General features: G+C 40.6%; 2 protein-coding genes across 3 annotated transcripts in view; one reads left to right on the plus strand and one right to left on the minus strand.

The window, feature by feature from the left end:
- FAM189A2 (family with sequence similarity 189 member A2) overlaps positions 1 to 16,371 on the plus strand; it is a 21,122-nt gene extending 4,751 nt beyond the window's left edge. The window contains 11 exon segments of the mRNA XM_037372626.1: positions 2,430 to 2,540; positions 4,451 to 4,573; positions 5,330 to 5,437; positions 5,557 to 5,651; positions 8,143 to 8,272; positions 8,891 to 8,963; positions 14,695 to 14,818; positions 14,820 to 14,982; positions 15,082 to 15,145; positions 16,064 to 16,171; positions 16,174 to 16,371. Coding sequence (XP_037228523.1) covers positions 2,430 to 2,540; positions 4,451 to 4,573; positions 5,330 to 5,437; positions 5,557 to 5,651; positions 8,143 to 8,272; positions 8,891 to 8,963; positions 14,695 to 14,818; positions 14,820 to 14,982; positions 15,082 to 15,145; positions 16,064 to 16,171; positions 16,174 to 16,268 — 1,194 coding nt within the window. The 3' untranslated portion in view covers positions 16,269 to 16,371.
- A 6,370-nt stretch (positions 16,372 to 22,741) lies between these two features.
- On the minus strand, positions 22,742 to 113,815 carry APBA1 (amyloid beta precursor protein binding family A member 1). 2 transcript variants are annotated; one of them, XM_037373601.1, is made up of 13 exons: positions 113,674 to 113,815; positions 60,314 to 61,518; positions 50,085 to 50,186; positions 46,976 to 47,015; positions 42,501 to 42,646; positions 37,162 to 37,194; positions 35,992 to 36,078; positions 35,255 to 35,440; positions 31,662 to 31,841; positions 30,435 to 30,647; positions 26,543 to 26,662; positions 25,772 to 25,912; positions 22,742 to 24,011 (listed from the first exon to the last, which is right to left on the minus strand). In XM_037373601.1, the coding sequence occupies exons 2-13, from the start codon at positions 61,463 to 61,465 to the stop codon at positions 23,940 to 23,942; spliced, it is 2,472 nt and encodes an 823-aa protein (XP_037229498.1). In that variant the 5' UTR covers positions 61,466 to 61,518; positions 113,674 to 113,815; the 3' UTR covers positions 22,742 to 23,939. The 2 variants fall into 2 exon arrangements, with proteins under 2 accessions (XP_037229498.1, XP_037229499.1); XM_037373602.1 differs by lacking the exon at positions 37,162 to 37,194.
- Between the last annotated feature and the right edge of the window lie 16,531 nt (positions 113,816 to 130,346).

Here is a 130,346-nt window from a genome sequence, read left to right on the forward strand (position 1 = left end):
GGGGAAATGACCCCAGTATGCACTGGAGAACAACTTGCTGGAAAGCAGCTCTGCAGGGAAGAACCTGGAGATCCTGGTGGACAACAAGCTTACCATGACACAGCAAAGTGCTCTTCTGGCAAAGAAGACTAATGGTGTCCTGGCCTGCATTAGGCAGACTTGCCAGTAGGCTGAGGGAGGTGATCCTTCTTCTTTTCGTGCACTGGTGAGGCCATACCTGGAGTGCTGTGTCCAGTTCTGGGCTCCCCAGTACAAGTGAGATGTGTATACTGGAGCAGGTCCAGTGAAGGGCCACAAAGATGATGAAAGGACTGGAGCATCCCTCCTCTGAGGAGAGGCTGAGAGAGCTGGGGTTGTTCAGCCTGGAGCAGAGAAGGCTCAAGGGGGATATTCTCCATCTCTGTAAATAGCTGATGGGAGGGAATGAAGAAGAGACAGCCAGACCTTTCTCAGTAGTGCCTGCTGACAGGATGAGGCTATGGGCACAACTGAAAAAAATAGGAAGTTCCATCTGAACACAAAAGACAACTTTTTTACTATGATGGTCAAAAACTGGGGTAGGTTACCTGGAGGGTTTGTGAAGTATCCATCTGTAGAGATACTCAAAACCAACTGGTCTTCATCAGCCTGCTGTAGATGATCCTGTCTGAGCAGGAGATTGGACTAGATGGTCTCAAGATGTCCCTCCCAACCTCAGTGATTCTGTGAAGATGCTGACCAGTTATGGAGCAGAAAGAAAAGGGTTTTTTTCTCTCAACTCTAAAGTACAATAGATTATTTTGTCCACTATTGGATATGTAGTAGTGAATGTTGTAGTTATGGTTCAGATCTTGGTGGTGTTTTAGATTGTGTGTAGAATTATTTTTATCTTCTGCCTCTTCAGCGGGCATATTAGATTATGCAGTCAAAAATGGACTATACATATAATAAAAAATAGGTTTAAACTACATTTTTGTATGGTAGAATTTATTAGAACATAAAGGTAGAAATTATCATCCTTATTTTGCATATTTATAATATAATTTTCCTTTTCTTCTTAGATTTTAACATGTTTCTTCAAAAAAAATTGTGTGATTTTTTTTTTCTTAAATCTGTCTTAACTTTATGTCATTTCTTGCATTTTTAATTTAGACCATTTTGATACAAAGGAATTTGACTGAGCAGACTGTTATTAACAAGGATTCTTTTGGACATTAAAAACCTGACACTTGCTTTGCAGGATTGAGTGCTTAAAATTTAAATATGTCAAGAGACGAATCTGTTATTTTTATTTGCCTCTAAAGAAGCAGTTGTACACATAATACTCTCTCCTGAAGTGCAGAAAAATTTTGCGTGTATGAAATGGGACAGGAAAAGTTCTTATATGTGTTTCAAATCCATATCCCACATCTCACATAAGCACAGATTGCAGATTATAATGGCATACGTGAAGGTAAGACTTCATTTTATACACTGCTTCTGCCTGTCCTTGTTCAAGTACTCTGTTACTCCTGTCATTGCTGGTCTTTTAGATGGTTTATAAAACTGAAGTTATTGTCCGAGTTATGAATGGAGGTGTTCTGATTTTTAGTGGCCAGGAGGAAATAAAATTATATAACCAAAGACCCTTAAGTGTCTCTGTCCTCATTGTACTGGGACAAATATTTTTCATTTATTTGTGCTGCAAAATACTTTTGGAAATTCTTGCAGAATAACTGGTGTCTTAAGTTGTTTCCTTCTCAGGTTTCTTACTAATGTAAATGTGTTGAGAGGTAAGCTCAGCAGAAGACTGAGATACAGTGGAAGTCGGATGGCTTGCAAATATTTGCACTCCAGAAAAACCTTTAGCTGGCTGCACTTTTCTGTAGTTGCATGTATTTTACTACTGCAGAGCTTGTGCAGAATAAGGAGAGAGAGAAGACAGAGTAACCATTTACTGGTTTAAAATAAAATGACCTGGGGCACTGAAGTCCTGGGGAGTTTTGAGAAGGGGAGTGTCATTCCCAGCTTCAGTTTGAGAGTGGGATTTCTACTTCAAGGTGGAACCAATAGGTTCCTTAAGTTGGGTTCCCACTGTGCGGCGAATGAAGAGATGGGACGCAGCTTGATGCAAGCAAATGTCAATTTATTGTACAGAAGCACGCGTTTTTATACGCTTTCAGAAGCTGCGCGTTTTAAACTAATTGGTTCTTGAAGCTAAGCATTGCATACTAGGCAATCCCTGATTGGTGGTTAACTACCATCAATTAACAGCAAGGTGTTACCTTTCCTTGGCGCCAAGGATGGCGCCATCCGTCTCCCACTCCCCTGTGCTCTGCAAACATGCCCCATCATGTTAATCGTTGTCTAGACAAGCTCGAGCAAATTCCCCTCAGCTAACTGATTGCCACGCATGGTCCTAGTTTCCAGACCGCCCCTGCACCACTGCTAACTTTTTTTTGCTGTTCCAGGCTAAACTATTTGTTCTGCTTTCTGTCATCTGTGTTCTGCTGAACCTGGCTGTATTTATATTAGGGTGTCAAGGCATTAATTTTCTGCTCAGTATACCCAGATGCAATTTGGTGAGTGACGTATTGATTTATATGTATTTCATCACAGAAATTATACATGTGTTTCTTCCATGTAAGCTTGCTGTCCTGGGATCACGAAGTGTACTAATATAGAGATGCAAGTAATACAGATCAGCATGGTGGGGGAAAAACCCCCACCTGTCTGTTTTCAGGCCTTGATTCAGTTCAAATTGTGAACAGACCCACTGAAATCCACAAGAGAACTTTTTTGTCTGTGTTCCTAAACACTTGATTTTTTTTACGTTGCAGTCTTCTTAAGGTGTTATAAATATGTATAAAAATATATATAAAAATATATATAAATATAAATAAAAGATGTTATGTTTCAAAGCTGAAGACCCCAAAAAGATGTTTTGAAAGGTTTTATTCTTAGCATACTTAGCCCAGAAATAGTTTTGTTTGACTTCATTAATAGCTGGCTTCTGTCTTCAGGGTCTGAAGATGCAGCTGATTTGGTACAAGGCTTTCTAGACAATTTTATGGGGCCATGTAGGAGGGAATCCCAAATATAACCTTAGAAAATCTTTTTTTGCGGCATTATACACTGATTTTTAATATCATAGTAGTTTAAGAACTAGCATAAAGGATTTTTATAGTAATGTAACAAAGATAAACTGTTGAAAAAAGGCTGGGTGGGTACTGGTGAGCTACCTACAGAAAGCTTGGTCAGTATAATCTGTGCGTGGGATTATTTTTCCAGGTTTGCTTCACCTGGTGAGGAAAACTTGTGTTGATACCATACATCAAGAACTGTGATGAAAAAATAAAAGTAGAGCAAACAGAGCAAAACATAATAGTTTTTCAGAACATTTCTACTTGAGGAAGAGGCAATCTGCACAAGAAAGGACAGGATGCAAATGACTTTTCTGAAATCAGTGTCATAAGAAGTGGAAGAATGTCTATTTATGAACCAGAAACTGTGGAATAATTGAAATTGAAGGATACAGGGTCACTTGGGGATAAAGATAATTGTGTGTAAAGGCTTGAAGGACTTAAAAGGTTAATGGAAAGATTTTTTAATATTTATTTTCATTCATTTATTGCTTCAAGAAAGCTATTGTTTGTTCCTTAACATGCCAGTAGGTATATTGCAGTGAGAGTCCAAGATTACAAGCACTTGGCAATCTAGATTCACCCAATATCAAGGTACCAAAGCAGCACAGAGAACTGCTAATGTTATTCCAAATGAGATGGTTAAACATTTCAGGAGTTTTGGAGCACTCTGTGATTTCAAGCATTGTGTACAGCCAAAAGGCATTATTGAAATAATATTTTTTTTATATATGAGGTTTATGTATGTGGAAGACCTTTGACACTATGACTCTAGAGAGTATGACAGCTAAACCCTTATTATCTCTAGATAGATAAACATTGAATTTCTACTTCAAATTAATGTTATCTTAGTTTTTAAAGTTACGAACAACAGTGGTGTACCAACATAACTATTATTGATTTGACTGCGTTGAAATTTTACCTCTGGGTTTCATTCCATCCATAGAGATGCAAAACATACTCATGAACCAAAGAAAAGGTGTGCACTCCATATACAATGGCTTACACATCAGTCACAGAAAGAATTTTCAGGCTGCTATGAATCTGAAGGAGCATGGATACTAAAATTGCTTAGTAATCAGTGCAGCTTTGATTTCAACTAAGTTGTATTTAAATTTCTTGAGCTTATCAGTAAATCTTCCTTTCAAATAGGAAGATTGCAGAATATGGCTTTATAATGCATGAATCATTGGCTTACCAAATGGTACAAATTTCATTTTACAAGCCTGTATTTCCAGTCTGCTTTGCAGCCAGAGGTAGAGTTTAACACATAGGCTCTATATTATGCCGATAAATATGTCACATAAAACAGCCAATAAATTGAAAAGTGGAGTTTTGTGTTTTTAAAGGTGGGTATGGGTGAAAACAAGGTTTGTTTCTGCTGTGAAGAACATTGCACTGAATGTACAGAAGAGATAGTGCTGAAGCTATACCACGTGAAGCCGTGCAGTATTGCTCACCTTGTTCTCAATGCACCCTGCACACACTGCTCAATATGACTGCTTTGATAATGTCCACACTTGTGCAAGAGTACAGTGCTGAGGCAACTGCTGTGTTTACTGTGAAAAATTGTTATTTTTCTGGTCTTCCACACTGGTCAGAAGCTCTTTATGGTTCTGTAACAGGTTTTTTTCTCTCATCGCTGGGTTTTGACCAGTGCATTGCTGATCTGGTATGTAGTTCTTGTCCTGTCTGTGTTTTATGCAACCAGAACTACAGCTTAATTCAGACATGATTGCATGGTTAAATACAGTGTAAGTTTTAGCTATGATTTGATGTCTTTGCTGGTCTTTTATCTTCTCAGCCTTAATTCCTTACAAACTGCTAAAATACAACTTCCAAACAGCATCACCTTCAAATATAAAAGTGCGCTAACATTTTCTTTTTAATGGTGATTATCTCACATCTGGATTTTCCACAGAAAAGTTAAGAGGAAGCTTATAATTCTTGGATGAATAGATGGACTATAAGTAACATCTGAGCAGTATTAAACCTGTCTGGATCTCTCTGTCAGGAAGTACAATAGGGCAAAACAAGCTTTTGCAAATTACTCCAGTCTTGGAGATTATTTGTCCTGAAGACTTCATCACATATGTTTCTAAGAAGTAATTGTCATCATCAACCTTGTGTTTTCTGTATTTGCGTTTGTTTTAGTTTTTTGTTATTATTTTGACATTTACAAATACTTTGATTTAATCTTTAATTTCCATTATCTTCATGTTCTTCAGAAAGTCTGCATTGCTCTTTGTGCTCTGAATGCTGTAAGCACCATGATCTGCTTGATAGCAGCTGCCCTGTGTTACTTAAAGATTTCTGCAACAAGAAGAACCATCATAGTAAGTGAAAGCAAAACTTTGCCTGCTATAAACAGCAGTACTAACACTATTGCTAGATTAAACAGCCCAGCAGTTTTGTGTATCTTGGAAGGTTTTTAACAGAAGTTTCATTTGATTAGGATGAGTCTCAGATTGGAGACCAAAATCATGTTTTTGTTCCTGATGATTTTGTTGCACCTGGAGCTTGTGATTCTTCTCCAGAAGCAAGTCACAGGTAAACCTCTACACTCTCTTACCTTCCTTTAGTGTCTTTGGAAACAAATGAAGATTTGCATAATCTTCATTTTTCAAGACCATTTTCTCTGTTACTAACCAAGAAAGTTTGGTAACTTTAGAAAAAAAAAAGGGGAAAAAAGAATTAAAACCCCGTTGAGTTAGGAGGCAGTGTATATATGGTGTGGGTGAGTGGTATAGTTTTGTGGTTTTCAATTTAGAATCTGTAGATTTCTGTTTCTGGGTGAGAGAAGTACTGCAGTTTGACATGGCTGAAAACTTTTATGATGCTGTCAGGAGCAGGTGAGGGTAGTGACGGAAAGCCAGGCACAACCTGGAAAATAGAATACAAAGTGTTTTAAGGCATGTGAATTTAAGGGAAGAGGCAATCCATGTGGGGCAGCAAGTCAGTCATCTGGAGTCTAGAAATCTACCCCAGTCCAGTTTAAAATATCATTTGGGGACTAGAGGCATTTGCCAAAATGCAAATCTGCTTGTCCAAGTTGTGTATTCTCAAATTCAGTGTGTGCCTCAAACTGAAACCCTGTGCTGCTGACAGTTCTTTTTTAACCACCGAATGTATTTCTGCTATTGAAACACTAACATTTCCAGGAGGACAAAGCCCTGACGGTGTTGTTCAGCTGAGGTATGAGTGCAGAAGGTGGGAAAGAAGTGGCAAAGGATGTGCATTGCCCCTTCACGTCTTGCTTGCCAGCAGTGGTACAGAGCCTCCCTACGGTCTGACGCACTGTCTCGGCAGTGGGGTTCGCTGAAAAAGCTTTGACTCCTATTCTCTACCTTTACTGTACCATTACTTCAAAAAGATGCCAACTTTTTGACTAACACAAAAATTTGCTTTGCTTGCATAAAGAGTGGAAATAAAGAAATAAAGAATAAATTGACAAACATGCACATCCTGGAAATTACTTTTATATTAGGGGACTTAAGGGAATGCTTTTCTAGTTGCACATTCTGCAATAAGTTTTAACATGGTATACTTTTTGGATGCAATTTTAATTTTCAAAGTGTGACTAATCTGGGTAGGCCAGATCAAGCATGTTTAAAAATAAAACTAAAGTTCAAGAAGTATATAATTTTGTGGCCTACACTGAATGTAAGCTCAGCATGAACGTACTGGAAAAATGTGAAAAATGTGACGAATTAATGTCAAGGAGGCACCAACCTCCCCTGTTCTCCAATCTTGTTTTGAAGCTTTTAGGGGCAAATGAAATAGGCTGAAATGAAAAATGATTTTAACATGTTTTATTTCCACCATTTTTAAGACTAAAAAAGCAATGACCGGTTATCAAATTTTTTTCTTTCTTTTCCTCAAATTTCTCCATGTAGTCCCTCCAATACCTTGACAAGAGCCTTTTGGTCCCCAGTTCCTTTTCCCCTGTAAGTAGCCTTCCACCGGCAGCTCTTCCATTACCTCTGCTCTTTCCTCTGTGCTTGCAAGAAATAATTTTCACAGTCATCTTTGTTCCCTCCAACCAGTGTCCAGAGAAGCCCTAAACTCTGGAAGGAAGGACTTGCTCTTGTGTAACATTTCTTTGTAGAGAGATCACATCTGCTAGTGATAGCTGTAAACCTGACACGGGTCCAGAGAGCAAAACACATGGACTTCTGTGTGTTGCTTGAGGTTCCTGCTCAGTACCAAATCAGCAATTAAAAAATGTATTAAAAGAGGAGAAAAATTGAGACACTTTGGTTCACAAACTTCTCTGAAGATTGTGTGGAGAGGGTCCCCTCAGCAGCCCTGCTCTCTTCCAGTGTTAATGGTTAATGGTGTAATGTAAACTTATGTTATCACAATCAGCATTTGTCATTTTTCTCCAGGCATTGTTCTGATTTCTTCCCTCTCAGAGCTACATCCTAGGAAGATGATACAGCAAAAGATCTTTGGGATTTCTGCTGTATTTAGGGGTTTGGAGAGCGATTTGAAAATTCAGAAGTAAAGTTAACCAAGATATACATTTTCTTCATACAAGCCTTCATGAATTGATCCAACTATAATATCCTTAATCAAGCATCTTCACAAAGATAGCCTTTAGTTTGAATTTACCTTTTTCTGTGCAGCTGTATCTGAACATAAAACATGAGATCAGAAGTATCTCGAATTTCCATTACAATTAAGAATTCAGTAGTTCTCAAAAATCAGAGCTAGGCTGTTGCATTTTGAGTGAACACCTGTATTTGAATCTCTTGAAACAAAACTGAATCTCTGAATTAAAACTGAAATGGGTTCCCAGGTGCAGTACTGCCCAAAGGCATTTGAAGCTCTGGTGAAGCACTGGAGAGGCACCTCCTTAGGAGCCATTTCCTGCCATCTTCTGGGAAAATCTCTTGCAGCTCTTGACGAGTTCATTAGCTGTGGCTGCGATCTCAAAATCTGAGCTGGCACAGGGAACCCGATGGAGTTTGGTAGCAGGTGATTTTTTTTTCAGCTGGAAATCCATACTCATGGAGTCTCTTGGTGCTATTTGTTGCAGGATTCTTGGCTCTGATGTGAATCTATTGCCCTGTGGTTATGGAGCGCTAATCAAAAACATTGAAGTGTCTTGTTCTCTGAAGCAACATCCTATTTATGAAATTCCATGGAGCCAGAGCAACTCTGAGCAGGTATGGCTCACAGGATTTTAAAAGCGTAACATGACCACTATAAAGGTAAGTTTGCACTGAGGCATGTTAAACATAAGTCAGGTATCTTTTCATTCCAGAGTAGCAGGAGAATATATTTGGTTGCAAATATGAGTTTCTGTAAATATCACTGAATATTTTAATTATCACTTACCTTTAGAACTGAAAAGTTTTCCCCAGCTGGAAAACTCTGTTGGGGCATGGCAGAAGGAGCAAAATGTACTGTGGAGCACACCTCTTGCTGGTTATTCTAGAGGACCCCTGTGCTGCCTCCTTGCTTTAATTCCCTTCTGCACCTGTACTCCTCCCATGTGGGACTAGGTCATGATTTTGCCATGCTCACTGATCTTTTTTCACTAGTGTTTTCAGTGCTTTCCCCCCAGAAATACTCGCCAGGATAACACGTGCTGACCTGGATCATGAACGTTAAATTTATACATTCACTGGTCTTGGTTTTGCAGTGGAATTAAACCCGTATCACATAGCCCCTGTGCAGTTAAGCAAAAGTATTCACTTTGTAAGATGGATGTTGCAGTTCTTAGGAAGTACCAGAAAAAAGATAGTGGCTTGTGATTTTTCAACTTTTCTATTTTATTCTAGGAAGGTGCACTAAAAAGGGTCATGGAAGTTGCTGTTGAATCAAGGGAAGTGAGTGATAGGCAGGCCGCTCAAGGTAAAAAACACATTTTAAAATTTGGTCTGTAACAGTCCTACCCAACCCAGATGACTCAATGTAGCAGCAACATTATTATTTCTTTGAAAGGCAGCCACCATATTGCAAGCTGAAGATACAGAACCGCGATTGTTTTAGGCGGTAGGAACAGGGAGTAATGTTTAAAATACTTGAAAAGTTGTTTGCTCTTAAGATATGAAAATAAAGATATATGTCCTTCTTAGTAATCTACAAAGTAGTTGTGCACTTTACATTCATACATTGTAAGAAATTACGTCCAGCTCCAGTGCTTCCATTTGTTTTATATTCACGATGGTGCCTGTTGACATTTTGTTACTGACAAAAATAGGAAAAGGATAAAATAATACCATAGCGTGTTGAGCTAAATGTGAGAATTACTCTGTTCTTCAGCCTGCACTGGAAGAATTACTAAATAGTTTCTACATACAGGTACAGGACGTAGCTACACTACTTACAGAGGCCTCATCAAACTTTGCTCAGTATTGTTTTAGAAAACCATGGAAGTGGTTCCAAGTTGGTTTTTAGCCTAATCTGTCATCGTTCACGTTTGCAATTAAATATTACCGGCTCCCAGGTAAGTCACAGGCAGTTTTTCCAGTACAGCCCTAGTGGAAATCTGTTCTATTTTTCATTTGAACTTGCCATTATGCAGCAGATATCTGTTGTGCAACAGATGGCTATGTGCCTACCTGCACAACATGCACGCCGCAAGAATATAGACAGTAAAGACACTTGGTGGGGAGGGGTGGCAGGGGAAGTCCCAAATCTACTATTTGACTGCGGTTTCTCTTCAGCCAACGTACTTCTCAAGCTGTAGGAAAACTTTAGTGTGAAGTTTATCAGTTGAAATTGTCCCTACTAAGTGGTGGCAGGAAAAAAAAATATGTTTACATAAAAGCATACTTTAACCAAAAACCAAGTCTTTTGAAGTTCCCTTACACTTCGGGAGTCTGCCTGAGACCTCTGAAGACAAGTACTTGCCTGCTTCTGTTATATCATCAGTTGTGATAACCAGAAAAATTTAGAAGAGCTGTAGCAAAAATCTTAATTCTCAAGGAATTCTTATTGATAAAATGGCTCTTGCTTTCTTGGGGCTCTTTGAGCACAAATGAAAATAGGATGTCAAAAATAAGGCTGCATGGTGACTATTTAAAGTTATGAGAATGGCAAACAGGAAAAGAATACTATAGAAAATGCAACTTGTGAAGGAGAGTCAGAAAACCTTGGGTTTTTGTTTTAAAAAATGAAAGCTATGATGAGGCATTGTTTGAGGTATTGTTTGCATTTAAAAACTTCCTTTGGAAGCAAGCAGATCTAAGCAAAGGTCCTAAGTTGTACCCTCCTCCCTAAACTTTTAACTGGCTTCTCCATCTCCCCCCACCCCCCACCCCCCTAAAAAGATCTGTAGAGAGACGTTTAAATCTCAGCCTAGTTGTTAAATTCAGATAAAGAAAAAAGTGAGCATCTCAGTAAAGAATATTAACGTTGCTTCTTTGATGCCAAGGCTTTCTAGGGGTAATTAATTTAAGAAAAGGAAATATGCTGAGCAGTATCTCTTCCTCTCGTTATATTTAGGGAGATGTACTGGGTCTGGCTGGGATGGAGTTAATTTTATTCATAGCAGCCCAGATGGTGCTGTTTGGGATTTGTGACCAAAATAGTGTTCATAACACACCAATGTTCTAGCTCTTGCTAAGCAATGCTTGCACAGCACTGAGGCTTGCTCCATCTCTTACTCTGCCTCCAAATCCCCTCCCCTCCCCCTGCCACATCCCACCCCTCACCCTACCCCCTGGCAGCAAGCAGGCTGTGGGTGAGCAAGAGGATGGGAGAGGACACAGCTGGGACAGCTGACCTCAACTGACCAAAGGGACGACCCATGCTGTATAACATCATGTTCAACAGTTAGGACTGGCTGGATGTCAGTCACCTGGTGGTGAGCAATTGCTTTTGCATCACTCATTTTTCTTCAGTTTGTTTTGTTGGTCATCCCATCCCTGTTGCCTCAAACTGTCTTTATCTCAACCCATGAATTCTGTCACTTTTGCCATTCCAGCTCTTGTCCCCACCTCGCTATGGGGGCTGTGACTGAGCAGCTGTGTGGGGCTGAGCTGCCTGCTGGGGTTAAACCGCAGCAAGAGGGAAACACAAAATGAGGGGATATCCTGGAATTGTGGCAGAGGAACTCCATCGTCTCTCTCAGCTGATGTGTAGAGTTACAGCCTATAAATAAAAGCTGAACTTTCAGTTTATGCTGGTAGCCTGTAGTGTCAGGGCATTTGTGTATGGTGCTGTGATTTTCTTGGCATCACCAGAACTGATCTGTAGCTCCCGATGGAAGTTAAAGCTACACACTACTCCCTGTCAGCAGAACTGGGGGAGTCCTGACTGCCGGCTGCACAAGGAGCTGTAAGCTTCTCTGTGCCAGCTGAAGTTGTTTTACTGACTTGAAAAGTACTCCTGTCAAGCAAAGTGGGACTTTCCCTGCCAACTGTAGTAGGAAGACATGCAACCTTCTGCTGATGGCTGGGGATGTTTGGAAGCTGGTCTTCATTATCAAATACTAGGTATATGCATTTCCAGTACACACCGGCTTAAGCCAGTTACATCTCTGACATTTAGAATATTAATATTATGAAGAATTATCGTAAGATTGGTTTATCATAATTATCATAGGCAATCATCTGTTTAGTAATTAGTAATTAATTTAATTCATTAGTAATTAATAAAAAGACTTCTCCAGTACCAACAGCACTGTGCCTCAAGAACTGACTGCTAGCACAACTCCATTGGTGCTAACAAGTTTATAGTGGTGATGGATTCTTTAATCCTGCCTGATTCTTGGCCCACCATGCTTTGTTGATGGTCCTACCTACTGACTTTCAAGGCTGGTGTCTGCTTGATGTAGGTTGTGTCGCTGTTTCTTTGCTTTAGAGATTCTAGGTTGCATTTGTTTAGGAGATAAGGTGGCATGCTCAACAACTACATATCATCAAAGCCTTAATTTTTGCAAATGCCCCGGTCACTGGTACACTCCTATTAGACTAGCAGCACAAACATTTGCCATGTTCTGAACAAAAGACTGTTTAAATTGATTTGGTATTTTACTCTTGCATGAGAAAGAGCATTGTTTTCTGTAATATGCCAGGTGGCATCAGAGGGAGGTATAGAACCAGGCTTGGTGAGAAATATATAGCTTCATCCTGTCCTGTTCTCTAAAAGGCAGTTGTGGGACTCGCAGTATATAATCCCACCCTAAGGAAAAGGAGGAATGTTGACTAATTGGAAAGATGAAACCTATCACAAGAATTCAGGAAAATACTTCTTCTAATAAAGAACCTCATGAAACAAGTTTTTAAATTGCCTTATAGCGACTGATGGCTGATTCATGAGCTACTGAATTGCAAACAGTGACTGGCCCCTGTGAACGTATCCTCTCACGTCTGCTTATATGCAGGAGGATTTCAGGCTTTGTGAGATTTAGTTTCCACTCCAAGAAAGCTGTAGCTCCCTTCTCTCTGATCAGGTAGTTAGAGATAAGGTTTACACCAGGCAGAACTGTATTTTTTTGCTATTCCAGTTGCATAAGGCTGAACAGGTTTCTGCAAACGTTTAAGCAGGCTTTAGACCAGTGTTACTGGTGAGTGTGGGTATACGCACACATACTTGCACCTCTAGGCTTTTGTGTCCAATCATTACAGATTTGAGGGGGAGGGGGAACGACAAAAAAAAAAAATCAGTAATAATCTCTAATAACGGCTGCTACAAGATCTACCTTATTCTGACTACTTTTCCTCCACCTTTGATGTTCCCGACTACTCAGCTGAAAGCACTCCCGAGCCTGCCAGCAGGGTGAGCCTTTCACGGAGCTGGGCGCCTGCAGGACGGCGGTGCGCCTTCAGTCCCCTGCAGAACCGATGTACGAGTGACCTGTTCTGCGCTACTGGTTGCTGCAAGGTGACTTCGTTTTCTCTGTCAGTGCTGATGTTATGAGTCCTTAAAAAATTATTTGTGTAGGTTAGTACCCTGAACCTAGCATCTGCAGAAATCACCTACTGTCTCCCAACAGAGTACCTACATCAGCAGTTTGTGCTTTGCCAAATCTCCTCCCCCCAACACCTTAGTCTTGCTTGGTCTGTAGCAGGCATTGTTATTCTGGGGAGGAGGGAGGGATGGTGAAAGATGAGGCGGGAGCACACAGGACTTCTCATTTAAAAACTTGCTAGGGGAGTTGTCAATGTGAGCAATGTAAAGCAAAATTATCTTGGTTATTTCACTTGCATGTCTCTTCTTGTTCCATAGCATCACAAAAATGAAAACGCAATACAAAAAACCTACAGTGTAGAGCCAATGAAGTCTGTTGCATCTACACTAGTGTCAGTAATCCATTTCAGTTGCTGTGGAAAAACTGCTAATGTGACTACAGAGTTCTTGATTCTGTTGACAGTCTTAAAAATCCACTAGTTAAGAGTCTTGCAGTTTTTATTAAAGGATGTTGGAATCCCCCATATTAACTGCTGATTCATAGAAACACTCACAATATGTAAGCAGGAAGGGAGCGTGTCAGTAACAACCATTTATTCTGAATACTGACAGCATGCCTATCAGGATTACACTTACTATTTTGTGGAATGTTTTTATGTCTGCTACATCATGTGTTTTCTCTACTCCTCCTATCGAGTTCCACCACAGCACCCTGGAGAATTTGCTGCTGAAGCAGTAGTTACATGACACAGCCTATTCATAGCTGTGAAAGCAAAGCGTTTCTGCTGTACAGAGACTCCATCAGTCAGAAGCACCTGGGCTCTTTAGGCCTGGTGTAACTGAGGTTAGGTCTGTTCAGCACTGGACCTGAAAGCTGAATCCATGAGTGCTGCAGAAAGGGGATGCAGCTGCAGCAGAACAGTGGAAGCTGCTCCAAGTTAGTTTGTGCTGCTCTTGCTGGAAAGTTTTGCATCTGCTTTGGGTACTGTTGTGTTTGGCATAAAGCCAACATTAAAGCGCTTCTTGAACAACCTGTAGGTGCTCTTATTTTTTAACAAGACCAAAAACTGGTGATTTTTATTTAGATCAAAGGCAGGGGATTTTTATTCAGACCAAAGACAGTGGAATTGATTCCTCTTTGCCCCTTGTTTAGTCCTGAAAAGGTAATTTTGAATGTTTGGGGTTTGTTTTGTTTAATTTTTTTTATTACATTTCCACTTTGTAGTATTACTAGCTTCCAGCTTGGTAATTATTTTCAGGTAGTTTGTAACTAGCCCTCTTCACTGGTAGTAACTGAAAGTTACAGAGTTTAGTAGAGATCATGAAAGCCTTCAAACTTTGCTTAACCTGCTTTGTATACCTGTATGTTAACACTGGCACTCGATGCTCATTTCAGGTCTGTTCAGAACAGAAGCAAAAGAGAAAGGAACAGTTGTACACAAAATGGCAAATAGTTTTCGCAGAAATGTCCCTCCAGACCCTTTGACACGTGATATGTGCTTAACCATAGCTATGTATGACTATTTTACAGGCATTTTCTCTAGTGTAAATCCAATACAAGTGAGCCTTGCATGCTGCCCTGATCATGCCAGACTGTTACGTTTTACGTCATTAAACTGTGCACCGCATCATCACTGAGTCAGGAACAAAATGCCAAGGGATACTTGTTGAACAACAGCACTGTGAACCAAGTGGATTGTCTGCTTTGTTTGATCTTTATCTTCAGGGGGAGTGCTCAGCTATGAAGCTGAAACAGAGACTGAAGGAGAACCACAATGCTGCTCTGTCACTTTGCTGAAAAGTCTGAGAGGAAGAGCTCTGAGGGGAAGACTCCAATCTTTGGTAGAGTATGTGCTGCATTGAAATGAAACAGCTTCTGGCGAGGATCCTAGAGCAGTTCTCCTGTAGCATGAGCCCTGACCTATATGAATGTGTGGAAAATATCAAGTCTGTTTTCAAATCAGATGAGAAACATGGGGCAGAAGCTATCACCAGTGCCCCCTTCCTTGAGCAGGTAGTTTTGTTACTTGTATTTCTTAGGTGATGTGGAAACCCACTGGCCTTGGTTTGGGAGTACATGTTTACATTTGTCACTCTGCTTTGTGTGTAAAAGTTTTTGAACCTAACTAGCTTTGCTACTGTAGATTTATTTAGGGAGTGTGTGAGAGGCTGCGCAGGTGAGATGTCTCTTGCTTTATCAACCACACAGCCAGGAAGGTTTTCGCAACACTGAATATGTGTATTTAAAAGCTGAAAGAGATGGTTTTCTGTGGTAGAATCATGAACTGTAAATAACATGATAGTGCATGGCAGGCGAGATGGAAGAGATGTTACAAAGGAGTTACTATTATAAATGGAAGCTGACAAGGAAATTTATATGTAAACCCACTAGAAGCAACTTTTTTAGTTGCTTCGAGTAAGCAACTAGACCTAGTACTAAAGGAAAAAAATCAGAAAAACGTATGCTTACATTGATGGAATGAATATTCAGAAGTTTCAGATATTATAGACTTCATCAAACAAGCAATTTTGGTAGCTTGCAATTTGGATAGGTGAGCTGATCCACACATGGTACAAGTGATTTGCTGTGACAACTGGTTTTGGTTTGAGTTCTGAAACAAAACACATCAAAGACTGTAATTTAGGCTCTGCAGATAAAGTGAGATTTCCCACTGGAGCCTACAGGCAACAAAAACCTCAACAAATTTGACATGAACAGCTGGAAAAAAATTCCTTATGAGACTAAAACTTATTGCACTGACCTGAAAGTTATTACAGTCCAGTGGCAAAAGCCATTTAGATTCCCATTAAGCAACACCTGACATGCCATGGTTTGGTGTGAGTTAATTCTTGTGCAATTAAAAAAAAAAAAAGAAAAAAAAAAGAATCAGAAAAGACAACTCTTAGTCCTTTTCCCAATTGGGTTTGCTTTTCCCACACCTTCTTGACAAACAGAAGTTTTAGTCTCAGCATTTTGTATTATTCTTTAAAAAATAACAGACAACAGTACAACTAGCTTCTTCCTAGTTGGTAAGAAACTATTTTAATGGAACAAAAGCCTGAAACCAAATCTGATACACTTTCTTTTCTTTTAGTGATGGCACCTGTCCAGCAAGCCATGTCATCAAGTGCCCACGTGTTACCTTTCAGACAGTATCCTGGATTCCTGCAGCTGAAGGGGTGCGGTGACATGACTACTTTCACATGGATGAGGACCAGTTAGGGGAGAGGAAGACCCAGACAGCACAGTATCAATGGCATCATAGTCTTATTGGCATTGTCAGGGAAACCATAATTTGAGTCACTTTCTGTCTTTGTTTTTGAGCTGTTTTCTGTTTATTCCTCAGTAAAGCACTTCTGTTAGATATAAATCCTGCACAGGAAAATTGTCTTTGGCAAGTAGATGAAAAAGTGTGTCAATAATCCATTTTTTTTTATACCCTCACACTCAAGGCTGCTAAGGGGACGCTTGTTCTACAAAGCCTATTAAGGAGATTGCATGCTGGCCTTCATGGCTCTCAGGTGCAACTAGTCTGTTTCCCATACGGTACTGTCCTGTTGCATCTCTCTAGTCTGTCACCACTTTGGACAGATTTGCTTTTTTCACTCAACTGACAAGAGATGGCAGAACAGCCCTATGCCTTCATTTACTGTGGTGAGGCAAGGACAGTTAATGCATGTGTGCACTTTGTATCTTGCTGGAGAGCAGGGTCAGTGTCAATACCTATGTTCATCTGGTATGTGTTACTGTAGTTCCACTGTTTTTTTGGTTTGGTTGTTGTTGTATTTTTTTTTTTTTTTTGCCTATAGCAATTTACTTCCTAGTGTAGGCGCTTGTCACATACCAGCTGCTATCCATGCTGGAAGCATGTATGCAGCCATCTCAAATCCTCTGCAGATGTGCAGGTGACTGCCTAACGTTGTTTGGGCAATCTTTACCACCTACCACTAGGTCACAGTGAGCTGACACCTTCTGGCTAATAAACAAATGTATATGCCTGTTGGCTCAAGCTGTTGACTGCAGAGAGTTTGTTAAGCTTTGTTCTGTGTATTTGCTGCTAACGCAGAATACAGAAAAGATTTTCAGAGCTGGGATCTAGCACACAGATTTTTATTTGCAAGACTAGCTGTAATCTTCTGTGCCTCAGCAGGATGGCTAAATATTCTTGCTACTGTTTTAACAATAAAGTATAGCTTCATTTAAACTTACTGAACAGCCTCCAGACTGAAAACCAGAGAGCTTTAAGGGGAGTTTCAATTGACCTTGTTCAGAAGCTGAAACTGTGCAGTACGGGTTGACTCACTAAAGGTAGTAACATGAATAAAATAAAATGCTTCTCTCTGTACTGGAACTGGTGGTTTATTTTTCCTGTCTAGTAAGGGAAATATGTTAGGGGTATTGAGTTTGATGGAGTACTGGCATGTCGGTACATTTTGCCCTCAGAAGTAAGAGCACAGCAAGTGAAAAATGAAGGGTTTTGTTTCAGAGAAGAAAGAAAACACCATGAGAACACATTGCTTTGTTACGCTAGCTTTTACCTCAGCTCTGCAATTTCATCACATTTAAAACTCCAACTCTTCTTGTTACGTGCATCATCTTAAGCAGGAGTTCTTTCCTACCTTCTGCGTTAGCTTCCTTTTCCCAGTTAATCCCTACCCTTCCAACACTAGGCTGTGGAAGAGGAAAATTTTGCACATGCCATCATTGCGAGCCGTACCTCCAGTAGCTCTTGGCAGCTCTTACCTTGCTGTCACACTCTATATATAAACCCCTCACAGCCCTACTGGGAGAAAAGCACAAAGGTCCCAGGGCTCCAAGTCAGGATGCAACATAAGCTTACCCTTCAGAAGACTTGATCACAATTCAGTTCATTGCTCATTACTGCAGTGGAACAGGACTAACCTGAGCTAAAATTACCAGCCATTGGACCACTGAACAGGGCTTCAAAACACAGGTAAATGTTTCTGATAACAGAAGAGAGAAAAAAATCTGATTTCAATGAATTGTCTGCTTACTACAGCTCTTAATTTCTAATTGACCAGGTAATTATGCCAGGAAGAAGGCCACAATTATTTATAAAACCTATCAATCAAGTTATTACCCTGGTACACTGTTCCCTTAGCGAGCTGCACAAAACACGACCTGCTAAAAACCTAAGAGAAACAATGTGGCACAAGCAGCTGTTCCACCTGAGGAAAAATACAAAAAACATATATATTCAGAGTCATCAACTTCCCAGGGTAATACTGGCCTGTTGTCACAGGCTTCTTGGAAGACCTCTTCCCTGTCCCGTTGGCGTGCTTCCGAGAGCTGATAGCCAGGTCTGTGCACTACGGGTAACCAGTCTCAATGCACAAGCTGAGGGACTTTATGTGAGGGTAGGAGCCTACCTGTTCTCCATGTACCTCATCTTAAGTTATACTTGCAAATTCTGTAGCTGAATCAGTGTGTAAAAAATACTAGAATACCTGTATTTCTTGGAGACTGTCCTGAACACCAAGCAGGCTAGTTTCTGTTGCCAGACTGTGCTCTATTCTGCACCTGACAACCTTAATGGCTACGGACTGGACAGGCAGGTCCTTGCTAACTGCAAGGATTATATATCATTCAGGACTCTGTTTTGTCCACTAGACACCTACCCTCTTCAGCCACTACACTTAATACTGCATCTTGACTGCCACGAATTTACAGCCAGCCTCACATATCTCTCTGACTATGGCACACTGATCCAGAAAAGATTCAGTACTTTCTACAGAGGCAGCAAATCTACCTCAAAACAGTGCTCTTGCAAACTGAGTAGTTATCCAAAATAGAAGTTTCTCTACCAGTATGAGAACAATAACATTGCAAGTTTTTTTAAAAAGTTACCCCTATACCCAAACAACATGGCAAGTTTTAATTTAATTATCTTCAGGCACTGAGAGACACAGTACTAAACCCAGTTGCTTTTTCTTAGCCATAATTAGAATCTCAGCAAGAGGTCATGTAAAGGATACTTACCACACTTAATACTATTTCATCAAGTATTAAACATGCAAAGATTCCAAGAGCTACAAGGTATCCTGTGGCTAACTTAAATCACCACAGCTCCAGTGACAGTGCATCCCTTAGCAAGAGAAGAATCATTCTCATTTCCTAAAGTGTTTTTTAATCCATCAAGAAAAAGTTTACACAAATATCTTTCATCAGAACCAGTCTCCGACCAGCGGCTGCTCCCCCCCCCCCCCTTTCTCTTTAAAACTACCAGCTTTATGAGCCATTGTCATTAAAAAGATAAACTTCTCATGCCCTTTCCCATTTGCAAATGCAGTCTCATTTCCCATTTGGGCAGACTGCAGAATTAATGAAAAATCTCCTTTCATCAACCCTCTCAAACACAGCTGCCATCACCACTGCTCCAGCAACTCCCACCCAATGGAAAAGCCACCAGTTAGAGCAAAGGGAATTTATCAGTGGGTGAGATACTGCCCTCAGTCCCAGACCTTCTCATTCTAAAACAGGGGGCACACAACTCAGGGCAACCTGCCACACCGTCTCTCTTCCACTGCTGCCAGGGTACATCTCCTGAACTTCTGTGGCCTTGCCTGAAGATGCCCTTCTGGAGAAGGAGCAGCATACACACCTCCTCACCAGTGGTGAAACTCACAGAAGCCATGGAAGATACTTTATGGGATGAAACAGGGAGGAAAGGCAGAGTACATGCAGGCTGCAACAGGGTAAAGACAGCAGGAAGAAGCATCAATGGGTAAGTGGATGCTTATGATAAGGATAAGCATGAAACATGGGCTTAAAGTGAAAAAAAATAATTGTACCTGCTTTTAGTTTACTTCTCTGAAAGTCATTCTTATGTCTTCCCTGTTCCCCCTACCCCTATACACAGGTGCACATGGACTAGCAGAAATAACAGTGGTGGAGGGAGAGAGCACAAGCCTTTTAGCCAGTTGCTTAGGATTCAGAAAGAGATTTTTGTGAATCTTAATCCTATTAATTGAATCAAATTAATCAAATCTTAATTTGGTCATTGGTAAAATCATCCAGTGAGGAAATCAGAAATGATAGTAAGTGTACAGAATTTTAGCAAGGCCTCATTTATGAAAAAGGCATATTTAAAGTAATTCAGACAATGAAATAATATTTCTGTCATATAAAAGGTATCTTGAAATAACATATTTTTGGCAAACATGGTGACATTTCACATAGTAAAAGCAGGGATGCAACCTTAGATAGGAATCAGCTTCCTTTAGGAGCACTAGTGTAATTTCTTACCTGAAAATAATGCTGTTTTAAAAATAAAGTCAACAGCATTCATTTGCACCTGCAGAAACACATATCATATTACTCCAGACTAAGTGGCAAAAGCAAAGTTCAGACACCTTCCAAGCATTCACCCACTTGGTATTGGCAAGCCAACCCCCTAGGCCAGTATGAGCAAACTCTCAGCCTAGTCTGAGGTAATTTTGTATTTTATTGTTGCAAATCTTACAGACATTAGCACTCTGTTAAATAAAGGAATGTAGCACAGTAAATACACCACAACAAAATAGCTGGCCAGAAACCCCCCACTCTGCCCCATCTGAAACAAAAACCCCACTCCTCTCCACCTTACCCTCCCCCCAAATCAAAACACTGCAGCTTCATTACAGAGGTCAGAGACCTGTGGCAAAAACATCAGAGGAATTACATTCAGTAGATGTGCAATATCAACATTCCAGGCTCACATATTTTTATATATATTTGTATTTATATAGAGAGATCATTATATGTTTACAAAGAACAATATTGTTACAAATACAATAACTATACTTTTCCCAACGCTTTACAATAATTTCTATTCACCCTTTTTACAGAACAATAGTACAACTTCATAGTCTAGGTACTGTGCTAAATATGTACAAGAGATCTCAACCACATTGCTGTCTTCAGAAATACATTTTGTTTAGAAAAGAAGGAAAGCAAGCAAACCTGGAAATCCCAACTGAGTCAAATTCAAACAAGACTCAAAACATATGTGTGAAACTTGCCAATAAAAAAATATAAGGGATGTTTCATCCTTAATGTAAACATGGAAGAATTAATCAGACTGTATGAAGCAGCAAGGATGAGAAATAATTCAGGTCTGTCGCTAAAGAAGGAATGTAAACCAGCAGTTTGTTCCTTTGAGTCTGTTAAAAATTCGTGTATGTAATCCAACAAACTGCTGCAACAGTCTACAGAGAACTGCCAGCTTTCCCTTTCAAGCTCCTTTTTCTTGAAACCTTTCCTTTACAAAGTAAAAAGGGATTGCTTACTGTTATCAGAAGTGTGCACACACTATGGACCTCTCAGTCTGCACACAATGTAATTGGGAAAACTGTGACTTTTTGCTAGACTCTGATCATGCAAGCACTCACTTGCTTAATGTTAAGCACCTGTTTACCATGAACTGTTCAAGCACCCAGCTGCCAGCAACATCACAGAATCTTGGCTGCAAGATTTTCAAAGAAACAGTTGATACATCTCTAAATACATCTGCATCTTCAGGTCTTCATCATTTCCCCATGAAGTGAGTTAAAGACCCTACCACATGAGCTGGACAGAACCACACAAACAAGTGAAGCAGAGGGTGTAAACATAGCATGAACCAGAAGCATGATAACTGATTTTCTCAGGCAACTTATGGAAAGGCTGCACTGTATATAATCTAAATTGTACATGGTTATATATCATATTTACATATATTACTATATATATGGAAACTCTGGAAAAAAGTTTGTATGATCATAAACCAGATGCCTACAGTTAAACAATATACTCACAAGTCATTCACTATCTAGTTGCATCAGTCAGGTAGTAGAGGTAAGTACTAACCTGGAATACTAACACTGCTCTCTTGTGCAATCTGCTATTCTGGAGATTTGGATTAAATTATATAACAACAAGAACTGCAGTTAAATCAAGTCATCATACACTAATTTCAACACTAAAATGTATTCACTTACTACAATAGTTTATGCACCACTTTATTATCCCCTTTAAATATTTACTGCTCACTGAAATACAAAGTTTATTTTCTACCTCTGATTGAAATACAAAGTTTATTCTCCACCTCTGATCAGCCCACAAATATCCATGGTTTCTGAAAACCAAAAATGAACCTCCAGCAAGAGTGCTCAATGGCTCTTAGCAGCATTTGCACTAAGTATGCATATGCATATACACACACACACACACACACACACATCCACTTCCATGAATCTCTGTAGTAATGTCTAGGTATCATTACTGGACTGCAAACAACATTTACATTGCACAGTCGACCCCACAACTGAGAAATAAATGACTTAAGACCAACAGCACATTTGCAAAGCAGAAGTGGTTTGTGGCTGTGTGACCTGCTCTGGTTTTCATCTCACTGAGCCTTTCTATCACAGTAAAATTAAGCACAAACTGCTTATTTGAAAGAAATCAACATACTAGCCTGGACTAAATGCATGGTTCAATTTCAGCACATGCACCAGTACACTGTCCTGGTAAAAAGTAACTACAAAGAATTGAGAATTTTTCTCTCACTAGCAAGAGAAGTCATTGCTTTTCCCCACACCCACCCACCCCCCCAAAAAAACCCAACCCAATCCCCCTTTTCCCCTTTTGTCTCTAGCATGCAAGTTAGAGGCCAATCAAATCCTAGATTTCATACATTCCTAGAGTTTATCATCTTCATACAAGTGCATATAGTACACACATATTTCCTTTAAGTGCCATGGATGGAAAAAAAATCACAAGTTAAATTATATAACAAAATAAATAGGTTTATTCCCACCTCATCCCTTCCACTCTTATCTATATCATGAACTAAAGGAAAAGTCAATAAAATTAGACAGGTCTTTGGACAAAAATATATGTTAAAACTGGTTCAGAGAACAAAATCACTTAGAATAGTCTGCAGATCTCTTATATTCAAACTTCCATAAATAGCAAGCACAATTTAAAAAAATGTCTATATACACTGGCGCACATGGCTGTGTGCACCAAATTCTGAATTAACTGCCTAGAAAAAGAGCAGCTATTCAGGAAATCCCCTCATTATTTCTCCTGTAGATATTTAAAGATTCTCCCCCTCTCCTTTAACTTCTAAAATAGGCAAGGGACTATAAAAGACATGTTGCATTTAAAAACAAAGTAGAAGAAAACGAAAGAGTTAGAAACCTGGGGGCAGAGAGGGGGAGGCAGCTGTAAAAAATGCCTCCCAAATTACTTAGTGTAAGTAATGCAAGTGTAACATGTTTCAGCAACTCATAGAGTACCTTTTGGGGTCCTACTGTCATGAAGAACTGATGACAGAGGGGAATTAAAAGGTGTGTATTTTGACGGTCCATTTTACAACAGTAGGGTTTACTGAGTTTTCACAAGCAGGTAATTCTTCCTGAAGGCAAAACTATCCTTTTGGTATTCTACTTTCCCTACAGACATAAACCTTTAACACTGAGCTCAGTGCCTGTGGGAAAATAGTGCCAGAAAAGCAGTGTCACATGCAGGATATCCAAGAGAAGTCTTTGTGCCCTATACTTTTATCTGTTTGGTAAAGACATATTTTGTTCAGCAACATTTAGTTTACTTAGTTTGTCCAATTATAGCTTCAATAATAAAAGTTATTATGTAGCATGAAGCGGAGTCAATCTTCTTTGTGAATCGTGCTGTGAACAATGCTGCAGTTATCTTCCTGTTTTGCATGTGGAACTGCATGAAGTTTCACTTGTAAAAAGACGCAACCGAAATAGTCCCATAGATATATTTTGCTCCCTCCCAAAATACAGGAAAATGGTGGGAAGAAGATGAAAAAAGGGAGGGAGGACAGAGAGACAGTGTTGTGTTTGTATCGGGTGTGGGGGGGGTGAGAATGTCTTTGCAGACACAGAAATGCAGTGCTAGAGAGACAAGCACTAATGAGGAAAAACATCCTCCATGCACGTTGTGACGGTGAGGTGTCAGCTTTAGATGTAAACTGGTTGCTCTTGTGCAGTCAACAGTCTGTACATGGCAGCTGGCATAGTCTTCATATGAATCTAGAGGAAATATGGCAAGTTAATCTATGTTCCTAACATGCATACTACAACAGAGGTTGGTGAAGGAACTAGCTAAAGTCATACAGAACAGAAGGGGAAGGTAAAACTGAGTTCTCATACCCTTATTAAAGTATTGCAGCTAGTGATTTTACAAAATCGTATGTTTAATATCAATGAACCATTTGAAGTTGTGGACACTTCACATTTTCAGATTAGGATACTTCTAAAGAACTATGGCTAAGTAATAAAACAAATGGTGTGCTGGCTTGCTCTCGGTTCCACTTTTTAAAGTTGAGTAGCAACAGGCTAACAGAGGTAGAATCACAGAATTATGGAACAGTTTGAGTTGGAAGGGACCTCTGAAGATCACCCAGTCCAAACTGCCCTGCTGCACAGACATCTTTCACTAGATCAGGTTCCTTAAAGCCCCATCCAACCTTTGAACACGTCCAGGGAGGGGACATCCACATCTTCTCTAGGCAACCTGTTCCAGTGTTCCATCACCCTCATCATAAAAAATTTCTTCCTTATGTCCAATCCAAATCTACCCTCTTTCAGTTTAAAACCATTAATCCTTGTCCTATCACTACGCGCCCTTGTAAAAACTCCCTCTCCAGCTTTCTGGTAGGCCCCCTTTAGGTACTGGAAGGCTGCTATAATACTTCTGTAATACAGAATTTATAGGTGTTTGTTAGCTTTTGCCTCAGAGCCAAAAATCACAGTATCATAGAACCATAGAGCGGTATGGGTTGGAAGGGACCTTTAAAGATCATCTAGTCCAAACCTTCCTGCCATGGGCAGGGACATTTTCATTGAGTCAGGTTGCTCAAAGTGCCATTGAACCTGACATTCAAACCTTCCAGGGATGTGGCATCCACAGCTTCTCTGGGCACACTGTTCCAGTGTCTCACCACACTCACCACAAAAAATTACTCTCTTATGTCCAAGCTAAATCTACCCACTTTCAGTTTAAAATCACTGCAGCTTGTCCTTTCACTACCAGCCCAGCTAAAAAGTCTTTCTCTGTCTTTCTGATAAGCCAGTTGTAATTATTGACAGGCCACAACAGGTCGCTCCAGAGCCTTCTCTCCTCCAGGCTGAGCATCTCCAACTCTCTCAGCTTTTCTTAATAGGAGAGGTGTTCCAGCCCACTGACCACTTTTGTGGCCCTCCTCAGGACCTGCTCCAACAGGTCCATGCCTGCCTTGTACTGGGGAGCCCAGAGCTGGCAGCAGTACTCCAGGTGGGGTCTTGATGAGAGCAAAGGGGCAGAATCCCCTCCTTCAACCTGCTGCCACGCTTCCTTTTATGCAGCTCAGGGTACAGTTGACTTTCTGGGCTGCAAGTGGACATTGCTGGGTCTTGACTAATTTTTCATCCACCATTACCCCCAAGCCCTTCTCTGCAGGACTGCTGTCAATCCCTTCATCTCCCAGTCTGCACTGGTGTCAGGGACTGCCCCGACCCGGGTACTGGATCTTGCACTTGGCCTTGTTGAACTTCATGGGGTTTGCATGGGCCCACTCTTCAAGCCTGTCACGGTCCCTCTGATAGCATTCCTTTCCTCATCTGCACCACAGAGCTTGGTGTCACCTGCAAACTTGCTGAAGGTGCACTCAATCCTACTGTCTACATTATCGACGAAGACATTAAAAAGTATTGGTCCCAGTATGGTCCCTTGAGGGACACCATTTGTTACTGGTTTCCACTGGTAACAGTGATTGGCTGTTATATTGCCTAGACACACTGCCTGCTCTTACCTCACCAACAGCATTTGAGAGAATGTGAACAATTTTCTCATGGGGTGTTGCTACAACACTCTGCCCATTGATTTCAATGATCCGATGGCCGACACGTACACCTCCTCGCTCTGCTATACCTCCTCTCATAAGGCTACAGATCTGTAAGGGAAAGGACAAATTTTTCACGGTCAGAGGCTTTAGATTACTCATTTTTGCTTGTAAACTGTAAATCAGCATTTAAACACAGATGTTTTCAACAAATTCTAAAATGTAATCGATCACTGATTCAAATTAAAATTTGTTAGTGACAAGTAACTACTGGATATTCTCTTCCAAGAGCAGAACAAACTGTCAGAAAAGGCTGTTTGTGTTGTACGGCACATATGTTGTGATTTGGAAATTTAAGAGTATATGAAGGACCACAGTTTAGCAATGTTCAGAAGGCAGATGCCTTACAACAAAAGGGGATCGAGGACTGTCTTTTGCTTGGTTAGACACAAATGATGCAGATTGAAAGCAACCTCTACCACACATTTTTGTTTCTCTACCTAAAACAGCTTTTCGGTTCCTCTGGCTGACTCTAAAGTTGTGAAGTAAACAGACTCAAAGACAAAAAATAACTGTGATTAACTGAGCTTCTATATAGGAGACTTAACACATGTGCAAAGTCCTGCTTACTGTAAGGGAGAAAACAGCTGCCTCTGCCTTCCCACACTGAAACTTACCCACAAATAGATAAGAAGTTTCTTACATATTAAAACTTAACCAGAGAGTGTGGAAGCTACTTACAATCCCATTCTGCACACTGAAGCCCAGCTGATATCTGAGGTCCGGTCTCCTGATCAAGACTGTGGTTACTGGAGGACACCTAACTATGTTCAGTTTAACCCGGGCCTGGTTTTTCAAACCCTGAAAAAAGAAATCACCATGAAAAATGCTAGCAAACTCAGTGGAGGTAGTAGGTGATATAAAAAGTGTTAAAATATTGACAGTCCTGAATAAATACCTCTTTGTATGCATTGTAGCAGAATCTCATCACTGAATGCCAGACAGCAGCATCAGAATGTTCAGTGAAATGAGTGAAAAGATACCAAATTTTTCTTGCTGAGAAGCTGACAGTTTTTTTTAAGAAAACTAGTTTCCTGTCAGCAATTTCTCCATTTGATAACACAATCACATATAAAAAGAATATCAAATGGGCCTATGCAGCTCACCAAAAAAGCAATGACCATGGATGGGAATAAAAAGTTAAATAAGTAGCGAAGATAGTTACAAATAAGTGGCTTCCCTAATAGGATATACTGAATTTTGTCAAGCAAATGGCAGGTCCTGCTCGTATCATGCTTATATAAGCAGTGCTCATAATTTCTGTTTCTCTTCCCCTTCTAAACATCACATTCATCATGAACTCCTTGCTACAAAAAGAAAATTGAAGAAGGAAAATTTATTTTTACTGGGCGGTAAAACACTGGAACAGATTACCCAGTGAGGCTGTGGAGTATCCAGCCTTGGGGTTATTTAAACCCTAGTGGGCACAGTCCTGAGCAACCTGGTCTACTTTGAACCAAAGTATTGATCTAGACCAGCTTCAGTGGTGACTGCCAGCCTGAGAGACTCTGTGATTGTATGGCTCCATAAAAACTCAAATGTAAAAATGCAGATAACTGATCTAAGCCCTTCTACAACTTTAAGTAGTCAGAGCTCTTGGAGATTGTCAAGACATTTTTCTGAAATGCTTCATTCACACAAAGGATTAGCCATAAATAAATGCATTAATAAAATCCACATGGAGAAAAAATGCTTTATAAAGAATACAGCAACATTCACCCTACTTAATACAACACCTACCAATTTCAGTACCTGCTTCTGAATTCGTTTTATATGTACAATTGAAATCTGGGTCCCACCGCAACTAAGAGGTGTCTGGCACGGACTTGAAAAGGTTAATTCTGAAGAATAATTCCTACTATAGCTAAGGTAATACACTGAAGTATGTACAACCAGTTTACTGCTGCTGATTCTGTTGAGCTACACTCCAGATTCAGCAGTGACTTGTGTAACTAGACTGGCATCCTGCCAGGGTGAACTGCCTTAGAGTCTGTTTTCCTGTCAGTCCTTAAACTGGATGTAATCATCACATGGGAAACAGTTGCAGTCACTTCCACACCGTGCTGAGCTCAGCTCGGCTCTTATTGAAAGTGGCTCCAAGAGAAGGGGCATGTGAACACCGCATGACAAAACACATGGCAGTGGGAACTGCTTCTACTCCACTCCCAGCAGAAGGGTTTGAATGCTGTCTCTTCCATGACTACGGACTCCTCCATTCTGGTGAGGACTTAGCAGCACACCACACATGCTCAAGGGCCATTCATCTTCTATATGCAGGTCTTCACAACAGCGCACATTATAGAAGATAGGGACTACTCAACCTGCACTAAGCTGTGAGTTTGACGTTTACGCAAAACTCTGAGGCATTTTTGCTTCATCCTTCTTAATCCAGGAGAGCAGGAGTCATGCAGAATACTGGAGATACCCATTTCTATTAGGAATTTAGGTGTCTAACCTCAGTCATGTGAATTCACTCAGGTTACATGCCCTCAACAGAGTTGATATCATTGTGCTCTCACTTCCCTGAAGAATGTGCAACTTACTTACATGTATTCCTTGGAAAAAAAGAAATGTGGTCCCCACAAATAATTTTCTAATTTTACAGAAAGCACATATATTTCAAAAGTGGCTGATTTCCAGTATTATGCAGACTGGTAACATATACTGCTCAGAAACAAAACAATTGCATCATTTGACCAACTTATTTGATTATCTAGTCCCTGAGTCTGCTTCTGTTTGTAGGCAGCACCAGATGCTTCTGAAAAAGATACAAGTAATGTAATACAATTAGGAAACAACCACCACATATGGAAAGCTTCTTCCAAGCTGTCAGTTTGCAGTTGTTTTACAGTCAATCTGTTACAGAGATTACAGCCATAACACTGAAATTATTTCATCTGAAGTGCTTGTGAGATATTCTTAGCTACATAATATTCTCGTATTTTCATAGAAGTCCTTACAGCATGCTAAAGAAATCTGAAATCCAGAAACATTTCTGCCACATTCATATGTGTGCTTAGAACATTCAGTGGTATATATACTTGTTACCAGAAGTGCCATATGAACAGCTCCAGATGTATGGTTACGAAGACCTGCAAACACACAATCTTCTCTTTAGAAAGACAAATTAATGGCTAGCAGTTCCTATGGCAACAGCAGTAAGTATCAGCGAGGAACAGAAAGGTCTGCAGAAACTGGGAACACCAAAGCTGGCTGTTTTGAGAAAGTACTGATGAGCCCAACAAAGCTCCACCTGGAAAAGCTCTGAATCAGAGAAGTGTAACTCATCACAGGTGTAGAAATAAGAGTGATGTGGGATAGGAAACAAGTACGGCTAACATGAAAAGTCTAAATTTGCAGGGACTTTTGTTCCAGTGAAGCTGGCACAAAGATACTTAATATGAATTCTTTTTTCCTTCACAAATATAAGACAGTTTTTGCCATGCTTTTAGTATGTTAAACTTCCAGGCTATCATTTCTATTCACTGAATCTAAAATGGCTGGTTCAGTGACTTACAGAACTATTACTCATCAGAACTCAGCATCAACATTTTTGGAAACCAAAATGGGAAGTCTTTATAGCAAATATCTTGGTTCAAGTATTAGGAAACTAATTCATGGACAAAAAAAAAAAATGTACTTTGTAAATGCAAAATTTCCTTTGCAATTTAAAAAAGTATAAAATGCAAAAAAAAGTATTAAATAACACAACTTGTTACAGGAAGTTGCCTAAATTAGTAATATAACACGCATATTCCTAGAAATTAGAGAAGGACATCTGTATAGCACACCACCAGCATTACATTACGTGTCTACATGTTATGATCTGCAGGAGCTCTGTGGGGCTATTTTGGTAAATAACAAAGTCCATATACCTACATCTCAAACATTCTCTAGTGATGCAACTTTCCAGCTCTTGAAACCCTCATGTTTAAACACTTATTTCCTTGTATGCTACAGCTACCCCAGACACTCTCCAGTTCCAGTTGACCTGTATGCTTTTTGCAGTCACATATTTTTCTGACAATTACAAGAAAGCTCTTATAATTAAAATATCCCATTTAGCTAAGTGAAAAGAAGCATCATACTTTCAAATAAGTAGGGCAAAGTTTCTACAGAGGATAAGTATGTCTTTACTTCAAAAGTTTTAAAAATAGTTATAAACAAACAAACAAACAAACAAAAGCATCAGCTCTATTTCAGCCAGATTCTAGGAGACATTTAAACAGCTAATATGGCCTAGGACAGTATTAGGCACCTGTGCCACCATTTGTCACACAAAATTTAAAGTGTGTATCTGGTAATATCTTCCTTCTGAACAAAATATTCTCTTGCAAAGTGAAGTTCTGCACAGAGTCCTTGCCTGTACAAGTAAATGGCACAGCTCACTTTCTGGGAGTCAGAAAATTGGGGTAGCATAATTCTCACTGTAAAGATCATAAAATGGAAAGAGCTATACAAACATTTGGTAAGAAATTACTTAAGAGTTCTATACTTCCTGCTCTCCTTTTTAAAAAGGAGATTATTATGTAATCCTTTTAAAATGTGCAACTTCCAGAAACACTCTCCATACCTTTATAATACTCTGACACGTTGAGAGTGGTAAGCCAACCAAACTGGTCCCATTGATTGACATGATCTGGTCCCCTATGTTCAGCTTCCCAGACTTCTCTGCTGGTCCTCCATGCATCATGTTGGCTATGATAACTGTAGGCAAAATGGATCCCCAGCCAGACTCCACAATCACTACACCTAGGATCTCTCCCTTTTGCTTTTCAATGTAAACCTGTATCATAAGAAAAAAGTGTTTCAAAAAAAAAAGCTTCTTCACACCTATGGAACTGACTAGCACCATCCCTCTCCAAACATTTGTATAACCAACAAACATACACTCTCCCTATTTGCAACATTCATAATTCAATGGCAAAACAAAGTAGTGTACACATCTTACTACATTTCATTTGTATTCAAACATGAAATCAAGTATCAGCACTACATAATATAGATTTTGCTTAATGCAGAACACACCCCTCACAACTTATTTCTCCATACGAGCAGAGGAGATTGGAGTGGAAGAAGCCCTGGTGCCATGGCCTTTGGCAGACAAAGCTAAAGAGGAAGAGACTTGAAACAGTTTATGACTGTGGATTGGAAAACCATTGCCTGTGTGCTCCAGTGGTGCACTGGCTCATCTTTATTAACCAAGCTGCAAATCCTTTCAGCAAATACAATTCTTTAAAATCTGGAATCAGCCACTTTCACCAACACCCATGACTCTCTAATTTTATATTGTTTACTGTAATCTGTTATATTGTATTAATCTGTTAATTTGTTTTAAATTAATTTTCAAACACATCTGATAATTGTTTGGTAAAAAGAACACAAACAGATGGTATATCTTTTCACTGCTGACAACTTTTGTGTTCGTTGTTTGCCTCTGACGCAGAACTGATGACAGGGTGTTCTACTTGGGGGGATATTCTAGATCAGGGGTCCTCAAACTTTTTAACCAGGGGGCCGGCGCGCGGATGCAGTGGCAGGCAGCCATCTGTGGCTGCTTGGTTTCCCCCCCAACGCCCAGCGGGGGAGGGGGGGTGGGGGGGTCTGTAAATACCGGGGGCCGGATTGAGGACCCTGGGGGGCCGTATCTGGCCCGTGGGCTGTAGTTTGAGGACTCCTGTTCTAGAGTCACTGAGGTCATTTATAGGAAGTATTAATGGTTTTCTGATTTCTGCCAGCGTGGGCCTGCAACTGATACAGAGCATCTTAATGCTGTTATGCAAGAAAAAATGAGACATACATCTTTGCAGTTTTCAGATTTGGAGAAGTGAATCAGGTCATCGTTGTACATGTCCTGGGTATTGAGCAAGTCACTATATTCCTTCTGGCTAAGGTCTTCTGGGTTGATTCCATTTGCCCTCAGAAACTCCTGGTAGGCCACACTAAATGCTTGACCTATGGACTGTGCAATCAACTGTGCCTGTAGCAGTTCCCAGAGAAGAGAAAAGAAAAAAGTGAAACATTCTGATGGTCTTGTCCACTGATACTTTCACTGTTAAAATCACACTGTAAAATGTCAACCATCAAGCTGATGAACCTACAAGTTACGGCAATACAGTTTAAAAAATACTTATGCATTAAAGATTAATTTTAAAGACCCACAAAATGTCAACACATTCACCTGTGCCATGAATCCAGCTGGGTAAGCGATTATAAATATGAAATATAAATAAAGCCATCCTTTCACAGTTAAGAACTGCTAATATAAATGTAAGGAAATACCCACTATAGTGGCTGTAGCCCACACCTACAATTCTTCCCACACATGCAGCTCCCAGATGGTTCTCCATCCTAGCAGAGGCAATGCCATTCTCTGACAAGCCAGCAGTGAAAATGAAAATGTCTAGTGGAAAACACAAACCCACATTTAAGAGGGCATTTCCTCCTTTTCTTACCCTGCTTTAAAACCATCACATATATATTGACTGCTCCTACCTCAGTCACAGATGAATAAAAGGAAAAGGGCAGCAATCAGTGACTGGATCCAGGCCTTGAAGTAACTGGAAACGGTCACACACATCTCCTTCCCCACCCTGCTACCTCCTTCAGCCTTTCTCCCCACATTTCTTGTTTCCCTCTCTCCAACTCCCATGAGTCTGCCAGTTACCTGTCCCTGTCCTTCTCTGCCTGCCCTTTGTGTGCACCCTCTTGCACCTGCAGCTTCCCATCGCCTTCTCTGCACCTAAAGCCACCAAATGTGCCACTCGCTACACTGCACTGCTGCCACCACAAATTGTTCCCTATCTGCAGCAGTGGGAGAGAAACTGGGCACAAGGCAGACACGTGGAAAGCTCTGTGTCGTGCAAGGTAGGAGATGCAGCTGGAAACAGCAGACCAGAGGGATGCCTCCCTTGGAGTTAGTGATCATGTTTAGTATGAGACAGGTAATGGGAAGAAGAGGAAAGCAGCACAGCATGGTGCAGAGTACTGCTGTGTATAACTGGCACAATATATGCAGTAAGTACTGTGTAGCGAACAGGAGTTGGACACTGTGTGTACCAAAACAGACCCCTGGAGCACAGTGCTGCTGGCTGTGATGAAGGGAGGGAAGAGGACAGCTCCACAGCTGACAGGCTGGGGGAGTGCTAGCGATGAATGGATACTGCTGAGGTGTATTTTCATACAGCCTACCAGCTCTACTTAAAGTCCATTTTGGTCCCTAATAAAGGAAGAGTTCCCAACCCTGAAATAAAAACATGATTGTATCTTAAAGCAACTCAAACCTGCTCATGACAACAGGATGATTGCTGAGAAGGCCAATATTTAGCCTGGCAGTATTCACCAATGCTCAGATCAACACAGTTTTGACAGCAAGAACAAGACAGCAAGAAAATGGGAAAACTACACCTCCATAGCTCCGTAATGTGCGGAGATAAACGCAGACTTTACATTCATACACATGTATCTTCTCTCCAGGAAGAGACCAAGTCCCAGTTGGACACCCAGCATGTGGACACATCACTAGGATTCAGCTCATTTAAAGATACAGCTCTAAATACAGTTGAAAATCCAGTGCTGTCCTCCTTAGATAAGAACTCTTCCAAGTAGAGACATATTCTGGCCAACAGCCACTTGAGTACTTACAGCTTCTGTGTCAGTTACTGGGTAAATTCTTCTAAAATACCCAGCTGCCCCAGAAGAAGAAAAGGTGACAATGATACATATATGAGTTTTATAGTATGAACAGGCTGTACAACTCCACTGGCTCTACAGTATCTTTGAAGCTGCCATCTCCTTGCTGTTAACAGGTGCTGCAAGGTTTCCATTCTAACTCTTTCTCAGTCATTTGGGTATCTGAGATGAATTTGCAATCTATTTGTGAACTATACCGTGACTAAGGAGAGGTATAATCTCCTGTAACATCTCAGCGTGTTTTCACATCACTGAGCAATGTTTTTCTTTCATCTACAGGCATATACTTTCCAGGCCAACATCCCGTGGCAGAGAGGGGATCACATCCGACACAAATATGGGCTGACCCAAACAAACCACAGAAAGTAATGTCAGTTATCCCCAGAAGGAAACAGAATCCAGCTAGCCAGAGTATTAATAGCAGCCTGGGAAACGGATACAGGAAGTCTGGATCATAGTCAGACCACCAAAAGCTGAAGGAAAATAAGCTCCAGCCTCTGGTATCTGACTGTTTTTTGCCTTTTCAACTGGCCAGTAAGACAGCAAGCGGTGTCCAAACTTGTGACTAGAAAGACAGGAAAAGCAGCATCAAAGCTGTTTTATTTTCACACCAGTTTCTTGAAAGGCTTTGCAAAAGTGGCCTACATCTTATTTTTTGGGGAAAAAAAAAATCACAACTTCCTATGCTCTCTGTCAAAAATTTGTTTGAGGATCAATTCTGTCAGTGCTCTTGTCCTTACTTTTTAACTTCAGCAGTAAGTCATATAGGTACATTAATCTGCACCCATATACTTTATACAGACATGGGTTTAGTAAAGATTCATCATTACATAAAATCAGTTGCTTATTCAAGAAAACCTTCCCAAGTCCTTGCTGATACATTACAGAGTGGAAGACACAGGAGTATTTGATAAGAAACTGATTTTCACCTTAGTTCTCTTAAGTAATACTCTGCTATTTGGAGGGCTGAGAACTGAGATCTTTTATTTTCCCAAATTATTAGGGCTAACCTGATTATGATCCTGACAACTACATATCAATCCACTTCAATCTGATATGATGGATTTTACCTTTCAGTTACTGAGCTTTAAAAAGTGTATAAAATCAGCAAGTTATGCACATTGATTGTGAAAACACACTATCAAGTCCCATATCATGTAACTTAGTAACCTGCACCATAGACTAAAATTTACACAGCTGTGTCTCTATTCAGCATACTTTGGGACTGCTGAAATTACCAACTTCCTTTGCTGGCTTTTTGATATGATGTCAGCAACTGCTCCCCAGTACAAGTCTCAAACAAACAAACAAAAAAAATCCCTCACCTTCTAGTACGTATCAGTGACTGATACTTGATGCAAGATTTAGGATTAGAATTTCTCTAGGAAAATAGGCATATCTGATAGGCTTTCACTCTCACACACGGAATCTGAGCTAGTATTTGTGGCAACTGGACCCTCCTCTCATTGTTACTGAAAGGCACTGAAGAAGCTGGCAGATGGGAAGCATTACTATAAACACCAATTTTGTGAATAAAATGTCAGGTGCAAACATGCAAACAGAAGGCATGTTCCTCTACTTAGATGAAGTATTTTGTTGCAGTTAAAGAACAAATGGGACTGTTTGCAATGGACTTCAAGCCTACTAAAATATGCTTACACTTCCACCCCTAGAAAACTACAAGACAGAGTAATTCCTTACATCCTCAGACTCAAAGACATGGCAAATCATTTTGTACTGCCTCTTTCCGTCTTGAGAAGGATGAGATGCTTCCACATTATCCTGGGAGTTAGACCGTGGCATTCGCCTACGAGCCATCAAAACAACTATATTTCCTATATCTGCAATATAAGAAATGGTCCGCAGGGGATGATCCATCATGGTTTCCTGGGGAATACAAAAAATAACATAAGTACCTGTTTCAATGAAGTTCTTATTGCACACCTAGCATTATGAAAACAAACAATATAAGACCTTTGCCAAGTGAAATCTGTAATACCTGTCATGCATGAAGGCAGATGCCAAAAGAAAACAAGAGCTTCACTTTCCAAAAGTAAAGCAAAGAGCAAGTTTTACAAATTAAAGCTGTGTTTTCTGTGGAAAAGCACATACAGGCCTCAATATCGGCATGTGAGTATGCTGGGCATGTATGTGCAAGGGACTATAGACTTCAAATTGCCACAAGCAAACATTTTGGGTTACTCTGGACACAATCAATACTTGACACATTATAGCTCATAAGAAGTGAGCTGACTGCAATTAGCTTACCTGCAAATTCTAATAATTTCTACAGTCAGACACACCACAGTAATTTCATGTATGACACAATTCTTGAGCATGGTGCCTGGACTTTTTAAAGGACAAATTTTGGCAGGTAGGTGGAAGTCTGTTTCAGAAGCCTACTACCACAATACTGACAAAGGTGTCTTTGTGTATACCTGTGTGTCTGCATTCAGTACTTTTATTCTCTGTGTAGAAATGAAGAGGTCTACTTCAGTCATGGGTTGAGATTCACCTTCTGGAGCCTGAAAATAAATGGATTAGTGTCAAACTAACACATTAGGTACATAGTTACTAATTATGTTAGCTTATGAACAGGGGCGCACCAAGACACAGTCAACAGAACAGCAATGCAAGATAGAGTATTAGACTGCAGAAGCCAAACACAAAGATATGGAAACTATATACATATATGTGAAAGTGAACTGGATATTATTTGAAAAAAATGTTAACACCATAAAAGCTTCACCAATTCAGTAAAAATATACCTGACTGCAACATGAACTATATAAAGATTTCATGACAATCAAAATTATTCTCCCATTTTTCCCACACTATGAATCCCACTTTAAAGAAGGTTTTTCACACAAGCCATAGAAAGGCGTAACTGCATCTCTTGCCTGAGAAATTTGTGTATGGGCTAACAGTGACTGCCAAGACCAATGGAAAAACCTGCACCACAGGTAGGTACAGTTTAGGCAATTCATAATGCAGTTCTGGTAAGACCTTCACAGTCAGACAATATATTATTCAAGCACTAACACACTTTAGAAGTCGTATTTTGTTAACAGAAAGCAAAAAAATTTAATTTTTTTAAAAATAATATTTGCTCAAAGATACTTAGAAACTCCATAAATGAAACTTACTACTAAAATGAGTCAATCTCAGCATATTACTATGTGTATATACATAAATGTTTTTTTTTGCATCCAGCAATTTGACACATCCGTAAATCAAACAAAGCACTCTTATAGAAAGATAACAAAATAAATAAATAAATAAAAGACTTAATTTTAATCTATCGTTCTACAGAATTAAAACCTTTGCCATGTCAGTCCTGTTTCTTTAGTATGCATTTTGGGTACTGCCTGTAACCATCCAATCTTTACTCTTATTTCTAATGTGAAATGGCTAATGATAAGCAACAAAAAATGGCTGATCAGGCAACTGATTTCTGAGAAATGTCAACTCGTATGGTGGCTCAGAAACAAATCTAAAGAAAACCTTGCTGGATGCAGAAAATAAAAACATAAAATAAAAAGAAAGGCAAAAATCCCTCCCAGAAAACAACACGCATAACATCAAGCTGATGGGAGTTTGTACTGCACCTTCTTCCTGCTTTTGGCTAATTTCTGGGCCATCTGCTTAGCATGGAACAAACAGAGACAGGACAATAGTTAGAGAAGGACTTACAGAGACTCCAAGTCAAGCAGGAATCTGCATGCTAATGCCAGGGCTCACAGACTACTAGCTGTTCTAAATTAGTCCCTGCTTAGATTAATTTCCTCCTTTTCTTTTTGGCTTAAAAAAAGCCTAAAATTTTCATGTTTAGCACAATGACTTTAAAAAATAAACTGTACCAAAAAAGTCAGGAAGAACATGAAAGGTTTGGGTTTTTTCTTGTTGTCGCTTTTTAGTGTTTGGGTTTTTTCGTCCATTTAAAATGTTACTCAAAACAAACAAGGGGGTGGTTTTGTGAGTTTTTTTCTTGGGATTCTTTTTAAGGACAAAAAATGGCACTTCCCGTCATTTACAGCAGTGTTAACCATGATACCACTTCTTTTGAATCAACACCAATGTAAAAGGTGAAAGAAGAATCTTAGCCATTATTACCCCAACATTTTCAGATCTAAAGAATTTAGACTGACGTTTCTTAATGCTCTCAGAATTAAACAGTCTTCAGAAAATAACCTCTCTAAAACTACGCTGTTTTCCTGGAAAAACAAAATGACACAAGTTAACTTTCACCTCCATTCTGTGCAAAGTTCTCCTCCTTCTGTGCAAATACATCCACACCAATGTTAACATTGCATATCTGGACAACAGGTTTTACTGTGACACCTGCACAAAGATACGTTAACACTACCACATTTTTTCAAGAAGGCAGTGGAGCATGTACTTCAGTTCCACAAACACCTGAATCCAGGTTTCTTGTCACCAAGTAGTTTAACTGATTTACATCCAGACACGTATCAACCCATTGCAACAAATTGATTCCTCATGTGCTACTACTATAACAACAATAACAACACAAATAAGCATTATTCTTACAGGCTTGCAATCATTAATTCAAACCCAGGTGAACTGAACTTACAGACCTGCTTACTGCAGAAACACAATACTCACCAGGCTGGCAGATATCCTTTTACTTCCAACAGTCTAAGCTGCTTAGCTTAGACTGTTGCCTCTTAGCTAATTAAATTAACAGGTGTACTTGTAGTGGGAAGGAAGCTTAGTATCACAGGCTTCATAAAGATGCATGGCTAACTACTTCCATGAAGAACAAACAGAAAGCCTGAATCACAAGACACATCAAATGTTTTATACTGATGCTCACAACTTCCACCTCTCAGGTTTTGTCTAAACAAATCTGAAAGTGGCTACTGAAACTTCAGACCTTGCTGCTTATTTACAAATAACATTCTCTCACTAGCTTTTAGTCACCTTTTGGAAACTTAAGAAATATTTGATAGCCCGGTGACTGCAAACTACTGCAAAAGCAATTAATAAAAAGCAATAATAAAAAAATAAAAAAAAATAACTGCCTCATGCTGCAGGCGCTTCATTAGATTAATATTAATTTAAATTGGTAGTCAGAAATGACATAATCATCTTGATAACAGCTGCTTGCTATACACTGGACAAGGGGGCGGGGGGGATAAACTCAGGAGACAGAGCATTTAAATTGTTTCCAAAACCAAGCTTCTCTTCTGACAGCTTGCCCCACTCCCCAAACTTTACAGAGTGATGGACCTCACAAAAGAAGAAAAGCACCAGCCAAAAAGAATAAAAAGGGGGGGGGGAAAAATCCTTGAGCTAGAGGTTTACAATGCAGAATCACAGATTCATCAAAACACACTATCATTCAATTTAATGAAAATTCTGCTCTTGCACTGGAAGCATCTGGTCTTAGTAGTATTTTAGTTTTTTGAAGAATTACTTTCAAATATTTCATAAAACTAAGGTGATGATATGGAATAACCAATTCTAGTAAGTGATTTAACACTACACTGAAATGCCATGAAAAGTAGTCATGGTCCATGGGAAAAAAAAAAAAAGGATAATTCTATGCAAGACACTTTATCAATCCAATCCTCTTTATCACCATGTTATTTTGCTAATTCAGAGCAAAAGATTCTAATTTTTAGAAAAAAACAGAAACTACTTAATCTAAATAAAATACAGTTTTTCTAAAAATATAGAGTCCAGACTTTTCATTTCAGGTAAATTAAATTTAACTATGTATCTAGTAGCAACTTCCAAAATTACAAATTGTTAAAAAACAGCAAGCTTCCACTTTTCCTACAGGATGTCTTAAAGATACTCAACCCATTTAACCTCTACAAAAAATGTACTGCAACCCAGTGAACACCGAGATGATATTGAGTGAACAAAATGTGCGTATTATTCCCACACACGGGTTCTACCTTAAATTACATTCAGTAATTACATCAGTTGTTATCTAAAGATGTTCAAACCTGCCACACAGCTCAAATCTGCTGATGAAAAATAAAAATGAAAGTTAATTGTTAGTTCAGATGTGAAATGTAACCAACACAGATCAGCTGTGAATTGTAACCATGAACATCAACTTTTTTATTGTTACAAGTACTATAGCTCCACTCCAAGCAAAATGTGAAAAGGCATTTTTTTCTGTGGTATCTAAAGAAACGACACTACAGTCTGAAGATGGTGATATACCCTTTCTATTACTGAAAGTACCTGCTAGTGGAAATGTGAAATAACTGTTTTACAAACATCTTCAAAGCAGTGCATCTGTTTTAAATTAGTTTGATTTCACAGAGATGAAGTCCAAGGAAAAAAACAACCAACCCAACCCTCATACTTCTAAACTGAAGAGATACTTTAAAGCAGCAGCGAAGAGAATTGTTTTCAAAATCTGTTCATATTCTAAATGACTATGTGGTCTGAAGGCTCTGCTAAAAGGAAACATTATAGGGATTAATAAATTCAAAAGGAACACACTCATAGAGAAGCTATGTGTACACAGTGGGCTTTAAACAAAGCTCTTCCCCCTTTTTAATGTTCTTAACTTCAAGTCTGAAAAATTTTTAAAACTCATTCTTAAATCATAACCTTTGTTTTCTTTAACTACAGAGAAATGTTTCACATGCAACACCTAACACACTGTAAACAAACACGACTAGCACCCAAGTATCTTAGTCATTGTGTGAACAATATTTTATACATTTGGGCTAACACCTATATTACGCAGTGATGAATTTAGCAGCAGGAACTCTATCATAATGGATGTCTCACTTAAAAGGTTTAGCTTTAATGGCAATCAGAAAACCAGTCAAAACCAACCCAAATAAACCAAAAACCCCAAGGTGCAGGGAGGTACATTTACGTTGCCTGAGCTTCACCTAGAAGCAGAAAAGCAGTAACTGTCAAGGAAGTGTACAATGGTATTGTGTGCCATGCAGTAAGCCAATAATTTTCTGAAATACAGTTTCAGAAAATTCTGCACACCAGCTACGGTTTTACCAGGTCAACAATGTAATTACTTGGGCCTCCATCCTGAGGTGAATTTACTACAACCAAGAATATATGTGTCTGACAATTTGTATGGATGTATAAACTATGGGGTTTGTGAGTGAAATGAGCTGAACAGATTTCTTACGTTTTGCGGCACAGCACTGATGAGGCATAACAGAATCCTCAGAAAGAACTTTATTTTGTTAAACAATTTCTAAAAAATACATTTAGTATCAGGGAAAGATTCTACACCATCTCACAGGCCCACTTTGAACCAATTCTGTTCTGTTTTCTGTAACACATTCTTTCAATCTCTGTCTAATAGTGTACTCCCATGCAAGTTTTACCTTCCAGGTGCAAACTTCCAGCCCACCCCCAGGTTCACGTTCAGTTCCTGGTACAGTTTCCTGCAGCAGCTGTTGCTAATCTTTCCTTTCAATCTCCAGTGATGTGGCCCTCCTAGATCCAGCCTCACTGAAGCCCGTATTTCACTCCCTTCTCTATCTTACCTTTAGTCTCCTGTGCATTCAAATCAGACAACTTTTCTACCATGTGGCCCAGCATCAGGAAAGAACACATGGGGACTATTAAACAGCGAGGCACAGCCTTACTCACACCCAGAGCAGGAAAGAAGCAGACTCTAGGGGAAAATCTCCACTGTAGCTTTGGGAAGAACCCACCAAGACCTGCCAGAGTTGAGAAAGCTGAGTGAAAAAATCCTTTTAAAAAATGTCACTGAATCCAAAGTTTCCAATAAACACAGATAAATCATTCTTTTTCAAAAGGTTCAGCAGTTGTTTAAGTTTGTGGAAACTTCTACAGAGGTGGCAGAAGACGACTTATCTGTAACAGGAAGGCTACACCCCTGCCTCGAAAATGCTAGAGTGTTAGTGATTTTCAGAGACAAGGTTACAAGAAATTATGTATTTGAACATCAGCAAAATTACACTTTCTGGAAGTATCTCAATGGTTCTACTAAGAGCTTCACTGTGAAAGTCTCATTCACAGACCGAACTGAACACCTGGCATGGAAAACATTGGAAGGAATAGTAACAGTAGGAAGAATCAGCCAACCTTTAATAGACAGTGCTATCGGCTTTGCTGATAACATACTGTCTCTCCTCCTCTCCCTTTTATACGATTGCACACAAAGTTTGAGCTGGAATCCAAAATAAACTACACAAAAGAGGAACACACAAGTATTAAACTGAAGAAGACTTTCAGATAAGATTGTGTTGGTTAGCTGAATTAGCAGAAGATGAAGCGGTGTGCATACCACCCAGTCACATATGGGTAGTGGGAATATTGCAGCATACTCTACAACCATGCAGTACTTAACTTCAGTTGACAATGTCATTATTGTTACTTACAATACAGCAGCATGCCCATTGCTTGTTGCGGCCTGTACAGAATTGGTAGGCACTTCTGTTTTCCAAACAAACAAAGCAAACATACCAGATTCCAGGACAAATTATTTTTTTCCATACATCTCGGTACAATCACAGGCTTTTCTTTTTCTTTTTAAATCAGTTCATAGCTATTATGTGGTGGAGAAACTAGTACCCACAACAGGGTCAAAAATAACTGCAAACATTACCACAGTACCCATTCCATCAAGTGTAAGGAAAGAAACACCTGCAGTACTTACTGGTTACACCCTAAACCTGTTTTCCCCCCAATACCCAGGTAATATATAACTTAGACCACTGAATCTGGCTTCAGATCTGGCTTAGAGTACATGGCAGAAGTATTACTAAACGGGAATTAAAATTATCTGGTAAATTTTCCTGATCAGTGTTGTTCCAAAAGCATCACTAAATACGTGATTTATTTTGCAGAAAGAAAGATGAGGAACTTAAGCTTTCTGAAACCACAGATAACCCCACATGGAAAAACAAGTTCATACCTTAAGGCACGCATATAATAAGGAGCAGGAACCATTCCTCACCTTGATTCTGCTGACAGCTTCCTGAGCCTGCATCATTCTCACATTCTTGGAGGGGGTTTTATCAGAAAGGAGTTGAGTGGAGCCAAGGTAATTGGCAGCAAAAATGATGCCATCGATTAAGTCTTCAGGATCACAAGGGCCAGGAACTGTAACACAGGAAAGCAGTCGCTGCGGAAAATGATGCTGAACCACAGCAAAACAGCAGCAATCTGACAAGCTGAGCCTGAACCTGATGGCTGCAAATACTCCTCTGAAATACTTCATAGTTTAGCATGATCATATGGCAACCAGTACTTTCAAAGGTACAAAATGCCAAGTAAATGCACTCAACATCTGCAGTGGGTTGACCCTGCCTGGACACCAGGTGCCCACCAAAACCGCTCCATCACTCCTCTCCTCAGCTGGACAGGGAAGAGAAAATATAACGAAAGGCTCATGGGTTGAGATGAGGACAGGGAGATCACTCAGTAATTACCGCCATGGGCAAAACAGACTCAGCTTGGGGAAATGAATTAATTTACTGTCAATCAAAAGAGAGCAGGCTGATAAGAAATAAAAGCAAATCTTAAAACACCTTCCCACCACCGCTCCCTTCTTCCCACGCTCAACTTTACTCCCCATCTCTCTACCTCCTCCCCACCCAGTGGCACAGGGGGACGGGGAACGGGCACTGTGATCAGTTCATCACACATTGCCTCTGCTGCTTTTTCCTCCTCACAGGGAGGGCTCCTCACACTCCTCCCCTGCTCCAGCGTGGGGTCCCTCCCATGGGACACAGTCCTCCAGGAACTTCTCCAACATGAGCCCTTCCCATGGGCTACAGTTCTTCACGAACCGCCCCAGCGCGGGTCCCTCCCACAGGTGCCGTCCATCAGGCCCAGCCTGCTCCAGCGTGGGTCCCCCGTGGGGTCACAAGCCCGGCCAGCAAACCTGCTCCAGCGCGGGCTCCTCTCCACATGGGGCCACAGGCCCTGCCAGGAGCTGCTCCAGCCTGGGCCGTCCCCAGGGTCACAGCCTCCTTTGGGCACCCACCTGCTCTGGCGTGGGGACCTGCATGGGCTGCAGGTGGGGATCTGCTCCACCATGGACCTCCACGTGCTGCAGGGGCACAGCCTGCCTCACCGTGGGCTGCACCACGGGCTGCAGGGGGATCTGCTCTGGCACCTGGAGCCCCTCCTGCCCCTCCGTCTGCACTGACCTCGGTGTCTGCAGTTGCTTCTCTCCCATAGCCTGGCTCCTCACTCCAGCTGCAATTACTGTTGCACAGCAACTTTTCCCCCTTCTTGAACACGTTATCACAGAGTTGCTACCAGTGTTGCTGATGGGCTCAGCTTTGGCAAACAGTGGGTCCAGTCTTGCAGCTGGCTGGCACTGGCTCCATCAGACATGGGGGAGTGTTCTAGCAGCTTCTCACAGAAGGGACCCTTGTAGCCCACCCACTACCAAATCTTTGCCACACAAACTCAATACAATGTCTCTCCAGTAAAAGCCTTAACTGTTAATCTAGCCCATCTCTCATAATAGCTTGTTCTTTTGTGAGCAGGGATCATCCCTGAGCAAAATAATTTCTGTAACTTTTCACTGTTATAAAGGGACAGACACAGTCACTGAGCTTTTCCTCACCCACCAAAACCAGCCTTGCAATGGTAAGACTGACAGTCACAACAGAAAGAGGAAGGGTGCAATTTAGTAACAGCCATCAGCCACTTGCTCACCTGTGCCTTAGCTGCAGTTAGTGCAACAGGCATTAGAACAGGGGTCCTCAAACTTTTTAACCGGGGGGTGGGCGCGCGGATGCAGCGGCAGGCAGCCATCTGCGGCTGCTTGGTTTCCCCCCCCAGCGCCCAGCGGGGGGGGCGCGGGGGGGTCTGTAAATACCGGGGGCCGGACTGAGGACCCTGGGGGGCCGTATCTGGCCCGCGGGCCGTAGTTTGAGGACCCCTGCAGTAGAGCCTCCACAGGAATGCTTTACAGGTACAAAATGTCTCCCCTTACCAAGAGGACTGATTGCCCAATTAAGAAAAGTACTTTTATGCCATCACTGTTAGTCTCAACAACGATATTGAGGTAAAGGACAAAGTTAAATAAAAATGTTGTTAAATACACAGAACTTGGGCTCTCCTAACGGCAGAACAACTCTTTGCCCTGCAGATTCTGAATGACCTGATTCCCAACAACTTCTGTGAGAAGTTAGATGGTATTGAAGTGTTCAGTACCTGAATATGCAAATCCTTACACAGCAGCATTTATGATCTCCTAAGTTTTTGGTATTTGGCATTTGTATCTAAAAATTGTATATGCAAACATGTTCTATTGTAACACCTTGCTACATGTTAAAATTGTCATGATCCAAAAGGGAGGCTGGTTAACCTAATTATGTTCAAGACAAATAAAAATGCAAATCGTATTAGAGAATGCTAAGAGTAAAAGTGTCTATATTCTATCACCAAAAAAATAAACTTTTTCAGTTTGCCTTTTTTTCCTGTAAGAGCAAAGCAAAAACCCTACAATATCGGAAGGGAGCTTTTATTAGCTCAAGGGGTATCTTGAGCTATAAGGTGATGGGGCTTAAAGTTTAACATTACTCAGAATGCCAATTCTGTTCTAACTGAAGAGATTAACAGCCCCTGAGAATGAGCATGGGTAACTTTGGCCCCAAAGAAATGCAAGTCACTATTTAGATTAAAATGGTAAAAGAAAGAGCTGGAGACACTGAAACTATACACACAGACAGAAGTAGATACATAAATCTTATCAGCAAGCTCGTCTCCTTTATGGTTTCTTTAAATATGAAAATTTATGACTAGTAATTTTAAGATGCTCATCTCCAAAGTGCAGAATTTGTTCAGATACTATGTATCTGGAAAACTCTCAAAATGAATGAGTCACTTTCAAGCCCCCCAAAACGGGAATTTTTTCCTGAAGGAAATGTATGCATCTGGAAGTACTGTATATTTGCACACTCTTCCAGTCCTGAAACCATACGGCATTTCAAGTGTTGCTATTCGTTATTCTACATACCAAGGCCTTTTCACCACTTTCATCACTTCACTATAAAGGGCACAAACCCCTTTATAGTACAATTTCTGATCAAAACACAAAAATCATAAATATAAATTGACAAAAGTGTAGATAAGACTCCCAGAAGGAAGCATATTAAAACCAAAAAAGGCATGTGCTTTACTTTCTTCAGTGGTGAACACACAGACAGCGCTGCTTTTTTAAGATCCCCTCCATTTACTACTTCTGACAATTAAATTATTACCTGAATGAAAGTACTAGCAAGATTTTCTTGGACTGCTAGTGCATAAAAATGGAAAAACTTGGGGTTTTAAGGAATTTTGCACTGGATTGAGATCTAAGAAAATTTTAATTTATAATTATTATCTTTTGAGGAGAGAAGGACTATTTAAGATAGTCCTTGGTAGACAGGGCTACCACTAGGAGATGAATTTCAGTTCTAGAGTGATCCTTCATTGCTGCAAAATTCCAGAGCTCATCTAGTTTCAAAACAATGTATGAAGTTTACGCTATTGACATTCTAGTGACAGATTCCAAAATATGCAGCTCATACACTGAAGACTAAAAAATGATCCAATTGCAGTCTAAAGAGAATTATCACATAATAGCTTAAACACAGCACACTGTAAAGTAATCCAAGGAGTTCCAAGACAGTCCAAATGATGTATCATCTCAACTGTATTTCTGGCATTCCATCAAGCATATGCAACAAGCACTGTTAGGGGACAAAAAACTAAATGAAACTTCAAATTTTCTGCTTCTGTCACAATGAAATATGCTGCTGCTCACATAATGAAATAACTGTGGTTTACAGCATGCAGTCTTCCTGTATACACAGGATGCAGACTCATACGAAAGGTAACAGAAGTTCATGTAGCAGGTAACTTGCTTTTTCACATTGTTTTGAATAAATTCAGCACTAGTACAAACACAACCTTCACTCTAAGACAGGAAGCACTACTTAATTAGAAGACAAGCAGCTGTAAAGCAATGCAGACTTCCTTTGGCAGGGCTCCCAATTAATCAAATTAATTCAATTTTGCTAATTAATCCAACTGAGATTGGACTGAATCTGCCAATTGAAATCAGTGCAGAACAGAGCACTAGAATCTTCTCGCTTAGACTGTTTTCCTTGTCCACACACATTCATATGTGTTGTGTAAATACCACAAAAATTTAGTAGTGTTTTAAGTGATACTGATAAAAAAATCAGCAGAACTGACATAGAAACTACGAATGAAACACTAAAAAAATAAAAGTTCCAAGTTCCTGAACTACAAAAAGAGCACAGTACAATTAGCTCAGGTTCCAGACTGGATACAATTTACTCTAAATGAGTACACCCAACCCTTGCAGTTTTTCTATTCAGCAAATAAAAATAAAATTTTAGATGTTTTAAATATTGGAGGTTTGAGGATATGAAAAAACATTTAGAAACTGTAGAATTATCTTACCTTCAACATAGGTTGGAAATGAAGCCAAGCTTTTTCTGGACTGTAATTAAGACAAAAAGGATTTCAAACAGAACAGAGCATGTACAAATATGCATTCAAAATTTCTCCATGACAAAAAAAGAAAAAGTAAATCAGTCATATTTATTATCAAAGGAAGATCACCACTTATTAAGATTTATTATTACATTTAGTATTTTCAAAATCTAAGCACCTACTAGATTTAAATTCAATGTATTCCATTTGTGTCTTTACCTACCAGGCAACATGCTAGGCCCAGTGTTCAGTTACTTGTTGGTGTTCAATAGTATATTAACTGTCTACCAATAGGTGCTCTAATTTTACTAATCAAGAGGTATGCCAGAGAATACATCATATCTCAAATAAATACCTGCAGGAATATATAAAATAAGGCTATAGTGTTATTATTCATGACTGAAAGCATCAGCCTGGTCAGTTATTCACTAACAAAATTGTTATTCATTAACCAAATTCTGTTATTCATTAGGACAGGTTTTAGAGGTATCCCTCACATTAATACAGCCTTACAAAAAGCTTTCTAAATTTTAACAGGTTAGGTAGCAACCTGTGTTCTGTGGAGTAACTGAATTCACTTAACATCTCACCACCAAGTATGGTTACACAATATCAAGCACAAAACCACATCTGGTAGCTTCACTTATGTAAAAAGTGAACAAACAAAAAAAATCCTGACTTGCCTATGTAAATACACAGTCTAAAGTAAGACCTTACTTCTGACTTCAATTTTATGTGAAAGACTAACACTTCAAACATGTGAAAGCTACGACTTCCAGTGAGTAAGACTCATCATTTTGTTATAATCAATAATGCAAACAACATAGGAAAATTTATCAAAGAAAATTCTGTGTGGCAATATACAGATGGCAATAGGTATATTGAAATACTTGCTGATATCACATGTGCTGCAGATAAGAATTCTGGGTATCCCAAGGATTACAAAACTTTAATGAATCTACAACTGATTGTATTAGCAGTAACTCCTCCAATGACTGTTTAATACAGTTTTATTAAAAGAAAAATCTCTGTATGATCAGAATAATGCATAATATCTTAAGACAATTTCCAGCATATTTCCAGACAACATACACTGAAATATATGCTGCATTGTTTTCCATTGTGAACTAGGCAGTTCACAGTTATGTGACAGTTCAGTTGACTAACGCCAAGGAGTCTTTTCCATTGTAACAAATAGAAAATGGATTTTAAAAGTAGTATTTTTCAACCAATGATGCTCATCTTGCTATAAAACAAAACTTGTGAAACAAAAACAAAAGATGCATGACACACAGATCCTGCACAGCCTGTGACCGCCTGCTGTTCCTTGTGTAAATGACTATAGTGTACTGCAAAATTGAAAAAGCTCTCCATTAGAGATTGTACTAGCATAAATAAAGATGTTAATAAACCAAAATCTCCTGATATTAAGGCATTTAAGCTGGTGTGAGGACACTGACATGCCTTTTCAGAACTGTGGCTTTTTGATCTCTTCGGGTGAAATGTTTTTACTGGACCACCGCCCACACAGTCTTCAACAATTGTTTGTAATTGCCACTGGTCTGAAGACCAGAGAAATAGTAAAGTAACAGGTAAAGTTACCAACAGGAGGAAACTTACACCTTTTAATTTACATATCATGAATAATGAAATATTAAGTTCATTAATGTTTCATTACTCTTGTTAATCCCATTGCCACCTAGTATTGTAAAATCTGTATTTTTAAAAAAGGTTTTACAAAGACCTAGAAGTCATTCCTAAAAATTATGAGGCCACTTTATCACTGTTGTTCTTCCATTAGAAGTGCTAGAGCAGGAATTACTGCTCACCTGAGGGAAACAAACAGCCTGCCTGACACATCCCACAGTGAAACCTGATTTACCACCTCTGACACCATGTGTGAGCACATTCTAAAAACTGAAATGAGTAGCATCTTGTTTCTTTTCTTCCTTTGGGTAAGTTTATTGATATCTAAAAACTGCTAAAAGTTAGGATATATATGAAGTGACAAATCTGTACTGAAGAAAGCTAAAGGCTTTTACAAGCTAACAAATATAGCAGATGAATATTTAATGGCACAATCTCTTGTTGAAGGCTTTAAGTACATGAGAAATTATGAGTGTTTTAAGTCTTTTGAAACCTTTCATTATTTTCTAAATGCAAATACGGACCAGCACAAATACATGCATGTTACAAGCTTTTTTATTCTTTAACAATAACATGGGGGGGGGGGGAAGAATGGATTAATAATTAGTATTTCTACTTAATCACTATTGCCAGTTAGAGCAGATCAGTTTTTTTCATTGTGGACAGTAACTCATGCATTGCTATCAGTAACAATATGGTATCTTGTCAGACTAGAGTTTCTAGATTTTTTTGAAGTTTAAAAAAGAAAATAAACTAAATATTTGCTGATTTTTCTGTTTACAGAGCCAGTCATTCTATACTAATCCAAATACTTTTTATGACAAATTATTTTCTTTTCACACTGCAAGAAGTTCTACTCACTTCTCATTTCCTGTTGGTGGAAATACTGCAGTGTAAAAACCTGCCAGATGAGGGGTAGGGGACAAGTATTTAACTGTATTTTGAGGAGCCTGGAGTCAGGACCTGAATTCTGACTGTGAATCACTGGCAGGTCAGTTTCTACAATGACAAAATATTAAGCAGCATATAATACCACCTGAGTTCATTTAAGCAAGATTTTTCATCTGGCTGAGAAACATCCTTTTCTTTGCAGGAAGACATTCTGCATGGAAAAAAGCAAAGGGCTTCTTTCTTTTGCCTCTAATACAGAGGTGATATTGGCTGTTTGCTAAATCTATGCTTCCCAGCCTGTTAAATATAGTGGCATCTGAACACAGAGTCAGAAGGGCCATGATAAACAGTCTTAAATGTTAGAAATTCAGTCAGCCAGCCAGGCAAGCATAAGGGAAAGGAGCTACAAATCAGCTTTCCAAGTTTGTTGCAACTTTGCAAAAAGAGAAGGGATTGCACAGGTACAAGGGGGAAAGGAAAATAAAAAGGCAAAATTTACATGAACAAAACTGTGGGCTTTTTAAAAATTTCACTCTACCTCTTTATTAGTGGAGGCCTCTGCTGTACTGCAGACATCCTGGTGATGTTGCCTACTTGCCGACTCAGCACCCCGAGGTGAAGAGGAATCTGGAGATGGAGACTAGACATGGCAAGAAAATTAAATAATAATCTGAGTGACCAATGTAGAAATTCTTCTTTCATATTTTCCTCTAACTTGGCAGTGGAAATAAGAGATGAGAGGGGAAGAAAAAACCAAACAAACAAATAAAACCAACACAACAAACACTTTTAATGTTGTAACCCTTGCTTTTTATCATAATGATCACACTTCAGTTTCCCATTGGACTTTCTCAGAACCGCTGAATCTTCTAAAAAACACCTGTATTTGTCAATAATACATAAAGTTAAGGAGTTGGAAAAATAAAAAGCTGTACTCAGCGACAAGAAACACTCAGCCAAAAGTGTGTCATAAAACTGTATTTTTGCAAGGTGAACTGAGGATTGTCTGATATTGGTACTGGGCCAACTACTTACACTTACTGTCACCATTCAACTAAGCTGCAGTTACAGGACTTTAAGTGGCACAACTGCTTGCCTATTGCATGCAGGGAAATGACTGCATGCTTACTGAAGGCTGACTTCATCCTAAACTCGTTCTAGGAAAGAAAATATAAAGTCACTAGTAAGTAAGCTGTGAGGGGAGACAGGTGAATTGACCATGACCAGAACACAACCAATTCAGCTAAAAATTATTTAGTCGTCGAGGAGAGTGAAGAAAAGACTGCAATTTCCCCATAAACACATATGCTCTTGGATATAATTAACCTGAAGTGCTAAACTAATCTAACCTCAGCAGAGGTAAGCTGCAGTGGTTGTCCATAAATGTTATTCCATCATCCTAAAAAACAACACTTACAAATCATACAGAGTAATAGTGATGTATCCAAGGGATATTCAATACCAGTGTAATCAAGGACTATGGCTCCTCGACCTAGATACAGCGCAAACTTGGAAAGTATTTCACAGTCCATGCTATGATCTCAGCACTATACTTGTGCTCTCTAGATCAGATTTCCTCATTCTTCTCCTTTCACCATAAATAATTCAGTGGAGAAACTGTCTTTCCAATCATGTACTAGTCATTCATGATCATCAAGAATGTCATAGCAGAGGAACAAAGGGAACAGCATAGAAAAACAGTATCATGCACTAGATCTACGTGGTAAGTCAGCAAGTATCTCGATAAAGAAAAAGAATGCTTTGGGAAAGGATATTCTAATCATAGACAATTCCTAATGAATGCTGGCAACACCAAAAAGCTGTAGCAAGGTATCTGAAGTCCAGAGCAGGGAGGAGTGGTACAGGGGTATGACAGAACACAGAGTGTGAAATTAATGAAGGCGACCAAAATGAAAGAAAGTACAAACTTCAACCCAGCAGGTATTTTTAAAGGCAGATCTTAAGGAGGTACCTGCAAAACATGTCAGTGCATATGCCAAAATGTGAATCCTCAAAGAAAGGTTTAGCATTTAGCTATGCAAGCTGGGCGTTTCGCCCAGCAGCCCTGGCATTCTGCACTCTCCTTTGACATAAGGAGTTTGGTCCTAGCTTTGCCAGCTCAGCGGTTCATCACTGATGGCAGAAAAATCTAATACTATTCTTCTGGTTTCATAAACAATCACATGGCATGGCTTTTCTCTAAACCAGTGAGCCATACCAGAAAATGGCTACACTTCCAGTGCTCTCAGCTGGCAGCAGCTCCAGTCTAGGAGTTCCCTCTGCTCCAGCTGAAACATTTGAGTTCTATGAAATAGTGTGGAAAATAAAATCTAAATTTTACAAGCTTAGCTTCACAGATATAGAACAAAACAAGAAAATAAAATTCCTTCTCCTATTTCTCTTTACCTTCATTCCTTTAAAAGGTCTGTATTGGATAATTACTAAATATTATAATTACTTCCAAAGAGTTAAGAGGTAATTCCTTATACAGGTGTCTCCTGGGTAGAAGAGCAGCCCTTGTATCTCCCTATGTTTTGAATTACAACTGCAGGGCAAAAAGGAGATGCAGCTGTGAAACGGTCCCTAGAATGCTGGCATGTGCTTGCACAGTCATTCACACAGGAGCTGTAGGAGAGATACACGCTCCCCCTGACCTGCTGTGTAATTACCAAAATTACAGCACCACAGTGACTCAAACGCACAAATGATAACTCCTAGTTACTTAGGAAGTGTCCTCATAGTACTCGCATTTCCAATAGTTACATAGTATTTTTGTGTTAGGATTAAATATAAAAGGTACACAATACTATCAACCTAATAAAGACATCAGGATATTGTAGGATTAAGCTTTAAATAATAGACAAAGAAACAAAGTAAAACATATCATATTTTAGCACCAACATTTCCACACAAAAAAAAGTTCTTTAAAATGCCTGAAAGCTCTGACATTCACACACTAAAGTGATAACAATAAATGATTTCACTTAAACCAGTTGGTTGCTGGCATTAAGAAATTTTGCACCATTTAAATTTATTAACAGTTACTCCAGCAGCACTGCGAATACCTGTACTCAGCTGTTTTCATCTATGAAGTATCAGAATTAAGCAACCATCAAAATGATCACACAGCTTTCCATGTGCTCTGTTTGAATGTCTGCTCAGATTTTTCTGGGGAAAAAAACCCAAAACCAAAACTACCAAACCCAAGCATCAAACATCCTACAAAGTTTGCTACATGACAGGACATGACAGCTGTCCCCAAAAACATTTGTATAAAAAAGTTCAGCCTTTGAAGAAAAAACACTCAGTTCTCTTCTGCATCAAAATGCATTTTTAGAGGTACCATATACAATGCACAAGGAAAGAATGCAGTCACAGCGATAACAAGAAATATTTTGGTACATCATAGTGGATAGACAATTTGCATAGCTGCTCAAAACACTACAACTGAAGTCTGAAATAAATGCTTAGTGACTGTTTCGTTATCTGCTAATAAAACAAGTTTTACAAGCCTAAGAAAAATGCTGTCAGAGCAAACATAGTAGGTTTGTGTGAAGCATACTGTTATTATGTAGAGAGGTCCATCAGCGGAAGTGCAGCAATAAAAAAGTACTAGTTACCTCATTTCTCCTCTTGAATGTCTACTTACATTTTTTTTACGATACTCAACCTGGTACATCCAAAAATTCTCCATCTCAATTTTGGCGTTGTTTGACTCTAACTAACATGCAACCCACGCCACCTAAGAAACCTTCCTTGCTATTCTGCAGAGGGATTTAGTAACAGAACTTGTAACAGGAGAGGATAGTTTTGCATCTAACCTGTCCAGGTGAGTCTACCTGGCTACTGAATAGCTCATGAGGACAAACACAACCTACACTGAAACACCTTCAAATGCAACCACCTGGTCTTGCTTCATAAAAGCTTTTGTTATCTGCTTTCAGCAGCAACTTACCTGAAAAGAGTAACCTAGTGGGTCACATTATCACATACAAAGCTGGGACAAAGCTGGGATGAAATCAATAAATACTTCAGCAATGCAAGGTTCACTTAAAAAAAAAGGCCATTACTGATACGATATTAATGTCCATCTACAGACTCTTGGCAGAGGAATGGCAAGTATGGTCTTGTACATTAGTTCAGAGGAGACAACTGGATAAAGCAAGGCTTTTAGGTTTATTTGGTTTTAGTGATAAACAGTCTTCTGAGTGGTACCCATACACATTAGGTAAAGGTCAAAGCACTATGAACTTTTGCCCAACATGCAAATATAGTCAGATGCCTAATTTCACAAACACCATGCAATACAGCACAAATACGGCAATAAATCTCAGGTTTTAGCACAGCTATGTTGTGGCAGAATATCTACTGTTATTTGAACAGTTCAAATTCTATTCGCTAAAATCTAGACTGAGACCATCAACATATGTTCACAGCTTTCAGACAGCATAAAGTACCCATAAAGAATGGAACTGAAAGCTAAATTTCCTTACAGTGTAACTAATCATCATTATTGGCCATCTTCATTTAAATTTGTTTTATCTATAATGTTAAAAACTGAGGGTTTGAAAGAATAAAACTGACTTACAACTATTGTACATGTACATGCATACTGTGGCACAGTCTATGCAATTTGATTTATAACTGTGACATCAAGATGAAAACTTAAGTTTGTAATGTAGCTGTGGTGTTATTGTAATTGTGGTGTAACTGTCACTGCACACAACCAGTGCACTTACCCTTCAGTTTGCTGAGTGGTCCAGCACCTGCTCCCTGCCAGTTTGTGCACAGATGATATGAGTTGACCTGAAACAAGGTAAATGACTAAACTGCTCACTTCAGAAAAACGTTATTTCACTAATTGCTATAAGACCTCTCCGTACAGGAATTTCAGGCAGCCTCAGAGACTCCCCTGCAGGCTCCTCCTGTGCACATGCCAAGTGAGAGGCACAATTCATTGCTTCAGGGCACAAACTACCATCCTGAGTAAGGACTATGCCTGACTCAACAGCTCCCCCATGCAGTTTCTGCTGCAAAAATGACCAGACAGAAACTATTCCTACAGATGCAGGTAAATAAGGTCATGTGTGACAGTCTTGTGTACACAGTTAACTTAGAAAGTTTTTTATATGTAGCTTAAGGTACACTATAGCAATGGATCACACATGCTAGAGTGGACATGTAGGATCACAGACCAACTGTAAGACTTGAGAACAAATGCAGTTTGGGCGGTCATAGTTTGGGGAATCTCCCCTGATCCAGCTGACGATGCCCTGCAAGCATGGACGGAGCCTCCTGCCACTTGCCATCATCTGGGCAATGACTGGCAATCCCCCTTGAGAGACCTGACTGTCCACACATGCTACACAACTCAAAAGCTCTGAATAAACTAGCTTTTTTTAAAACAAGCACACTGTCCCTGAGTGTCTGCATACCACAAAGTTGCTAATTCTTCAGTAAAATTCGCTGAAGTCACAAAAATACGAATTTTGACCTAAGCAATAACTGTGCACCTCTGCCAAAGTCTTTGAAGCAAGAGCCCCGTCTGTTACTCTTATATTACTAAGTCTGAAATACAAAATAAAAACATACCTAACAATACACAGAGATTTAGACCTGACACCAACAAGTCCAAGTGAGCAAACAATAAACATAACTGAGCCTCTTAGGGCAAGATGACCCTTTCTTTTTGCCCATTTCAGAGTCTCTTGGCCACATGAGTCAGTAGCAGTAACCATGTGGTACCACAGTCACACTTGGTTTAGCTGGTAACTTCTCTTTGAATAAAATCTTAGGCTGTATGGGCTCTGACTGCCCATTAGATCACACACAGATGCTATGGGGGTAGGGTCTGTCCAGCAGCACATGCACTGGATAGAGGGCTGTCAGCACAGCAGGGCTCTGGGAAGCCCATTCAGTGCTGGCTGTTTCTCTCTCTCCTTCCTGGAAAACTGCACTTTCACTTGAACTTGTAGTTTGAATGCAACTTCAGGTGTCAGTCTAAAAAAGTCAGTGTGGATGCTTCCTGTGTCTTCAAAAGACTTTAACTGTAAAAAACTAGACTTCAACATCACAAAAACCACTTGGAATTGCTTTCATCTTTCAATAATTAAAAATGATAATAAATCAAAAAAATATTCAAGGGGTTATGTATACAGTGCTCACTGCAATTTAGAAACCCATAACTCATCTGGGAAGTGTTTGTTTTCAAGCAAGACAAATTGATAAATTTAAGCTTTCTTCTGTGTGATTGATGTATCAGCATCAAGCTTTCTGCCCTGGATATTAAAATGAGTGGGGTTTTTTTCTGGTTGGTTGGGGTTTTTGTTTGGTTGGTTTTTTTAAATATGATTTTTGGTTTGTTTTTTGGGGGGAATTTTTTTCTGTATAATTTTAACACTGTGATCTTGCATCAATGATGGAAAGTTGACCTGTATTCTGTGTGCTCTGCCAACAGTTTTAAAAGGTCTGCCCAGAAAAAGAAAACAATATCTCATCAATATAAACTCATCTTTATTTCATGTATTTTCTTTGTCTTTCTTCCCCCTTAGTTCACCTATTACTGAAACCTGCTCAATTATTTAAAACAGACTTCTCTACTGCCTTGTTAATAATACATTACTTCTGCTGTGGAAAAAGTGAAGCAAATTCATGTCCATGAAAACACTTCACTTCTAGAGTTACCAGAATTGAGAAAATCTTGCAACTGAGAACTCAAAGGTTGAAATAAAACTTACGTAACCAGAAAGAACAGAGAAGCAAAACAATGCAGCTCAGCTCTGTTCTGCCCGAGAGGGTTGTCTTCAGCTCTGAATTTCTCCTTCACAAATCTAAACCACCCATGCATATGGTTTTTACTTTATATATTGAGTTTATTCTAACCACACCATCTCAAGTGTCCGCAGAGGAACTGAGACTGTAAACACTGATGAGGGGGGTTTGCAAAACCAAAGTCTGGGCACGCAGCAACACACCGTGCCTTGCAGGCCCCCAAAACATGGCTTCAGATCTATAACCCCATGGATAATTGAACGGACCTCAGAAAAAGATCATGGTGCTTAGTTCTGAAATGGAGAATTTCTCCTTCCAAATTTTCTCCTGATTATGGCAGAAGTGAAGCAGGCAGCCAGCTTCTCTTTTCTGGAAACAAAAGGACAGAATTGTTCTTTAAAGCTCAACCAAAAAAAAAAAAACTACTTTAGCTTTTGTGACTTTCAGGACTCTTCTCAACAGGTCTCTGTACTTCCACAACTAAGCAAGCCACTACTCTCAAAGTTTTATGACATTTTAAAAATGTTTTTTTAGACCTTCCATACAGCTAACACACCAGCATATTTCAGAAATTTATGTCAATTGTTCTTCTCTTGTATGTGTGGCAAACCTCATAAAATCTTACTGCATTTATTCAAAGGACACTGGGAGAATTTTTCAGCTTTTACCAAAAACATAAATACAACACCTTCTCCACAAACTAAATGTCCAGACCTTCTCTTATTCACGTGAAAGCATGCATCACTAAATCAGGGTGCACAAGGCACATGACAGCAAATACTCTCCATTGTTAAATATTAAGCAGGTACTTTGGTACACTATTTATTTATTCACAGAACTCTGCGACCTGCCTCCCACATCACAAGACTACTAGAGTTTGTTAGAGTAAAATTGTTCATGGGCTATGACCAATTTTTTTTTTCATATACCTATCAAATATTTCTTTTGAGAAGAAATACATAGGAATGACTGAAATTCCTTGTAGATAAAGTGTGAATAAACCTGAAAACAAACAGATACAGTGACCTGTAGCTTTCTTACCATCACAGTCGTTGCATGTCTTTTCTAACAGTCCCAAACCATACCCAGCTGCAGGCCAGCTGAACACTTTTGGATTGTTAGCTACACAAAATAGTCTCTGGACACTTCCAACTGGTACTCTACCAAACATTCTGCTGGGAATGTATCATCCAAATGCCCAGCACTGAGAAGTAACAGCTGCTTTCTTGTGAAAATAGGCAAAAGAGGTTGTTGTATTAATGTGTGAACTGCAAATCATTCTTCTGATTCCCTGGCTTCATTGTTCTCTTGTGGAGAACTCCTAGCTAAATAAAAAGTGACTGCTATTTGTATCTAAAAATGTCTTAGCACTTTCAGTATTATATGGTTAACAACACAAAATGATTACAAATATTTTCAAGTTAAGTCCTATCTCTAAAAGCAAAATTGTTTTGTTAAAAAACAATGTGGGGACCATTTTCAATGTAGACCTGCAGAATAACTGAAGGTAATAAAAGCACCCCATTTGCATCACTTATCTGTAGCCTCTTGATACTTTTGGGGGAAGAAAAGGGTGTCTGCCTTATGTAATTCTTTTTTATTTCAAGTCCAATGTTACACATCAGACTTAATAACATCTCTGGCATTTACTCTGAGAAGCTCCTGTCTGAGATCCTGTTCCTTTCTCAAGGGAGATCCTGTTCCTTTCTCAAGGGATGCATAGAAGAAATATCTACATTTAGATGAATGAACTTCAACTATATATTTATTACAATTTATCACTTATGGTCACTCGGTCAACACAACCTAATTTACCCAGTTTACTGCTAAGCGGTTCTACAAATGCTTTGTTAAAGAAAGCAGACTGCTTAGACTGTTCATGAGTTGGTATCTGAATTAAAGAATCCAGTAAAGCAAATACATACCTCACCTTTAGTGAAAAACAGAATTCCTACCCAGTCCCAGGTCCCTTCTTCTACAGCATGTATTCCCCTCAGTCTGCTAGAGATCTTCTAAACTATACACTTGACTTCCTTCCTTCCACGAACACAGACTGTCTGCCCATCTGCAACCATTGTTTATCTTTGCAGTGAGCTATATTAACTGTCATTATACGTCACTGTTTTGATTACAGCCAGGGCTGAAAATCTCAGTCAGGTTCTTATCTGACAGGCTATGAGAAATATGGAATGAGAAATCAACTTTTGGTGCAAAACAGAAACCTCTGTGTATTTCAACACTTAATGTAGATACCAACCAACAGAAACACCTGTTCTTTTTACTATATGAACATACCAGGCTGAATCCTACCAGCATACCTTAGGCAATTGAATTCAGGAAGGTGCAGCAAGAGTTTGGAGAGCAGCTGGAGCACCTTCAGGAAGGACTCAGTACTCTCAGGATCCCCAACCTAATGTCACTGAGACCATTTACAATCAGACAATCAGGAAGCAACAGGAAGTTCTTTGATCTTCCCAGACAAAGACAGCACTTACAAACACAGACAATATGGTAAACAAAATGTACAGCAAAATCTACCTGAAAAATGGGAGAGAAATAATTACAGCTTCTGGAAATTTGTAAAGAAGTTAAGTTAAAAATAATTGTTCTCCCATATAGAACAATCTGGAAGATTGCTTTAGCCCTTTATGTGACTGCTAATCAACTCTGTAACAGAAATAATTAAAAAAGAAAAAAATCAATTAAACTATGAAGTAAAAAATCCCAACCCAAACACACTCATCACTGTGTGTTTCCAACAGTTTTCCAGGAAAAATAAAATCTGGAAGCTGCATGTATCAGTCAGCTTGCATGGTTTTTGAGAAACTCAAATACCATGTTCCAAAAATCTCTTCCTATCTGTAGAATACTAGCCTTCATTGCCTTGAAGGCAGACAAAGAAATCAGAAGCCTGTCATAGATCTACACGGCATATGATCTTTTTTCACCATCTGAATTCCCTTTGCAGAGGCTGAGGTGTTTTGGATAGTTCTGATGAATTTATAGAATGTAACAATAATTCAGTTTCAAACACCAAACAACACATAAAATGTTCTATTTTCAGTGTTCTTCCAAAAAACCAAAGGTCACAAAAAAAATTCCACAGCAGTTTAGAGGATGGAGCAGATGTTTGCAGTGCCCTTATCCTTGAAGTAATAGCATGGGTCCATATGATATACTATTTTTGGCCAGCAAATTTAGCTTACCAGCTCTTTTCATATCAGGCAAAAACGTAATGTAGTTAACAGTTGTTTATGAGTTTATTTTACTAGAAATGCAGAAAACCATAAAACTTCAAGTAAAGACTGTCATACAGGCAGCTGCAACCACAAACTGAGAACTGATTCTGATCCAAATTCAACTTCATGCCAAAAGTACAGAATTTCAGAAATGTTGATGCTGTAAATCTGAACAATGGCCTTTGACACTTAGGTTGCTGTACAGTAAATATGCTTTACAGCGAAAATGTAATATACTGAGGTTTGTAACACATTTCTAGAGCCTGCTAGTAGACAAAAACCTGCAACTTTTCTGGAATATGACTCTGAGCCATGGTAACATCATGAAGAATATTAACAGATTTCTAGTGGAATTGTTAGTATTGTTATGTGACAGAAAACGAAACTTAGAAACCTGCAATTAACAGAAACACACAAGGACAGGTAATAGAGGACAAAGTGTTTGGTAGCTAGTCTAAAATATCCAATGGCAGTAAAAAATGTAACAGCATTTGTTTCAGAAAAAACAAGTAAAGAGCTTCATGTGACAAATTCTTGTACAGTATGGCTGGGGGTCAGCAGTGATGCATAAAGAAAAATTTGGCCCACTGATAATGCACATGCTCTTTAAAGTACAAACTCAAAAAAGCAGTACATACTCTACTGAAGGATAAGTCACAGAACAAGAACAAAATGCATCTTCCTTCACTGCCATGTTTGCCACATTTAAAGGAACGAGACATACATAACCTGAGAGCTGAAAGCTTTGTATACTCACATCTCCATCTAGTGGCCTCTGGTCGTCAGAGTCCCTGGTTGGACTGACGTCCTGCCTCATCACCCAGATAGGCTCCTTAGGTTCATCAGGGGTATAAGGAGAACGGATGGTCCTTGTCTTCACCTCCTCAATAGCCTCTTTAATATCCTTGATGGCCAGTGAAATTGCATCTTTCTTTTCCTTGCTGTACCTCTGTACAGATTCTCCCGAGCTGGGTGCAACTCGAGACACAGCTGGGAGCTGGCCGTTACTTTCATGCCCACCACCAGCAACAGCATGACCATGCTCCAAACTCTGCTCCGCCTCTGGCATGTCTTCAGCTGCCTTGTCTAAGCTCTGAGAGCTCATGCTCTGCTTCACCTCTGCTACAATCTGATCAATGTCCTCCTCTTGTTCGTAACTATCCATTCTCGGGTAGGGTGCAAACTCTGCCTCCTTCTCAGGGCTGTCAGACTCTCCATCAGACCGTTCATCATAATGGTGAAGGCGAGCACCAAGTGCCTCCTTGCGGTAGTTGTCGGCTTCCTCCCTCTCCCGCTCATACTGTTGGATCCCGTCCCTGACATCGAGGTCTGGTGTATCTCCTATCTCCTCATACACATGCTCCTGCAGTCCATAGTCGGCGTAAGGCTCAGCATACTGTTCATCTTCTCCTCGGTGGAAGAGCCGATGCGTATAGACATAACCTGAGTAGGCTGCATTCATGGCTTCCTCGTGTTCAATGGAATGGAAATGTAAGTGATTGGGCAATGTTCGATTATGAATGGCCTCGCCATGCTCAGCCTCGGCATTCTCCGTGTACTCCTCAGACTCAGGCCTGTACTGCACTGCATACATGCTCTCATCCTCATTTTCCTGAACTCTCTCTGTGTCATAACTGTCCTCCACTGTGGCTATCACATCCCCTTCTGCAGTATCTGTGTGATTGTGGAAACCACTCTCAGTGCTGGCTGACCGAGCTAACATCCCTTCCTCCTCCTGGCCGGACAGGCCCCTTTGGCTGCTGTCTGTATGCCTTGGGTAGTGAGTTGCATACCGCTGCTCCTCTTCCACCTCTGAGTGCTCCAGGTCGGCCTCCACTGACTCGTTCACTGCTCCGCTTGCTGGCTTTTCATGTACTTCCCCCTCAGGTGGTCCAACCAAATGGTTCATGGCAAGTTCTGGTGGGTAGGTCCCTTAATGTATTGACATTTTGTCTATCACAGCTGGAAAGAAATAAAAAAAAACACTCTTGACATTACTCTTAAAAAAAAGTAGAGTCAATAAACGGAAGCAACAAAAGGCACCCTACCCTTCCTTCCCCAGCAGACGAACATTTGACTTCATCAGCTCTGAAGTCAGACGACAGCCAGCAAAACAGTATGACCTCCCATGCAAACGATCTCCAACAGCAGCAACCAACAAAAATCCCCTTGGGGACTGAACTTCTTATTTCTACAGACATGCTTTGCGGAAGGATCATTTCCAAGCAATTCCTTGGAGATGCTTCTATGGAGTGCTGTGGCAATTCAATGAAGTTGGCAAGCAAATGTTAGAAAAGCTAACTTTTGCCAGGGACTCAACCATGGTAGAGCTATGACAAGAATATTCCACCTTTGCTCTACTGCTCTCCCTACAGCTCAATAACACAGTGTGAAGGAAGGATTCTGTAATGTAGAACCACAGATTCAGTAACATCATGGGAGTCTGCAGTTGCTCAGGTACATGACAGCTATGCATACTACACTTCTTCAGTATGGTATCTTCAGCTAAGCTACTCACCCTATGCACTTTTGAAAAAACAATCAGAAATAAAAACGCACTCTCAGGGTATCTGAAACATCTTATCCCTAGAGAAGCCCATGACACCTAGATACAACATCGTTACCTTTGTAGAATGTCTCTGTAATCACTTTAAGATGGCTTCTGCACCAAGTATCTTTCCTAAACCATGGAGAAGTCATAACCATGACCACATTGAGACTAATGAGTGATCTTACCCTTGATGACTTTGAGCAAAAATCTCAAAAGATGACAGAATTACTGAAGAGGTCTGTCAATAATAGTAAATATATAAGCCACAGAAACAGGAAAGCGCCATAAGAATACAGATTAGCTTCTGCAAGTTTCATAGAGCAAACAGGTCTATCTATCTCAGAAGGCTTCATTTTTAGGTAAGGGCTTCAGCTGTTTTGAACCTTGCCCTATGTTTTTAAAATGTGTCATAAAAAGGACATTTTATGTCTTTTTAGGTCCCTAGGTCAAACCACATATCCTTAAGTAAAATGCAGCTCTAGACCATGACTTACAAGTCCTAAAAGAAAAGGTACCTGTTGGAAAACTTCTAACTTGGAGGATCTATAAAAGCATGCGCCAACTACCAATTAAAAAAAATTAACATGAATGTAAAATAGTACTTAAATCTACTGAACTGAGGCAAGGAGTCTCAGGTGACACTTTGCTGACTAAATGAGCTCTGTGCAACAAAAGCAGTGAGAATAACTTCCTGTGACGAGAAAGCAACAGTAATTTCAGTTGCCCTCTATTAGTTAAGTTGACAGGTACGCAAGCCTCAGTGGGAGTTACTTGTGCTATATTTCCATGGGAAATCTAGTGGGAGCAGCTTCCAGCTCAGCAAACACTCCTTGTCTTTGTCACACCTAATGTTTTAGCCTTTAAAACTTAATAGTCCTTTTAAAATAAAGGAAACAAAATACATCTTGGCCCTTGTTCCAGACAGATCTTTACATTTTCAGAAACAGCATATACATAGTATTTGCAAATCTAGCATGCTGTGTTTAATCTCTAATACATGCATTTCTCACCCTCATCACAAGGCAGAAAAATGTATAGTATATCATATAGTATATAAAAAATGCAGTTCTAAAATAATAACCCTATTCAAAATGCAGTTCTAAAGTAATAGCCCTTTGAAAAGTCCATACCAAGCAGGACTGCCTGCTTCCACTGAAGTCAGTTATAAAACTTCCATTGCTTTGGACATAGACAGCACTAGGCTTAAATAAAGGACTGTTTAAAAATTCTACCTTAAATGGGTTGCACTCAAGCAGCCCCTGACTTGCACCTAAGTGTCACTGGTCAGCCACAGGAAAGGGGCAGTACTAATTGAAAGAAATGAAGTTACACATAAACACAGGATGATGACCAACTTTCTGAAATCTTTACCACATGTTATCCTGCCACATTTTTAACATTTTTCAGTTAGAAAGGCAAAATTCAACTACATGAAGACTACCCATACCTCAAGTCAAACAAGGTATCAAATGCCACAATATTTATAACAATGAAAGTTCTGATAATATCTGAAAATACATGATTCTGGTTTAGAAGTCTACATATGCAACATAATGCATACTACAGACAGCAGCATTACTAACATGTCTAGCTGTGAGAAACAAACTGCAGAAACTGCAAATAGAAAATACTGCTGAAAACTACCTGAGAGCCCCAATATTCTCCTTTTGTAAACTGGAAGTCTCCAAATTTCCACTTGTAAAATTGCTCTCATTTGAAGAATGATCTCAGGTTAGCATCAAATATTGATATCCTGAAATTTTCAAGGTTGTGTCTTTTGAGGGGATGAGGATGAAACTGTTAAGCTTTACTTAAAGCTTTTTACTGGAAAAGATTCTCTTGTGTTGCCCTTCCTCCAGTAATTTCAATTTAATGTTACTCTTTAATTCTAGAAGTAATAACACATTGTTTTCAGATGTATTTTGAAACTTTCAAAAAAGAAATTTTAATTGTTAGAACAGAAGATAAGTTTACTTCAAAAACTGTAGATCTGAATAAATGCCCTTAGGTCACCTAAGCCCCAATAACCTTCAATGAAAAGTAAGCTTCTAAGTCACGTACATTTATTTAACTGTTTAACAATCAGTCTTTAGGACAATAATTTAAAGAACTACCTATTAAGGTTGGGGGTTAGAAGCACTAAATCCATTTTCATACATGGTAGGTGGAAAACTGCTAAAACCCAATTTTTTTCATTCTTAGTAGCATTTCCCTAAAGCAAATACAAGGTCTACCTGATTTTTCTCACCAGGCCTTCAAAAAAGCATTTTATTTCCAGCAAGCAAACAAAAATCAATAACTATATAAAATGCCATAGATGGAAGAGAATATAAGCAAGAGAGGTCATCTGACCTTGGAAATAAAGACACAACACCCATCTGAAAGATATTATCCTCTCACATTAATTACCCTGCACAACAGCTATGCTCCAGTAATCAAACATACACAGGAAAGTGCTCTGTAAGCACTCTTAGCTTTGCACTCAGGACTTGATGGATAAATCTCTCCAAAATAGAGAAATCAAAGGCTGATTACTACTGCAACTAGCTCTTTGCTGAAGGTTAAACTACCTTCCTGCCTGTAAAGAAGAAAAAAATCTCCACATATTTCTCAAGCAATATAAGGAAAACCTGGAAGTTTAAGGATTTTTCTCTGCTACTTTATATTACAAAAAAGAAGTGTTTAAAACACCACCAAAGGGCATACGATCATCTTGGAGCAAGACCACAACATCCATTCCCAGTGCTACTCAGGAAAAGTCACGCAATAAGAAAAGGTGAAAATGTGAGTGTTCAGATTCTAACTTAGTTTGTTATTTGCTTCTCAAGTCCAGATGTATAATTGATTGCTTTATTTTTTATATGTTTTTAAATATGTTTTATATGTTTGTTTATGATTGTTTCTTGTGCATGCAGGCAGAAATGAAGCTTTTTTTTTTTTTCTTAAATTATTCCAAATACACCTTTTAGAGTTGACTTTGTAAGAGCACTATGCATCCTATTTCCACAGTCCAGTCCCCACTTTTTGGAATAAAAGATCGCAGGTGCAGTAGGTCTTGTACTATTATTACTGTCTCAAAACAAAGCTGTGTGCCAGGTGGAAGCAAGAGAACCCCTAGACATACACGTAGCCAGTGGCTTTTGTCACACAGAGGATAACAGGGTAACAGTTAGGAGGGGACCACAGGAGGTCTCCAGCCCAAGCCCTGCCCAAAGCACAGCCTGCCCTGAGCTCAGGCCAGGCTGACCAGGGCCTTACCCACCTGGGGCCTGATAACCTCCAAGGCTGGGGATGGCACAGCCTGTCTGGGCCCCCGCTCCACTTCTGGGCTGTCCTTGCTGGGAGAACTTTTCTTCCTTTCAGCCAGTTTGAATTTCCCTATTTCAGAATTTGCCTGTCTCTGACCCACCCTCCTGCCCCACACTACCGTGAAGAGCCCAGCTGCATCTCCTCCATCCCCTGGCCTCTTTGGGTGCCCCCAAAACTGTCCCTCCTCCCAGCTGGGCCAGCCCTGGTCCCACAGCCTCCCCTTGCAGGACAAGGGCTCCAGCCCCACCATCTCTGTGGCCTCTCCACATCTCTCACCAGTTTTTCAGTGTCGTTCCCATACTGGGGACCCAAAGTGAAGGCAGTGCCCAGGTGAGGTCTGAAAGGTGCTGAGCAGAGGGGACAGTCCCTGCCCTCCCCTGGCTTTTAAGGCCATGTCCTGCTCACACTGACCCAGGCACTGTTGTCCGTTTTTTTGCTGCTCAGGCCATGACCCAGAGCTGCCCCTTGGCCCCACCAACCCCAGACTGTATTGCTGTGAGGGGTATTACACGTATACATCTTTTAAATAGTCTTTTCATTTATAAGAAGCATAACTGTTTCCTCTTATTTTGCAGAACTTTTGCAAGAGAAGAAGTTATTACGCCAGTTGAGCATGTAAGCAAAAATAGTTTTGTCTTCCCTAAAACCTTTGGATGTATTTACCCATGTCTTTCACAAAAAATAGTTATTCTTTGAACACATTTAACCATAACTCTAACTCACACGAGAAGCAAAGAGACCTCTGAATCTGAGAAGGCACATTCTCTGTGGAATTTCACAAAGCACCTGTGTTTTTCCAGACTCCAGCAATACACCGCTGTATCGCTTGTAGAGATACAGTTGTTGACAAAACATACAAACAAAAGCTAACTTTCAAAAAAACAACATAGTCAATGTTAGCAAATCTATGTTTTTGAGACACACCTTCAAAATATTTTTTTTTTTTTATAAAGAGCCCCTATGGTATAAAATGGCTGAGAATTTAACAACATATGTGATGCCCTCTCAGAGAGAATTCCCCACCTCTCCTGTGTTAGATGATTCTCTTTCCTGAACCGTAAACCCAATCGCTTCTGCTGCCATGTGCTAAGTAAGCTCATCCAAAAGAGCTTTAAAAAACAAAAAAAGCTGTGAAAGTATGCTTCTTGCCAGTCAGCAAAAGCAGCACTTGGAAAGTGACATTAATACCACATGCACACACACTCATGCATTCGTTCACACTGATGAGGCTGAACAACTAACACTCAAAATGTTGTAAGTGTAAAGCCAAAAAGCTGCATGCAGTGTTACTCCGCACACAAAAATTTTATACAAATGTTTGTGGAATCCTTGTATCACTGTAATATTTTAAACAAGTTAAACACATTAGTTTCAACACTATAATTTGCCTTTAATATTTTCTGAAAAGTCTTTTACTTCAGTTTTCTTCATAATAATCCTGCAAGCTTCCATTTCTGAGTCCTAGGGCTGCTTCTGAACTCGGCAGGAGCAAAGTTCAAAACACACTCTACTTGCTGTTCAATAAAAGGCCTTTTACTTTCTACTAAGGTATGTAAATTTCAAAAGGGGGTAGCTTCCACCTGCATCATTCTTTTTTGACCACAACTAGCCTAAAAGAGTACACAGATTCCTAATAAAAAGTAAGAAAATACTGCTGTTAAAATAAAAGAGAGCTGTACATTGGCCTATGCTTACAATGTCACCTTGGCCATGGCACCTCAAAGTCCTGTGCCTAACAAGAGAATTGCAACTAGCCAAAGATCAAGCACCCTGGCACAAGACTCAGTGGCTTACTATTCAGGTGTCCCACAACTGAAAGCACACAAGAAGTCCAATTTTGGGCATAACAGAGGAAAAAAATGCAAACCCATGAATTTATGACTGAAGAACCACCGCACTACTAGAACAGGACCATCACAGGATTTAAGCCTGCAGCAGAAAAATAAACAAAACCTACAAGTTCTTGGGAATTTTTTTATACATCTATTTTTATCTGTTATACATCAATAATTACATCTATTGTTTAGATGAGTAGTTATAAGCTTCCCCATAAACAACACAAACATGATGTTATTAACACCAGAGATGTATATGGAACAATAACGAAAGGAGTACACAAGCCACGATGGAATGGAAGTGAATTGGATTGAGCTGCATTGTGCACCAGAGTAACTCAAAAGCAGATCAAGCAGGCAAGAGATTTCAGTTTCCCACTGTTTCTAAAAATATTTTGGCTCTCACCAGGGTATAAAATTCTGTGGTGGAAAGGGTAAAGATGTGTCAGCAGCAGACATCCTAAACCACATAATCTCAGACTAACTCTGTGATTACAGGGAACTAATCTGAATTTCTGCTTACATCAGCTCTTAAATAGCTCTTCAAATTAAATTGACATCATAACTCAAGAAACCTGATCAGGTCACACAACGCCCCTCTGGAGTCTGGAAATGTCATCACTCCCCAGACAACAGAGTACTAAGACCATGCCATATTTCGCTCAACTTCATTGTTAACCCTCCATTTTTTAATTCTGTGTACCTATTTTTGAACTTTTTGTTCTGATAACACAACTTCACCCTTGCTGCAAGTCTTCAAAAAGCATGCTCCTATTTCACCTACTGCAGCACACAATCTGGTGAAACTACAGAAGACCAGTTGAAAAAACTGACCGTTTATCTGAAAAATGTCTTTACAAGTTTATATAAGCTTTCAAAAGTACTTTAGATGAATTATGATATTTACAACAACTGCTTATTGAAAACAGAAATTACTTACTGCCTATACGAATCACCTGTACCTGTTTTTAATACGGAATTAAAACAAATAAGAAGCATCATTTTCCAAGTCTTCAATCAGTAAGAAAATTTTTTTTTGAAAAGTAATAATGAGCTTTAGGCATCCAATTATTAAACTGAATATCTATGAAGAAAGAAAAAAACAGTTTCCTGTTCCATTGAACCTGAGCACACTGAAAAGCTGATGACGAGTACGCAGTCAATGACAAAGCCAATATAATAGGCACAGGATGAAAAAAACCCAAACCACCAGCTCCTTCATCTCCTACCCACGGGTCTTCTTCCTCCAGGCCCATGCCTGCCCCCAAGAAAAGAAAGGGGAGCTGAGAGAAACCTGCACATGATAGAAAAGAACCCCGAAGTTTTGTTCATAGTAAACAGATCTAGAATTACCACAATTAATGAGCTCTCAAAACTCACTTTTTCTCTCCTTCCAATTCCCACCTTATTCAAAATTAAAATTTAAACTTGTGCAAGAAACACCATTCAGTAATCTTAAATGCAGACAGGCCAGATCTCGTAATCTTCTAGAGCACTGAAGAGAAAGAGTACTCTGATCAGAAGAGCAACAGACCTTCCCACCACCTTTTAACACTGAAGTCCTGCCTACACAAGAAACAAAGGCAATGGACTCTAAGAGTATGTGAAGTCATCCATCTGCTGACCGAGGAAGGTTAGCTGGTATTATGGCCCAAACAGACGAGATGAACCAAAAGCAGTAGAGACAAATCTTGACAAGGATCCACAAGCAACCTCTGTTGTAAAGTACAATTAGACACACCAGATCAAAGACACTTCAAAAAACCAATTAATCACAAATCCAGATTGTAATTGGTTAAGGGAACAAATCTGACTGCTCTCCCCAACCAGAATGATTAAGCATCATAAGTCCTGTAACATCTAAGCTAAAGGAAATTGGGGGTTCTCTTTCTGCTGTGATTCTTTGACAGGTTACTGATGGTTTTATTCCTGGGTATATTATGGATTGCACCTTTAATTAGCAGCTGAATAATCTAAATTTTTGACCACTGGAATTGTTACTCTGGTATTTACATCATGGTTACTAATAAAACCCATTTCCAAAGAAGAAAGAGAAACTGAAATAGTATATAAGCAATGTCAAAGTACAACAACATTTAAGATCAGTATTACAATGCAACACTAGCTTCAATCTCTGCTATAACTACAATTACTAAAAATGAATTTTACTAAATCAGAACATATGGTTGTTTGTAATTTACTATTTTTACCTCCTCTGTGTAAAAGGGCAGAACTGTCTCAGAGTGCACAGTGGAAAACGCTGACTCTTCAGTGATGAATTCTGAATGCAAATGATGTTATCTTTAAACTGGTGACATTTTTATAGTGATGAAAACTATATATTTCCCTCTATTTAAACAAAGAGGGATTTGACCAATGCTACAAAAAAACCCCAAATCGACCCAGCAAGCCCAATACCCTCTCTATCTCCTTTGAGATGCCATTAATAGCATAATACAGAACAGAGGCAGACAGAGCTAAAAAATATGATCCAGGAAGCTGCAGGGCATGGCTGTCTTTAGGGTGCGTAAGGATGCCTCAAGCTTCACTCACATAGAGAGTAAAAACTAGTATGTCCAAAAAGCCCTTGGATATTCCTCCTCTGCCCGCACATACAGACTTCATCCAACCTTTCTGGATGAATCTTACTCAGTTCTATTCTTGGTCAGTGTTGCACAGTCTGAAGCAACGTATCTTTGGTATAAGCAAGACAGGAGATGGATCAGTCAAGAATCAAGATTGAGAACACTCTTCATCTGTTGAAATTTTTGTCACTTAGTCCTCCTGATTTAGTAACCTGAAGTGATACTGTGAGGGGGAAATAAAGTTTATCAATTTTGTTATAAAAAGCAAAGTTTTCAAAAAAAACCTCTAGATTTTTTTAATTCTTTAATGCAATCAAGCCACAGGTTATGACAGACACACATACATTTGTATGGTATTGAGACCACTTCAAGAAAAGAAGGGTCTTGTAGAATGTGAGAGAAGGCTCTTGAGCAAATATGTAGCTTTCAGTAAAACCAAGCTGAACAACAGACAGTGAAGTCCAGCTAGTTTGCCTGATTAGTTTCATTCAGCTGAGAGAAGCAAATTGCACAATACTGTTTGCAGAAGAGAGTTTCAAAGAAAAAAAGGCTGAAGTAGCAGAATAGTACACATGTGGAGAGAAAAGGAAAAAGCCTCTAGGACATATAAGCAATAACTTCTTTACTTCTTAAATGCATCTCTAATAAATCTAACAGTTAGCAAGACAACTGAGCAACATATCTTGATTTAAAAATCTGTTTCCTTTCATCCCAAACTCAAACCCAAAAGTACAGGATCAACCAGCACCCATGCGCATTTGACTGGCCTTACCATACCTGCCTCTGCCAGTTCTGTTCCAGGGTCCCAAACAGCAAAATTTTTCTAGCCTGAAAACCTAACAATTTCTGCACCCTCAGTGACTTAGGAAGCAAGATACACCCTGTGAGCCTCCCCAAAGCTGATGAGAGAGAGTTAGTTATTCACACAGAGAGGATATCAGCATCACTCTTTCCTCTGCACTGAGGAAGGTCTTGACTGAAACGTACTTTTCAGAACCACCACATTTCTGTTAGCGGAACTAGCTGTTCCAAGGCCACTACACATGAAATTTTGTTAAAACTGCCCTTTTCACTTGCTGTTTTTCTCTGCTGTAATTCCACTACTTGGATGTGTTTATAATATAAAAAGATTTGATATGGTTAAGTAAGCATATTAAAAATATTTTACATGAAATATACTCTTCTACTAAATTCTAAGTACTGCTATATAAAAAAAGACAAAGTAACCTACTTTTACAGAAATGTGAGCCAGCTGAAGGGGTTTTTTTAAGTCAGTTCTGTTTGGAAGAGAGACAAAAGCACTGCAGGGATGGAAGGAATGAACAATTTTAAAAAAGGCAACTGCCACCCTGCATGTGTTTACAAAATCTTTTATTTATGTTCTGTTTTGCTTATGAATGCATCTTCAAATGCCGTTACACTATATCCTTTTTTCCCATTGTCTGTATGTGTTACTTGACTTGGACAGATTTGTGCAGAGCCTCTAGCTGTAAATATTGCATAGGGAGGGAAAAGTGTGTTTGGGTGACTTGCCTCAGTTTTCTTTGTTTTTCTTCTGAATTCTCTCCTGTGTAATTGTGTTCTGGTAAGTTTTCTTTGTGGGTAGAGACTGGCAAGTGTATGGAAAGCTTTGTGGTTTTGATAAAGTGCATCTAGTTTTGATTTTCATGATCTGGTGGTAGTGTGAAGTGGTTAACCAAATTAGCATCAACAGATTTATTTTTTTTTTTCACCTGATAGGACCCCCATGGCTGCAGCTAGGCATCACTCCCACCTCCCTTGCTCAGACTGTAATCTTTGAGCAAGCTGCTGTTTGAGAGACACATCTGAAGACCCTGAGCTGTGTACAGTGTGATTACTAATACTCTTCAAGTTCTGTTCCAAGCTGCGCATGTGGAGAAATGTCAGCCTTCGTTAGGGTTTAGTTATGTCTGGGGAACATGTTACATGGACTTCTCTGGACAAGTAAAGCTTTTAGCTGTATAAAAGTTGTAAAAACCCATGGATCAGTAGTAAATCCAACTTCTTAAAAACCACAAAGCATTATGACCCACCCACTCCCCTAAGCTCTTGCTTGCTTGAACTGCAGCATAAACCATTTAGAAAGACCTGTAATTTTCAAAGTTTGTCAACCCACAACATTCATTCCATTATCCTACACTGGACAGATGTTACGCTGCCACACTACAATTATCAAGGCATTCACTTACCTTTTAAAACATTAGCACAACATAAACTTCCTTACAGTCTTCTGGGACTCTGGCATTGTTGTAATAGCTATTGAAAACTAAGGGTCCAAAGGGCTTCTCTGCTACACCCTTCTAAACATCAGTGACCTGACCAGAACAATTTTTATGTACAAAAGCAGACAATCAACAGTAGGAATTTAGCATGGCCAAGTTTCAAGACTTCCAAACAGGCCAGTTTCTGCAAACAGTTACTCATGCAGATCCCGAGCTCAAATACACAACATCCAGGCTCTGGAACAAAAAGTGAGTCACAAGCTGAAGTGATGTTTTGATTACATTAATTAACTAATTTTGATTAAATTAATTATTTGATTAAAGCAGGCACACAACTGAAAAAATCACAGTCAATCCTGGGAAAACATTGTTTGCTCTTTCAGACCTGTGGCTGGGGTTTTGGCTTTTCTGAAAGTCTCTGAAATTCTGACTCTCATCAATTCTAATTGAAAAAAGTCTCAAAAAAAAGGGAGAGGAAGGAGAGGGGAAGGGCAGGAAGGAAGTAGCACAAAAAATTCTGGAACTTAGCAGAGTGAACAGGTTGTATACACTTGTCAGAGGCAGTTTCTCAGATGGATCTACATTTGTGTTTTAGTTTGCAGCCGAAGTACACTTTCAAAGGGCAGCTTCTGATGGCCCACACACACTGCACTTCAGTGCACGCTGCAGAACACACTCGGAGATCACGTACCTGATTTCTTCCAAACAACAATCAATTGGCAGAAGATTCAGGAGTGCCCCTAATTTGCTCAATCTGCTGGTAAGCATTCAGGCACAGGACCAGTTGTGGCGGTGTGCTTTGACAACACTCTCCTGACCTGGCCCTTTTCTGCTTAAACAATAGCCACCAGTGGTGCTGTGATGGCTGCATCTGCCTTAAGCTGAACTTTGGGGAGCCAGGTAACAGCACAATAGCTAAGGGCCATAAATCTAGCTCAACAGCTGAGGGCTAGTTGAGCATGCACCAACCAAAATACAGCTGGTACGCAAACGACTATGGCAATCACATTACTCCATAAACAGTGTACAGCACAGGGCCTGCTGAGGTCTTCTGCATGGCAGCGGGCTGCATGCCAGGACCTCCTCTTGAGCAGGGGCACCTCTCAAGGTTACTCCTCTAGGTTGAGAGATTCCTTGCTGCAACAGATTCATGGTAAGTGATTAATAGCACGCTAAACTTCGAAATCTTAGCTAAGTGGTATAAAGGATTGATTGTGCACATATCCTTTTGATATAAACCACTGACCGAGTCTGAGACTAAGTATGGATCCAGCCACACCTAGACTCCTGAGAAAGAGTTTAGAAACTAAAGGGGTCCCTTCTGAACCTCATGACTCAATGGGATGGTCTCCCTGACAGTTTTGTCAGATCCTGTCCTCTATGCAGTAAATGATCAAGTGTACCTTGCCACCAAACCTTGTTAAACCACTGCTGCATTTACTATCAAACTTTGTTAAACTGATGTTTTATATCAACAAACATATTGCTACTTCATTCCTAGGAGTGAAGTGCATCAATCCATCCATGACACCAACCAGAGCTCATGTGATACAAGACTCCTCAAATGTGAGTAAGGTTGTATGTTAGGTCTTTGGTACCAAAGATTTTGTCCTACAGATCCAGCCAGACTGCAGCCAAGTCAGGGAAAGCTCAGGGCAGTTCAACAGAAATATTTGTTTGGTAATATTATCATAATTTCTAACTTAAGCTAATTCTTTTAATCATATGGGAATATTTTCTCTCAGATGTATTTTCACTAGTGGGATGGGAAAGACAATAACATTATAGACACAGGTGAAATATTTGACAAACCAGTGTATTCTGGTACCTCCTTGCATACTCAGACGGTTCTTACAAAGTCATAGAGTCAGAAAAATGCTAATTGGAAGTGACCACTGGAGATCATCCAGACCAACCAGCTCCCTAAAGTAGAACTAATGCAAATACCAGATGGCGCTGGTCACAGCTTTGAGTGGCCACACCTCAACCCCCCCTGCAGATAGGTTATTCCACCATCCCTCTGGGCACCCAGTCTGGTTTTGCACTTACCTTACCTTACTAGCCTTAAGAATTTTTCCATTATATTCAATCTCAGTATGCATTACTGTGATAACTTGGTGCAGCTGAAACATCAGAACTGACCTTCCAACAAATTCCTCATTTGTTTATGTAATGTGCCCATTTATAAGAGTAAATATGCACTTGGGAAAACACATTCAGAGGAGCAAAGAACATAAGGCAAAAAGGGTGGGTGGAGGGGCAGCAGAAAAGAAGGGGAATATAACACACAAGGTATATATTAACCTTCAAAACTATTTTTTAAATGCATTAAGAATCATAATAAAAATACATAAGCTATAAAGAAGAGAAGTCTTGGGGGTAAAAAGGGGGAAAACTTGCATCTAACGTCTTTAAAAGGTATTTAGAAATTCTGTTTTTTACTCCTGATTATATTATGAATTTCATTGTATCAGATCATTAGACATCGGCTAAGATCTATCTAGTGGCACTGAAAATTTTTGAAGAATCAGATTAATATAATTCAGTTTAAAAAAGACTTCTGAATGACTGCTACTTTTGACTGGAATTGTTAAGTGAAACTAAGCTCCAGTATCTTTGCAGGCATGCATTGTTTCCTAACCAAAAGAGTGTAACTTTCAGGTAACCACATATGAAGGTGCTATTAACAGATTCTTCTACGTAGCAGGATGTGGTGGGTTGACCCTGCCTGGACACCACGTGCCCACCAAAACCACTCCATCACTCCCCTCCTCAGCTGGACAGGGAAGAGAAAATATAACGAAAGGCTCATGGGTTGAGATGAGGACAGGGAGATCACTCAGTAATTACTGCCATGGGCAAAACAGACTCAGCTTGGGGAAATGAATTAATTTACTGTCAATCAAAAGAGAGTAGGCTGATAAGAAATAAAAGCAAATCTTAAAACACCTTCCCACCACCGCTCCCTTCTTCCCACGCTCAACTTTACTCCCCATCTCTCTACCTCCTCCCCACCCAGTGGCACAGGGGGACGGGGAACGGGCACTGTGATCAGTTCATCACACATTGCCTCTGCTGCTTTTTCCTCCTCACAGGGAGGGCTCCTCACACTCCTCCCCTGCTCCAGCGTGGGGTCCCTCCCATGGGACACAGTCCTCCAGGAACTTCTCCAACATGAGCCCTTCCCATGGGCTACAGTTCTTCACGAACCGCCCCAGCGCGGGTCCCTCCCACGGGTGCCGTCCATCAGGCCCAGCCTGCTCCAGCGTGGGTCCCCCGTGGGGTCACAAGCCCGGCCAGCAAACCTGCTCCAGCGCGGGCTCCTCTCCACATGGGGCCACAGGCCCTGCCAGGAGCTGCTCCAGCCTGGGCCGTCCCCAGGGTCACAGCCTCCTTTGGGCACCCACCTGCTCTGGCGTGGGGACCTGCATGGGCTGCAGGTGGGGATCTGCTCCACCATGGACCTCCACGTGCTGCAGGGGCACAGCCTGCCTCGCCGTGGGCTGCACCACGGGCTGCAGGGGGATCTGCTCTGGCACCTGGAGCCCCCCCTCCCCCTCCATCTGCACTGACCTCAGTGTCTGCACAGTTGCTTCTCTCAGAGATTCTCACTCCTCTCTTCTGGCTGCTGTTGCACAGATTTTTTTTCCCCTTTTTAAACATTTTATCACCGAGGTGCTACCACCATCACTGATGGGCTCAGCCTTGGCCAGTGGTGGGTTCATCCTGAGGCTGGCTAGCACCGGCCCTATTGGACATGAAGCTTCTGGTATCTTCTCACAGAAGGCACCCCTGCAGCCCCTCACTACCAAATCTTTGCCATGTGAACACACAGGGCACAAGAGTACAGTGTACCAGTTGTACCAATGTAACACTGGTCAAGAAGGCACTTTTCACTACTTGAAGAACAAACAGCTTTCTGAGTTAATTGTCTTATGCTGTCATTCCTGAAAGGTAACCAATAGTCTACATGCACATACAGAGATTTTTTCTTAGGACCAAGTGGACCAGTAACCCATTTTGCCTGACCCCCTACATCCTACAGGCCAAAAAAATTTTTATTCTGTAATTCTAGAGCAATTCTGCCCACATATTGTTTTGTTTACAGGATCCTAAGCATACTCACACTTCTCACTAAAATGACTAAAATGACAATACTGGCAATGTAAGGCTGCAGCTCAGTCTAATGACTCTTCCACTGGTACAAGCACAAAAACATGGCCTTCAGAGCAGCCTTGGGGCAATTCTCAAAAAAAATCTACAAGTCTTAATAAGGCTTAAGGGATTTCAAAAAACATTTCATGTTCAAAAATGTTTCCCTGTCATTTTCAACTTTTGCATCTTTTATTCTTACCGTGGTACTTCTTGTGTGAATACAGAAACTGAAATTCCACTGCAGGTCCTACCAAAATAATCTAACAGGATATCAAAAACCAGGCTGCACCTTTCCAAAAGAAAAGCATCCACCACTAGGTAAATGCTTAAAAGCAAAATACTTTGCCACAGAAGTTATCCCAATCAGTTTTGCAAAAAAGACCAAACATTTCAGAAAAAAACCCCCACAAAACCAAAAAACAAAACCCAGACAAACAGAAAAGGTCTAAGTAGGAAAGACTCATCCATGAAGCAGATCAGGGCTAATGCTGTTAAGATTTGACAAAAATGCCCATCTTTTTTAACAGCATTTACTTTTCCAAAGCGGTGTTCAAATCCTTTTTCTCTCCTGTGTGTGGTTTTGAGCCAAGAAACACACACTGATAGCGGCTTTAAGCTATGCAGATCTCATCTTTTGTCAACCATGATCACACTGGAGTATCATCTGGCAATATAAACAAGGTAACATCGTCCACAAGTCAAGTCCCCAGGTTATCCATCCTTATGACAACATGAGGGGTTGGACTAGACGATCTTTAAAGGTCCCTTCCAACCCAAACCATTCTGAGATTCTATAAAAAAATGAGATAAACCCAAGCTCAATATTGAAGATGTAGCTTCTGTTTCTCTACTCCATACAAAGGCCCTCTTCTCAAGCCTGTGGACTGGCTTTTCCATCTATTGAAAACATATTTTTTATAGCTAGCTGCATCACAAGAGGGATTCTTAAATGCGTACACCTCCTTCAGAAAAAAATGAAGGAAAGTATAAATTTGTATTCAGACTAGGAACAGCCAACACAAGATTTGCCTGTAAGTTCTGCTAAAATGTAGGAATGACCTTTGCAAATACAGGTATTTCTGATGTAATTAGCTTGCATTAGTATATTTATCAAAAGAAAAACCAAATTCCAAAACTTACGTGACCTGTTCCCTTCTAAGCTGTGTTGTCAGATTTATTTCCAGAACAAAGAAAATAAGATGTTCTACATAAATAATTTTTTTACTTTTTGACTTACTAACATTCAGCTATTGTAAAGCTCAATATGAAATCTGGTTCGAATATCTATATACCAACCACTTCACATACTGTTAAGAAATTAGCAGCCCCAAAGTACAGATAAGCAGCAGGTCCAATCTACATTAATGAAAACTTACACATGCAAACCTCAGATCAGGCTGAAAGGTAAATGTACAAACCAAAAGACAAGTGCGCAACAGGCATTTGGAAGGCACTGATCAAGCCACTTGACATCAGAAAGTTATTTTAATCCAATGAGACAGGCATTCCAACACAGACAGGAAAAGCTGCAGGACACTATGGATCAGAGAGTGGGAAAAGATCATATGATGTCAAGTCCAAAAGAAATTCCATTGACGTGGAACAGACCGTTGAGATTTTCCTGCAAACTTTCCAACTAGGGATTTCATGGAGCAAAGATGCGACAGAGGGACAGACTCCAGCATCACAACACCTCTTAATGTTCACACAGAAAAGAACCTTACAGTGCCCTGCCATGCTGCTCTGTGGCTGTGTCTTTGCAAACCCAGCATATTTAACTGTAAGCTATTCACAGCCACAAACATGAGAAATACTACAGAAGTGAACACACCTTCACCAAGCTCTAAGGTAGAGGCAAGCATTTAAAATGTTCCTCTTAAAAGCAGGTTACAAAAACCTCAAGGGATAAAAATAGCTTTTCCTCACAAAGCTCAAACTGGACTGGAGAGTCTGACAGTAGGTATTACACCCCCAGGTAGGATGCCAGAGTATATAAGCCAAATACCAACTTATTTAAACTGGACAGTCTGGAAGCAAGCAGCAAACATTCTGCATCAGTTATATTGGTGTGCAAAGTCATCTTAAAGAATGCAAATTAGCACATATTAGGCTGATTATTTGCTCAAGGGGACAGTGTGTAACCGTAAATGTAAACACTGAAAACTAGAAAAAGGTCAGCAATAGAAAACTGGGCAGATAAACTACGACCTCAATTATTTTATCGAGTATAGAAATGGACCTAAAAAACAGCAGCAAAGCAAGATTCTCTGCACACAATTCAGGCACATCAGAACAAACATGAGCACTGCATTGCACATGCAAAGCAAGATAAATTTTATGCAAATATCTGCCCTAGCAAATTTGGGAGAAAATACAAAATAGATAAACCTAGCCTAACAGCAAAAACATAACAGAAAAAAGAAACCAAACAATAAAAAACAACCCAGTGACAGAAAAACTGCTACACTATAAAAAAGAACACAGAAAATCCCTTTTGTTCCTGAACATTCAATAAACCCCAATTAATTCTTTGTACTATGATATTTAATTCTGCATGGTTTGAGAATAATACCGGTTTGAGAATACAATCACAATTCTGGTAACACTTAAAAGCCAAAACACAGATGTATTTTTCAGCTTATAGGAATAACAGCATGCAGACAAACATTTTAAAGGGCTCACCCAGGAAACATGAATATTACAAAAAATAGGAAAAAAAAATATCAGCAAACCCACCAGTCCAACTCAAGGCACAACAAAGCAGATTCAACCGCAGAATCACAAGCTCAAAATCGATAATCCATACCTATTGTGAAGAATTAAAGCACCAGAAATCACTAAAGGAAAACAAGCAAGAGAGCCTTGCTTGGGACCACGCAGGGAACAACAGCTTGGCTCTCAGCCATGGCAAGCACAGCCAAATCCCATCCCCACATGTTCCCTGTAGGTCCCAGAGGGGTCGGCTTTGCTCGTATCAGGCTCTGGAACATCACCACCCAGGTTTTCCTCACCTCAAATCCATTCCTGCATTTTAGAAAACGCAGCTGTGGCTCTAACCCTTTGACGCCTGTTTTGCCCAAAGGATTCTGAACTCCTCAGAATAACAGTATTAAAGAAATGTGGAAACAAACTATTTCATATGTCAGATGATACTTCCTACACATGCACATGTATGGGGAAAGATGGGTCCCTTCTGTGACAACTCTGCTGGACAGAAGTCCATGTCTGGACCAACACCAGCAGCACCGGCTGGCACAGGGGCATTGCCAACCACAAACCTAAGCACTCTGATGATGGTATCAAGGACCCATCTGCAAGTACATTAGATTTTCCCAATATTCTACCGTGTGTGTGTGTGTCTTGGTGTTTTATATATATATATATATATAAATTTTATATGGTTATTTTATATATATTTGTATATATATATAAATATATATAAACCACATTTTTAGTATGATTTATAAGTGTATAAATCACACTGTCTAACCTTTTTGTCCCAAGGCTTGCATTTCTCCTGCCACCGCACATAAAGACCCCTGCCCGGAGTCCCAAGCAGCTGCACCACTCTCTCCTGCCAAACCCTAGAACTACCCACCCTGCATCCCCTAAGTGAATCCAAGGCCACCCACAACTCTCCAGCTATGCACTGCCATAACTGCTTCAACATTCTAAGCTTCCCAGTACAAACATTTGCAAATCTGAGTCATAACTTAAGAAGAAAAAGCCAGCTCACTTGCCTCCCCTAAGGTAACAACTGCACTTGCTCTGTACCGGGTGCAGTGCCTGGGCACTGGTAGAGGAGGCTGTGAGGCAGCTGCTGCAAGGAACATAGTATCTGGTGCACTGAAGTAAAGTCAGTATACTAAATTTTCAGAAACAGATGTTACCCAGCTTGCAAGAAGAAATTAGCTTCTCCAAATCCATTCCTAAACTGGTTTATGGTTCTGCACTTCTTTAAACAATGGGTAATATGTGACTACACATTATTTCATCAAGAGGAAAAACAACAAAACCAAACAAACAAAGCACTTCCAAGAAATTTCAGTTGGTAAATACAGTTTCTAGGACACCTCAGAGTAACACGCTAGTAACACTTGCACCAGATCAGTTGACAGTTCCCTACATATTCTGTCTGCAAATATCTCATTGCAGAAACACATCTCAGGTCTCTGCAGTCCAAGCAGGTGGACAAAAAATGAAATGGCAGCAATCACCCAACTAATTTGCAGAGCACAGACTTAGAACATGAAGGTAACAGAACCTCCTCTGAGCTTGTGCTCTGAAATATGGCTACAGACCGCAGACATACTCAGAAGCACCCATGTGAATACTACTGGCTCATTTTCAGAAGCAATTTAGGAAGCTCAAATACTGCATGACTTTAAGAGAATACAGGCTTCCAAACAAAGAAATAGCATTCTGTTCTGTAATATTTAAAGACTATTTACTTCAAAGAGTTTGATTACATTTCTACTGTCCCCTTTGGAGGCTCTCCTGCCCTATGCTACCTATTCACCTGGTACTAATGACATTGCCAGATATGGCTGTGACAGATCAGAAATTTTTAGTTTCTAGGAGATTGCTGAAGTCGTCAGAGACACAGATGTCTCCCTCTCCAATTCCCTAGTCAGGTGTAAAGACCCAAGTAAAGGCAGATGTATAACTTGAGATGAACACATGGCTGTAGAAACAGCAACAGCAGAAGGGTTTTAATTTTCTTGACTGAGAGCACCTGTTTGGCAAATGAAGGATGGCCAAAATATGCAGAGATGAAGGAGCTGTTCAGAACACTAGCTTAGCAACACCAAAACCAGCATTAAAATAAGTTTTGAGGGAACTAATGGGAAAAGCCCTTACAGATTAAGAAAACAGTAACTCTTAAAACTAGACTCTAGGAAGCAGTTGGAAATTCCAATAGGATAATAGAAGAAACAAAGACAGAACATTAAAAGACAGCTCTCTAAACACGAATCATGCCCACACAAATGACAAAAATACCAAACCATCTGAGTTCTGCAGTATGTTCTACCCAGCACCACTGCTGCCTAAACTCCTGAATTACTGACCTCTGATTCAGTGTTTAACTGTATGTTAAACAAGTACGTACACAAAGTTTAGATCAAGCTGACCCACCCTCTCAAGTAGTCAAATGACCCACCCTCTCAAGTCAGCAAAACCAATGAGTGAAAGGACTTCTAATCAAGGGAGTCAACCTGGGGAAACAAAGAACAGATAATGGTAAGAACACCGTTCTCCAAATCATGCAGAGAGATGCCTCCACGTGAGGAAGTTCTGCCCGTGAGAGGAGACAAACTGGTAAGGTGTTGCAACCCCCAGAAAATTAGCTGGAAGTAGGACAAAGGTAATTGCGCTAGTGGGAGATGGTGACCTCCATCTCAAATAGCCTCCCCAAAAGAGGGCAAACCCCTGCTTGGGGAGCACGTGCAGCTGGTAAAAACCTTCAGCCGTGCTGTCTGAGGATGTGTGCTAATTGGCGTTAGAAGCAAGAAACTTGTAACCAACCCTGTGTGTGTGAACGGAAATGAATATGTAATACACCGTGAATGTGCAAGTGCTCTGCTGTGCATGTGTACCCTCGAGTAACTTGGTGAGCACGCTTGGAGGAAACATTCCCCCGTGCTCCCAGCACTGCAATAAACCAATGTTGGCTTTATAAACTATCGTTTGGTTTGGAGAGTTTTCCTGGTTACCATTTTCGGTAACAGTATTGAACTTTGTGGGACAAATAAAACCAACTGGAATTGCAACACAGATGATGACAGCTTGTTCATGAAGAATAACCATGGAAAGGAGAAAAGAGTAACAAGGTTCTATATTATATTTCAGGAACATTTATCCTAAAATTCAAGAAAAGATAAAAGAGTGCAGTGAAGTTAGAATGAAAGGCAGGGAAGAAAACAAGGGCAGTATTATAGGTGAAACAAGATTCTTCAGTTTTGAAGCAAATACAGACATTTTTTCTTACCCAGTTATCTCAGCTACCCAGAAGACAGCCTATGATAGTAAAATACAAGAATTCATTAACTCAGGCACTGGGTGAGAAAGCGATGCAACATGGTTACTAGAAGTATGCAAGGATCTCTGTTGCTTAAGAAAATTGAGAAGGTTACTAGGAAAGAAAATTTTGTTCTGACTAGATACGGAGGAATTAGTGTTGAAAATCAAAATCTGATAGATAATGGTGTCACAATCACAAAACAATGAAGTTTAGCATTGTAAGAACAGCAGGATTCTGAGTGTGACAGGATGAGGACAATGGACTTGGGAGAGGCACCAGAGAAGAACAAATAATTACAAGATGCTTAGAATATAAGACCTCTGAGAAAAGACTGAAGGAAGTGAGTTTGTTTAGTCCCCTGGGGAAAAAAGCAATCAGCCTAAAAGGCAACAAAAAATACTGAGATCAGATTTCAGGGAACTAAAAAACCAAACCAAACCAAAAAAAAATAACAACAAAAAACCCCAAACAATTTTAACTTAAAGGATAATTAAGCTTTAAAACTGATTACTTTTGCAGACTGTGGAATCTCTTGTCTCCTTACCTGGAGACCCAAAAAGAGATTGGAAAAATATCTAATCAAGGGTGATTTAAGTGATTCATCATACCTATATACAGAGGAATGAATTAGATTCACATCTGGAAAAGCCTTCTGGCCCTGTACTTCCACATTAGTGACAGACAGGTTTCACAGCAGTGAGCTTTTCCTGCTTATTAAAACATTTATAGGTTTCTTTAAGGCAAGAAAATCAAGCCACTCAGCTCTACGTCTTTCACTAAGGTACTAATTTATTTCCAAGTAAATTAAACAGAAAGACTTCAGTAAAAAAAGGACTGTATGTAAAGGACACTGTGAGCAAGAAGTCAGATGGGAGCACAAGGCCTCGCAACAGCTAAGGCCCCGGCAGGGAACCATGGCACCCACAGCAGAAGTGTGGCATGGCCTTCAGCACATACGGCAAGGACCTGATCTCTTGTGAACTGGATCTAGGTAGAGATCTAGGGCTAAACTAGAATAATTATGGCTACTAATTTAAAAATGTAAACCAAATATGGCTACTAATTTAAAAATGTAAACCAAATCCAAACACTCTAAGCTGGTAACAATCAGTGGATTTTGGGCTGCCAAGCCACTCGCATGAGGCAATCCTGTTGGCAATGCTACACAAGGCTTACAGTGACTGTAGGACAACAGGAAACACAGGAGTGGATGTAGCGAAACTGGCACCAAATGTCAGAAAAGTCGTTACTAGTGGGCTGTGTACTGGCAAGTTTTGGCACAGACATGGAGGTGCAAGGCTAATGAAAAGCTAGGCCCAAACTCAGAAGATAATGGAGACTAAAATACCATGTAGAGAGTAAAAAGCCAAATCAAGTGGAGGAAAAAAGGAAGGTAGGTCTTCCAGTGGCAGCTGTGTGGACACCTACAGATGGCAGTAAAGCTGACACGCAGATTCAAGTCCACGAGGAGGCTGGAGGAAATGTCTTTGGATGACATGCTGGGCTCTCCACCAGGTCTACGTTCTTTAGATCTGGGGTCAGGCGGTGGAGCCAGGAAATAGATTTACACCTCAGTACTTAGAAAACTGTAATTTAGTAATAATCACATGTGATTCCTTAGAATCTGCATTCTGTATCATCATAAAACTGTAAATTTATATATTTGATTGCATATAGATTATTTTGCATAGACTATTTTGCTGCTCTACCTATTTCCTCTTACAGTGTTCATTAACCAATAAACATCTCAATAGTTCATATCAGCTAAGTCCTGTGTCTCCACCCTAAAGGGGGGAGTGTCAAACCCTGACAGCAACAGAACTGTATCTAGGTAGCAATTATTTCTGACATTCTTATAGGATGTACGAGTGATGTTATGTGATAAAATCTCACCCACGAAGCAACACAGAAAGATAAGGACAGGGGCAAAGCTCAAATAATACCCTGCCCCAGCCACCCCCAGGAGCCATCAGCCCACCAAAGGCCCATCTCCACAAGCCCAGAGGAGCACAGAGGCATGCAATTGCAGTTCAAACTGCAGGCTCCTAAGGAAGGAACACCCTGTCTGGGATGCCCGCTCCACTCTGAGCCGATTCAGGAGAGCCTCAGCTCCTGCGTCCAGATGTGAAAGTCACCAAGATGAGTCACTGCGAGCAGCCCTCTGGATTACCTTTCGGACTAAGCAGGGCTGTTGTCCAGGGGTGTGGGATGCATTATGGGATGCAGGGGAAGAGCATGTGATTGATTACACACAACTCATTTACACGAAGTTTAGGGGAGGAACCAAAGGCAGGAGAAGGGATGGATCTACTGATGAGGAATGACTGGGAAGACAGAGGTGTAAGGGGATAAAAGAGGCTGGTTGCATGTGAATAGTGTGCTGGTCGGTACGCTTGCCTGGGCATGCCCTGTGCCTGACCCACAAAGTCTGTCCTGTTTTCTTGTTAAACGCCTTTCTAACTCATTCCTGTGTGAGGGACTGTCTACCTGATGTGCATGTGTGTACGGGGGCCTGGGTGTAGCAACTGGAGTCAGACCACTGGCTGGAGGGCTCACGTGCCTGTGGCACCAGCACTGAAGCACACATGCAAGAGGGCATGTGATCGTGAGCAAAGGTGAAGCTGGACTAGCTGGTGAGCAAGAGAAGGGCTCTGGGAACCGAGCCAGAGGGGCCTCTTAACAGCCAGCCCTGGGTGGGAGAGATCTTGTGTTTCCAAGGGCAAGAGCACAGCAGGGTCAGCTATGGGAGCAGGGGAGCTCTGGTCAACTCTCTGTGTGTTTGTGTATGTGTGCATGCAAGTGACATGGTCAGTACCACCAATTGGAACACGGCTGTAGTCGCAGGGGCTTGTTGTACACCCAGATGCCAGCCACTGGGACCCAGAGACAGCTACAGGGCAGACTGAGTGACCCCAGCTGCTGATGGGATCCACACTTCCCATACAGATACATAGATATGGGTCTCACTAGGGGCGCAGTCCTTCCCTGCGAGAGCGAGGAGCGGGATGAGGACCCTGGTGCTGCCTGTGTTTCTGTCGGTGCTCTGTGTGTCCATCCCATACAGCTGTGTGTGTATGTGTACGTGTGGTGTTCAGGTGTGCTGCATGCATGTCTCCCCTGGGAACACAGGCTCAGCCTTGCTGCTGGATGGAAGTGGGGCCACTGAGCAGCAGCAGCCTCACCTCCCTCGCATTGCCAGGCCCAGCACCATCTATTGCCCTCTAACAGTGCAGTATTAAACCAAATACAGATAAAACTGTACCTGCTCTACCAACCCAATATACAAACAATACACTGTACTCCTACCAAGGCAAATCAAAATCAGTTTGACTTACATTATTATGGGTAAAAAAAATATTAAATAGAAACAGTACTAACAAAAATGGAGTGTTTCGACCAATCACCACTAGGAAAGTGTTATTGAAGAGTCCAATTTTCTCCATTAAGACTAGCAAAGAAATAGGTAGCTGCAATGCTTAAGCAATTTCAATAATAAAACTTGTGCCACTGCTTCAAGTGTGTAATATTTTGATTACTTTTGTACTGAAACAGAAAGGGATGTTCCAAGAATATAGCTAGCAGTCAGAAATTCTTGATTTCTATCTAATCCCTTCCTGACAGTGGGCAAGTCACAAAAAATTCGTCCTTTAGTTTCCCTATCAATAACAAACAAATAGCATGCCACAAATAATTATCAAGTTACTAGACTGCATGAAAATTAATTAGTGCTTATTTGTAATGAACACTGAAAGTGAAAAGGGCTATTTGCATCAGCACAGAGTCCTAAAATGACACAGCACTGGCAACATGAAACAGTCAGGGAGAGGAAGAGAAACCATTTTTTCAAGACACAATTTCTGTAAGCATAGGGAAAAGTTACATCCTATTTCCTTCACCTATTTTATTTTTGTAGCACGGACAAAAATAAAGCTTAAAACAAGGCCAGTCTACTTAAACACTCAGTTTATAAATACAGAAATGATGTCATCCTAAAAAAAAAAGTCTCCTGAAGATAATCATCTGGGAGAATTTATGAGAAATGTGTACTTGGCACATAAATGCATGCAACAGCAGTAATTAAATCAAACATATCTCAAGCACATTAATTTTATGTGATGTGAATTCTTCACTGTAAGTTACGTCAGGTGTACTGCAGCTGACTGAGATTTAAATATCTATAAATAAGAACTGTGAATTTAAATGTAAAATGTATCACCAAATTCGTTGCGCACCCTGACAGAAATGTAGGAGGTTAGGAATAGGATTATTTAATTTTCTTTAAACCAAACTGGACAGCATTATTGAAATCAGATATGCTTATAAGATAGTGAAGAGGTGTCACAAGTGGAGTGAGTTCAGCTACTCTTTGTGACGCAAAATCGTAAGGTCCTCCAAGTATCAAGTAGCTGGTGGCAAGACAGAGTGGTACAGCTTTTTGTTTGAAATTGATGCTAAGTTTTTCAGCAAAAGTACAGAATTTCAGTTTATATGGTTCAGGACTGCTTAGGCAGTCCTATTTGCTGTAACCTCACTGAAGTGGATGGGCATCAGGAAGAGGTCAGATTCCTTGTAACGTCTCTACATATTACAGGAAACACTTCTAATGGCAGAGAGCAATTCAGCAGTTTCACAGCATGGCAGTTCACTCCCACTACAGGGCAGACCCAATTCTCTTCAGAAGGCCCACAGATCCAAGACACAGACTGATCCCCTTAATCCACATATGCTGCCTATCTAATCTTGCAACTACTTTGCAATGAAAACTGACAGTGGCTTCAATGAGAGCTCTAGGAGTGGCCACATGCTTTGCCACCTGCTACAAAATACTTGAAATTCCAGTTCATTTTCCTTAAATATTACTTGAAAAAGTGACATGAAAATGGCAAATCTTTCTTTCAAGACCAGGTTGGATGGGGCTTTGAGCAACCTGGTCTAGCAGATGTCCTTGCCCATGGCAGGGGGGTTGGAACTAGATGACATTTAAGGTCCCTTCCAAACCAAACTATTCTATGATTCTATGATGATTCCTTGATTCTTCTGGTAGAATTAAATAATGGCATTTTATAAAGCCCACTCAACTCAGTAGGGGGGGAGTGGGGGTGGGTGACAAAGACAGAAGGCTGAAGAACCTTCCAAACATAAGTCTTATATCAGCAATGCCACCTTACAACCCATTAGAAAAAGACTACACAGTTTTCAACATACAGGATTTACAAACCTATAATCTCACAGACACTGGCCTCAAAATAATGGTCCAATTCAGATTTGTTAAATTTTATGAGGAATTAACATCACCTGCTTTAAGCATTTTATTTTCTAATTCCATCGACAGAAGGAGGAGAGAAGCATAGGAGAGTAATGTCCCTGGAAAAAAGGATCAGATCTTTCCTTCCAAGCAGTAATCTAACATATCAGTCCCAGCTTCTAAGCTAACTACACAGTCCCAAGGGATTGGACTTTGGCAGAACCATAATGGGCAGCACACCAGTTGGCTTCCTGAAACACAGACTGCTATTTCACAAGGCAAACCTGTGCACTGTCCCCAGTGATGGCATACGACTGACTATGCAAGGTACAAACAACAGCTTGTCATCCACACATTGGCTTTCTCAGCAGACAGCCCCAGAGCTGAATGCACATGTTGACATGGAAAATAACTTACATTTTAACTATTTAGGATCAAAAGTTGCAGGTGCACTAACAGGCTGAATGTGTGCAGTGTATAGACAACCATGCTGTATGGAAAAAATTAACAAGCACAAAGTCTATCCATTTCACATTTCTCAAATGCAGCTGAGTGACAAATAACTTCAATCTGCAAACTCCAGCTGCAGTGACATCAGTCATTGCCCACAGCCCACACTACAAACAAACAAATCTCCACGTATGCGCAGAAGGATCTGTTCCTTTGATTCAAGAGTCCAACAAGGTACAAACCTTAGCTGCACAGCATCTAGCTCTACACAAGGCAAATACAAACACACTGGCAAAAACAAATTCTAACTTTTTTCAGCTAATTTTAAGTATGTTTGCACAAAATACTTTTCAGAGTTGTCCTGGGGAGACTGAAAAGGTCTTAACACCAGAGGTTTCATCTGAAATACTTCTATTGGGAAGTAGAATAAATACATCATTGTGAAAAATGCTGTCAAAGTTTCTTGCTTTCTCTTCCGTGGCTCTAACTTCAGAAATACGTTGAGGACTGGTTTTCTGAATGCAAGTGTTGTTTTGCCATTCTGTTCTATATTTTACATACAAGTTCAGGGTTTATCAAAAGCCCCCAAAGGATCAAGGTTTTAATTTCAGATAAAGGTTACTAGGCACAAAGAAATGAGTACAGAATCTGACACACACACACACACAAAAAAAAAAAATTAAAAAAAGAATGAAACGTGAAAATCTCTAGGGACCTACAATGCCAGAATAATCAAGGTAAAGATACAATATCTAATTGCATCGATTTCAGCATTCAGAGTGCTTGGTTTTTTATGTATTTTAAAATACTTCTAATGCCCTCTAGACTAGTGCATCTTAAGGTTTACTGCTGGAGAACTACAGTTCAGTCGTAAATGCCGTAAACACATCTTCATGAGCCAAGAGGGCAGTAAATACACGCCCTCACTTATTAGTCAAAGGGAAACAGTTCTATGTATTCAATACAGAAAGCTCTCTTCATCTGTATAGCCCAGGATTGCTTCTGTTTGGAGTGCCCAGCAATCAAGATCAGAATTCAAGCAGCAAACCAAACAAATGCACAACCAAACCACAAGACTTCATTCAGACCTCAGCTGGAATTTCACAGTCACAAACAACAAGCGCAAAGGCAATGCACAAGGATATAATTAGGACAAGCTTTCTATTTCCTTACAAGAAGAGTTCAGAAGAGCTGAACTTGATCTTAAAGAATAAAAACCTGAGAAGCTGAAGTAAAGATACCCAATCTTTTTAAACTGAAGGATGCTGTTGGTAATAGGACAAACAGGCATGAACAAAATCTAGAGGAAGCAACCAGTTGGTTCTGCAGCAGCTTTCAAATGGGAGCTCTAGCAGAAGCAACAAAAACCCACCCTAGGTGTTCTTAAAATATCAAAATTTTATGTACAGGATTATCGGAGACATCAGAAACCGGTGAAAACACACCAAATTGCTGTAGCATGGTATTTCTATCTAAGTTTCCCTCTTGTTTTAAAAAGGTAACTCTGTAATTAACAATAAAGTTCTTGAAATGCTGTGAGATTGAGAAAGCATTACAACCCACTCTCTCTGGTTTTATACTTCTTCCTAAGCATTGATAGCTAGAAACAGGACACTTTGATAACGGACTTTACTAACACTACAAAACTATTCTTGTGGGTATTTTTAAATAAGTGTAGTTTCGTTAGATTTTTGCAAAAATGCTACAATAATGCAGTGTAGGTGTATATAGCTTACACTTAACTGATTGGCATTTAGCTGATCAACATTTTCACAACATGCAACTTAGTTCTCCACTAGTAAGAAGCGTATCACAAGCTAGCTTTTCAGCAGTTCCATCACACAACAGTTACAGCATTCCCATACGCAAAACATTCTTGACTCTGGGAATTTTACTTCATTTCACCTATTGCCAATTAATACAACCTTCTGATTACTGGTCTGTGTACTGAGAAAAAAACCATAAACAATTGAATACTTAGGGAAACACTCTCCCTTCTCCAGACTCAGCTTCAGTGCAACACCTTTTCCTTCCCCTTCCCAGGCTCAACTTCTCTTGTTTTCACCACAGGTTACACTTATTCCCTCCCAATTCCTATAGTCAAGCAACAGGCAGTGCAGGAGGTTGGAGCCAGTGTTGTATGGTTTCTTTCTGCTGCTCCTTGCTTCCTACTTGTCCTCTTCCACTGCCGCTTGCTTCTCATTTCCTCCACTCCAGCTTGAGTTCCTCCATGGGCTGCAGTCTGCCAGGAGTGTCCCTGCCCTGGTGCGGGTCCTCGAAGACCTGTGATCTCTTGGGGCAACCCGCACCAGCCTGGCTTGCTTGGGAGCTGCAGTCCCTTGGGAGTGATGTTTGGTCCAGTGTAGATCATCTCCTTCCAATAGTGCACCTCTAGCCACATCTCCATTTCTGCTCCCTTCCAGCAGCTGCTCTCAAGTAAGTCTGAGCAGCAATGCCTGTGCAGCAATGTGCTTCCCTGACAGGCTGAGCTTTTGGTGCACAACATGTTGTTTTAATGAGTTTTAGACCTGCTTGGAAGTGGCTGTGGCTGGCTATATTGGGTTTACGTGGCAAGGTTTTGGTAGCAGGGTGGCTGCGGGGCTGGCTTCTGTGAGAAGAGACCGGGGGTTGCCCCATGCTGTGTAACAGAACAATTCATGAAGGACTGCATCCCACGGGAGGGTCCCCATGCTGAGCGGGGGAACAATGTGAGGAGGAAGGCGCAGCAGAGAGGAGATGTCATGGACTGACCAGAATCCACGCCATTCCCCATCCCTCTGCACTGCACAGGGTGGGGACAAGGCAGAGGAGTCATGAATGAAGGAGTGAAGTTGAGCCTAGGAAGAAGGGGGTAGGGGAAAAGCGGTTTAGTTTTGGCTTTGTGTCACCATCCCACTCTATTTTAAAATGGTAATAAATTAAATTAATTTTCCCAAAGTCAAGTCTGTTTTGCCCATGACAGTAACTAGTAAGTTGATTTTTCTATTCTTTCCCTCAGCCCATGGGCTTTTTCGTCTTATTTTCTCCCCATCCTGTTGAGAAGGAGGAATGCGAGCCCAGCTGGGTGGGCAACTGGCAGCCAGCCAAGGTCAAACCCACCACACTGGCACAGGGTAGTTATGGTCTCTGCAGAGCTGCCTTCTGCCTCCTTTTTGTCCCACCCTGTATCACTGCCACAGGGGCTCTGCCACCTCTGGAGCAGGGCTCAGCCTTTGTCCTTTCAAAATTTCATCGGGTCCCTACTGTTCAGCTCCTCTGAACAGCAGCCCTGCCCTCCAATGTATCAACTGGTCCCCCCAGTATGGTGTCATTTGCTGAAATTTATCACAGTGCCTTTCGTTCTCTCTTCTGGATCACTGCAAGAGATGTTGAACACAACAGGTCCCAGGACACACCTCTCCGGCACCCCTCTTGACTCTAGATAGCACATGACCCATTAACCACGACCCCTGAGCCCAACCATTCAAACAGATTTTTACCCATCTGTTTGTCATCCCTCTCACACTGTAATGTTCCAGTTGGGTACAAGAATATTGTAGGAGACAGGGTCAAGACATTGTTAAGTGTTAAGGCAGCACCCACTGCTCTCCCACTGCCTGCAAACCTGGTCATTTTATTACAGAAAAAATCACATGGGTCAGCCATGATCTACCCTTGGTCAATCCATGCTCACTGCTCTTGATAACTGTCTCCTCCCTCACATGCCCAGAAATGTGTTCCAGCAGGACTCACTCCAACATTTTTCCAAGGACAGAAGTGATTCTAATCAGACTATAGCTTCCATGACTGATTTTTCTTTTGAAGATGGGTGCGATGTTTGCCTTTTTCAAGTTGAGGGGAACCTTCCCCAATCTGCATGGCCTTTCACAGATGACAGAACACCCGTGCAAATCCTTCCAGATTAAAACTTGGTTTCTGGAACACAGACAGTGTGACTTCTGTGTAGTCACTAACAATCCAAAATTTAAAAAGATGGAAAACAGTTGTACTTTTATTGAAAATAATTCCTGATTGCTCATTTTAGCAATCAAAAATTATTTACTTTGTTTTTTGATTTGACATATTATTGTTTTGCTTTTGTACTGTAAAAGAAACTTAATTCCAATTTGAAACACTTTCATAAACTTAACTGTATCGTGCCTCTGAAAGCTCTAGAAACTTTACACCACACCAGACAGCAAGATGTGCCAAGGTACAGTTTGGATTGAAATTCAACATACAGAAATGCTGAGATAAACTAATTATATTACCCATTCATTTACACTCAGGGACCCTGTAATACTACACAAAGAGGCATAGCGTAAGAATCTGAGCAGAACAGATTTGTGGATTATATTTGCAAAATAGATCCCAACATATTGAAGTTCACTCTCCCTTCCTGCATAAGCGTTTTTCATTCGTGTTCTCTCAGGCATACTGTTCTACTTCTGACATGAACCAAATCATATTGCTATTCTCAATTACTTAGAGATATAACAGCATTTAGCACCAAAACAATCTCCCTCAATTTTTTCCATTTTCTCTGGAAGTTATCTTGGACATTTTCCCTAATGTAGAATCACTCAGTAAGCAAGAAGAGAGAGCAGAAATGGTTTTAAAGACAACACCCAGGAAAACTGAGCAACAGCAACATCAGCCTGCAGAACTGATTATTCCAGACTACAGCTGTGGCTTTGACATTATTAATTTACCAACATCTACTCTCCTTTTAAATTGCATCACAGAACTTGCATTCAAAGGAAACAGGCAGGAAACAAGTCGTAATCATGGCTTACAGAGTAAATGTGTCCTAACCCAATCCATGTTCCACCATAAATCAAAACTTCTTGTCAGACTACCAACCACACAGGATCTGTGTCAGGTGAAAATACTTCACACACATATCAACAAGCATAGAGACTTCAGAGTCTGACAGAGACACTCTGCCGATCTGAGGTTTCTGGGATTTCACATCTACCTGAAAAGCAAGAACGCCAGATTCCTCCTACTCCACCTACAGATTAGCTGTGAAAAGAGGATGCTCAGATGTGTTACAATTTCTAACCAACATGGGAGACAGCTAGCATTCAATATAAAATACAAATTAACAGGTTTAAAACACTAGTAAGCAAGCAGCCATTCCTGAGTTTATAGGCCTCACTTAAAACCATGAACTGCAAACAGACTGCTTTTTCACATGCCTGCTGGGTATACATCGTAAGATTTCAGCTCAGCTTCAAAATTATATATTGGAAATCACTGGTTACAATTCTGACAAAGCCACTGGTATTCTCTCAAACACATATATGGTTCTAATCTTGCCTGCTACAGGCTAAATATGAAATCTAATCAGTACAAAGGAAAAAAATAATGGATGAAATCAAAAGCTATAAAGGTAGCCATTAAATGGCAGGAGTATTGCAATGGAGGTACTCTTTCTGTGCACACTTGGGATTACTGCTTCATAAAATAAAATTATTCTGAGGCTCAGACAACTCAGAAGAAGCTCAAATCCCTATGACTTTCTATTCTTTGTCTTCTAAATCACCTTTTTTATTATTATTATAGGGAAGTTTTGTCTAACACCTGAAGAAATCCTGATCAGACAAGAAACAGAACAATCTACAATGAGTCCAGAGCTAAACAAGCAATGGCTGTCCAATACACACAACAGCCTTCTCAACTGGTGACTGCCAAATTTATATATAAATGATTTCAGTTTCTATTCTCAGAGGAGAAAGTCAAAGCACTTCCCCATTATGTGACCATTTTCATTAAAAATGAATAATTTTATTTCTGTGATCTCTCCTCTTCTTCCAAATTTGGCTGGAACTAACTAGCCAGGGTACTGCTGGGAGAAAAAAGGAAAATGGAGACTTGTGCAGATTTCTCTACTTCTTTATAATACCAAGCTGGGGGTGGGGGGTGGGGGTGGGGGTGGGGGTGGGAAGGGTGGGGATATAAAGAGGGGGCATGTCTGAAACCCCTCCAGTGGATTGGTATTACCCGTGTCTACAAAAACAATCAAACCACACAGTTACGTGACAGTACAACAAAACCTCTGCAATCACAGAGTCAAATCTCTGTCTGACACATCATATCAGTGTCACTGTCCCTTAAGTCAGCATCAGCGACACTGGTAACATTTCTGGTATGTGTATTTACCCATTCTCAAAGGCCTCCAAGCATCCATGGTTACTCGGTCAGATTTGAGTGTTTCAGTATTCCTCCTGTTGGTAGTTTTCCCGAGTTCTCATCTGACTCTTCACTGTTTTGGTGGGAACTGGTTAGTTATACCCAGTCCTGCCAAACAAAGCACAGGCAGCCCCCACTGCCTCTTTACTGCAGCTATTTTCAGCGCCCTGTACGGACCCTCTGTTCTTTGGCCTCAACAATCCCCACTTGATAGTGGGGATTCACTCTTCATGGTCTTGCCTCTCTACCTATAGATTTCCAGTACTCTCCAGACTTTCTCCAGCTCTCTCCAACACAGCGTGCCAAAGAGGATACACCTTCTGAGCCCCCACCAAGCAACCATCGAGCCTCTCCTAAGGCTATATTCCTGTTCTCTCAGGACAGTAATCGCCTTTCATTAACAATAGGTCACTGACAACCCATCTTACACGGTCATTAGCTGCATAGACACACCCACACCCTTCACCAGATATCTGCGTACATGCTACTTAGCCAGCTGCTCCCTCACCAGGGTACCATGCATCTTGCTCTGGCTCCTGCTGCAGAGCACATCTCTCTCCCTTCCCCCTCTGAACACTCATCAAGATTGTTTCTCTGTCCTCCAACGTCCTTGTGGGTCCCCCCAGGCTGCCACCTCCCTGCACTGGTTTTCACACCTCTAGTCAAAATGTTGAGTACTACTGCCAAAATCCTGCAAAGTCCACTTTGATGCAGGTTTCCATTTCAACAATAGGTTACTAGATTCCTCTCTGTGGTTTGCGTAATAGGTCTTACAGCTGAGATGAAGATGAATCTTACAGGAAGCACAAAGTGGAATTCACCCAGCCTCTTCCCACTGCCACCGAAACAAATACATAAATCTAGACCAGAATTGTATCAGGAAACCTTCTGCAAAGATAATAAAAATACTAAATTTAGAATAAATTTAAAAAAACAATACCCCCAAAAATGTTGACTCAACTTGTAGGACAAGGACACATTTGTACCTCACACTTACCAAAACAAAACAAAACAAAATTAAAACATTGCCAAAATAATCAATCATACAAAGCAGTCACAGTCTTCAGACAATTCTCCCTCAGGAAGCAGAATTAAAAATGTAGAAAGCAACAGATTAGTAAAATCATACATTTATAAAATAAAAATCAATCTTTATAATTCTTAGACAAGGAAAAAAGAGTAACTTACTATGATTAGATTCTTACATCTTTAACCTGCTTTTTGAAGTAAATCTCTTAATTCAGCATTGACAAACACATACGTCTCCTTAAACTACTTAATCTCATTCACAGTTCCCAACCTCTGAAAGCACTGTGCCATACCAATAGTTTTGCATAATAATAAACATGACAGAATGTGATGCACCCTGGTTTAAAACTCCCACAGACTGAATCGCTCTTTTACCATAACAACACAAGAATTCCCACTACTTTAGTACACAGGCACTTCACAGAACAAACACTAATTTATAATAACCAGCAGTGGGCTAAAAATCCCTTCTTCTGCCACTAACCAAGTTTTCATTCATGAAAGATTTAAGAAAACCGGGACAAGATGCCTCAGTTCAGGTTCAGCCAGTAAACCCTGTATATGCTATAGCATACATACTGGCTCCAGCAGTAAAAATCCCGGTACTTAGAGAGCTAGTCTGTGATACCACCAAAGCGCATCCCTGACTTCTAAGACGTTAAGTACCACCATCTCCATGAATGACACTGAACAGCGTTCTCCGAGAGAGGCACTGAAGAAAACAGCAAGCCACTCTTCAAATGAAACAGGAATTGCAACACTAACACTAACAGAAGGCAGTACGCTTTTGAAGGCAGAGCATTATCTGTTCCTACAAAGATGGAATGGGACTATTGTTTGGCATTCTTATGTCTCCTGCTTAAGTGGAATTAATATTAACTTCTCAATGAAAATTTATTCACTGGGAAAGAATAATGGGTAATTCAGTGGAAGGTCAAAGCACTGCCTAGAAAATTAAAGGAATTCAAATCTTCTGAGATCCAAACGCATTTAGTATTCAATTTAAAGGTTAGCATTAAACTCTTACCAAAAAAAAAAAAGCCCAAAACCAAAACCAAACCAAACTCCCAAAATTAAAACAGCCTCCATTGCAACTAGATAATTTCTGATATGGCAGAGTTCTTTCATAGCCTACCTGAGTAATCAGACATACAGCGCAAACCACCACAGTATTATATGAAATTAGGATCTATGGAGAAATTGTGCTAGTTTATTGTTTTAAGATGGATAAAAATGCTGGTGAGAGACGCACCCAGTTATCATTATAGTCTTGAGAATAAAAATGTTCCACTGTATTTTCATCTGTCAATTCAGATAATAATACTCAAGATAGAAAACAAAATACAATATACAAAATACTATTCCTTTCCACTGATCTATGCCAATACATTAATTTTGATGGCTTAAATTCTGTTTCACGGCAGTGAAAAGGTTATAGATGAAATCAGCCTCCTGTCTAGCAAACCTGTTTCTAACTGATGAGTTTTTCTCTCCATAACCCACTATTTTTCATTGTACAGTAGCAGTGGCAGTGATGGCAGGGATTCAAAATTATTTCAAATGTTTACTAAAAAATGTCAAAAGAAAATACTTCAAAAAAGCAGAAGTCTGATTATCATGAAGTTCTACATTTCTTCTAAAGTAACAGAAAATACTCTCCTGAAGAGCTCATTCATTTGTAAAAAACTGTGCAAATAAAAATATTACTGTTAACTGCATGATGTTTTCATGAAAAACACTGCAAATGCAAAATGACAAGTCCTGAAACTAAGAAAAGCCATACAAGGTTTCTAATGATCCCCTTCAGTAATTGTTTATTCAGTTAATTATAACTCAAGTGTCTGTGAGAAAGAAAAAGGGAAGCAAAAAAGGAAAAAGAAGTAGTCATGGTCTGATACACAGTGTATTACAGTGAATTACAAAAGAATTTTTTTTCTATAAAAGCAAAACATTTATAATATTTTTTAGATAAATTAATCCAAATTCTATAAGTCATATAATAGCGACCCTTTATAAAGGCCCACACAGAGCCCAAACAAACACAAGTGTTCATCAAAGCCACAGCCAAGAATTAACTTCTTATAAAATTAAAACCAAATTAATGTTATTTTATCTATATGTGAACAGTTTTGGGGAAAGGCTATCATATATGTGAGGTATACATAATGTTTCTATACAAGTTGATATTACTCAAACAGAAATGCACGGACACAATTAAAGCTTCATAAAAGATTTAATACATTATATTGCTGATTTTCAATTAACGTTTACCAAACAGAAAACAAAGAACCGCACAACCTTATAAGATTTGCAACCTATGCATAGTATTATGCTGGAAAAAAGCCCCCTATAATTAAACAGCCTGGAAGGTAGGCTCTTTTATTAGGTTTATAATCCACAAACAATACTTTAAAGTGATTTAACATTTTTTTTTATTTCTTATCCTTAACGTTTTAGCTGCTGGCCAACTTGAAATTGATTTTATATTTGAGACTTCCTTCAAGCCTCACAGGCAATCCGGGTTCACCCTCCCAGCAGGGCAAAGGTGAGCAGAAGTCTGGCAGTGGCTGGCAGACTGACCTGCAGGCATGACCAGACCATCAGTTCAGCAGGTCTTCAGCCTGATGTTGTCCTCATCCTCTTCTGCTTCTTGACCCATTTCCTGGGTTTCTTGGGAGATGTGTAGTAAGAACATAGGGAGTGGGACAAAGCAGGAACAGAGCAGTAAAAGGAAGGCAGACTTACGAGATCCTTGTGAATCTCATGAAAATCAGGTTCCATGTGAGCTTGTGCTTGTGTAATTTCTTACAGGTTCTATTCTCCAATGTAACAGGGGGATCACAGTCCTGTGGCTGTCTTTAGTGCACCACACAGACTCCCAATGCCAGGCTCTCTTCATTTAACCAGTCCTGGCTTCAGACCAGACCCAGCTCCCAGATCCTCTCTCATGGAAGCTCTTCCCCATAGCAGCACTTTCACGTTCACACTTAAAACCTTGCACTCACCAGTCACTTTTTAGGGCGGCCCTGATGCCAGTCAGAAGACCCATCTATCCCTTCCTCAGTTTCTCCATGATGCTGCACAATAAACTGGCTACAGATTACAAAACACACCCCAAAATCCCATGGGAAAAGCCACGAGGAAGCCACATTCAAGAGCCACACATGGGTTGTGCACGGGACATGCACAGGACCTAGAAAGGCCATTTCGTCTCTGGCAAGGGATGTGCCTATTCTGTAAGGAAAGTTGTACTAGCCACTTCGGTGCCAGGCTTCCTAAATTCACTTTCAGTCATCTCCAAACACATACTAACTGTATTGTGAAAGTGAGTAGACCAGACACCCTGCCGCTTTGAATCATACAAGAAACTGAAAAGGCTTTAAATTTTAAAACACCTGGAGCTGATGCCCTTGTACACCAGTGTAGCAGGGACCACAGGGCATCCCATCCTTCACCTGCCAGGTGCTGAGGCTGGGACAGGGGAGGAGGTACACAATGCAGTTACAAATCATACAAGGGAAGATACTCTGTTTGTCTGTTGTAACCTTACAAACTGCACATTTAATACAAGAGATTCTATAAAAACATCCAAACATCACACGCATCATATGACTCAAAAGTTTAGTTCCTTCCCAGTGTACAGAATCCATCTACTTAGTTATCATTTCTTTTATAAATGATGCTCCTGCTTGGCTTTACTCCAGCACTGATTTCTTCTAAATTCTGCAACCTGTCTATCGAACTTTGCTGGTTCTAACAAGACCATGCAATAAGAAAAAAACTATGACAGAAAGCAAAAGATTAAGCATAGCAGTAACTGCACAAGAGCACTTCTTAAACACAGAAATGCAAATCCAGTGATGGCAGTTCCTTGAAAGGGCATCTTCCCATCTACCTAATAGCTCCAAGGGGAAGTTAAAAACATAGCCAGAAAACAAAGCTACATGGTGCCTCTTCTATCCCAAAAGTATATGCAGGATTTCATTACTGTTTTTAATATTGATGTGTTAATGTATTGATCTTTACATTCTGTCACTGCAGACAAACTGAAGAATGCTCCACAAGAAACTCTTACAATGCTTCTTAATGACAACAATACTGACTAAACTGTGTGGAAACTTAGAAATAAATGAAACAGTAATTAAAAGTGTTTGGAAAGTTCTGTGCATTATCTGAAGAAATGCATCCACATTGTTAAAGGCAGGCAAATTAAAACACCTCAGTCTTTTATGTGGAAACAGCTATATAACTATTGATTTAGAACATTTTTTCCACCCTATACATTCCCATAAATATGATCTAGCTAGGAAACAATGTTGTTTTTTTTTTTAATTCTCTTAAGCTTCATAAACTTGTTATTAGAGGAGAACAACCTTCAGTTACTCATAATGAAAAATATGTTACTAACTCCCAAATTGCCTTAAAATGGCTGCCCAGAGTCCAAATTTACTAGTTTCTGGGTTTGGGATGTGGTTTTCTTTGTTGGTGGTAGGTTTTGTTTGTTTGTCGTTACTATATTGCCAAATAGATTGCCTAACAAGAAAAGAAGAAAAAAAAAAGAAGAAAAAAAAAAAAAGGAAAACCAAAACCAAAGAAGCAATTTCTTCTAGCAAGAACAGAACCATAACCACCAACATGAGGTAAAGAGACAGAAGAGTATAAAGTCATTTTGCCTGAAGAAAGATTTGAAGAGCACTACTTATAAAACAGTCTACCTACTCAGCATGCTTGTTCTCTTACAGATTTCTTTGGGTGTATTTTTTCCCCAGCTTTAAGAAAGTGTACAAAATTTTAAGTTTTCTTCGCTTTTGAGCTTACAAAGAAGTTGAAAAAGCCATTAAGCAATTGAGCTGTTCTGAATTGAAAAGGGTGTAAGTGTGCCAAGAGTATGGTATAGAGACTACAATGAGAAAAAAAAAGTTAAACAGATTTTGTCTGAGAACAGTACAAAAAAAGGAAACGTGGAAACTTAGACAGCAAATTTGCTTTCAAATAGAATATGGGCATAACCTTCAGAGATGTCCACAATGCCCCAGTGCCACCTCAGCTCAGTTCCCAAGAACGCCTTTAACGGTAACATACACATGGATTAAATCCTAAGAATAGACCTCCAGTTTATTCTAAAAAAAATGTTACTCCACTAAATTGGATACAGTTTTGTGTCACTGACAGGATTATAGCAGAGCTACAGAGATTTAAATCAGACTCCTCTAGACTGTTTTTTCCTCATTAATGAATACTGTTGCTTCTACATTCCATGAATGATGAAAACCATTGTTTGAGACTTGGCTAGTTATGTTAGAGGCAGAGCAGTGAGACCTGCTAAGTCAAAGGATCTTTGAGACTCTCAGATAGTTTCTATTTCTCAATCATGTACTTTTTCAAATTCCCAAGGATTTGTAATCCTGAGATCCCCAGGAACAAAATCCCACTTAGGGAAGATATAGCTAAACTCAATGCTGTTGATAATACCCTTCACTTTCACTAATTTTCAGCTCAGAGATTTTGGATGTCGCGGCTCAAAAGCATAGTCTCAGCTGCTCTCCAGGGCTTCCACAAAGTGATGCTCTGCTAGCTTATTCATTGCTCAGACAACGCCAGCGTGCTCGTCACTATGGGGCATTTCTAGAAACTATTCTAGAGCAATCAGTTAGTGAAAACGTAAACAGAAGCATACAATAACTACTATCAAAATCAACTAAGTGGTAAAAAAGGTCATCTCCCACTTGTCAAGAGGATTATCAATGCATTATTTCTGCCCTTACTCTCCCAACATTGAAGCAGCAATGTCACCCTAGTTTTGTTGTTGTTGCTCTATCTAGAAAGAAACAAGTCGAAAGGCACTTGGAAATATTTTTTATTTTCAGGTATTTGTAGCACTTTTCACACAATACACACACAGTTAAACCTTTGCACAAGCTTCGGTGAATTTAGCCAAAAGTCATGGAAGAGTGTGAACTGCCTTAATAGTAAGTCTGAGGCACCAGGCAGTTGTCATTTTAATTACATGTTTCTATTTATTGAAACGCTAATGTTATCCCAAACCTTTGTAGGTTCCTGGAAGTCACAAACTCTGCACCTGAGCTGTCCTACCATTCCACCACTATCTCAGTGACTTCTGATCTGGGTTACATATGCAGCAACAAGAACATCAGGAACTTATTACCAAACTTGGAAACAAAAACCAAAAACAGATGTTGACGGTTCCCTGGCATATTCTCCCTGATGTGCCTTCAAACTCTTCAAAGCTACAGTGTGTCCTCAATCTCCTCAAACTAACACAGCACGGGAAAAGCACAGCAGTCACGAAGCACAACCAACAGGCAGACCACCAGTACAGCAGGTAACTTCTCTGTTCCACTGAACAGGCTTCCACATCAGAAACCATCACTGTGGCAGTCTTTTGGGTCACCTCACCAGAGCAACCAACCCAGGCCCACACACTATCTTCTCCTCCAATGCTACACATCTGGAAACATCTGGCAAATTAATGGATTTTGCACAGCTGTCAAAAGCAGGAAAAAGATCTTAAAGAGATAAAATATATCAGTATCTGCTGTATACCTCTTACAGAAGTGTTGGAGACTACACAGTTTTTCAGCTCTGACTCAAAACTTAGCCTCTTTTTTCAGCAAGAACATTGAGGAAGGGAAGGAAAAACAGTATGTACAACCTTCTAGACCATTAAATACTTGCAAGCAAAACACATCCAAGGAACCAGCTAATTCAATGACATGCTGTACAGTAATTTTCTCAGTTCTGAGTAGTACTGAAGCCACAACACCAGTTCTACACAACTGCAATCACACCATTTGCAGTTGAAATCTCACCACTCAATGGAGTCAGGCATGATGCCTAATTGTGGTTTGGTCCTGGGCAAGTACAGGCTGTGATTACTCAACAGGCAGCACTGCCTGCTTTGCATGCTGAAGGTTATTACTGCGGGGGTAAAATGTGCAAATGTGCGTATATGATAAAGAACATAACGGAATTCAGGATTACAGAGACAACAATATTCTACAGAAATAATGTTAATCAGCCTTCAGTTACTACCAAGCGTTTGCCACAATGCCAGATTTAACCACACACTGCCAAGTCTTTAGTATGAAGAGACAAAGATGTATTTAGATGCAGTGGGTCACTGGCTCCAAACTGTGGACTGTGAAGTTACTTCTATCACAATGGTGAACTATCTGCCAACTTTTAAGCTCTAAGGTTTTCCCATTAACCCAGTCCATGACTTTCCTACAATTTCCAAGCGATATTTTTTTCTGAAACATGTTTCTAGATTGCACACCAGGCACAAACTCACTGAACTCTCTCTCCATGTGTCCTCCACAGGTTCAACAGATCCTTTACAAAGGCATTTTTTCCTAACCTTGAATCCTTGCATATAAAAATCTGATATTACATCATTGCTTTTTGTTGGAGAACACGCCACACATACTGGGAACTCGTGAATGGGGCTACATTTAGAATCAGAATTAGCCTTCTCAAGACAAAGAACAAATGGAAAACATGATGACGTAACTTATAAACCAGATACAGATGGGAGGGAAGAGAAGAACGAAGAGGATTAAATTCTCACCACTGTCATGGTTTAACCCTGGCCAGCAACTAAGCCCCATGCAGCCGCTCGCTCACTCCCCCCACAGTGGGATGGGGGAGAGGATCGGAAGAGTAAATGTGAGAAAACTTGTAGGTTGAGATAAAGACAGTTTAATAGGGAAAGCAAAACCCATGCCTGCAAGCAAAGCAAAACAAGGAATTCATTCACCACTTCCATGGGCAGGCAGGTGTTCAGCCATCTCCACGAAAGCTGGGCTCCATCACATGTCAACAGTCACTTGGGAAGACAAATGCCATAACACCGAATGTCCCCCCATCTCCTTCCCCCAGTTTATACACTCAGCATGCCAACCCATGGTGTGGAACCCTTTGGCCAGTTTGGGTCCTGACTGTGTCCCCTCCCAATTTCCTGTGCCCCGCCAGACCTCTTGCTGGCAGGGCCCAAGAAACCGACAAGTCCTTGATCTACTATAAACATCTCCCAGCAACAACCAAAACCATCTCTGTGCCATCAACATTGTTCTCCCACCAAATCCAAAACACAGCACTGCACCAGCTACTGAGAAGAAAATTAACTCTGCCCCAACCAAAACCAGGACAGCCACACACAATTGAAAGGCATTTAAAATATGAAGCACCCATGTAAAACTAGAACAGATACACACCAGATCCAAAATAAAACCTGTACATGACATTACCATTCAGACCTTGTCACAAGTACCACGCACATGTGAATGGAGCTGAAGGTTGACAATGCTATGCCTTAGATGAAGGAATTCAATTTTCACTGCTGTGCTTAGGGACAGAGAAAATAAAATTACAACTAGTACACAGAAAGATTTCCTGTGAGGTACCTGGGGCTGAGTCTGAAGAATCTGCAATCATAATGATAATTCTGGAAATAGAAATACAAGCAGTGTTATCATCCCGAGTTCCCAGACAAAAACTGGTAACAATACCACTGTCATCTCATAAAATGCAAATTGGAATTGGAGTATTTTCATTCCATCTTTGCTTCTGACACTCAAATGCCTCCTCACAAGTGAAAGTGTCAAAAATCTCATCAGTCCTCTGTGTCAGTGCTTAGGAAGCTACAAACATCAGCAAGAACAGATCTGGGAGCCACTAAAAGAGAATTCAGAAACTACTGCCTGTGGGGAAAGCATATCACAGCTGATGAGCAACAGAACAAACGAAATTTCTAAGGCTTTAGTCTCTCCTCAGCAGAAAATGGCTTCCAGATTTCCACCCTTGAAGCTTAAGATGTTGATCCATAAATTTTCTTTAGACAGCACTGCAGCCAGAAGCTTCGCACTTTGGATAATAAAAGCAAGGTGGAGGTCTTTAGGGGGATTCCTTCCTCCTGGTAAAAAAAGGTCATATTTCATGAATGTTGTTCTTAAATAGCTGTTTTAGACAGGGATCTTAGTGTGTCTTCAAAACATTCAGTTAATAAACAAGCATATAAAAATAAAAGAATAAACAGACCAGAAATTATAACAGTCTAAATAAAAAATATTCAGGTACAATAGCGAGTGCTTTTTATATTGTATGCTATGTCCTTGTTACGTATTTGGTATTGGCTTGGCTTGCTTACAGCAAGTATGAGATAACCCACTAGCATGCTGTGTCATCAAAACACACCAGATGGATGCTCCAATTACACAGTCTCTTCCGTTCCCCACTCCTCTCCTCCAAACAGGATGTAACTTTTAAAGAGCAATGACAGGCACCAACATGGGAAGTCTTATGTTGATATCTACTTATACTTACCAAATTATAATCACTGCTCCACTACCTTAGTCAAAACTAATGGTAAAATTTGGTCTTGAAGTTGAAACCATGTACAGAACTGTACTGCTGCAGTGCTTGTGAGGCTCCAGAAAAGTCTGGATTGACCAGGGTGAACACAGAACTATCCACAACTGAAAGCCTCAGGAAGTTTGATTTTCTCCTGAATAATCCACTCCGGCCACCAACCTCATGCAGGCCCCCCCCACAATGCCTTAACAGGTGACTGATACTTTCTTGCATTTTCAACATCCCGATTTGTCTTCTTAGTGAATAAAACCCCATGAAACATTAACTACGCTTCTCCCTTTCCCTTATTCTCCCCCTTATGTGCACATGTCACCTTTAGACTGCTGCCACTGGATACACTGACCACAAGAGTGGTGCAAGGCCTCTTCCTCATGGGAAGTGGCACCAATGGTGGGTTTCCAGCAAGCTGCAGCAACAGACCACTGCCTCACATTGAGCGACTCCCACCTGCAAGCAGAGTCTGCCTTCCTAAAACCCACCAGCATTTCAGCCAGGTCTCCCATGCTGTTCAAACGAAATAAGCAATTATAGGTGCCTTCACAGTACACCACTTCATAGCTGAAAGCTTTAATGACTTTGTGTTTGCAAACACGTCTTCTATCCCTAGCATGAACCCCCCCCAGGTGCCAGGTGAAAACCAACAAAATCCACCCAGAGACTTCATTGGATTCTTTAGAGCCACTAAAGCAGTGAGTTTTACCCTGTTATCAGGTATGCCCACTATTCAGCACCTCACTACATGTGAAAAACCAACATAGAAAGGTTGCCACCAAGGTTTGTATGCTAATATGTCATAATAACTGTGTGAGATATGGCAAAAGGCCATGAAGCTGGAAGATTCCTGTCATATACTGGAGAGGGGGAAAGTCTGCAACAGCAGAGTAAGTAAAATGACAGTAGATATGCACCTAGTCGGAAGACGTTAGTCTTCAAGGAGGTGTATCTGACTTTTTGACACACTAAGCATTAACAAATCTGACAGAATAATATAAAAATGGAAGATTAACAGCCAGCTTTTTTGTGTACTGTCATTAAGACCTTGCAGTTCATATGGTTACTAAACTTTCAGATTGACTTTAAACATATTTTAACTGACTCAAAAAGTATCTTCCTCTTCCATGCATCACAAGAAGCCCAGAATTATTCAACCCCACCCTGTGAATTCCTTCCTGGGCATTTAATGCTCTGGCTTCAGGCGTAAGACACCTACAAAATCAGAGTACATATCCTCAGTGTTTACAATGTCCAATGGCCCTAAAGTCACTGTTCTACACACTCGGTCGTTTGAAAACCCATGGCTCTTGGACAGGCAGTTGAGAAAGTCTTCCTTTTCCAAATAAATGAAGTGCTGTTTCTTAATAAAAAAGAAATTCTTACCTTACTGCTGTTTCTGCTGTTCTGTTACCCAGAGTGTACCTAGTGTATGTATACAAACCTGCACCACAGCATCTGTGGATGCCACAGGTTACAAGACCGAAACGCAGAGATTAACACTGCAGATCAAAACCGCGTTGTGAACTGCTCACGTTTCAACACTGTTATATACTGGAAGGGAAAAAAAATCAAATATATCTTTGGACCTCTACCTAAGAAGTCATTATCTTCATGGATAAAGGTGCTGAAGAAAAAGCATTTCCCAAAAGATCTGAATTCACATACCAGAAACGTGACATATAAAAATTGCCTTTGCGCCATGCACAAAAAGTGCTGTTAAGTCGCACTTTTTAACTCCTAGAGAATCACCAAAGGACAACCATTTCAGGAGCAGAGAACTATCAGTTTTTTTGAAAATTGACTGTCTATAGAAATATTAACAGCATAAAAAACAGGATTGTGGTTTTCGTATTTACTTTTCACACAACTGTATTTCTGCACTGCCACTCAGTTCCAAATGCCTCTAGTGGCCATCAGAAGGTCATTATCCTGAGGGGGGTCTGACAGAGAATCAGATCTCCTCTAGGAAATGTTTTGTTATTCCTGGTCGACAACAGCTAACAATTGGATCCCAGCGCAGCAGAAGACCTCAGCTCTGTGTCACCTGCAATAAGTAATGTAACCCAGCGAGTTACCTGATAAATTACTGAGACTACTTTTTATCTAAAATAAGCAGTGATAGTGATAAAATAAGGCAGCTTATAGACCTCCGATCAATTTATTCTTCTCCTCTCCTTCCAGCTTACGCATTTGGCTTTCCTTAAGACAAAAATTTTGTTCAAGAGGCTGGGATATCTTGGCTCCAAACTCAGACATAATCGTCAGTCACTAACTAGAGATACAAGTTCTTTTTAATAAAATAGTTAACTTGAATCCAGAATGTTTCAACGTATTGTCTATCAAAACATTAAATGTGTGCAGCTCCTAAAATATACATGTTTTCTGTAGCATTAACTGCCTTTAAATTTGCATTCAAACACAGCTTGACCTAAGCTGAAATAAAGACATTCAGTCTTCATAGTTTTCCTAGGTAGCAAAATAAAAAGATATGTGAGAGTGTGTGAAGTCCCTAACTCAACTTTCACTGGAACTAAACCTGCTGATTCCAAATACGATACTGCACTCAAACTACAACCCAGTAAAACTGCCCAACTTGGACAAGACTTTAGAGCTAAGCAGTCAGGCTAGTTCTCATAAGGCTGTAGTTAAAAGTCTAAAACCTGGATGTTGAAGCTCATGCAGAGTCAAAATTATTAAGTACGGCACTGTCCCCTCATACCGATGCCCAATTTCTTGCCAAGAAGGCACCAAGCTCAAATGTCTCTCCCACGCTCCTCACAGCCCTAGCATGGTCCTGCATAAAGAAACTTTCAAGGACTTTGGGATTTTGTCACTGTTATGAAACAAAATTAAGCATGCCAAAATCTGAATGATGTCACGGCAATCTCGTAAGTGGATTACATTAATCATTTATTAGCAAGGGAAGGTAATTCTTGAGTGAGAGCAGAACCCTGAGTTCATACTTATTTATCACTCTGGGACAAAAGGTAAAATAGCTGTGGATATCATAAATACAAAAGAAATTTGTGGAAAGGGTATGTAAAACGTCCACTGAAAATGCAATGTAATTATAAAGCTACAGACTGGTTTTACACTGACTTTTTTATTTAATACAAGTTTCTGTCAGCTCTCCACAAAGTCACTGGAGGAGATTTTCTTCATTAGGTAAAAGGTGATTGCACAGCACGTAATTATTAGGAACGCTGCTTAATAAATCTTTCATTTAAAAAAAATAGTGTTCTAATTTTGAAACTGTTGCAACATAATTTAACGCAAGAAAATGTTCTCTAAATTCCGGATATTACTTTTCTCCAGTTTGATCACTTTAAAAATCAAATTTAAAAAAAGAAAAAGGAAAAAAAAAATACCAGATTACTAGATAAGCTAATACAGGAAATACACCTGTATTTCAGCCTGTTCCTGGGTGGAATGATTACAGTAAGACGGACTTAAAAGCCAGCACACATCTGGAGGTAATTGCCATTTCCCTTGAACTGTAGATGCTCTTCACTCCAACATCCTATTGCCCCAGCAGTGGCGGCAGGGAGCAGCTCTCTGCACGGCAGTTCAGCCAGCAGAGGAGGAAGGCAGGCTGGAGGAAGGCTTGCCTCCAGCAGCCATGCCCATCCTGAGGGGTGGTAAGCTAAAACTTCTCCACACTCTTGTGTCTGAAACCCACAAGAGGCACGGCACTTTGGTTTCAGAGCTTCATGCTTTAATTAAGCCAAGAGCTGCAAACACGGCATGTGCATCCCTTGTATTAGTCACCCAGTTTGAGCTGAGCTTAGATCAGATGGCATTTAGGGATCGTTTCCAACTCAAGTTACTCTATGATCATAAAAAAGCTGGTGTAAGAAAGCTGTTAAGAGAAAAGAAGAAAAATAACCTCAGCTCCCCACACACATCACACAAAGCACACCAACTGCCTCTTCCAACAGTGGAAGCAGCACTCACCCTCTCAAAATTCACCTGACACAGCCAACATACAGAAAACTACTGGGTTTGCCTGTTCGTATTTCAAGACCGTTAGTTAAAGCATTCTGCTTACATTAGCCTGGGGAAGACCTAGAGCAAGGGCTTTTACTCTCCACTTCCTCCCCTTGCTCTGGCAGAAGCTTTTTCAGATACTACTCTCAGTTGTTCTTTTAAAAATGTTTTTTTCTAATTTAAATTTATTTAGTCTGAAGAAGAGTTACATTTAAGGTTTCCAAAGCACCAAGATTTCAAACATGATCAAAGCCCCGTCAGTACAGACGCTATAGAAATACCTGGTAACAGTAACACTGTCAATGAGAATTGCAACTTATATATCAGAATAAATAAAATTCTAAAATCCACAAATAAAACCTAAGCATATGTTCGGAAAAAAAAGTCACATTCTTGTATGTTTCAAATCTTTCATTATGTTCTGATTTTTTCCTCCTCCTGTTTAAAATTACCTTCTTCTACCCCAGCCCCTAAGCCCTTGCTCACCCAAATACCCACCAATTTTTGTGAAAAGTGTGTTTCTTGTAAAAAAAAATAATTCTGAATTACCACCAGAAGAGCAACAATCAGAAACCGTTTCACTTAACGTACAAAAATGAAAGTAACTGCAGATAAACAAAATTATTTATCCAGATCAATATAGGGCACCAAACCTGTATCTCCTCGGTATTGAACCAGTACCTTAGCCACCCATATAAAGGCAGTTCTTCCCCTGATACATGTTCATAGCACGGAAAAAATAAAGTGAGTTTATGTAGGCTGGTTGCTCAATCGATCTTGGTAGCAGGTGGCCAAGTTTGGTAGAGTCCATAGCCCCGCTGCCATGGTGTTTTCCTGATCCATGCTCACCTTTTACGGTTTGAAGTTTGAATATCAAATTCAGCAGAGATACTCTTGATGGAGAAAAAGGGTGCCACAGAGGTTCAGAAGAGTTTAATTAGTTGAAAAAAGAAATTACTACTAAAAGGATTCAGCCCAAATTCCCAGGATGTACTTCTCATCTGTCACATTCACCCACAGACTTTTAATGAAGTCTCTCACTCCCTACTCTCACATTTTCCTCAGAGAGGTGACAACGTGGTCATCTTCTTACAGAAAGTCATTTTTGTTGAAGTGCTCATTAAAAAGAAAGAAGCAAGTAATGCTTAATTGCTGGCTTATAAGCAAGATTTGACAGACCATATAGATAATCCAATAACATGTTGGACAGCCTGGAGGGAGGGTACCTGTCTAAAAAAAATAAATTAAACACTTAATGTTCTGAAATGATTGGCTAAATGTCACAGAACACCTCCTCCTCCTTTCACTAGGCAGAGGCTCCCAGTGTGGTCTACCTCACCTAGACTATTTATTGGTTTGAATACTTGTAATCCACTTCTTTCACGTTTACTTGACGATGCACAAAAACCTCACTGCTTATTCATAAACAGTTGCTTATACAGACTTACTGGATGATGGAAATTTCTCCCCGTAAATACTTGTAATTAGACAGAACACAGCACAGGACATGATCTTGTAAGGACAACATGACAGACCAGGTGAGATTTCACCTTCCCAGCAGCATCTCCCTATTGGCTCCTGGGAAGCAGGTTTGTACTCCCATTCCCACTCCTCCTCCCACGTCCAGATGGACCTTTTGCAGCAGAAAGGGGCTAGCATAAAAACACCATCCTATGGTCCTAGAGTATCCTCAGCTAAATTCTCTGTCATCTACATTATGTCATGTATCCATTATGCTGCTCCTGTACTTATTAATTCAGAATTAGGACAAGTATTGTAATCATTATTTGCCTGCATATGTGAAAGTGGCAAATAAAGATGTTTCCCCAGGCTCCTTCAGTAAAGCAACAAACGTAACAACTTTTTTAGAACACAGTCTCATGCAATGGAAACAAATACTATGACACTGCTCTGAGCAGCTGGCTTACCAGATTAATCAATACTTTAAACCAAAAACAATCAATCTGTTTTTCAGAAACCTCTAACCCCTATACAATATGTATTACAGAAAAACTATTAGAAATAAATGAGCAGAGGGTTGTTTGCTAGATGTCTGATTATGCAGGAATCTTCACCTTCTGTGAAACCAGAAAAACACATTTACGAATGCATTACCAGAACATCAAAGCTTGACTTAAATCTACAATAATAGGCTCTTGTTTGAAGTTAAGCTTCAATTAACCAAGCTGCACTGCCTATGGACACCGTGCATTAACCTATCCTAAGCACCTGTATTTTTTTTGGGGGGGTGGGGTGGGGCGGTTATTGTTTTTTTTTGGGGGGGGGGGGGATATAAGAGAAAAGTCTGACATCTAATTCATAATCTCATATAAATCCAGAACAGCTATGATCAATAGCAGGCAATTTGTGTGCAGCTGGAAAGGAGATTCCATTTCTTCGCACCCACATGGCTTTCATGTCAGCTCTAGCACCGGTAGGCACAACTTACAAAAAGAGAATGTTAACCACCTTTCAAAGATGCATATAATCCTCATATTGCAGGCTTTTAAAGTTTAAGAACATAAGCAGTGCATGTGACTGTGGCTTAAAATGATATCAAAGAAGTCAGCAGCCAGTTCCTGGTCCAATCAAAATCTACTCAAATGTCATATGCAAAGAACTCAGGCTTCTGGGTAGTTCTGCTTGTAAGACAGGTGAGACAAACTTTAGCCTCAAAATTCGTAGCCACTGATTTCAAAGCATTATGGAGTCTTCACATCCATGCGGACCAAACAAGATGTTCAGGCTTACCTCTAAAAATCCACACTCACTTTCCTTGCCCCACAAAAATAAGGGCACAATGGACTACACCAAGATTTTCACCTCTGACATCCACCACCCCATCCAGCATAAAGAAAATTTTTCTCAAGCATTACTTCCTATGGATTAAACACATGAAGACAGTTTTAATAAATCAAAAATCGGGAATGCATTTACACTCTTCCCAACAATACAGTAGGATTGCAAACTTACCATAAACAAATGACTGAGAATTAAATTACTAACTCAAGAAATTGTGAAAATTCAGTAACCAAAAGAGCTTTGTATCCTAAAAAGCTTTGGTGTCTCTGCCTCCCCTCCAACACACCAAAACTATCTTTTTCTATCTACCTAGATGTACCAAGTCACCTTCTCAGCATTCTTACATTTTATAACCCAAAGGGCTAATGAGTGAATACCTTTATTTTAATAGCGTTCCAAAAGGATGGCCTTGCATCCGTTAGAAGAGAACACAGTAGCCAGAAAATGTGCTATTTTAAGTGAGGACAATGCATTAATGTAAGATAAAAGTATTGCTCCAAGCTATAACTAGAAACATCCAAGAAAACTTAGAGCAATATGATTCATACTACACTGCCAACCTTGAACGGCCATTACTTTGTGGAAACAGTTTGGCCTAAAAGCTCATAGATCTCTCAATCTCAGATCACATTTTCCAACCAAGGCAAGTTGTCTTTCACTCAGGTTTGTATTTCACTCATTAGACATCCACAATGTCTGTCCCAAGGTGCTTTAGAATGCTAAATTTTCTGCTTTTGCAGAGTTTCCTGTAGTCTTCTATTATTGTTTACTGGACACTAAATTTTTCAATACAAATACACACAGATGCACAGAATTCACCTGTAACTGCTCTCCCTTACTCCCAAACAGTGTTTCCAGGCAGTGTACCCTTCCCCCACCACCATTACAGCAAAAGGTAAACACACCCTCACTTTTGGTTATCTGCATATCACTAGAACATAGCACCTAGAGAATAAAATTATTCTACATCCCTGTCGTTGTTTGGGAAAATCAGGCATCATGTGCTTGTTCCTACCACAGGCTGCAAAGGCAGGTGCAGCCAGCCCGGGATTTAACAGCAATGCAGCAGAACCCGGAGTACTGTGACTGGAATATTTTCCAGGAGAACTTGGTTGGGACCTCATGGGCTGCAGTCGCAGAGCAGGTGCAAAATGGCAGCGACATGAGCATACTCTTCTCAGTGGGCACAACATGATGCATGTCAAAGACAAGAGAAACGCTCCATGCCCCATCTGCTGCCCTACACCCACATTAGCTCACTCCTAATACACACAGAGTCAGGCAAACATCTCTGCCTCCTAGCTTCTCAGCAGCTATGAAAACGGCTGGATCTGCAACGTGCTCTCTCTCAAGCAAACTGCAATCCCACAGCCCAAAAAAGCTGCAACAGGGAAAAGCAAAAAGATGTTACAGTTTTCCAGCCTAGGCCCAAGTTCCCATCTCTCTTAAAAGGCTGATTTGTCGATGATGGCAAACAAAACGAGTCTTGGTAAATTGCTCCTATTAACACTGATCCTTCCAGAACGCAGCAGCACATATGGCTGCACTGATCACGACTGCGATTTAAGCAATCACGGTATCAAACTGCTTTTCCGGGAAGAAAACATGAGGATGCCTTCCGTTCCCCGAAACCAGTAGGTGATGGCAGCAGATGTCACCTCCCCCCGAGGCCTGGGCGGGAGGGCAGAACGGACAGCTCGGGCACCCCGCAGAGGGGACGAGAAGACCCAGGCCCCGCTGGGTTCCCTTCTGCAAAGCGGGACGCGGCCGCAGCGCCCGGCACCGCCTGCTGCGGGGCAGGGCTGTGCTCCGTCCCGCTGCCACCGCCACCGCTCCATCGACCACTGCGAAACACACGCACGCACACACAGCCCACCGCGCCTCTCCCTTCCCAGCACTGAAAAGACGCGGGGGGGGACGGGGGGGGCGGATTAAAAACATCACAACCAGCAAACCCAGTGCACCAGGGTACGCACAGCTCCAGCCACTATTATTCCACGCGTGCCCCGCCAACATTACATGACATAATTAAATGGATAAAAAGAGCGATAGCACGTAGCTGCCCGCCGGAGGCTGGAGCCGAGGCATCCATGCAGGCGCTGGCGCCGCTCCCCGCAGCCCGGGGCAGGTGCGGCGCCTCCCTCCGCCCGCGGCGCGCCGCAGCCCCCGGCCGCAGTCCCCGCTACCGGCAGGCGCAGCGAGGGCGGGAGTGCGCTAGCCGCCCCCCCCCCCCGCCCGTCACCTCCACCCCCCTCGCCCGCGGGCCCACCGGCCTCCCCGCCACCCAACGGCGAGGCGGGAGGGGACGGACCCCGCCGACCGCTCCCGGCCGCGGCCCCTCCGCACCTGGTGCGGGTCCGCGCCGCCTCCTCAGCACGCAGGGCGGCTCCGGCGGGGGTGGCAGCGCAGCGCGGGGCCAGCAGCCCGGCAGCCAGCCGCTCCTCCCGCGGCCACCATCTTCCTCCTGCCGCCGCCAGCACCGCCCGGCCCGGCCCCTCCCGCCGCGCCGCGCCGCACCGCCCCCCGCGTCAGCACCGCCCGCCCCGCCGCGCCGCTCCCTCCGCCCCGCAGGCCGCGGGGAGCCGGGGCGGGGAGCGGCGGTAGCCGGGCGGCGGCCCCAGCCCTCCCGGAGGCGCCCGGCGCCGAGTAGCGCCGCTTTTCGGGCGGCGCGGAGGCAGCTCTTGCCCGGGTAGCACAGAGCGGGGAGGCGCCGCAGGACACGGACCTCCCCTGTCGCACGGTCCCGCAGACGCGGCTTGCCCCGGCGGGGAGGGCCGGGCTGCCCCCGCGGAGCTGCCGGGTGCCGGGTGGGTGTGCCGGGGCTGCCTGTGAGGCGGAGGAGCCTCCCCGCAGCGTGCCGCAGCCCGCGGGAGCTGCGCCCGCTGTACAGTTCTCAGCGGTGCCTCGTCCCTGGCAGAGGGCTGCTTGCCCGCATGTGTGCACACGCACGCACAGCGCTAGCTCTCACGCCGCTCCTGTAGCCCAGGCTGCAACAGCCACTGTAACTGCTTCTGCACGCTGCCGCTCTCCGTGCGCCCCTGCCTCACGATGCCACCACGCACACAAACAAAATCCCAAATCCTCAAGACAGTGCTTTGCATTGTATGGTCGTTAAATCAATACGGCTCGACGCTCATAACCTAAAGGAACTAGCAGAAGAAATACACCTTCCCCACCCCCACACCCCCAGATTAGTACCTAATGACCAGGGGTCCTCAAACTACGGCCCGCGGGCCAGATACGGCGCCCCAGGGTCCTCGATCCGGCCCCCGGTATTTACAGACACACACACACACACACACGCCCCCGCTGGGGGCTGGGGGGGGAAACCAAGCAGCCGCAGATGGCTGCCTGCCGCTGCATCCGCGCGCCCGCCCCCCGGTTAAAAAGTTTGAGGACCCCTGCTAAAGACTTTTCAGTTTTACTTTTTTTTAAAAAAAAAGGTAGGAGTCTTTAAGATGCCTAACAACTAATGCTGAACTGTAGTACTGGTAACATAAATTGGTACATTCTAACAGTATTGTGAGTTTGTCTCTTCAGAGAATGTGATAAACGCCTGCCAAGTGTTTAGGCATGCACCGCTGCAAACTATCGTAAGTAATCTGCACATATAAAGGCTTGTAATTAGTCACTATGATAGCATGGTGTTAGTTTGGAATATAATGTTTTATATATATATATAAAATATATAATATAATATACTTCTGGTTTTCCCCTTCCAAAAAGACACCCAAAAGAGACTTTCTGGTTCTTGGTAATAGGGTAGCAGTTATTCCCCTGTTACGGTATGGTTCAGCCACTCTGTACACACAGGCATACTTTTATATCCTATCTAAAATGCTGCAGTACTCCACAAATGAAGACTTTGAAAATGAGAGTATGAAAAAAATGTTGTTGAAAAAGAAGGAAGAAGTTAAGAAAATATGAGTGAGCTTTGTGGTTCAGACAACTGCTACCAGATTCCTCTCCTCTATATTTAATACATTGCAACACTTTATTATTTTTTTTTCCCTCCTATGCTAATAGATTTCATTCACTGGTGTTTTTCTCTCCAATCCTGGACACATCTATCAACCTTCTAACTTTTGTAGTGAAAACAACAAAACCTGGAGGTGATGTCTGTCCCCCTTCTTCTTTTCTATGGCATCCATATATGGCCCTGCTACAGCCCCAGCTTGCCACTCTTCAGGGTGTACAGAATGCATCTGAGAGACTTCAACAGCTATTGATTCTTGGATAGTTACACTAAGTAAAACACTTGTCATCCTTCTTCTCTCAAAATAACAGAGCAGTTAGGCCTGAATGTGATCTAAATTTGCCCTGCTTTAGGAAGGACGTGACCTGTAGAGGTCCCTCCTGACCTACCTTACACTGTTATGTTCCTAAAATTTAGAAGACTACTGCTAACAGTCTTCATGGCTGCTAAATTATATCAGGGAAAAGTTCCATATCCTAAATGCATTTTTTTTTCCAGAGCTCTGCTCTACCCCATTTGTTGCACAGCTCATCATGACAGGTCTTATAGCACACAAGTTGTCTGTGGACCTGAAGAGATGCTACTGCTAAAGCAACAGTATTAGTATGCTGCATTAGTGTTGAGCTTCAGGCTCTTACATATTTTCAATCTGATCATCATTATTTAGTAAATGTTTTCCTCTTTCAATTTTTGCAATTAAAATGCTGGAAATTGCCATCTGTTTTTGAGGTTAAACTTTCATTTATGCAACATAGTTTTGTTCTATCTTTTGATACCACAAAGTTGGTAATGAAGAAAAACCCTCTAAGACTTGAAGTTTTAGAAGGCAGGCATTCTTTATTACAGTGCTGGGAGCACGGGGGAGTTTCCTCCAAGCGTGCTCACCAAGTTGCTCGAGGGTACACATGCACAGCAGAGCACTTGCACATTCACGGTGTATTACATACTCATTTCCGTTCACACACACAGGGTTGGTTACAAGTTTCTTGCTTCTAACGCCAATTAGCACACATCCTCAGACAGCACGGCTGAAGGTTTTTACCAGCTGCACGTGCTCCCCAAGCAGGGGTTTGCCCTCTTTTGGGGAGGCTATTTGAGATGGAGGTCACCATCTCCCACTAGCGCAATTACCTTTGTCCTACTTCCAGCTAATTTTCTGGGGGTTGCAACACCTTACCAGTTTGTCTCCTCTCACGGGCAGAACTTCCTCACATGGAGGCATCTCTCTGCATGATTTGGAGAACGGTGTTCTTACCATTATCTGTTCTTTGTTTCCCCAGGTTGACTCCCTTGATTAGAAGTCCTTTCACTCATCAGTTTTGACAACCTGAGAGTCAGCTTGACCTAAACTTTGTGCACAGATTTGTGTAACGTATAGCTAAACACTAAATCAGAGTTTGGTAATTCAGGAGTTCAGACATTTTGTCCCTTACATGACAGATCAAAAGGTTAAGACCTTTTGCTAAGCCACCAACCTTCCCTTAACAGAATACTTCAACATAAATGTATATACAGTGGTAGCTGTACAGTGGCATCACTCTCTCTGGAAACACAGAAACAATTTTGTGCTCTGTAAAGCCACACTTACATGAAATTAACCTCCTGAACAAATGTAAACTACCCTTTTAAAACTGACCAGTTCCCCTTTAAATATAGTAAATAAAACCTGACTGAAAAACTAGTATCAAAAGCACAAGACTTATCTGTTAACACTTATAAAATGAAGAAATGCTGTGGATGAATTTATACAATCTGCTGGACAACCTTGTGAGAGTGACAGTGTTCCAAGTCATTCTGGCAATCCGTAACAAATGCAAATCAACCAACTTCTGGCACATTCAGGCACTCTTGCTGCATAAATCGTGCTATTTAAACTGAACCAATTTTTCATTGTATATGTAGTTTTTTTGACCCCCTGTGTTTCAATTTAAAGACAAGCATTTGCATTGTCCCTTGTGTCAATGGCTTTTAAGGCTTGCCCCCTGCCAATGACCAAGACATGCTTACCTTAGGGGAACATGGGTGTAAACAGGCCTTTCTTCCCAAACTCCTGCACCAGCTGAAACCAGCCTCTCTGCCTGCCTCACATAAGTCTTGTGATTACACCTGCAGCTCAGCACTGCTGTGAAGGTAGAAAGGCAGATGGAAATGGATTTTGGAGAGCCCTTGTTCCCCTTGGCTCCTGAGTACACAGGGAGGTCCTCTGGGCTTCATGGACAGAGTTGTATGTGGCTGAATCTGCTCCACAACAGTCTGCCTTTGTTCTTGTAATATTTTAGGGTTGTTTGCTGCAAGCTGCTCTGTGAATATCATCAAAGCATCTATCTCACAGAGAAGGGCCTGGCCCAGGTTTCATATGGACATCTCGTTAGCTGGGCCTGGATATTTCAAAGGGGAAGAAGTTATGCTGAAGGTTTATCTTTTCAGGAAAAAACTACACTCTCTAAAGCCCAATAATTAGACACATTTCCACCTCTATTTATATACCCATTAGCCTAGATAAAAGCCTTGGCCAAGGCAGCTCAGACACTTTCATAGAATCATAGAATGGTTTGGGTTGGAAGGGACTCAGATCACCTGGGTTCAGGTGGGTTAAAATCACCAAGTTCCAACCCACCTGTCATGGGCAGGGACACCTTCCACTAGACCAGGTTGCTCAAAGCCCATCCAACCTGGCCTTGAACATTTCTAGGGATGGGACATCCACAGCTTCTCTGGACAACCTGTTCCAGTGCCTCACCACCCTCACAGTGAAGAATTTCTTCCTTATATCTAACCTAAATCTACTCTCTTCCAGTTTAAGGCCCTTACCCCTTATCCTATCACTACATGCCCTTGTAAAAAGTCCCTCTCCAGCTTTCTGGTAGGTCCCCTTTAGGTACTGCAGGGCTGCTGTAAGGTCTCCCTGGAGCCTTCTCTTCTCCAGGCTGAACAACACCAACTCTCTCAGCCTGTCTTCATAGGAGAGGTGCTCCATCCCTCTGATCATCTTTGTGACCCTCCTGTGGACTCACTCCATCAGGTCCATGTCCTTCTTATGTTGGGAGCCCCAGAGCTGAACATTAGTCTACTAATCCAGTCAGCTTGTATGTTTTTTTTTTTCCAATAATGTTGTTTTTTCCAGTCTTGGGCCAAAGGCAAAACAGCTCTTGAAGGCTGAAAAGACCATTGCAAGCTTGACATAGTTTTAAGGTCAGATCTTTTCCCATGAGGGACAGAAATGAGTGCTTTTTAACTGTCTGAAACCTTGGGATTACAGCTTTCATATGTCAAAAAGCATTAGTCTCTGACCGGTGGTGTGTGAATTATCTGCTGCTAGAAGACTGTGGGCTGCTTCAGAAGTGCTTGCTGGTACTGAAGTAGGTAGCTTTCAGAAATGTATATGTTTTCAGATTCTGATACTGGACCAATGAATTGAAGGAAGGCGTTTATATGAATAAAATCTCCTAGACTCAACCAGTTTATCGTCTTGATTAGCTTGGTCTGAAATGGCTAAGTCGGGAGTATGGAGTCTGATCTATGGTTTTCAAGCCTAGAAGTGACCAGTATTGTCAACTATTCTGACTTCCCGTATGACATAGCTGCAAAATTTCACCGTGTGTGTCTGCAACCAGCCTGTAACTCATTAGCAGCACAACGAACACTTGGGTTCCATGGGAATTTTCCTTTATAAAGTGATTTTCCATGTCTGGAAATGATACCTTAACATATCTTCAAGCACTCCTGCACACTAGACAGGTGCACAAAAAGGATGTCTAGCTTTTTCTTTATCACTTGAATGGGGGTAGTCTTTAGGGTAGTAGTGGAAGATCTCAAAGGCTTTGTTCTGTAAATGTTTCTTTGCCCTTTCCTTTGGTTATATATTATGACACACTAGCAAGATGGCCTCTAATTAACTGTGATTCAACAGCCTTTGAAGTCTCCTACTACTGTTTCAAGCATTGGTCATTGCTCCCAAAAAGTTCGATGTGATTTCAACAAATCCTATTGTCCAATGATTCCCAACATCCCATTGACCAAGCTTTGGAGTAGCCATCCCGTATATTACAATAGAAAACTTCAGTTCTGTTGGGTTGCAATTATAATAGCCTGCCCACCCGTAACCTGTAAAAACAGGTTGTCTCTTTCCTAATGTTGTAATGGTCAGAAGGGACAGTATATCACTAATTATGCTTTTAAGTATTTACTCTGTCTGAGGGGCCACGTACCAAATATTTCACCAATTTAAATTATAAAGAATGCAGCCTTATCTATGAAGAGGCCTTAAATACACAGCTGGCAAAGAGAAAGCTCTTCAGCATATAATAAAGTAAACCTGCTGTGCCCTCCAGAATACTAAGCAATAGACTTAATCACAAAATTAATAAAATCCCGAAGATACAAAAAAATTCTGAAAGCTTGAGATATAATAAAAGGAACAAATAATCAGCCAGGAATCAGCTATATAGAGAGTATCATGATATGTGGTAGTATTTGAGGAAGCAACAGCACATTGAAGCAGGCAATTCTGAAAGTTTGAAGATATGCTGAAGGACTATAATCTACTTGAAGGGCACTATCAATTTACTATCCCCCTTTTTACACACTGTAGATAATTTTGCTTCACACTTCCCCTTCACTACTGAATGAGTCAAGTCACTTTTTCATACTGTTTTTACATTTTTTTGAGACATAAGGATAGATATGCAATAAAGCTGATAGTAGTTCTTTATATCGAACTATCGAATAAATCAAAAATATATTTTTCCACAAAGCTTTAACAGTTTAAAGACAATTTGAGAAAACCCCCTTTGTATTATGGATTATAATATATGTTCAGACTATGACAAGAACACCCTAGGATTTTTAATGTCCATGGTGATGGAAGATAAAGGATATTTTCCAGGGATAACAGCCAAAAGAAGTATTTGTGTAGTGAGTATAAAGTACCTTACTTTTGGTACTTCATCTATGTAAAATACCTGGCTTCTTACTGCTTTGGCTTTTTTGTTTTCTTTTTCAGAGCAGCCTTGAACAGAACATGGTATTTACCAAAGCCAATGAAATCAGAAAGAGCATCTTGCACTTAGTACAACCAACTGAGACTTTTCGTATTTTTCGTACAGGTGCACAAAGGAATCTCTAAAAAAAGTTATACATCAGAAACCTGTCAGAAAGAATAAAAAGGTTAAATTAAATATGCCATCTGCTTTTGTAGTTTTACCCTGATAGATCTTTAGTAGGTTATAGAAGCCAGCACATGCAAACAGTGGGAAAAAGGAGCCACAGGGACCCTGGAGAAGACTGACTTGATTTACCTTACCTTGTGCTCCTCCTCAGCTACCTCCATATGTAGGATTTTGAGGGGCTGGCCTCTTGGCAGCATCCTGATTATTTGCGACTGCTGGAACCAAGGGTGGAGGTTTGGGACTCCTGGTGAAAACCACAGGCATTGCCATTGCCTCCCTGTAGCCGTGTGGTATGAAGGCAATTTTCAGGCAAGAGGTAAGAAATAAGGTCTTGCTGAAAATTACTTCTTTTTGCCCTTATCAAAAATTCCTGTGACATGAGCATTTTCCCTCTGAATATCTTTTGTGTTAAGCTTATTAGCAAGGACGTTTCAATGCCACTTGCTTATCTTTGACTTCCTATTTTCCAGGCCTTTCGTTTCAGACCTGAATTATTTCCCTCAGCAATCTCCACCAGCACTCTAGAAGTGAAGCAAATAGCTCCACTGCTGGTTTTATACCTCAATCTGCCTGCTTGTGAGATCTACACAGTGGATGGGGCAATCGAACACTACTTCATTCTTCCCCATCTAAGACCTAGCAGCAGATGGAGATAGGATATCGTAAGTCCACCCAAATGACCTTCTCTAGCAGTGACTCTTCAGAGTCACAGAACCTGTGGATCAGATTCATCTATACAGGGAAAAAAAAAGTTAAGAAATATTATGGGCTATGTGTCTTCTAGCAGAGTGATTTTACCAACAGCTTTGCCTCTGTTTTGTCTTTCCATTACAGCACAGTTTCTGAGGTGTCTCAGGGAGAGCGATATGCAAGTGAGTTTAGAACGTAATTCAGAGAAGACAGAAGTGGTGTGTGGTTTGCAATATTGAAAGAAGCATAAGACTTGGCAGCGTCAGTGCCACTCTATCTGTTGGTGAGGCAGACAATGCCCCTTACCAAAGACACTTGCAAGGAGCATGGATGGTAGGAGTGCTTGCTCTACAGAATGTGAAAAGTCCTGAACAACCCTATCATTAATCAGGTGACTGGATTTTTTTCTCAGTGGGGATTTTCCGCCACTACAGCAGCATGCCAAATGGTACCCTCACTGGTGGGCTGGTTCCTGGAGCCAGGTACTTCTAGCGTTGCATGCAATGCCATAGAAACCAGTCACAGCATCAGCCCAACTGCTTGGCAAAACCAGGCGAGAGCTAGGCTCAGCTCCAGTTTTGTAATCCATAGCCTCAGTTTCAGTCTTTAAATTAATGACTTGGCACAGTATCCACAATAGCTTTGTCTTTGGATTTCAGCAAGTGGGAAGGACCTCAGCTGAGGCACTTCTACTGGTAACCTTAATGAGGAGTCCAAGAGAGAGCTTAGAGTTTAATGTTAAGAGTTTCATTTTTAGGAGTCCAAGAGTTACCAAGAGGTAACTCCCAGTGAAGGATCCCTGGAGGCACAGACTCCATCCTGCTAGCGATCTACTGGATCCAGCAGATCACTTGCACATAGGTGGCTTTCAGAACATGCCACAAGTGTTATTTTTTCAAGGTGAAGCTGGTAACAGGTATCAGGTGTGGTCTTTTACCATTTTTTCTTTGAAGCACGTAAATGTCACAGTGGTAGCCGTCCCAGGCAAAAAAATACATCACATCATATCACACCTGCTGTTTGAGCACTTCGCAGCTGTTTACATTTTAGGCCTCACCACACTGCCTGTCAGGACTGGAAGTGCTCCTTTAAACACTGTTTGAAAGAGAAGTGCTGGTGAAAACATTTTTTTTTTCATTATAAAGTGGCCACTAATTGTATGTGATCCCTTTTCAAGTGTCAGTCTCATGATAATTTGTGATACCTGGGCCTTGCCCATCGGAGAATTGTAATATACGTTTGAAGGAGTCAGCGTCTTGTCCAAAGTTCAGTAAAAAAATAAAGACAAAACCAAAACCCAACCTAGCATAACTTACTACAAATCACTGAGGAAATTGTCTGGGGTGGGGAGGGTCTTGCATTCAGACCACAGGGGCAAATATGAGAATAAAAAAGTTAAAAGATTTTACTGAATTGGAAAGCAATTAAAATATACAAGTGTTAGCAGACCAAACATGAGAAGCTGTCACAGAAGTAGTCAAGAATATTTGTGGGGTTTAATGATGAGTGGAGTTGGATAATAAAGTTTTGTGGAAAATTGAAATTGTTCTCTGAGAACACAGAAGGAACAGACTAAATGAAAAACAATGGCCTGTCTAGATTTGTGTTTACACTAACATTTGCATTCATTCGAATTACAAGAGCTATGATTGTATATGAACTCTCTTATAACACGCTTTTTAAGGTGATGGTGAAGCACAGAGATAAATCAACTTCTAAATGTTAAGTGTGTTACTCTGTAAGCTGAAAATGGAGCATCTGCCTTGTCAAACTAAATTAGCACAGGAGGAGGCCTGCTTATTTAAATCAAGTTCAGATACGCCTGTTGAGTATAGAAAGATCCTTTCATACCCTCCATTTGGAAAAGCTTCACTTAATGGAGGACTGTGCATAAACTCTAGGCACCTAATGGCAGAAGGCAGCAACGAATGAGATGTGAAGTCCATTTGAAAGATGATGTATTTCATGCACAATTCCTTTCCACTGACATTTTTTCCTCTTGCAAAATAAGATTGCTGAATCAGGTTTGAAGGGGGCTGTTATTTGGAGAGGTGAAAATTGTGGGTGGCGCAAGTGAGTGAAAGGGTTCAGTGGATGGCTAGTTAAGAAATGTTCTGGCATGTGCACATGAACCAAATTAAGGTGAAAGGCAGCCTTATGGCTTTTGCTAAAGAAATGGGATCTTTGATTCCCTTGGTGAAGAAATTTCACCCATTCTTCAAATATGTACATAGGTACATAAATGTATGTTCACACAGAATGTGTTTTTTACAAGGACAAGAGGAAGAGAAGATCCTAGATCTACATTTTTGTCCCTCTTAGGAGAGTTACAGGAGACAGATGTGCTTCCAAACCAGTATAGACAAATTTAAAGTACTGAGAGCACAGTTCCTTTAAAAAAATGTTTGTGTTGCTGTAAAGATGTACCCAGCTATTATGGTTACATGTATTCTCTTTGGTTTACTTTAGCTTAATTTTAGCTGAAAGTAGCCTGATATCTCAGACCTCTCCTGTGGTTTTGTTGTTGTCATGGTTTTACAATATGTCACCATAAGAATAAATTGAAATATGTTAAAAGATTAAAGAAGGAAGCAAGCAAGCACTTTTTTTTTTTTAATTAAACTTTTATTAAAATGAAGCCTGGTTTTATTGATTGAGAATATTATTTCTTTATATCGATCTATACTGAAAATAATACACTTCATAGCTAATGCATAGGAAGACGCCCTACTTGTAAATTGTTTGCATTTCAATTGTTAAATCAGAACAACGGGTGCTGGAGACCTTCCTGAGCAAAGGCTGCTATGAAAACAGTATGTGCAGAAATTAATTTCACTAGTAGTTTTGAAGCAAACTATGGTAGGTAGGAGTTTAAAAAGTTAAACTGTTATAAGTTTTTTCTATATCCAATATGTTCACAAAAAAATATCAATACTAAGACTGAATACTGTGGTTCATATGTGGTATATCACAAAAATGCCAGGTATTCCTTTGCGGCAGTTATAACACTGCAGTCTCAGTAAAAATTATGCACCCTACTCATTAACCTAAGCACTTTCTATCTACTGTGTTTGTGGAATTTAGAAAATGAAATCACAAAAAATATATATACATCCATATATATTCTTGTATTATTGGAAAACATAGGAATACAGAGATCACTCAAACTGGAATTTAAAATTTCCATGCAGACAGAATTTATCTCCTTTGAGTGCATGACCAATGGCCTAAGGAGGCTGAGCCAGACCAGACAGTGGTGTCCCAGATGCCTCTTCCAGAGGATTCTTGTGCGATAATTCATTAAACAATCTGCATTTTGTTAAATATATGCATGCTGAGTATTCTTTGTTTTTTGGGTCCCTAGTAGGACCTGTGGTGTGCTGAGCAATGCAGAGCACCGCCACTGGAAAGGAATTTCGTGAATGTTAGAAATGCTATATAAAATGCTCTGTATACAAAGGCCTCAGGTTTTTCAAAGCAGGGTCAAAATTAATGGCTATTTTCCTCAGCTTTGGTCTTTAGCTTTACTGGGTTAATAACCTATGTATAAAGCATGGGCAGTGTTGCTTTATTTTATAGGAAAACAGAGAAAACTATGAAATATGGAATTAAAGCACGAACAGCTATGTTCACTGTCCGTAAACAAAATATCAAATCCTATATATCAAATATTAATATCAAAATTCCATTCATTCCAATATGAAGTAAACAGATTGCAGACTCCCTGAGGATAGAGACGCCAGCCATCACAATGTTAACTATCAAAACACTAACCACTAAGTGCTGACACTCTCAGGATCAACAACTATAAGACCAAGGATTTTTGTTTCTTTTCTCCCTTGCCATTACCTTTAGTTATTAATAATCTGTTCTAGCATAACTAACAAGCCCTTTCACAACACGTGACATGACTCAGGCTCTTCAGAACAAAAGTGACAGCAGGCAGGTGCTAAACACAAAAGCACAGATTAAATCCTAGATTCATCAAAATGAAACCAACAGTTGCAAATTACTCCCCTTTTGTCCCACAGCATACTGCTTAGCACATTCAACTACTGCACAGTTACCTTCTTTGCCGGAGCGGGGACACACTCCTTATTCTTCCTATGGAACCTTTGGCACTACAAAAAAAAAACAAAGAAAAAGAAGGGGAAAAAAAAGGCAAAACACTTATTCACCAGTCCAGAAAATAACAAAGCGAGAGAAAAAGAAGTACGACAATATCTTGCAAACTAGTCACCGTACAGGGTGGTGTAAGGAAGGTTCAACTTCACTGACATCGCCGCATTCCCAGAAACACTCAGTGTAAAGTAGCTTTTACCCTTCACAAAAAGGACAGATCAGGCTTGAGATCTTCTGAGCAGCAGGTCCATTGGCCTGCTCCCTGCAGTGGTACAGCAGGTCTCTCATGCTGCATGATTAAGTCTCCTTTGGGGTAGCGATCCTGTCTTACAATCAGTGTGACACGAAGACCTAAATAATTCAGCAGGCTTCACCTCATCCCCTCCTTTGTCCTCCAGATTTAAGAGAAAATATGTTTTATATTTCTGCTTCCCTTATAGAAACCTCTAAGAAAGGGACGGAGATACGTACCTTCCTTCTTCTCTCGTCAACGTCCAAAGTTATCAACAGGTTGTTCCTGTGCCACCTTCTACTAGCTCCCACAAGTGATCTGACAGTTTCACCCATGTGCTGGTTAAGTTTGCAGTACTTGCTAGTACTGTTAGCAAGGATAGAAAAGAATTAGTATTACCCCAGTTCATTTTTCAGTTCTTAAATATGACTCAGTGCAGGCAGCTTTGCCCTGCTGTGCACCAATAAGCATTGTAAGTTTGCATCCCCATTTTCAACTAAGTGGCATGCACTTCGTTAATGCAGGTATGTTCTCTCCCACACAAGTTTTAGGCTTTTGTAATTGAAGACCCACTGCTGTCTGAGAAAACCCCAAATCTTGTAAGACAGAAAAGGAATTGATCTATTTATATTTCATATTGTTCCCCTTCCATCTCCATCCTAGCCCATAAGAAACTACTTCTCACCTCTGACACACACTCTCCTCTCCAGTTCCTCAACGAGAGCAGCTGCAGTTTTCCCTGCATGTAAGATGGTGCAGTCACAGATGGAGCAGCTGGAATAGTATTTTGTTTCTGTATTAGCTGAAGTCAAGCACCGCTAAACTGAATAGGCTGTGTTTGCTGAAACCAATCAATCTATTTTTTCAAGGCTTTTTCAAGCTTCTACATTTCCAGTCAAACTGAAAAAGGCTTCAGATAGTAAAGAATAAAGTTGTCACAGGGTATGATAAACTACACTGAAGCAAGGCTTTCAACTTCCTTGAAAACAGGCAAACATATTTGTGCAAGGGTATGCAGGAGAGAGCCTCTGCTCCCCTAAGGGTATCTGGTCAAGGGCCTTTTTAATACCAAAGGCAATAATAAGTAAAAGGGGAAGCCATAAACAAGAACACAGAGAGACACAAACCCAACAGATGAACTAACAGAAACAAAGGCAAGAAAGATCTCATCAGTCATACTAACGGATGGGTTATTAAGAAACCACAGGTAAATCAGAAAGTTGCAACTGATTAAATGCAAACCCTAGCGGGTCAGTGGAGCTGTGCAGACTGACGAAGGAATGTGCAGGAATGGGGACAGGGAGGAAAAAAGTAGTTGCAGACAGCAAGGAGCGCAAAAGGGGCCAGTCACCTGCAAAACGGGGCCAGAGAGTACATTGTAAAGACAGCAGTTATGCATAGAGAGGAAGGTTCCCCTTTCCATTTACGTCAGAAAAAAGCCATATTGCCCTTCGGTAGTGAAGTCATCCCAACCAGTATAGAAATTAAGGTCAACGGATTGTCAGTGGCTACAAAATTTTCATGGCTCTGTTGCCTAAACTCCTGTATTGACTATATGTTAAACAAGTATGTACACAAAGTTTAGGTCACACCGATCCACCCTCTCAAGTCATCAAAACCGATGAGTGAAAGGACTTCTAACCAAAGAAGAAACAAAGAAAAGATAATGGTAAGAACACCGTTCTCCAAATCATGCAGAGAGATGCCTCCACGTGAGGAAGTTCTGCCCGTGAGAGGAGACAAACTGGTAAGGTGTTGCAACCCCCAGAAAATTAGCTGGAAGTAGGACAAAGGTAATTGTGCTAGTGGGAGATGGTGACCTCCATCTCAAATAGCCTCCCCAAAAGAGGGCAAACCCCTGCTTGGGGAGCACGTGCAGCTGGTAAAAACCTTCAGCCGTGCTGTCTGAGGATGTGTGCTAATTGGCGTTAGAAGCAAGAAACTTGTAACCAACCCTGTGTGTGTGAACAGAAATGAATATGTAATACACCGTGAATGTGCAAGTGCTCTGCTGTGCATGTGTACCCTCGAGCAACTTGCTGAGCACGCTTGAGGGATAAACCAATGTTGGCTTTATAAACTATCATTTGGTTCGGAGAGTTTTCCTGGTTACCATTTTTGGTAACACCATGTTTTTCATTAGGTACATGTGTAAAGTAATGAACTAACACCACATAAGAAAACAAATGAAAAATGTGGTATGTTTAGATGGTCATTCTCTTCTACTTGCACTTCATAATATTTATTTGTTCTCTAGCACAGGGCTTCAAATCTTCCACTGTTTTCCAATTCCAATGAATATAAACATTTCCCAGCTACTGATAAGTATATGAAGACCTCTAGAACTTCTTTTGCTGGATGCCAGCAGGTAGTGGTGGCATTGTCTGGTTTTTCAGAGACATGAGCACCGGGCTGTTACCCTGCAGTCTGTTAGGGGTTGCTACACGTTTGAAAGGCAAGCCATGTACTCACTGCTTACTTTGTAACAGAACACTTGAAGCACCTTTGAGAATTACTCTTCTGCAGTATCTGGTAAAGATGTAAAAGGAGAAAGGAAGTGGAAGTGTTATGTCAAGAAATACCTCAGCAGAGAGAAGGAAGTCAATGGCGTGTAGTACGAAAAAAAAAGCATAAGAAGTGGTTTTGTCATTTGGCCAAGTCTTACAATTATCTCCATGAGTTGTATCTGACATGCAGACATGCTGACAAGCTACAAAACCAGCGAGTAAGGGAGGAAGATAGCAGTTTGAGGGCAATTGTTTCCATAGCTGAAGTGGAGCATTTGCAATGGAAGTTTTCTATTTTATTGTGGGACAGCTTTTTTTTATTATTATTTCAGTTGCATATATTCTCAGCTCTGATGGGCCCTGTAGTAGTATCACTATTTCTTTTGCCAAAGTAACATCTGTTGGTGATTTCCATCTCAAAGGACAAGGTGGAACATAGATTTATAGCTGCAGAACCCATGGGGTTTCAAAGGTCTGTCTTGCTTTCTCCACATGAGCTTGCCTGTTTGAACAGAGGTGTTAGTGTGCCTGAAACCTCCATCGGACTGGGAAAAGTGACATTACTGAAGGTGCACTTAGTGGTTTCCACGGCAATCAGTGATCACCAGGTGGAGTCAAATAGAAGCCAGGAACAGAAATATCAGCCCTGCCATTTATCATCATTATCCACCCTAAAGCTAAAAGCATACATCTTTAATGAAACACGTACACCCATCAACCAAAGTAAAACTACAAGGCATCCCAGTTCTCTAGTGTCACTTCAGGTTAGTGTCCCATACAGCTAAACGTGCATACACAGAGACATGGCCTGGTTTTTAGCCAGGAAGATTTATCAGAGCTGCAAACAAATCAGTAGGGCTGTTGCCGAAACTGGTAACCAGGAAAACTCTCCAAACCAAACGATAGTTTATAAAGCCAACGTTGGTTTATTGCAGTGCTGGGAGCACGGGGGAATGTTTCCTCCAAGCGTGCTCACCAAGTTGCTCGAGGGTACACATGCACAGCAGAGCACTTGCACATTCACGGTGTATTACATATTCATTTCCGTTCACACACACAGGGTTGGTTACAAGTTTCTTGCTTCTAACGCCAATTAGCACACATCCTCAGACAGCACGGCTGAAGGTTTTTAGGCTGAAGGTTTTTACCATGTGTGCTCCCCAAGCGGGGGTCTGCCCTTTTTCAGGGGCGGGGTGAGCACCATTTGAGCTGGAGGTCGCCATCTCCCATTATCACAATTACTTTATCAGTTTGTCTCCCCTTTTGCAGCCACAACTTCCTCACTTGGAGGCTTCTTCCTGAATAATTTACCTAACAGTGTTCTCACCATTATCTGTTCTTTGTTTCCCCAGGTTGACCCCCATGGTTAGATGTCCTTTCACTCGTCAGGTCTGATGACTTGAGAGGGTGGGTCATCTTGACCTAAGCTATGCACTTTCTTGATTTAACTGTATCAGAATTTGTTAATTCGGGAGTTTAGGCAGCAACATCAGGATGACAAGACAATCTAAGAAACATTTAAATCAACTTCAGAATTATTTGACCTATGATTCCAGTCATGCCCTGTAAAACACACAACCATCTAACTTTATTTGAAAAATTTTTATGTGCAGTTACATTGAAATATTCTAACATAGCCATTTCTACGATTAAAAAACGCAAGCCCAACCACACATTCTGTCACTAATTCAGTATCTTTTAGATTCATATTTAATAATTTATTAAATTATTAAATTTAAGTTGTGTGAATCTCAGAATTATTTTTATTACAGCCTGGAATTAAAGCTATTTAAAGAGCTATTAATTATTCTGATATAAAAGGGCTGGAAGCAAATCTACTGCAGCATTAACTCGAGTCTGTGAAAGACACCTTAACAAGTCAGACAGTTTTGAATAAACAATGAACAATTTTTGATACCTGAAAGCACAAAACTATCCATGAAGTAGAATGTTATTTAAAGAACTTAACTGCAGATCTAAAACCTTGACACTGTGGATCCAGGTGTTAATGCATATATATTTGCATAATTAGAAAGTTTACAAAAAAAATGAGCATACCTCCACCATCTTTTCATCCAGTTCAGATTAGGCTGCTTCTTCAGGTAGTTTCATAAAATTTATACAGCAAAATTTATGTTCTAAAGGCAATCAGCTGGGATCAAAGTACCATGCTTCTATATTATCTCAGACTTTAAAGTATGTTTTTTGAATATAAGATGGCAGTTACTTGCCTCTAAGATCTGTGAAAAGTTTACCTTCAACTGTAACAGTACTGAAATTGTACAGACCCTGGAAAGACTGGCATAAGCTATTTCAGTTGATTC

The sequence above is a fragment of the Falco rusticolus genome, chromosome Z, assembly GCF_015220075.1.
Source record: "Falco rusticolus isolate bFalRus1 chromosome Z, bFalRus1.pri, whole genome shotgun sequence".
NCBI classification, from domain to species: domain Eukaryota; kingdom Metazoa; phylum Chordata; class Aves; order Falconiformes; family Falconidae; genus Falco; species Falco rusticolus.

What these genes read in the sequence shown, in the direction of transcription:
- APBA1 (XM_037373601.1), bottom strand. Translation starts at nt 61,465, where the DNA reads ATGAACCATTTGGTTGGACCACCTGAGGGGGAAGTACATGAAAAGCCA. An exon ending in AATCTGAAAACTGCAAAGAT is followed by an intron (nt 30,648 to 31,661) that starts GTATGTCTCATT and finishes CTTATGATACAG; the next exon opens with GTTTACATTGAAAAGCAAAA. An exon ending in CGTGTCAGAGTATTATAAAG is followed by an intron (nt 26,663 to 30,434) that starts GTATGGAGAGTG and finishes TTCTTTTTTCAG; the next exon opens with GGTTTGAAAAACCAGGCCCG.